The sequence below is a fragment of the Taudactylus pleione genome, unplaced genomic scaffold (assembly GCF_031769625.1).
Source record: "Taudactylus pleione unplaced genomic scaffold, aTauple2 ptg001060l, whole genome shotgun sequence".
Taxonomy (NCBI): Eukaryota; Metazoa; Chordata; class Amphibia; order Anura; family Myobatrachidae; genus Taudactylus; species Taudactylus pleione.
Window position 1 is genome coordinate 2,509,497 of NW_028285461.1, and position 144,179 is coordinate 2,653,675.

General features: G+C 46.2%; 3 protein-coding genes across 6 annotated transcripts in view; 1 reads left to right on the forward strand and 2 right to left on the reverse strand.

Moving 5' to 3' along the window:
• The first annotated feature begins 10,800 nt into the window (after positions 1–10,800).
• On the forward strand, positions 10,801–81,572 carry CHRM4 (cholinergic receptor muscarinic 4). The gene is made up of 2 exons (XM_088461473.1): positions 10,801–10,936; positions 77,204–81,572. The coding sequence occupies exons 1-2, from the start codon at positions 10,897–10,899 to the stop codon at positions 78,706–78,708; spliced, it is 1,545 nt and encodes a 514-aa protein (XP_088317599.1). The 5' UTR covers positions 10,801–10,896; the 3' UTR covers positions 78,709–81,572.
• Positions 81,573–91,835: 10,263 nt separating this feature from the next.
• MDK (midkine) lies at positions 91,836–119,685 on the reverse strand. Its single transcript, XM_088461526.1, has 5 exons — positions 119,503–119,685; positions 97,296–97,375; positions 96,921–97,082; positions 93,984–94,145; positions 91,836–92,289 (listed from the first exon to the last, which is right to left on the reverse strand). Exons 2-5 carry the CDS (start codon positions 97,372–97,374, stop codon positions 92,264–92,266), a joined length of 429 nt encoding a protein of 142 aa, XP_088317652.1. The 5' UTR covers position 97,375; positions 119,503–119,685; the 3' UTR covers positions 91,836–92,263.
• Positions 119,686–132,282: 12,597 nt separating this feature from the next.
• The window catches only part of DGKZ (diacylglycerol kinase zeta), a 141,638-nt gene continuing 129,741 nt past the window's right edge, over positions 132,283–144,179 (reverse strand). For 3 of the 4 annotated variants that reach the window (XM_088461494.1, XM_088461492.1, XM_088461491.1), the window contains 6 exons: positions 142,570–142,601; positions 142,325–142,368; positions 141,878–141,998; positions 139,739–139,775; positions 138,175–138,274; positions 132,283–135,527 (listed from right to left, as the gene is read on the reverse strand). In XM_088461494.1, coding sequence (XP_088317620.1) covers positions 135,411–135,527; positions 138,175–138,274; positions 139,739–139,775; positions 141,878–141,998; positions 142,325–142,368; positions 142,570–142,601 — 451 coding nt within the window. In that variant the 3' untranslated portion in view covers positions 132,283–135,410. The remainder of the gene's footprint in view (positions 135,528–138,174; positions 138,275–139,738; positions 139,776–141,877; positions 141,999–142,324; positions 142,369–142,569; positions 142,602–144,179) is intronic. The other variant, XM_088461493.1, reaches the window with a different exon arrangement.

A 144,179-nucleotide genomic window follows, 5' to 3' on the forward strand; every position in this document is an offset into this window, starting at 1 on the left:
TGGAATACCCAAGTTACTAAACCGGATAGCTGGGTGATTAGTGAAAGATTAAAGGAATCCGGAACTTCCTTCTAATAACAGCTAAGTTGCTGTAAGGAAGAGAGGGAGGGCGGATGACGCCCTCCGCTAAAGGTGGCACTAGAAGTGTCAGCAAATTAATAGGGGGGGGGGCCGGATTTGGGAAACATGCAAAACCCTGAAGCATATTCCACTGACCTCATTAGTCAAAAAAACTGAAGATTTTGCACTGACAGATCAGCTTCCCAGGAGAAGGGATGTGATACTGGTATGTGCGAGAAGGAGCCTTTCTCTCTGGAAATGTGGATTTAGTGCAAAATAGTCTCCATTCTCCCAAAACACTGTGTGCCTACACTGCAAAACCCACAGCCCTGGCCCAGGAGACCCTCTACGCTAAGCTAAGAGCCGTCACAGGGGCTGCACAATATATTCCACCATCCTTCTTGCACAGCACGCTTTACATGCACACCAATGACCTGGATACCCTGGAAGAAGCCTGTTAACAGTTGTCTACTAGCAGCGGTGGCACACACACACACACACACACACACACACACACACACACACACACACACACACACACACACACACACACACACATACACACACACAGTATGAAAATCAACATTCACACACAGCGATGTAATGAGACCGGTTATTCTGACCCACTTCTGGAAGCTTTTCCTATGAGGCTCATACTATTTTGATTCACGATAACGACAATAAGGCCAAGCCGAATAGCATTACATGTTCTTGTCCTACTTTACACCGCAAACAATAAGAATAATTACGTACAATGCTTATTTTAATCTGGGAGACGATATGATGAATAATAGAGTAAGGCGACAGATCTGCACTTTTTTGGGGGGGGGGGGGAATTAATTTATTTATTTTGTAGCTGAGAGGGGATTGGACCAGGGCTCCCTAATTGCAGAGGGCCACTGTAGCACAGCTTGCTCTTGATCCATTATACGATTCCGTACTGTTCTAAATGTTATTTAAAGTACAATTTGATCCTTCAGATATTTTCAGCCAATTATATTTTGTAAAGCCTGTCATCCTGGCTACTGAGAGAACTGCCGCCTTTGTTTAAAATGAGTGAGGTAGAAATAGGTCTTCTCTAGATTCAATACGTGCAACGGTGAATCCACTTACTAGCTTATTATTGATTCACTAAAAACAGACCCTACTTATTATAACTAAATGGTTACTGATTTCCAGTGCATTGAATTTGCTAAGTTTTCCTCAATATCGGTTCAGTGCACAAAACTGATGTCTCTACTGTCTGGCTCATGGGAAAACTCTAATGTCTATATGAGCTTGATTCATATAGTAGTATGCAAACACAATGGTTCACATGCAACTCCGATGCTTTTTATTTTTTTTTTAAAGTCAATTATTGCCTATAAAAAAATAAATTGATAATAATTAGTGGTGTAGGTAGGTGGGCAGAGGTTTCCTGTAAGATATTATGCACAGGAACGGTAAACCTCAGGGACCCATAGTGAAGCATGTCATTTCATGGGCTGATCCACTATTCATGAAAAAAATCCCTGTCACACAATTATTATTATTATCATTTATTTATATGGCGCCACAAGTGTTCCGCAGCGTCTTACAAAGTACATAGACAAATAAGTAACCATTGACTTACAATACAATACAATACAGGACATTGATAAACATTGCTATATTAGCGACCTTTACGCCCGCATAAGCAGCCAAGTGTTAGTTGCCCTAGTGGGGAGTAAGAGATAAATTAAATTACAGTAGGGAGAAGCACAAGAGGGTGGAGGGCCCTGCTCGAAAGAGCTTACATTCTTTAAGGAAGGGGAAGACAAACAGGAGTGACACAGATGGGGTAGGCGGGGGAAACTAACACAAGAAACTAATATATGTTAATTAGGAGTGAGGGACATAGGAGTACACAATGGAGGCCCATTCAGGGGAGGATCTACAGTTGTTAGCGGCTGATGCACTTGCTCAGGTCCTGGCTGTAGCTAAGGGGCCGTCATCCTGGCCTGTCAAAGCCCCTTACAGCAGCAGCAGTGAGGGATGCAGATGATTTTTAATTTCCTTCACCTTACTGAAGTTCCCTCTAGAGATCAGGCTGTGGATACTGTCATAGTAATCAAAGAAGCATGTGATTGCATAACAGTGTAGGCTGCTGCCTACTGCTTACTGCGGGGGAGATGTACTAAGCCTTGGAAAGAGAGAAAGTGGAGAGAGATAAAGGGGTCTGTTTACTAAGCAGTGTTAGGAGAGTGAAAAGTGATAAGGTGCCAGCCAACCAGCTCCCACCTGTCATCTCACAGGCTGTGTTTGAAAAATGATAGTTAGGAGCTGAATGGTTGGTAGTTGGTACTTTTATCTCTCACCACTTTCTCTCTCTGCAAGGCTTAACAGCTAGGACCAATCAGAAGAGGGAGCTTCAGTAAGTTGGGGGAGGGGAGAAATTGTCTGTTTCATGTACATTGGGGACCAAATGTTGCTAAGTTGTCTGACAATTGTCTAGTTCCGTCCCTAGAGGCAGCCATTTTGCACGTGATCCTGCAGTAATGTGACTATCTTCTAGAATCTAGAGACTTTATGGCCCCTATTCTCATGAGTCTTCAATCAGACCTTGATAATGTCTGTCTTAAAATTATGTAAGGCAAGGGGTTAAAATCTAGGTTGTTATACCAAATTATTTTCATTATTTAGTATATGCCACTATGTATTTGCAACAGGGCAACTCTGCTGTTCATTTTCTGTAGAAATATATTGCCCGAACAATCGTTATACAGGTAATATTATTAACAATATTCGAAAAAATTAAAGGCAGCTCGTTTTAATTCAATTTTACATTTTGTAATTGCAAAACAATACGCGTGACCTATTTATTTAAAGTGGAAAAAAAATAAAATAAAATTACTTTGAAGAATTATTGACCCTCTAATTTAATAATTACATTTCATACCACTTATAACGGTGCTTATTACCCATGACACCATCCCCGAACAAACAAATAAAAAAAAATTCAAGCGATAAGTCAAGGGATTAAAAAAACATGTTACATCTGGGGCAGCGCGGAGACCCTACCTTCTCGCTGTTGTCACATTGAGGGATAACATTGTGTCATAATTAGACAAATTATCCAATATTAAAGCCTTACAACGTGCATGTGTTTAGCCCAGGGGACGGTACATTACAAGGTGATTAGGGCAGACAGAAAAACCATATTAGAACTTCAGATGCCTCTGCTCCCTGGGGTGTTAAAATACAGCAAGGAGACATCTATTTGTTGGAGACTAAAATATGGTGTTAATTCATTGCAGGCGATAGGCGGCTGGGAGCCTGATACGGCTGCTACACTCAGTAGCTGTGGTTTTAAACAAAAACATTTCATGAATCTACATTAAACCAGATGAAAAATGAAGAAAAAAAAAGGAGCTTGTGACTGTGGTTAATGCGTATATATTACTGTTATTCTTATATTATTGCAGCCACTTGTTCAGATTATCTTCACTTTGAGAATGAAAAAAAAAAGTGGATTTATTACATAGAAACCTACAAACTGCAGCTGTCTTAACAGGAATGTAAAATCAAGCAGTTATCCCCATGAGACTAAGGGGTATATTTACTAAATTGAAGGTTTACAGAAGTGGAGTTGTTGCAGCCAATCAGATTCTACTTATCATTTATTTAGCACCTTCTAGAAGACAATAGATAGAATCTGATTGGTTGCTATGGGCAACAACTCCACTTCTATAAACCCGCACCTTAGTAAATATACCCGTAAGCAGGGCCGGATTAAGGCAATGGGGGGACTGGGGCACTTCAGACAGGGGGGCCCTAATACAGAGGTAGGCAGATGAATTATCTCTCTATAGATGTATATATATATATATATATATATATATATATATAAAATATGTAGTTAGTTACAATATAATGTGTGTATGTGTGCATGTTCTGCCTTATCTGCTCTCAGATGGTATTACTATTCCCCTCACCACACATTGGGGGTCATTCAGACCCACTCGCGAGCGGCAGGACGCTCGCAAGTGGGTCGATGTTCCCCACTGCGCATGCGCACGACGGAGGGAGCTCCGACGTGCGCATGCACGAGACCCGGGGAGCGACGGGCTTTCCATCGCTCCGGGTCTCGCACCAAAGGGGGCGTGCTGTCGATGTTGATTGACAGCACGCCCCCTTTGGTGGGCGTGCCGGGGGCGTGGCGGCCAGACGGAGGCGTTCCCATGGGAACGCCTACCGTCTGAAGCCGGCCCCACTGACATCACTAGTGATGTCAGTGGGAGTGATTTTGGCTCTGATAGAGCCAAAATCACTCTAGGGCTTGTGGCAGGGTGACCCTACCGCAGGGTCTCCGTCGCAAGTCCGATGGTCGCGTTGGTCAAGACCATCACGACCATCTTTTTGGCCGCTCGCATATGCTGTGGGTGGTGACCCACAGCTATGCGAGCAGCCAGGAGGACGCTCCATTTTCATGGAGGAGGGCCCTGATTCACAGCGAGCGCTCTGGTCAGAGCGTCCGGCTCTGAATCAGGCCCATAGTGAGACTGATTCAGAGGTGGGCGCAGCTGTGGTTACCGCCGGGGGACGCATATTGGAGTTGCACGGAGATCTATGCAATTTCAATAGGTGTTCCTGGACGGGGACTTAAATGGCGATGGGCGTGTTGGTGTCAGTGCTGCGTCGACAGACGCAGTTTCACTGGCACCGCAGCAAACATTCTGAGCAACCATAAGGTAGCTCTAAAGTCTGATGGTGCAGTTTATGTTCAATTGATGGTGCGACGGATTAGTTTTGCGACTAGTGGGTGTCTCAATAAGATGCCTACCGACCGCGGCATTAGCTTCAAGACGCTGTAGTGGTTTACGACACCAACTGCCACCACACATAGCTGGCCAGGATCTATTAACTCACTAGGATAAAATGTGTAAAAATACTGCGTATCTTTAGTAGTCAATACTAAATAGCTAAAACAACATATATTTAATCACTAGTCATATATGTGACATATGGGCCTTACCCATTAACCCTGAAATCCAGCCCCAATCTACCTTTCTCTTTACTGCCATAGATCATGTAAAAATATTCACTGTTAAAGGCAATATAACATTTATTTTAATAATGCTTTAACTTACTTTTCTCTTTTTATTACATCTGGTCTGATCACTAGCTGGTGTAGAGGACTGGACTGAAATTTGTAGTCATTTTAAATGATTGTGCAGTAGTCAAGCTTGGGTCCTGCCAGTGCTGTCACATCTTATTAACATGTGCCTGAACTCACCAAGTGCACAGAGAAATGAACTAGCCAAATCAATACCTGTATCCACTACTAAATGCCTGTAGCTAGGAACTAATCAGGGGCGTATCTATAATGGGTGCAGGGTGTGCGGGGTACACGGGCCCCTGGGTCCCGCACCGCACACCATAGCATACTTACCTTTCCGGGGGTCCGGCGCTCTAAAAACAACTGGAAAATGGCCACAGTGGCCATTTTCCCGGTGACCTGTGCATACTCTATAGACTCTGGGCGCACTCTAGTGCCCAGAGTCTATAACTCCGGCGCTGGTCGCGCACAGCTCAGTGTGCTGCCGGCTGCCGGACAGAGAGGAGGGGGCCCGTGTCGGGGACTGCACACGGGCCCCCTCCTCTCTAGAAACTCCCCTGGAACTAGTGCTGTACCTGCTGTTACACAATGCCTGGAGCCAGTAGCTAGCACATTACCTGTACCCACTAATTGCCTGTAGCTAGGAACTAGTGCTGTACCTGCAGTTACACAATGCCTGGAGCTACCACATTACCTGTATCCACTAATTGCCTGTAGCTAGGAACTAGTGCTGTACCTGCAGTTACACAATGCCTGGAGCTACCACATTACCTGTATCCACTAATTGCCTGTAGCTAGGAACTAGTGCTGTACCTGCAGTTACACAATGCCTGGAGCCAGGAGCTAGCACATTACCTGTATCCACTAATTGCCTGTAGCTAGGAACTAGTGCTGTACCTGCAGTTACACAATGCCTGGAGCCAGCAGCTAGCACATTACCTGTATCCACTAATTGCCTGTAGCTAGGAACTAGTGCTGTACCTGCAGTTACATAATGCCTGGAGCCAGGAGCTACCACATTACCTGTATCCACTAATTGCCTGTAGCTAGGAACTAGTGCTGTACCTGCAGTTACACTATGCCTGGAGCCAGGAGCTACCACATTACCTGTATCCACTAATTGCCTGTAGTCAGGAACGGTAGAATGGCCACAAAAATTTATGATGGTCATCGAAATACCGACGCCTATCATAATCCCGATGCCGGAATCCAGGACGACGCGTGCCCGAACAAGGTAAGTCCGAGGCGCCCGTCCTGTTAGCCACAGGGGGGGTAGGCTTAGGGCAGTTAGCGGGCTTAGCGTTAGGTTTTGGGGGGGGGAGTTAGGGTTAGGCACCCCTAGGAAGAGGTTAGGGTTAGGTTTGGGAGCGGTAATGGGGGGTTAGAGTTAGGCCCCCCCGGGGGAGGTTAGGGTTAGGCACCACCCCAAGAGTTTAGGGTTAGGCACCCCTGTGGGAGGGTTAGGGGGGGAGAGGGAGGGTTAGATCACTTACCTCCCGCTGTCGGGATTTCCTGCTGTCGGGCTCACGTTGTCAGGATTTGAACCGGCAGCTAAACAGCCGCTGGTATTTCAATCCCATTCCGTCAGGAACTAGTGCTGCACCTGCAATTACACAATGCCTGTAGCCAGGAGCAACCACAGTGTATGTATCCACTAACTGTCTGTAGCCAGGAACTAGTTCTGTACCTGCAATTACACAATGCCTGGAGCCAGGAGCAACCACAGTGTATGTATCCACTAACTGTCTGTAGCCAGGAACTAGTTCTGTACCTGCAATTACACAATGCATTGAGCCAGGAGCTAACACAATACCGGTATCTACTGACTGCCTGGAGCCAGGAACTAGTGTTGTACCTGCAGTTACATAATTTCTGGAACCAGGAGCTAGCACTGCACCTGTATCCATCTACTGCCTGGAGTCAGAAACTAGTGGTGTACTTGCAGTTACCCAATGTCTTTAAACAGGAACTTGCACTGTACCTGTATCCACCAACTATCTAGAGCCAGGAGCACTGTACCTGTACCCACCAAATGTGCGGAGCCAGCAACCAGAACTGTACCTGTACCCACCAAATGTCTGGAGCCCTTAACTAGCACTGTACATGCAATTACCCAATGTCTAGAGCCAGGAACTAGCACTTTGCCTGCAGTTATACAATGTATGCAGTCAGGAGCTACCACTGTAACTGGGGCCCCCTCCTCTCTCCCTGGCAGCCGGCAGCTGACTGACGAGGCTGGCCGGCCACCGCAGCATCAGTAGACTCTGGGCACTAGGGTGTGCCCAGAGTCTAATGCACATGCGCAGGTCGCTAGGAAAATGTCACAGCCACCATTTTCCCGGTGATTTCCTCACTGCGCATATGCAAAACAGCTGAAAAATGGCCGCGGCGGCTATTTACCGGCATTTTGTGCAGCGCTGAGGCAACCCGATGCGGGACCTCAGACAGGTAAGTATTAGATAATATGGGAGCAGGGTGTGCAACCAGTATAGATACACCCCTGACTGTAACAGTCCCCACTAACTGACTGGAACCAGGCACTAGCACTGTATCTGTAATTATGAAGCACCTGAAGCCAGGGAATAGTGCTGTACCTGCAATTACTCAATGTCTGGAGCTATGAACTAACACTCTAACTGTCTGGAACTAGGAACTAGTTCTGTACCTGAAATTACCCAATGTCTGGAGCTAGGAACTAGCACAATACCTGTATCCATTAGTATCCAGGGCCGGCTCCAGGGTTTGAGCACCCTGTGTTGGCCCTTACTAATGCTCCCTAATTTGGGGCGTGACCTAATTACCATAGGCCACACCTCCTATGTGACATTATTTGGAGGTGTGCCCGCATGGCACGCCTCCAAATAACACCAGGCTGGAGGTAAAGCCCAGCACTCAGTCACTGGCTGGGCTTCCCCCAGTCCTCTCCCGTCAGTGAATGGATGCCACGCGGCATCCAATCACACTCCGGGGGTCCGGCACCGCCGCACAGCTGTGGCGGTGGGGGTCCCCAACCTCCCAATTTGACCACCCACGGGCCACTTCGGCCTGCTGGTGGAACAGCGGACAGTACTGTCCCACTGAAATCGGGATGCTGGGGAGGGGTGCACCCTCTACGGGTGGCGCCCCTGTGCGACCGCACTGGTCGAACACCCCTAGAGCCGGCCCTGTTAGTATCCATTAGTAAGGAACTAGCACTGTACCTGCAATTACCCAATGTCTCGCCAGAACTAGCACTGTACCTGCACCCACTAACTGTCTACAACCAGGAACTATCACTATACCTGCAATTATCAAATGCCTTGAGCCAGAAATGAGTAAAGAGGAAATATCCATTAACATGTATCCCCACCAACCACTACACTACTTACTGCACTACTGTACCTGCACATCGAGTTTCCCCCAACTCCTAGATTTTAAACCTGTTAGGGTCATCTTTAACTTGTGTTTTACGTCAGTGTATGCTATATTGGTATTACCATTCCCTTGAGTACTTTGTGGGTGCTTTAGAAATACAATTAATTATTAATAAAAATTATGACGTTGTGTATGGTAACAAGTTGCAAATAATACAAAGTTTCATGATTAATTAGCAACAAGCTGGAATATACTGTATTGTTTGTGAGCTAGAAGGTCTTTAGTTTTCTGCTAATTGTCTTCTAAATTGATGATGTGTGTTTATTTGTTCTCTGTGAGATCAGCAAAGTGAACTATAAGCTGCCATAAGCTAGATAAATGGACAATGCATGAAATGCACGATGGTAAAAATATCCAAGAAAACAATGCTAAGTGTAATTATTATTATTTTCCAGATTTCACATCGACTGTTTATTTTATATGACGGCACTTTGTGCAAAACGAAACTATTTCACTCAATTATTTTACAGTTTGTTCCCGTCAAAACCCATTTTTAATGTTATGTTGTATTGCACTGGAAATGATATAACAGGTTCTTATTCATATTAAAACATAAAAGCAGACTGATTCATCGCATATGGTCATGAACCCGCCATTCAGCCTTATGTTTATCTGTAGGAGAGTCTCAGGCATCTCTATCTGTCATCCCTGTTAGTAGAGGGGCTGCCATTTACAGTAGCCTCTCCTGTCCCAGTTTGCAGAACGGAACCTATGTATGGATGTATCATGTATAGGAGCGTGGAAGTGAGTAAGTGAATAGATGAGTGTAAGGGGGACAGCTATAATCTGCCAGCAGATGCTTTCCTCCCAAGGAAGGGGAAACATTAATAGCAGTGGTGGTCTGAGCTTCTGGGATTTCATCTGGTACCCAAGAAATTATCATCATTTTGTTATGAGAATTCCTTGCACGAGTCTGTGTAATCCTGCATGGGCTCAGCGTGCTGTAGATGTGTTTAACTCTTTAGAACTTAATTACAACAGTGCCCTGGAGAAGCTTAATTAACAAAATGACAAAGAGAAAATTAGACAGCAATCCAGGCAGGATGGCCTAACCCCTGCACTGCCAGAGGCAAGGTCATGGGGATGACCAGGTATGACAGATAGATACTATGGGCCCGATTCACTACAGAACGCAACTGCAATTACGCATTTAGTTCAACTGCGACAGTATGCTAATCCACTGCGATCGCTATGCCGTCGTAGCACTACACAAGGATGTCCACCTTACCTTACACATATTCATAATGTTTAGCAAGACTGCGAAACCATCGGTACAATCGATTACCATCGCAGCCTCACACACACTTGCACACGCTCTGACCTTGCTCAGGAATTGCTGACCTCATTGCAGGCTGTGAGTACTCAAGCTGCATACATCGCAGAGGATAATTTATGCACGCCCCTGCAACGGCGTTTGAACACACTGGCACGCCTGCGTTCCGCTGACACCCCGTCACCACCCACAAACGGCACTTCCTGTCAATCACTCTGCGATGGGTCTGCGTAGTCACTGCGATCACAGTCCCGTTCGCAATGACTGGTTTGCGCACGGGCACCATAATGCATACGCAATCGCAGAACGAAACAATCAGACGATTTGCTTGTGTATTAGCAACTGCGTTCCCTGCTGAATCAGGCCCTATAATACATACAGTATATATATATATATATACACACACACACTCATACCCATATATTATATATACATATATATATATATACATACACACACATATATATATATATATATATATATATATACACACATACATACCCACCTATAAATATATATAAACACATACACGCGCACACATATACATTTATATATATATATATATATATATATATATACATACATACACACAGACCCTATGCTGGTGTGCATGAATAACCAGATTTATGTCGTGTGAGGAATTTTACTGTGAACTTTAGAACTGTTTGCAGAAGACACCGGTGTGTGTCCCCTCCCTCCTGGTCCCCATCTCTCAGTGTACAGAATGATATACAGAATAACAGACCTTGTGCCCAGCACCCTTCAGCTGCATCCCATCCCCGGGCACCGTGGTGCAGCAGCAGGGACAGAGAGGGGCGGCAGGCTGGCACGGAAGGGGTGGCGCGCCCCGCTGCCAGATGCAGCCAGGTGGGAGCTGCGCGACGATTGGCGGGCGGCGTGTGACGTCACGGATGCTTACCCCCGGCCGGCCGCGGGTGTGGGCCAGTCGCTGCGCGAAGCTCGGGGGTAACGGGTGGGAGCCGCGACTTTTCCGTGCAGCATGCGGGATGCCCGGGCGCAGGAGGTGTAAGCAGGGGGCTGCGCTGCCTTCCCACTGACCTGCAGGGGCACCATGAGCTCCGAGAGCGGGAGCCTCCCCTGGGAGAGCACAGGTAAGTGCCCATTGGAGGGGGTAACTACCTGCACAGACCTAGGGGCAGATTTGGGGCTGAGGGTGAGCTAGAGGGGGTTTTCAGTTTTACGTGTATGCGGGAGTGGAAGGGTTAAACATGTCCACGCATCAGGGCATCACCGGCTGCTTCTTGCCCCTGTGTGCTTCATCAGGAAGTCAAAAGACCCTGCTGTGGTCAACCTAAGGGGCAAAACTCATCAGCTCCATGCGAGTGCCAGATACACAAGCTCCTGTTTGGGGGTATCTGTACACAGCTATGCCATAGCATAGACAATGCTGCCTGGCTGTGGAGATTAGAATCATTTAGAACATACTTTGGAGAATTGGAAAAGCAGTAGACACTTGGAAAAGCAGTAGACACATGGCTTTGCCCTTAGTGGCATCACTAGTGAGTTGCATAGGAGGTAAGTATAAGGACTGTTTAACCTCCACCTTAAGAAAAACGGGACAGGTTTACCTAAACTGGGATATGAGACAGAATTGGGCAGAGAAATATCCTGGTATGCAATTAGGGATACAGTAACTAGATCAGATGCCCCTTGCTATGATGATGCTATTATAAAGGGGCTTTTGATTTGGGGTAGCAATGGGTGTGGCAGGTAGATCAGATAGGTGTACATGGCATTTAGCCTATAATAATTTTATGCCTGTAGTTTAAAGGAAGATTGTTCCAAATAACCAGCTATTCTTCCAAACCTTGTGTTGTCGGTTATCATGGGGACGTTAGCAGATAGATACCAGTATAGCATTAGCGAGGCAGTGCACTTCTCAAGTTCTTTCAGTGAATTCAAAATATTCTCTCAGGAGATTTCTCGGTTAAAGCGAGAATATTGCATCTATAAGAGGGACACTATAAAAATTCAATGTGTGTTATCTGAGGACAAGTCTGTGTACGGAATGCATTAGAACCGATGAAGAATTGCATTATAGGTCTGACAGGGTGCAGAATGAATTATGTAGGGACGCATACCTAATGCAGAGTTCAAAGGAAATGAGTAAGTAATGTATAATAGGTGACCCTTGCATGAAATCTGGAGCAGGTGAATTTTATTTCAAGGTCTGATATAGTGTGTTTGAGAATTGCATTTTATGGGATTGTATAATGTGTTTAGAACTAGTGCAGGGGACTTGCATTATATTTCTGTGCAGGTGCAGCCGAAATTGTGCAGAATAATTGCATTGTAAATGCACCAACCTAATATAAACTGCCAGGAAATTGCATTATATGTGAACATATCTCAGAGGGGTAATTATATGATGTTAGTCTGAGGTAGAGCAGGGATACTGCATTATACATGGGTAGCTCTGAGAGAGTACAGGAGAATTGCATTATATGCGGGCAAGTCTGAGGGAATGCACACTAATTGCATTATATATTTAAAAGACTTTTAATACATAGTTCAGTGGAAATGCATTATATGTAAACCAGTTTGCTATGGTGCAGGAGAATTGCATTATATGTGGGTAGGTCTCAGAGTGAATAATAATCACATTATACATGGACAAACCTAATATGAAGTGCAGTGTAATTGCATTACATATTTCCAATTACAACAGAATGTATGACAGTTGCATTACTTACAGATAGTCTGAGTGCAGATGAATGACGTTGTTTATGAACAGTCTGTAAGACTCAATCATAACTGTTTTTATGGTGTGTTTTGTGCACCAACATTACTGCCATTCAAAATGCACATTTGTTGCATTCGGGAAAACGATAATTACACAAGCATTGCTCTGGATAAAATGTTGGGACAAGGCTTGTATGTGGATGAAAAGGTGGCATGAGCTTGCACGTGGATGAAAAGGTGGTACAATCTTGCTTGCAGATGAAAATGTGGGGAAATCTTGCTCGTGGATGAAATGTTGGAAGAAGCGAGCATTTGGATGAAAAGGTGGCATGAGCTTGCACATGGATGAAAAGCTGGTACAATCTTGCTTGCGGATGAAAATGTGGGGAAATCTTGCATGCACATGAAATGTTGGGACAAGCATGCTTGCTTATGAAAAGGTGGGACAAGCTTGCATGTGGAACGAAAAAGTGGGACAAGCTTGTTTGCAGATGAAAAGGTGGGACATGCTTGCATTGTGGATGAAATGTTGAGAGAAGCTTGTTTGCATATGAAAAAGTGGGACAAGCTTGTTTGCGAATGAAAAAGGTGGGACATGCTTTTATATGGATGAAAAAGGTGGGACATGCTTGTATATGGATGAAAAAGGTGGGACATGCTTGTATATGGATGAAATGGTAAGACAAGCGTGCATGTGGATGTAAAAGTGGGACAAGCGTGCATGTAGACGTAAAGGTGGGACAAGCATGCATGTGGATGTAAAGGTGGGACAAGCGTGCATGTAGATGTAAAGGTGGGACAAGCGTGCATGTGGATGTAAAGGTGGGACAAGCGTGCATGTGGATGTAAAGGTGGGACAAGCGTGCATGTGGATGTAAAGGTGGGACAGGCTTGCTTGCAGAATAAAGATTGGCCAAGTTTGCTTGCAGATGAAAAGGTGGGATTAGCTTGCGGGTAAAAGGGACGGCCAAGCTTGTTTGCCGATGAAATGTTGGGACAAGCTTGCTTGTAGAGGAAATGTTGTGGCAAGCTTGCTTGCAGATTAAATGTTGGGACAAGCTTGCTTGCAGATTAAATGTTGGGACAAGCTTGCTTGCAGATGAAATGTTGGGACAAGCTTGTTTGCGGATGAAATGTTGGGACAAGCTTTTTTTGCTTGCTGATGAAAAGGTGCGTCAAGCTTGCTTGAGGATGAAAAGGTGGGACAAGTTTGCTTGCAATTAAAAAGGCGAGACAAGCTTGCTTGTGGATAAAAAGGCGAGACAAGCTTGCTTGCGAATGAAAATACGAGACAAGCTTGCTTGCGGATGAAAAGGTGAGACAAGCTTGCGGATGAAAAGGCGAGACAAGCTTGCTTGTGGATGAAAAGGCGAGACAAGCTTGCTTGCGGATGAAAAGGCGAGAGAAGCTTGCTTGCGGACGATAAGGCGAGACAAGCTTGCTTGCAGATGAAAAGGCGAGACAAGCTTGCTTGCGGATGAAAAGGCGAGAGAAGCTTGCTTGCGGATGAAAAGGCGAGACAAGCTTGCTTGTGTATGAAGATGTGGGAGCCTCACTATATAGGTATTAATGTGTTTTATTAAAACCAGATGTAGACTACATGAATGTACTCTAACCATATGGCAGGTGACTATGTGCGATGTCTGTATGTACAGGGCAAATCTAAACGCATATATTTTTATACCAGTAGTGCTGCCAGGGGTATTGGGATGAGATTATAATGACACCTGGGAGTGGAGGCATCTTCTCGGCAGACTAGCAATGTGAAGAATGCATTATGTTAGCTCTTGAAGACCTGGTGAAAAGTGCAAGTGATTGAGTGCAGTAAATATATAATCAATATACACAAGGCTTATTATATAAAATAAAATAAAAGGTACAATTTTATTATTAAAAAGCAGATACTCCAGATATATCTGTCCAATCTGTCTGGTGGAAAGGAAAATCTGGTCTGTCTTCCAGGGTTTTGGAGCAAATTTCTATTGGTATTTGCTCCCATACATTACCAGATTTTCCTTCCCACCAGACAGATTGGACAGATATATCTGTCAGTGTGTACCCAGACATCACATTCCTTCATTCTTCAGATAAGATAAAAGGAATGAGACCAGCTGCAATTGTTCTAGGGATAGGTCAGCAAAATACCCACAGGGCTTGCAATTTGCAGACAGTCACCTTATCTTCTATTATGGTCAATGCATTAAGGGTAATTTACCAATTGTAATATATGTGGGCCCACCTTGCTTCCTATGTACACAATGGCATCATCTCCGCAGTTAAAGTGCATTTCAGAGTGCTCGGAATTGCCCCAATGATATAATTCTATTTTTGCCAAACACCTGAAAATGGCTGATCTACTAATCTGCCATTCATTCCAGTGCTAGCAGGACATTGGGTCTCATTCAGACCCGGTCGCAAGCACTGAGCGCTTGCAACCGGGTCGATGTTTAGGCCCTGCGCACGCGCAGCGGCCGCACTGCGCGTGCGCAAGCCCCGGAGCGAGAGAGAAATTCTCTCGCTCCGGAGCTCACTACAAATGGGGCGGCTGTCGATGGTGATCAACAGCTCGACCCGTTTTGTAGGCGTGGCAGGGGGGTGGTTTCACAAACGGAGGCGCTCCTTAAGGAACGCCTGCCGTTTTGTGGGCGGCCGCACTGACATCAGCAGTGATGTCAGTGGGGAGCTTCCTGCTCGATCAGAACAGGAAGCTCTCTGGGGCTTGCGGTTGCCGAGACCCAACCTTAGGGTCTCGTCGCAAGCCCCGATGGTTTTGACCATCGCGACCATCAACCTGGTCGGTCACTAAAGCTGTGGGTGGTAACCCACAGCTTAGCTAGCGACCAGGAGGCCGCACTTGAAAAAGGCAAGCGGCCGCCCTCATTCAGAGCGAGCGCTCACTTCTTGCGACCGCCTCTGAATGAGGGCCATTGTGTGCTGGGTGAAGTTAGGAGATCGGCTACGTGAAACATAACAATGGTTTAAAAATAAATCGCACCATACTTCAAGTTTCCCCAAACCCAAATGTTATGCATGGTTTCAGCACTATTAATAAAAACATAGGGCCTGATTCAGAGCCGGTCGCTATTTGCGGTCGTTCGTTCAAAAACAAGGGGTGGCTATTCAAATGATCAGTTCGCAAATTGCAGTCTGTTCACACCTCTAAGTCTGAATGAGCGAGCAAAACATACGCTCGTTTATTTGTTAAAAACGCCCCCTGGCCGCACGCACCATACGTCATGTCCGCTATTTATTAGATTAATCGAGTACATCGACCAGCGTATGAACTGCTCGCTATTCTTGTGGTTGGTTTTTGCTACCACAAACTTGCGAGCAGTTCTGGCTATAAAATAACCCAGTGACGTGGTCAATGACGCGGCTGTATTAATTATGCACACCCATAAAACGCCTGTTTTGACCTTTAAGCACGCCTGCGTTCGGATCTCCACTCGCCGTTTTCAAGCACCTTCCCCTGTTACCACCCACATACGCCTCATTCTGTCACTCAAAATAGCAGGCATTCGCTATATTGCGAGCACATGAATTTCGGCCGCACTGACTGGTTCGCGCATGCGTATAACGATCCGTACGCATGCGCAGATGTGCGAACATCGCGCGGAACGAGCGTACTGCCGCTAGCGAGTGGCTCTGAATGAGGGCCATAATACCAAATTTGGACGTCCATGCTTGCACTAATTGGGATCACATGTTCCAGTATCTGCTATTTAATCACAGTTGGCGTTCCTCGATCTCAGCAAATGGGTAAATAGATCCAGGAGTGTATAGATCAGGCTGATTCGGCTCTCCAGCTGGGCATGAGCAACACAACAGCTCAGGTAGGCAGGTTATACTGAGAGTTGTAGTTCATCTACTTCTGAATAGACGCAGGTTATCTAGCCACATTATACATGTCTGGCTAAACATATCTACTGTATTTGATGGGTTGTGTTTTATACCTTTTCTAAAGCATGTTTTCCAGATCTCCCCACAGAAATACAGGCCAAATAATAGGTGATCTTTTTGGGCCGATTCGCGCTGTAGTGTTCCCGTCACGTGCAGCATTTCATAGCATCCACCGTTTACATTGTTAAGGAGGGAATGGGCACCTTGTCCTATGAATCAGTGCTCTCTCTGCCAGCAGCATATCTTGGGCGCTGCACAAGTTGTTTGAACACGGAGGACACTTCAGTGTGAACGCGGTCAAACAATTCAGTGCTGCGGAGAGATCAGAAAAATAGTTGTTGGAGAGGAGATTTGGGACAGGTGTGGAAACAGTTACCCTGTGTAATCACAGTATGTACTGTATTTTAAAAAATAATGCACATTTCCTTCTCTACAAATGAAAACATTCATGTAGGGATGCCCTGCACTGTGAACATAGCATAAGCACAGCATTCATTCCTATAAAGCATGCACACCCATGATACTCCAGTGCCCATAGTGTATGCTGGATGGACCATAGGCAGGTCATTCATTCCTATAAAGCAGAGATGGGGAACCTTAGGCTCGGGGGCCGTATAAGGACCGAGGAATCATTTGGTCTGGCCCTCGGAGCATTTTTCTGCTAGCCTCATCTGGCTAGCAGGGTTCCTAGAATAGCACCCTGCAGCCAGAATCTATGCAGGAGTGCCGCCTGGAGCGTCCTTAGGACACTTCAAACGGTCACACCGCTGCATTTACAGCTCCCCGGAGCATCCTCAGGATGATCCAGGCATTGCTGTAATCACCAGTGATTGTGGCACCGCCCCATGTGACATCACACGGAGGGGCATGGCCTGCACCAGGCTCGCAAATAATGTTATATATATCAAAATGGCCCTCGGCAGAAAAAAGGTTCCCCACCCCTGCTATAAAGCATGCTCACACATGATTCTCCAGTGCCCAAAGTGTATGCTGGATGGACCATAGGCAGATCATTCATTCCTATAAAGCATGCTCACACATGATACTCCAGTGCCCAAAGTGTATGCTGGATGGACCATAGGCAGATCATTCATTCCTATAAAGCATGCACACACATAATACTCCAGTGTCTATAGTGAATTCTGGATGGACCATAGGCAGATCATTCATTCCTATGAAGAATGCACACACATGATACTCCAGTGCCTATAGTGAATTCTGGATGGACCATAGGCAGATCATTCATTCCTATAAAGCATGCACACACATAATACTCCAGTCGCTATAGTGAATTCTGGATGGACCATAGGCAGATCATTCATTCCTATGAAGAATGCACACACATAATACTCCAGTGAGTGAGGAGGGCATATTTTAATTTTGAAGGGCAACATTTTATACGAGACGCTGCTGTAGCTGTAGAGATACATCACGTATAAACTTTTGCCTTTCTATATTAAAATATGCCCTCCTCACTGATTGCGTGCAGTGTGCTAGAATGATCACCATGCATGTTGGATGGATCATAAGCGCATCATTAATTACAATAAAGCATGTGCTCACAGGATACGCCTTTGTTCATAGTGTATGCTGATGGACCTCAATAGTGCATTCTGCATCAAGGATATCTTCATGCGGATTTGTACTGTGGATACCCTCTTCATAAGGATCAATGATGTAGTATAGAGAAGGTAGTGCAAGACAAATCACCATGTATCTGTAAATCCACCTTTGCAAACACACCGTAAAGAGCCTGCTGAGGATCTTCTTACAGAAGCCTTTGGGGATTAATAACTGATTCAACCAATTTGTCACCTGCACTGTTCTGCAAGGAGATCTACAAAATATGCACTGTTGGTGCTGCTACAGGGCAAAGGAGAACCTCTGATCTATCATCTAGTGTCCTATTAGTAGAGTTCAGCTATTGCCTATCATAGCATCCTATAGCAAGGATGTGCCTATATTAAGAGCTATTGAGGCCCCTGCATAGGTGATTGACAATTCTTGAAATCATTTGAGTCTAATCCAAAGCTTCCCAAACTCAGTTCTCAAGGCACCTTAAGGGTATCCACTAGACGATAAAGTTGAACGATTGAACGATAATGACAAAATCGTTCGATAATCGTTCAAACATCGTTTGAACATCGTTTGCAAATCGTGCAGTAATTGTTTCTAACGATGTACGATGCGCGCTCCCGCTGGTCGTTTGATCGTCTCCTCCATCGACTGAACACGCAGGTCAATTTCACTTGATTGCTTACAAATCGTTTACACATCGTTTACACATCGTTCATGCTGAACGATCAAACGATGAACCACTGTCTGCCCACTATAGCTGAAAGCTCTCAATTACAGATTAAAACAACATAGTTTATTGTTAGATCTTTTGCAAATCGTTTGCAGATCTTTTGCAAATCGTTTGCAAATCTTTTGCAAATCGTTTGCAAATCTTTTGCAAATCCTTTGCAAATCTTTTGCAAATCCTTTGCAAATTGTTCAGAGTGGAAGATCATATTTCAAGGGAAACTTCAAGGGAAAATCGTTAAGAGGTTGGACAGGGATAAAATCGTCTAGTGGATGCCCCTAACAGTCCAGGTTTTAAGGAAATCCATGCCTTGCCACAGGTGATTTAATTAGTGCCTGAGTCAATTTGATTTTACCACCTGTGCTCAACCATGGATTGTTCGAAAACCGGAACTCTTGAGTTGCCTTGAGGACCGCGTTTGGGAACCTCTGGTCTGATCAAAACCCCCAAAAATAGTCAATAGCAGCCCAATCCGTGTCAAAATTAAACGCATACCCCCCAAAAGACCAAACAAGCCAAACTCCAGACTCGCCAAACACCGCCCCAAACTGCCCAGTCACGCCCCTGAGTTGCCCAATCACAGGCACATTCCTGTGAGACCACGCCCACCTTCTGATAGGCCACACCACTTTTGGATTGTGGTAATCAGGGCAGCTCCACCAAAATCTAGGTTATTGATAGGTAGAAAAAAAAGTCTAATGTAACCCACATTAAATAAATACTTAAAATCCCTTTCATATTGGAAAATGCAGCCATGTATTCAGTCCAGAACCAATGGATCAATCCTATTCCATGCCAAGGGTGCGATGTGCCGTTGCAACGACATTAAAGCGCCGGCAACGGACCTGCACATCGCACCCTTTGCAGCCCGACTTAACCCTGATTTCAACAAATTTTTCTCAAGCAAAATTTGCCGAATCCAGGCCACTGCCGCGATGACTCGTACTGGCGAGATCATCGCACGGAATAGGATTGACCCCTAAATGTTAAGTAGTATAATACTTCTGTGTCAGACCATACCAACGAGATGCGTTCGTCATCCCGGTGGTTGGAATGCCGCCGCTTACATTACCGGCGCCGGAATCCCGACGCCAGTCAGAATCACGGCGGCGGCATTCCGAAGTAGCGGGGTTGGGGGGATGGTAAGGTTTAGGGTTAGGCACTAAGGGGGAGGGTTAGATTTAGGGTGCGGGGAGGGGGAGGCAGGGTTCAGGCACTAGAGGGGAGGTTAGGGTTAGCCACCAAAGATGGAGGGTTAGAATACCGACCAACAAGTGTCAGTATGTTAACCCTGTTGGAATCCCGGCGTCGGGATTCTGCCCACCGGGATCCCAACTCCCATACCCATCCCCTTACTAACATCACCTCTGTCACCCTGTACAAAATGCTCTGATCCCAAAATTCCCAGGACACTGGCTATTGCAGTTAAATGTACTGAATGAACTAAGTAACATTTAAAACGCCTGTCTCATCAACTAACCCAGCTCCGGTAGCTGTCCTAGTAAATATTAGGAAGTGCCAGGTGAGAAGAGTTATTTTGGAGGGTATGGGACCTGATCATTAATGCACTTTTGCTGCATACTGGCTGCCCACATTAAGAATGGCGTAATGAATATGATGCAATTCACGCTGAATGGCGTCATTGTGGCCCCACCCCTGGCTTTACCAAGAATCGCAGCTTTGTATAGCGGGGATGGAGTGGAGGGCATGGTGACTATCATAGTACCTTACTAACATACCGCCCACCTTACTGCCCCCTCTACTGGACACGCTCCTGGAGATCCCTGCAAAGAATTTGCCAATTATGTGCAGTCAGTCTTCTAAAAACTGTTGTTTTCTGTGGACAGACACCTTAAGTATCAGGGCTGTTTATTATGTGATCTCTGCAGCAGTCCTTTTGGGGTTTTTTTGGTTGCATAAATAGTCCCATAACTTTCTATGGGGACTATTCAAATGGCCTGTGCACCAATGACCTCATTCAGACCCGCTCGCAAAAAGCGAGCGCTCGCTCTGAATCAGGGCGGACGCTTTTTTTTTTTTAACCCGGCCTCCTGGCCGCTCGCTAAGCTGTGGGTGACTACCCACAGCTTTTACGAGCGGCCAGGTGATGGTCGCGATTATCGCCACCATCGGGCTTGCGACGAGACCCTTGTGGTAGGGTCTCGTCTGCCACAAGCCCCAGTGAGCTTCCTGCTCAAATAGAGCAGGAAGCTCACTACTGACATCACGAGTGATGTCAGTAGGGCCGCCCACAAACAGCAGGCGTTCCTTCAGGAACGCCTCCGTTTGACCAGCCACCCCTCCTCCCCGCCTACAAAACAGGGCGAGCTGTCGATCAACATCGACAGCAGCCCCGTTTGTAGCGAGCCCCGGAGTGAGTGAATTTCTCACTCGCCACGGGGCTTGCGCATGCGCAGTGCCCAACCATCGACCCGCTTGCGAGTCTGAATGAGGTCCCAAGCTCAGTGTTTCAGAGCTTGGCCCTGCTCCCTTCCCTGCATCCTATACTTGCATATGCACAGCTCAATGGCCGCACATCTGCAGTAAGTAAACCAGATCCACACCTGGCAGTGTAAGTGTGATGTAAACTACTACTTCACTAGTTAGTCATCGCCGGGACAGGCTCTTATCTGCGAATTTTAATAAATCTGGGCAAAACAACATTGCTTATTGCAGCGATGAGATTTATTAGTGTGCAGGGAAATTTTGCAAGACATGATAAATAGTCCCCTTAGATAAAGTTAATGCTGCAATCTGCATCTATGGTAACGTTTGCCGTACAAACTGTCCTATCTATTCAACTAGATAAATAGACGGAATATAGAAATTAAATAGACAGCTCTAGAAGAATAAATAAAGATTGTCAAATACAGGGCTGAGTGGCATGTAGGTAGGAGTTGGGAATTCAGAAATGTGTATAAAAGCTAAGGTAATATCTTTATAGCAAAGTGTCTGTACGGGGGATATAAGAAAAAAAGTTTTTCTAAATATTTTTATTTTAGTTGTTTTATTTTAGGTGCGGCAGTGTCAGGGCCTCAGCGAGGAGGAGGGGGTTCTAAATAACAAGGCTCTGACCTCTTTCGGGGCCTGGGAGTAAAGGGAAGTATAACCCCCGCCCCCCCCAAATACTGTGACCATGTCCCCCCATCAGTGTATGCAACAACGGAACTTAGCCACGCCACCATGTGGCTGCCTGCACCTCCCGTACCAGGGCTCTACCGACGTCTCTCTTGGTAGTTTTCACCAATGCCCACTGGTCTGCACATTGCTAAGAATGTGTACTCTGCCAAAGACAACTCGTATATGCTTCACGGGGTGTAGTAGTTATTACCGCCGGACGCATGTCGGGCGGTACAAACCCCGACAGCAGCAGCCCGGCAAGGGTGAAACTCCCAATCGTCCCTAAGGTAAGTATCGCTAACCTAATCCCCCCCCCTAACCCTAACCCTCCCTTAAGGGTGCCTAACCCTAACCTACCCCCCCAAGTGCCTAACCCTAATCCCTCCTCTAAGTGCCTAAACCTAACCCCCCTTCCCCGCTGCCTAAACCTAAGTCCCCTGGGGCTGCCTATCCCTCCCTCCCGCTAGCCTAAACCTAACCTCCCGGGGGGGTGCCTAACCCTAAGTCCCCCCCGGGAGCCCTAAATGGGCTGTCCGCGCCCGGCATCACTTCGATCGGTATGCCGGGTGCCGGTCTCCCGGCGTCGGTAAAATGACAGGCGTCTAGATTTAGACGCCTGTCATTAGTACCACGCCGGGATTAGAACATCTGGAAGCCGGCGGTCGGGATTTAGACCGTCGGCTTCCAAACTACATCCCGTTTCATGTTGTAATTACCCCTAAATAACAATCTCTCAGATATGGAATTACTGGGTACACACTGGAGCAATGCCGACCGTTTTGCCATTTTCAGAATGACAAATCCATCACTCAGTGTGTATGTATGATTGTGCGCTCCCGCTGGTCACTAGCGACGGTCGCTGGCTGTCCGCGTAGTACATCAAACCTAGCGATAACGCTAGCAATATGGTGCACATCGCCTAGGGTGTATGGCCAATCGGCCGACCAGGCGATATGCCGTTCCGATTTGCCCTCTGGAGACTTCACCTCTTGCCACTCCCAGCCAGTGATCTTAAAGATGGTAGTTCTAGTGTGTACAGAAGCAACGATAAATCGAATACAAACAAATGATACGATATATCGTTTGGTAGTTGCCGCAATTGCACAGTGTGTTCTCTCGCTGGGCCTGATTCAGCAAGGAACACAGTTACTAATACGCACGCAATCGGTTGATTATTTCGCATTGTGCATTCAACGTAGTGCGCGAACTAGCAATTGCTATGGGAAATGCTACGTAGACCCAGAGCAGAGTGATTGACAGGAAGTGCCGTTTGTGGGTGGTGACATGGGGGAAGTCAGGCAAACGCAGGCGTGCCAGTGCATTTTAACGCCGATGCATGGGTGTGCATAAATTAGCCACTGTGATACCAGACACAGCCTGAGGCCTCATAGCGTGCTCAGAAGTGAGCCATTCCTGAGTGAGGTCTGACTTGCCTTAACTGTGCGTATGGGTCCGATGTTACTCGATGTTACTGATTGTAACCGATGAACCCGTTTCCGGCAACACAGCCATCCTCCCCCCGCTCTGCCTCCCAAATGGTTCTGCCTATCAATCAGGCAGAGGCTTGGGGGTACTGTGGGCCTGATTCAGTGGTTCGATGTTTGGCCACTGCGCATGCGCACGCCGGAGCCGTCTCTGACGTGTGCATGCGTGAGACAAAGCTAGCGACGTGCGCTCTGTCGCTCCGGGTCTCACACCAAAAGGGGGCGGATGTCGATTTTGACCGACAGCTCGCACCGTTTTGGAGGCGAGCATGGGGGGGTGGCTGGCCATACGGAGGCGTTCCCGACGGCACCCCTGTCGTTTGGGGGCGGCCCCACTGACATCACAAGTGATGTCAGTGATGAGCATCCGGCTCTATTAATAGCCAGAAGCTCACTGGGGCTTGCGGGAACGAGACCCTCCTGCAAGGGTCTCGTCGCAAGCCCTGATGGTCGAGACCATTGCGACCATCACCTGACCGCTCACAATAGCTGTGGGTGGTCACCCACAGCTATGCGAGCGGCCCGGAGGCTGCACCCAAAAAACCTGATTCAGAGCGAGTGCTATTTTAGAGCGTCCAGCTCTGAGTCAGGCCCTGTGTGCGAGATCGCATGACCCATTTTGCACATGCCCAGCACGGGTGCTATGCAAGCGCAGACTCTAAGACATCAGAGATGTGAGCTAACCATCGGGCTGGCGTATATCTCTGAATTAGGCCCAAACACCGTAAGTAATGCTGGGCATACATTGTCAGATAAAATGTCTGTCAGACCGAAAGCCATCAGATATCGTGGCCTTACACTGTGAGATATGTCACGGTGTGTGGCCCCACAATATCTGCTTTCCTTCCCTGGGGAGGAAACATTTCCCCATTCCTCTATTCCTCTCCTATGAAGGAACTGGGGAAATTTTGGGTGCATACTGCCAGATGACCACCCACAGCTTGCGAGCGGCCAGGTGATGGTCGCGACCATCGGGCTTACGACGAGACCCTTGTGGTAGGATCTCGTTCCCGCAAGCCCCAGTGAGCTTCCTGCTCTAATAGAGCAGGAAGCTCACTACTGACATCACGTGTGGTGTCAGTAGGGCCGCCCTCAAACGGCAGGCGTTCCTTTGGGAACGCCTCCGTTTGGCCAGCCACCCCCCCTCCCCGCCTACAAAAAGGGGCGAGCTGTCAATCAACATCGACAGCCGCCCCTTTTGTAGCGAACCCCAGAGCGCGTGTGCGCAGTGCCCCACCATCGACCCGCTTGCGAGCGCATAGCCCACTTCCCCTTACTCACATCCGTATACTAGGGCAACATAGCGAAACAATCTGTAACATTGAGTAACATCGGACCCATTCGCACAGTTAAGGAAGCCCAAACCTCACTCAGGAATTGCAAACCTCTGCGCACGCTATGAGACCTCAGAATGTGTCGGGTATCGCAGTGACTAATTTATGCACTTCCATGCAATGGCGTTGAAACGCACTGGCACGCCTGCGTTCGCCTCCCCCATCACCACCCGCAAACGGCACTTCCTGTCAATCACAGGATGCGCAGACCCAGAGCAGTTTCCATCGCAATTGCTAGTTCACGCACTGTAATGCATGCGCAGAACGCAACAGTCGACCGATTGAGTGCCTCTTTGCAACTGCGGATTTTGTTGAATCAGGTTCTCAGGTGCATAGTCTCCTGGTGCAGGATTTCCAGAGGGGGGTTCCAAAGTCTTAATTTTAGAGTGAGTGTGGCCTGTCAATGCCTAGTACTTAACCAGCTTTAATATGCGTCATACAAAGTGTATTGTGTGTCATAATTCCAGCATATACATCACCAGCGATCACAATAAGCCATTAGATGTGTCAGTAGGCCATCCTGCCTGAGCTGAATGCTTTTATTTTAGAGGTGGGCACCATTCCAGACTATTGGAGCAAGTCCGGGAGCCTGGAGGAGCAGCAGAAGAACCTAGCACTGCCCTGGACATACTGTAGATGTACATATTGGGCTTTATAGCAGTGCATCTCTAACAGTGCATGTTTTCCAGATCACCTAGTTGGTGCACAGGTTATTTATTACTGGCTGATGAGAAGAACATGCAGCACAAGTAACAATCTATTATATTACTATTGTGGTCATGGTGTGGGCTGGGGAGGCGGGTTTCCAGGCAGATGGAAACCCCCCCTGCATTTGCCTATGTGCGTCCTAGTCACATCGCATTTTGGCAAAAAAATACGGCCAGCACTAGCAGAGTAGCACGTGACCTGGTGGCACAGTCACGCCAGGCATAGATACATCGGTATGTCGTACAACTCTCAAAGTCTCAGACTCACCAGCCAGTTACCCATATTAGTTCCATGCCACTGTGGACAGATATGATGTAATGTCCTATTCAAAAGCGTCTGTATCACTCAGTTACTAAGAGACATCCACAACAACAGGCCTACTTCCTTCATTTAAAAAGATTGTCATTATATTAATGGGCATGTGATAGTGGCTGTATTGGCCAGGAAGAAACAGAGAGGAGATACATAGCTTGCTATCTGTCTCACCTAAAGTGCACATAGTACATCATTTGCATATAGATAATAAAAATCTCTTAAACGACATATACAAACAAGACAGGAAGGACAACACTGTAAACGGTGATTGACAGATTAATCCAGGTTACATATTAATGTCATTTAGATAGAGCAGGTTAGATTGAATTCCTTGTTCGGTCCCAATGGGGGAAACAGTATTTAGACAGCAAATCCAGCGTAATTCCCTGTGAAGTAACAATTTATTCTTTCCATCAAAGATCAAACATGCTTAATGGGCATACACAGCAAGCCGGTCATTTTGTGCTTATGTAAGATCAAATGTTAAACAACAGGAGGAGTATTTAAATCAATCACCATTTGAGGATCTGTGAGAGCGTAAGAGTACAGTCATAAATACGTATTATATATAAAAGTGGTCACTCCAGCAAAAGGTGTTAGTCCATATAGGAGAGAGTGTCAGAACTCCATGAGTATAATGTAGCTACAGGAAAGGACCTGGCACTCCAGTCTCCCCAATTGAAGGAACAGCAACGCTTCAGACCACAGAGGTCCTTTATCTAGCCCAGAGGTTCCCAAACATGATCCCTCAAAGCACCCTAACGGTCCATGTTTTAAGGATATCCATGGTTGAGCACATATGGTTAAATCAAAAGACTGAGGTACTAATTATGGCCCTCATTCAGAGCCACTCGCTAGCAGCAGTACGCTCGTTCCGAGCGATGTTCGCACATCTGCGCATGCGTACGGATCGTTATACGCATGCGCGAACCAGTCAGTGCGGCCGAAATTCATGTGCTCGGAAAATAGCGAATGCCTGATAATTTGAGTGAGAGGATGAGGCGTATGTGGGTGGTAACAGGGGAAGGTGCTTGAAAACGGGGAGTGGAAATCAGAACGCAGGCGTGCTTAAAGGTCAAAACGGGCGTTTTATGGGTGTGCATATTTAAAACAGCAGCGTCATTGACCACGTCACTGGGTTTTTTTTTAGCCAGAACTGCTCGCAAAATTGTGGTAGCAAAAACCAACCACAAGAATAGCGAGCAGTTCATACGCTGGTCGATGTACTCGATTAATCTAATAAATAGCGGACATGACGTATGGTGCGAGCGGCCAGGGGGCGTTTTTAACAAATAAACGAGCGTATGTTTTGCTCGCTCGTTCAGACTTAGAGGTGTGAACAGACTGCAATTTGCGAACGGATCATTTGAGTAGCCACCCCTTGTTTTTGAACGAACGACCACAAATAGCGAACGGCTCTGAATCAGGCCCTATGTCACTTATGCCCAAGCATGGTTGATGTCTGGAGGAAAAAGACTAATATCACATACAAGGCAATCTTATAAGACCTCGGTTAAAAAAGACTGTCGCTGTAAATTCGAAATTGCTTCCGTGCGAATCCGGGGCGGGTCGTGCTTTACGGCTGGGATATACTTGTATACAGTTTTGCTTTACGGCTGGGATATACTTGTATACAGTTGTGCTTTATGGTTGGGATATACTTGTGTACAGTTGTGCTTTACAGTTGGGATATACTTGTATACAGTTGTGCTTTATGGTTGGGATATACTTGTATACAGTTGTGCTTTACAGTTGGGATATACTTGTATACAGTTGTGCTTTACAGTTGGGATATACTTGTATACAGTTGTGCTTTATGGTTGGGATATACTTGTATACAGTTGAGCTTTATGGTTGGGATATACTTGTATACTAGTATTTTAGTCCCGTCTTTCACCGAGTTGCTAGCTATTGCGCAGGTTTTTTTTCCCTTTTCCCTCACTCTTCTAATGACTTTCTATATCCTGTTATGCAAGTGTTGTTTTCTCTCTCTCTCTTCTAAGATCCTTCTCTCTGCCCTGCCACCTTGTCCTTTCTCTCTCCATTGCCCGTTACTCCTCCTCCTCTCTGCCCTGCCACCTTGTCCTTTCTCTCTCCCTTGCCCGGTACTCCTCCTCCTCTCTGCCCTGCCACCTTGTCCTTTCTCTCTCCCTTGCCCGGTACTCCTCCTCCTCTCTGCCCTGCCACCTCGTCCTTTCTCTCTCCCTTGCCTGGTACTCCTCCTCCTCTCTGCCCTGCCACCTTGTCCTTTCTCTCTCCATTGCCTGGTACTCCTCCTCCTCTCTGTCCTGCCACCTTGTCCATTCTCTCTCCCTTGCCCGGTGCTCCTCCTCTCTGTCCTGCCACCTTGTCCTTTCTCTCTCCCTTGCCCGGTACTCCTCCTCCTCTCTGCCCTGCCACCTCGTCCTTTCTCTCTCCATTGCCCGGTACTCCTCCTCCTCTCTGTCCTGTCACCTTGTCCTTTCTCTCTCCCTTGCCCTGTACTCCTCCTCCTCTCTGTCCTGTCACCTTGTCCTTTCTCTCTCCATGGCCCGGTACTCCTCATAATCTCTGCCCTGCCACCTTGTCCTTTCTCTCTCCCTTGCCCGGTACTCCTCCTCCTCTCTGCCCTGCCACCTCGTCCTTTCTCTCTCCATTGCCCGGTACTCCTCCTCCTCTCTGCCCTGCCACCTTGTCCTTTCTCTCTCCCTTGCCCGGAACTCCTCCTCCTCTCTACCCTGCCACCTTGTCCTTTCTCTCTCCATTGCCCGGTACTCCTCCTCCTCTCTGCCCTGCCACCTTGTCCGCCTCCTCTCTCTCTCTCGACCCCTTCTCTGTCTGTCTATCTCTTTCTCTCTCTCAAGACCCCGCCTCTATGCACTACCACCTTGTCCGCTCTCCTCTCTCTCTGCACCTTGTCCTTTCTTTCTGTTCTGGGACCCCTCCTCTCTGCCCTGCCACCTCGTCCTTTCTCTCTCCCTTGCCCGGTACTCCTCCTCCTCTCTGCCCTGCCACCTCGTCCTTTCTCTCTCCCTTGCCCGGTACACCTCCTCCTCTCTGCCCTGCCACCTTGTCCTTTCTCTTTCCCTTGCCCTGTACTCCTCCTTCTCTCTGCCTTGCCACCTTGTCCTTTCTCTCTCCCTTGCCCGTTACTCCTCCTTCTCTCTGCCCTGCCACCTTGTCCTTTCTCTCTCCCTTGCCCGTTACTCCTCCTTCTCTCTGCCCTGTCACCTTTTTCGCCTCCTCTCTCTCGACCCCTTCTCTGTCTGTCTCTCTCTTTCTCTCTCTCAAGACCCCGCCTCTCTGCACTACCACCTTGTCCGCTCTCCTCTCTCTCGGCACCTTGTCCTTTTTTTCTGTTCTGGGACCCCTCCTCTCTGCCCTGCCACCTTGTCCTTTCTCTCTCCATTGCCCGGTACTCCTCTCTGCCCTGCCACCTTGTCCTTTCTTTCTCCCTTGCCCGGTACTCCTCCTCCTCTCTGCCCTGCCACCTTGTCCTTTCTTTCTCCCTTGCCCGGTACTCCTCCTCCTCTCTGCCCTGCCACCGTGTCCTTTCTCTCTCCCTTGCCCTGTACTCCTCCTCCTCTCTTCCCTGCCACTTCGTCCTTTCTCTCTCCCTTGCCCGGTACTCCTTCTCTCTGCCCTGCCACCTTGTCCTTTCTTTCTTCCTTGCCTGGTACTCCTCCTCCTCTCTGCCCTGCCACCTTGTCCTTTCTCTCTCCCTTGCCCGGTACTCCTCCTCCTCTCTGCCCTGCCACCGTGTCCTTTCTCTCTCCCTTGCCCGGTACTCCTCCTCCTCTCTGCCCTGCCACCTTGTCCTTTCTCTCTCCCTTGCCCGGTACTCCTCCTCCTCTCTGCCCTGCCACCTTGTCCACCTCCTCTCTCTCTCTCTCTCTCTCTCTCTCTGCCCCTTCTATGTCTCTCTCTCTCTCGACCCCTTCTTTCTCTCTCTCTCTCTCTGAAGACCCCACCTCTCTGCACTACCACCTTGTCCGCTCTCCCCTCTCTCGGCACCTTGTCCTTTCTTTCTGTTCTGGGACCCCTCCTCTCTGCCCTACCAATCTGTCCCCTCTCCTGTGACCACTCCTCTCTGCCCTGCCAACTCATTCTCTCTCCTCTTTCTGGTCCCCTCCTCTGTGCACTCTTCTCGTCCTCTCTCTCAGGACCCCTCCTCTCTGCACTGCCACCTTGTCTGCTCTCCCTCTCTCACAAGACCCCGCCTCTCTGCACTGCCACCTTGTCCTTTCTCCTCTCTCTCAGGACCCCTCCTCTCTGCACTGCCACCTTGTCCGCTCTCAGGACCCCTCCTCTCTGCACTGCCACCTTCTCTGTTCTCCCTCTCTCACAGGATCCCTCCTCTCTGCACTGCCACCTTGTCTGCTCTCCCTCTCTCACAGGACCCCTCCTCTCTGCCCTGCCATCTTGTCCCTTCTCTCTCTCCCTGGACCCCTCTACTCTCTGCCCTGTCTCTCTCTCTCAGGACCCCTGCTTCTCTCTCTCTCTCCCTTGTCCCGCTTTCCTCTCTCTCTCAGGGCACCTTGTCCCTTCTTTCTGTTCTGGGATTCTCACTCTCTCTCCCCCCCCTCCCCCCCTCTGCATTGGGGAACCCTAGCGCAGACATTGAACCTACATCACAGACCCCAGTAGAGGGACACTAGCTGTTCTATCTACCAGACCACATGGACGACATAAATGTCTAAAAAAAAAAATGTCTATAAACTGGAGAATACATAAAATAATCTCGAAAGTTGCATAAACCCCATTTCTACTTCAGGGTCCATAGGGTATCCACAGGATACCTTGGGGGTATAGGTGTGACGTCAGTCGCAGGGCACCAAAGAGTTAAGCTTTCAGCCTCCCAGGATGCACTAGGTCCCCCTCCTATACCCCGCCCCCGGGCCAAGGCACCTCAGTTTAGTTTGGTGCCCGGCCGGAGTCGGGTGCACCTGTTGGAGTGGGGGCTAGAAGAGCCCCTGAAGCTTATTCTTCATGCAGCTGTGGCTGCACAACTGGATGAACAGCATGGACAGTCAGTCCTGACGTCCATGCTGTCTTCCCTACACCCCGCCGGTACCAGAACGCCGGTACTGATCCGGGGATGCTGGTGGGCGTCTGGGGTCACAGCTAGCGGTGACCCCAGATGCTCCGGACCATGGCCGGATTCAAGGGGGACAGAGGTAAGCAGCGGGGTCCCGCGGTGGGTCCCCGCTGATCACATGGTCCTAAGTCCCCAGGCAGGGGGCTCCCTGGGGACTGGCTGCAGCGTGGAGCCAGGCGACCAACCTGCGCTTCCACTACCCCCTGGGACAGCGGACCGCAGCAGAGCGGTAGCGCTGCGGCGTCCCAGGGGTTAAATGCATGCCAGGGGAGCGCGCCTTCCCTGTCTCACAGCCGGCGCCTCCCCCGCTGCACACAGCCCTCTCTGCACTGTGCTGACTGGTCCTGTGTCAGCGCTCCTCCCCCAGGCCAGCTTCTCTCTGCTCCTCGGCGGCCATCTTCTCCAGAACGCATGGTGAACGCTGCTGGAAGCGCTGGACGGAAGCATCGTGGTCTGGGTCCCCCCGCATACCTCTCCTCCGCTGTGGTCAGGTCTGTGTATGCAGCGCTGTGTCCTACCAGGCCCTGTGTCTGTGTAGTTGAGTGATCAGCGCTGTTAGTGCAGGAATTGTTATTTCTCTGCTTTGTATGTGACTGTGCTAGCGCTGCTGCCTGTAATCTTTTCTTCATCTAAACTGTCAGCTTTATTACTGTCCCTGTTCTTTCTGCTAAAGCCCTTGCGGTGCGGTGCTGCAGGGTGGTCTCTCGCCTATTTAATACTTAATTGGTGAGAGAGGTCACATACGTGGTGCCATCATGTCTGAAAGTGATTTTCCCCTCCGGCTACAGTGTACCACGTGCAAAGTACCGTTAGCGGAGGGGGAGGGTTGCGCGGAGGGCCTTTGCCGGCAGTGTTTGTCCATGGCGCGGCCTATTACGGTTACAGCACCGGTACAGGAGCCGCCCTGGGCTTGTTTCGCTCAGGCGTTAACAGCTTTAGTGGGCCAGTTAGCTCCGCAGCCCGCGTTTACTCCGATGGGTTTGTCCCAGCAGTCTGTGGTGTCGTCACCCATGCAGGGGTTCCCACGACAATTGGTGGTACCCCACAGTCTCCCTATTTCCCCGCTCCCGGGTTCTCAGGAGCCAGCGTGGGTTAACTCCCTGACGAGTTCTGTACAGCACTTGTCGGATGTGTTGCAAGGGGAGTCTGTGATGCGGTCTCATAAAAGGCCGGTGGCGTCTCTGTCCGCTCCTTATGAGGATGACGAAGGGACGTCTGATGATGGGGAGATTCTAGATCCTTACGATCAGGAACCTCTCCATACTAAGGACGCTGATGCTAAGTCCAAAGTATATATTCCTGGACTTATTCGGGCGGTCCGCACAGCCTTGGTGATTGAGGACGAAGTTCCCCCAGCGGCTAAATCTAAGTATGCCTTTTTCAAAGATGTGAAGGGCGATGCCACAGTCTTTCCTCTTTCGGGTCAGTTGGTGGACCATTTAGAGGAGGCGTGGAAACAACCTGGCAAAAGATACCAGCCGCAGAGACGCCTGGCGGTGGCTTATCCGTTCGCGGATAATTATTTTGCGAAGTGGGAATCCCCTCCACAGGTGGATTCTCACGTGACCCGTCTTGTCCGTAGTGCCACATTGCCGATGCCATCCATGTCCTCCCTTAAGGATGCTACGGACCGCAAGGTAGAAATCTGCCTGAAGTCCGCTTATTCCCTTGCAGGGGGGGCAGCACGGCCGGCTATGGCCATTTGCTGGGTTGCCAGAGCGATGGAGCGCTGAGCGGATTCATTAGAGGCTTCTTTTGAATCCGACTGTCCGGCCGATCAGGCGGAGTTGATTGGCAATCTCCGTGATTCGGCCACCTACATCAACGAGGCGGCTCTAGACATTAGTACTCTGGTGTCTAGAATTTCTTCAGCAGCAGTAGCTGCTCGTCGCACCTTGTGGCTGCGATCCTGGAAGGCGGACGCAGATTCCAAGAAAGGTCTGGAAGCGTTGCCGTTTACCGGAGAAGTTCTCTTCGGTCCGGATCTGGATAAGATTGTGGCCACGCTGGCGGCAGCCAAATCTGCCTGTCTCCCGTCGGCCGCTGCTCCTTCTGGTTCGGGACCATCGTCCTTTCGGTCATCTAGGGCCCAGGGCAGGCCCAAACCACAGTCGTTTCCTCGACAGGCTGGCCCTAAGAAATCGGTCAAGCCCCGGAAGCAGGCATGGAGTACCAGACGTCCGGCCCCCAAGCCAGATGACAAGCCTGCGGCCTGACGGTCCGGGCCTCCCTTTGGGGGATCCCAGGGTGGGAGGCCGCCTGCTACAGTTCGCCCAGTGTTGGTCGACCACTACGACAGACACTTGGGTTCTGGAGGTGGTTTCTCACGGATATGCCCTCTCCTTCCGGCACAGACCCCCGGCTCGCTTCTTCACCACGGGTCTCCCATCAGACCGGAACAAGGCTACGGAGCTGCGGAAGGTATTGCACACTATGCTCCAGGCTGGAGTTATAGTGGCGGTTCCATTCTCCCAGAGGGGCCAGGGTTTCTATTCAAATCTATTTTTGGTACAGAAACCCAATGGGTCATATCGTCCGATTCTCAACCTCAAAGCACTCAACAAGTCTTTGCGGGTCCCGAAGTTTCGGATGGAGACCCTACGGTCCATCATTCTGGCGCTGGAACCTGGGGACTACTTGGTGTCATTGGACATACAGGACGCTTACCTGCATGTCCCTATTCTTTGGCGCCATCAACAGTTCCTCAGGTTTGCAATCAGCAGCGACCACTTCCAGTTTCGGGCGTTACCTTTTGGCCTGGCAACAGCACCACGTGTTTTCACCAAGGTGATGGCGGTCATGGCGGCTTCTCTGCGGCTGCAGGGAGTCCGCATGTTGCCGTATTTGGACGACCTGTTATTGGTGGCAGGATCTCCAGAGCTCCTGTTACGCCACTTGGACCTGACCATTGCACTGCTGCAACGGCACGGCTGGCTAATCAACTGGCAGAAGTCCACTCTAATCCCGTCTCGGAGGATTCTGCATCTTGGAGCCTTATTGGACTCGGGACAGCAAAGGATCTTCGTGACGGAGGACAAGATCTCTGCTTTACAGTCAAGGGTGCGCAGTTGTCTGCACAGCCGCCGGGTGTCCTTACACTCGGCGATGAGGTTACTGGGCTCCATGGTGTCGGTGTTCGACATGGTGGAATACGCCCAGTTTCACTCCAGACCTCTGCAGCACCTGATCCTGTCCAAGTGGAACGGGCTGACTCAGTCTCTGAAGTCCCAGACGATTGTGCTCACCCAGGAGGTTCGCCTGTCCCTTACGTGGTGGTTACAGACGACCCACCTCAACAAGGGACGTCCGTTCTGGGTTCCAAATTGGGTCCTGTTGACAACGGACGCCAGTCTTCGGGGCTGGGGAGCAGTTTCGGGTCCACACTTGTTCCAGGGCAGGTGGACGCCGACAGAAGCGGAGCTTCCAATAAATATCTTGGAACTCCGTGCGGTCTTCAATGCTCTCCAGCAGGCACAGCGGTTTCTCCAGGGTCGCCCGGTGCAGGTCCAGTCGGACAACGCTACCACCGTGGCCTACATAAACAGGCAAGGAGGAACTCGCAGTCGGGCGGCTCTCGTAGAGGTCTCTCGGATCCTGGTTTGGGCGGGGCGCAATCTTCCGGCCATATCAGCGGTCTTCATCCCGGGAGTGCTCAATTGGGAGGCGGACTTTCTAAGTCGCCAGGACGTTCATCCGGGGGAATGGTCCCTGCACCCGGACGTTTTTCAACTACTGGTGGACAGGTGGGGTCTTCCAGAAATCGACCTCATGGCGTCCCGGCACAACAACAAGTTGCCGGTGTACGGGTCTCGCACAAGAGACGAAGGGGCGTCTCTGGTGGATGCTCTGTCCGTCCGGTGGACGTTCCGGTTCGCATACCTGTTCCCTCCGGTCTCCCTTCTTCCACGGGTAATCCGGAAATTCAAACAGGAAGGAGGGACGCTCCTGTTGATAGCTCCCGCGTGGCCCAGACGGCACTGGTTCTCAGACCTTCAGGGTCTGTCCGTGGACATTCCTCTGCGGTTGCCGATACGACCGGACCTTCTGTCTCAGGGTCCTTGCCTTCACCCGGACCTGACTCGGCTGTCTTTGACGGCGTGGCTGTTGAGACGGCCATGCTGAGGTCCCGAGGGTTTTCCAGCTCTGTGGTGCGTACCATGTTGCGAGCTCGGAAACCGTCTTCCGCGAGGATATACCATCGCGTGTGGCATACGTTCTTCCAGTGGTGTCGACCGAGAGGTTATGCACCGCGGGAGTTTCGTCTGTCTCGGATTCTCGCCTTCCTGCAAGCGGGACTAGATCATGGGCTTCGCCTTGCTTCTTTGAAGGTACAGGTTTCGGCCCTATCTGTCTGGTTTCACAGTAGGATTGCTACAATCCCGGATGTGCGCACCTTTATGCAGGGTGTTCTCCGCATTCAGCCGCCCTTTGTTCCACCTGTGGCGCCTTGGGATTTGGCTGTGGTCCTGAGGGCTCTCCAAGGACCGCCGTTTGAACCACTGGGCTCAGTGGATCTTAAATGGCTAACAGCTAAGACTGTTTTCCTTCTGGCCATTGCTTCGGCCAGACGTGTTTCTGAGTTAGGGGCTCTTTCTTGTAGACCCCCTTTCTTGGTTTTTTATGGGAACAGGGCAGTGCTCCGCACTCGGCCCGAGTTTCTTCCCAAAGTTGTTTCCCAGTTTCATATTAACGAGGAAATAGTTGTTCCGGCCTTTAACTCACCGGGTCTTTCCGTGGGTGAGGCCTCTTTGGATGTTGTGCGGGCCTTAAGGACTTATGTTGACCGCACTTCTTCGTTTAGGAAGTCGGACGCTTTGTTTGTCCTCTTTGACTTCCGTAAAAAGGGTTGGCCTGCTTCAAAGCAAACTTTGGCAGCCTGGATCCGTATGGCTATTTCTGAAGCTTATCTTCATGAAGGCCTACCGGTCCCTCCTTCTCTGAAGGCTCATTCCACTAGGTCTGTGGGTCCTTCGTGGGCAGCTCGACGTGGTGCCTCGGCAGTTCAGATCTGCAAGGCTGCTACGTGGTCTTCTGTCCATACCTTCGTGAGGTATTACAGGTTTGACACCTTCGCCTCTCAGGATGCTTCCTTCGGGCGGCGGATTCTCCTTTCTGCACAGGAGCGTCCCCACCCTTAAAGGATACTGCTTTGGGACATCCCCAAGGTATCCTGTGGATACCCTATGGACCCTGAAGTAGAAAATATGAGATATGGTAAGAACTTACCCTTGTTATCTCTATTTCTACGAAGTCCATAGGGTTCCACAGGACTCCCGCCCTGTCGCACCTGTGCTGCAGATGGGCTTTGCTCTGGTCACCGGTTTTCCGTCTCCCTCTGGTGAGAATGTGATTCTTGTATGTGTCCAGATCTTTGTTCTCTCTCTTCCTTCTCCTCCTCCGGCCTATGGCTTGGTAACTAACTGAGGTGCCTTGGCCCGGGGGCGGGGTATAGGAGGGGGACCTAGTGCATCCTGGGAGGCTGAAAGCTTAACTCTTTGGTGCCCTGCGACTGACGTCACACCTATACCCCCAAGGTATCCTGTGGAACCCTATGGACTTCGTAGAAATAGAGATAACAAGGGTAAGTTCTTACCATATCTCATATTTTAAGATTGAATGAGCAAGCTGGAAGGAAACGTATTCATGGTGAGCTGTAGAATACGAGGGAAAGAAGATGCCTAGTAGATAGAATCCAACTAATCAAGGGAAATAATGTTCTATATGTAATAAGGAGACAATGTCTGGTGCAAGAAATGATACATATGGCAAACTGTGTGAGTGTCTGCAGTTTATAATTCAATATTTTCACATTTGTGTTCTATGTGTTGATGAATATTATGTGTTCTGTCTCCCTCCAGCTCTTTATTTTCTTTCATTTTTATACCCAATGGCTTCAAGTGTAAAATATATGAATCACAGACAAACCAATAAGGGTATTACATCATTATTTTATACCGTCTAAGCAACGTGTTTGCATATCTATAGACATATTTGCCTACTCTCTGAAACAGTCTGAGTTTATGAATATATACAGTAGCTAAGGGACCGTAACTAACTGGCAGCAACTTGTCTGCCATCTTTGGTAAAGGACTGTGGCATTTCTGCTCATTAGCGACTGAAAGGCAAGAGCCTCACTGCTGTTGGTGTATTCCACATTCCAGACCTCCAAAGTCTGGATCTTGTCCCATTTCTGTGCACTCCGTGACACGGTTCTTGACAATGTTGACAACCGGTGTGAATGTGGAATGTGAATACGCCCCTGAGTGGGGGCCATCTTTGCCCACTACCTGAAATTTCAGGGAGACTCACGAATTTTGGTGGATAGTTTCCTGCCCCCATGACAGAGGACAAGTCTCCTGCATCCTAGCGCTTTCCCAGTAAAGTGGGGCCATAAAGACGTTTATTGCCATCTTGATCTCCCATTCCCAAAGAGGGACTTGCCAGTGTGGGGTTGATGCAGAGTGGGTACCATGCCAGTTTGCATAGCAAGCTGACACTTTTGTCTGATGAGGCAGAACAGGGGCAGGAAGGGGCGTTTGGACAATGGCCGAGCTCAATAAGAGTGTGACCATTGCATCTGATGCAGATTAGTTATGTGCATGCATTCTTGTTTAAAGGTGCTTCTTTTGCTCCTGCTATAGGGCAGGTGAAAGTACAATACACACTGAGATAGGATTGGCGATAACCAGGCACATATACAGTAGATGCGGAGTCGGACACGTCAAGCTGTGTACAACTCAGAATATGGGCGGAAATACTCAATTTTTATGTACCCTTTTTTCAGTCGTGTACACCCATTTTGTGAGCAATTCAGCATCAGGACCTGTATGCTTTGGTTCTCCATTATAACATTTATTCCCAGGATTGCCTTGTGGTGATACTTTATGTGCCAGCTGCAAATTTTTAGACCTTTTTTGTACCTTGCCCATAGCAACCAATCAGATTCTACTTAACATTTAACGTGCACCTTCTAGAAGATAATAGCTATGATCTGATTGGTTGATATGGGCAACATATCCCCTTATAAAAACTATCACTTTAGTAAATTTACCCCCTAGGTGTGTTGTAATCACCTACAACAATAAAGTCTACATGTGTACTAAAACCTACAATGAGGAAAGTTTTGGTGTGTAGTAATCGTCTACAACTAAGCACATCTAGGTGTGTAGTAATTGTCTACAACTAGGCACATCAAGGTGTGTAGTAGTCGCCTACAACAAAGAAAGTCTAGGTGTGTAGTAATCACCTACAATGAGGAAAGTCTAGGTGTGTAGTAATCGCCTACAATGAGGAAAGTCTAGGTGTGTAATCGCCTACAATGAGGAAAGTCTAGGTGTGTCATCGCCTACAATGAGGAAAGTCTAGGTGTGTAATCGCCTACAATGAGGAAAGTCTAGGTGTGTCATCGCCTACAACGAGGAAAGTCTAGGTGTGTAGTAATCGCCAACAATGAGGAAAGTTTAGGTGTGTAATCGCCTACAATGAGGAAAGTCTAGGTGTGTAGTAATCGCCAACAATGAGGAAAGTTTAGGTGTGTAATCGCCTACAATGAGGAAAGTCGAGGTGTGTAATCGCCTACAATGAGGAAAGTCTAGGTGTGTTGTAATCGCCTACAACAAAGGAAGTCTACATGTGTACTAACACCGCACAACAAGAAAAGTCTAGGTGTGCAGTAATCATCTACAACTAGGCACATCTAGGTGTGTAGTAATCGCCTACAACTAGGCACATCTAGGTGTGTAGTAATTGCCCACAACTAGGCACATCTAGGTGTGTAGTAATCGCCTACAACAAGGCACAGTCTAGGTGTGTAGTAATAGTGTACAACTAGGAATGTCTAGGTGTGTAGTAATCGCCTACGAGGAAAGTCTAGGTGTGTAGTTATCCCCTACAATGAGGTAAGTCTAGGTGTGTAGTTATCGCTTACAGCTAGGCACATCTAAAGGCACACACGGTACGATTTTTTTAAACAATTTGGCCGTTTTCGATCGATTGGAACGACAAATCGTTTAAAAAGTGCCGTGCGTATGCATAACAATGCCGATGCGCGCTGTCGCTGATCGTGGTCGCTAATCTCTTGAACATGCAGAAAGATATCGACCTATCTTTCATGATTTGGCACACATCGTTTCGTGTGTATGCGCAATGAACGATGCGATGGACGATAAACGATTTGTTGTCACTTTTCTTGGACACTCCCCGCCACCATTATGTACCAGCTGACGGAGAGACAGAAGATGCATTGTCAGGTTGTTTGCTGCCAACGATATATCATTAAGGACTTGTAGTTGTTAATGACCCACCTATATCGTTTGTGCAATCATTCCATGTGTAGGCACAATATCGTTTGTCCGGGAATGTTCAGGAGTTCAGGAAAATCGCAAACGAGAGTGTATCGTTTGCAAATCACATCGTGTGTACCCACCTTAAGTGTGTAGTTATCCCCTACAACAAGGAAAGTCTCATTCCACCTGAACAGGTCTGATCCTACAGGTCTGGTGTGTCCTGTCTAGGATTCTACAAGACATCAATTGTCCGATATCTTTGACATGTTTGCGTTGAACGTCACACTGTCCTCATTGATGTGTGGTCAGAACATTGAATCGCTGGCACATCTCCTGGTCAACACTGTTCCCAGGAGACCTGGATGTATTTTTGTCAATATTTCTCTGCGCAAACACTCAGGAATCGCACCCATGTGCCTCTGATACGTTCCCCAGGTGCCACCAGTCCTTCGTTATGGAATTTGCTTTCTATTCTTTTGTCCCGGGTATGGTTCCTTTTTGTTTTTACTCTCTATGGATTTCACGTTCTGGGGGAGATGTTTCTATCTATTTCAAAGACTTTGACAAATGACAGTTAAGTGTTTAGTTGCACACAGAACATAGGCATGCCGCACATCATTTTAATCAGCAGAAGCTGCTTATGCGTCCTAGTCGCATCACTTTGCGAATAAGATGCATTTGAAGGTGAAAAGACGCTTGGCGCTACAAAGTGGCATGGCGCTTATATGTTATGTTTAACGCAACTTGTAGTGCACAGAGGTAACATGTATGTGGACAGATCTGTACCTAATTCTATGGGCTTGGTCACACCCCAGGGGCATGTACAGTGCCCCTGAGCAACAAGCTGCACTAGTCCACCCCAACCGAGCAGTGCAGAGTGGCAGTGAGCGGAACATCCCAACATCGTTTCTGCATAATGTTGGGGGGAAATAAGGTTGATAAATAAGACACTACAGGACCGCATGGGCCTAGGGCTGAAAAGTACAGGAGGTTATTGTGAGGAGAGGAGGTGTGACCAGTGTTATGTGGGTGTGACCAGTCTGGTGTGTCCAGTGCAGTGTGGGTGTGTCCAGTGCAGTGTGGGTGTGACCAGTGCGGTGTGCGTGTGACCAGTGTGGTGTGTCCAGTGCAGTGTGGGTGTGTCCAGTGCGGTGTGGGTGTGTCCAGTGCGGTGTGGGTGTGTCCAGTGCAGTGTGCGTGTGACCAGTGCGGTGTGTCCAGTGCGGTGTGGGTGTGTCCAGTGCAGTGTGGGTGTGACCAGTGCGGTGTGCGTGTGACCAGTGCGGTGTGTCCAGTGCAGTGTGGGTGTGTCCAGTGCGGTGTGGGTGTGACCAGTGCGGTGTGGGTGTGACCAGTGCGGTGTGCGTGTGACCAGTGCGGTGTGGGTGTGTCCAGTGCGGTGTGGGTGTAGCATTGTCATGTATGGTCTCTACACTATCAGCCCCAATGACTCCCTAAATATGTAAAAGTTTCCTCTAAGAAACTTTCAAGAAAGACTTAGATAAGGTGTTTTGTGCCGTTTCTACAGTGTGGACATGCCAGCAACAACACATCAAATCACCCCAATTATGCCTCACTTGTTTCCAGAAGTTTCAAGGCTACCGTAAGTGCAGCAGATCCACGCTCTTACCCGTGAGAATTGATCGCAATAAAATCAACCCCTAAGTTGTAGTAGAGGACTTCAATTTTTTCTCAGGTTTCCAAACCAGTCCTATCTTTACCACAGTGTTTTATTTCCCCGTAAGTCAGATTCTTTGCTTACATTCCAACAGGATAAGTGGGAATAGGTTGCTAGGACCGTTTTACTCTATGTGCTATGTAAAGGAAAGCAGAAGGTGGATTGTACTGGCTCATCATATTTTGCAGTCACATGAATGTCCCAGTTTTGCAGCTCAAAATTATAGTGGTCGTCGTAAAAAATAGAATAAGCAACCTTATTTATAAAATAGGCAGAAAATACTTACTGTACTGGAATGTGCTCCCAGACCAAAATAGAGCTTTAGAACGCTTTCCTGAGAGGAGGTTGCCTTGTCAATCATATTTCCGTATAATGGTATTGCTATTTAATTTTATCCTTTAAATGTGACACCATCGCCTATGTATCGCTCCTTGGCTATGTCCTTCCCACTTTCAAAAGGGTGACCAGCCTCACAGTTTAAAAACCTGTGCATCTTAGAGGAAGGGGCTTCAAATATTACAGTGCGGGTAACCTAATACACTTCAAGGGCCGCACGTTACCCTTAATCTCAGTCATATATGAAACCAATACATTTAATAATAGAAAGATGCGCCTATCTGTAATAACATAGCAGCAGGTATGTTACAATCTAATCCCAAACAAATCTGACAATAATGCAAGAAGAAGCTGGGGCCACATGGCTGGGGGGCCGCCTGTTGCCCAACACTGCGTTATGATGGAGGTAGGGAAGACAGCGGATGGAATGTTTGTCTTAGAGATAAGTACTTCTTTCATAAAGTACATGTTTCAAGTATGTCTGAAGAGTACAAAGAGTGGAAAGTGCATAAATCTGAGAGTACAGTTCTGGAGGGCCCTTAGGGTTTATGCTATGATACTTCAGTATTTGAGAACCACAAATGAATACAATGAAGGTTTCATAATGTAGGAAAATACATTTTAGTTATGAGTTTTTGTTTTTCAGTGGTAACGTAAGCAAGATGAATGTTGGGGGGCCATTGACAATTTTCTGCCTTAAACCCCTTGTTTATAATCCTATACTTTTGGGAATTTCGCTAGGTAGGGTTTGTATGTACCATGTTGCTAAGTAATCCCGATTTAGGGAGTAATCTAAACCTATGTAGTACTAGGCGCATGGGGAGAGGGGGCGCTATATTAGTGAGTCATCTGCTGAAATTAAATTGAAGACCTTTTACCTTGAGATGCTGCAATGTGACCCGACTTCTGAACAGTCATTTCATGAAGGGAGGTCCGTGTTCCAACACACAGACGCATCCGTTTCAGGTTACAGAGGGGAAAGTTCTAAACTAAACAATGCCAAGGGGTCCAGATGGTTGTGTGCTGGATATTGCTGAGAAATGGCATCATAGCTAATAGAACCATTCAGGAATTATCTATAAGGGAACTGTAATATCCTGCTGTGATTGCATCTGCATCCTCTTATTGCTAAACAACAATGTCTAGAACAATACCCTCCATTCATGACAATAAAAAGCTGTAAAAGAGATTTTTTTTGAAGAGGATCCATACTCTTGGAAGAAGTGCCATTGTGTGCCCTGAACCAGCATCATGATCATGCAGATTATGCAACGGAACTAGCGTCCATATGCCCGACTGGCCCATTCTTTGGTTAGCCAATAACCCGATTGGTGGCCTATTGGAATGTTGGCATGTTTTGAACTTGGGTAGATCAGGGTCTAGAGGTATGTCATTCCTGAGGCACGAGGTGCATTGCATCCCATGTCACTTCCAAGACTTTTACCTTTTAAAAACTCTTTTCAATTCCATTGGTGGAAATATATCTAAACTCCAGCTCTCAAAAGTAATTTGTGAGGATCAATGGGCACTACGCCACACGAGTTGAGTTGGCACATGGACGTCTGTGTACTGGCCAATCACATTCCGCTACATACTGCCGACTCCACGTCATCTGTTGAACCGTTTTTTTGAACCGGCTCCAAAGTCGAAGATAAATTACTAAACCTCAAGCTAAATTCCAGTAGAGGTGAACAGATTTGAACATTTTCCATCTTACTGGCTACATTGTATAGAATGTCAATGCAAAACTCGAATTAAAGACAAAATGCTATATATGTAAACTATTTAAACAAGCAACATATTATAGTCATTTTTAATGTCTCATTTCAACTGAGTCACAAACTTGAACAGCCAACCCCTTATTGAGAAGCCAAATCAATCCAAAAATGACTCTTACGGAGGCCAAAATTCCGGTTTTGAACAATTGCAAATAATTTGGGCTTTTCCACTCAACCTGGTCTCCTTTGAAATTATTGCTTGGCATGCTATAGCATTGTAGCTACAGATATGCCCAGCTACATCCTTGCCTGTAACGCAGCGAATCGCGCCATGCGTGACGTGAGACGGACTCCCGCAATTGGAGATGCGCATTTGCGTCTCCATAGAAACTAATGGGAGAAGCACTCCCGCGATCGGAGACGCACATTCGCGTCTCCATAGGGTTGAACGGAGATGCACTCCCGCGATCTGGGACGCGCCATAGCCTATCATGGCGCGATACGCGCGCACAGTTGTGGCGCGACCAGCAACAATGAACTTGGGTGCACCTGTGCTAACCTTTGCCCATGACCACAGATTTTCTTGCACTTGTTAATTATAGGGGCACCATGTCATGGACTCCATCCACGCCTTATTCAGTTATTGACAGGTATGAATTATGAGCTTCTATGTTGTAGTTCTCCAGTTTTTCCCGTTGCTAGGTCGTTCAGGTGTGTATCCAGCTTTACTCTAGAGAACTGAACTACACGTGAGTGGAGACCATGTGGAGACTGTATACTTAACATGCACTGATTTACTTTACCGGTGAACATGACAAAGTCATGTTTGTTTTTTTACAGCTGAGAGGAAAGGTGGTACTCTAATAGCGTCTCAGGGTAGGGGGGCTCGAAACCTAGAGACACAGTCTAAGTTTAACCCACAATAAACTAAAAATGTAGCCAACATAAACAGTGATGGTGTATTTCAAAGTGGCACTGGTGGGGTATGGGATAGGCTAAACGTAAATAAACAAATAAGAGGACGACTACAAATTTTTAGTATGTTGTACGTTAGCAACCAAATTCAGGAATATGTGAGAACATGAACATAAAATATAGCGCAACACTGTTTGACAATTGAGATTAATTTGCTCTAAATGGCTCTATTTGTTTACGTTAGTATGTAACCATACATGCACTTTGTGACAATAGTAAAAGATCAAACTAGTTTTATAAGAGTAATAACATATATAAAAAAGTCAATAAAACTCAAATGTCAGTTAAGAACAAAGTTCAATAAAAGTCAAGTATCAGTGAGGTAATAGGGTCGTCCAAACTAGTGACTTCTACCAGAGAGGCAGGAGCCCGAGGAGTCGTTACCAGGCAACAACTCCTTGGACACCTAAAAGAGAGGGACTATTTTCCTGATCGAGTGATTCCTGGACGATAAACTGAGACTCTGGAACCTCAGCTTTATACCAAACGCCCATTTATATCACCTTTCTGGTAAAAGTCCCTAGTTTGGACGCCCCTATTACCTCACTGATACTTAACATTTATTGGACTTTTCCTTCACTGATATTTGACTTTTATTGGATTGTTTATTGATTTTTTATATATATGTTATTGCTCTTATAAAAACAGTTTGATATTTTACTATTGTCTCAAAGTGCATGTATGGTTACATACCAAAGTAAACAGACAGATTTACTTACAGCGAATTCATTTCCATTGTCAAACAGTATTGCACTGTGATATTTTATCCACATGTCTTCACATATTCCTGAATTTGGACGAATACGTACAACATACTGAAAAGGGAATTTTTATTCCTCTTTTTACTTGTCGCCTGATTTGTATATTTACATTGTGCCTTTTTCATTCCCCACCAGCCACAGGGAAATACACATCACTGCTTGTTTTTTTTTTTTTTACCTATACAAATCCGTGCCAGCTGTAGGGCAGCACGGTTGGCATAGGGCAGTGTCAAACGCAGGATTTTGAATTTGGGTATCCAAATCCTTGGTTACTGAACCAATGAAGAAACATCTAGCCACAAATTGAGATAGATAGATAGATAGTTAGATAATAGATAGATAGATGGATATGAGATAGATAGATAGATAGATAGATAGATAGATAGATAGATAGATAGAAACCGCTTACAGTATAATATACCACAGCCTATGATGGGATACACACACACACACACACACACACTGACACAGACACACACATCTCTATCACTAAAAAACATGAATGCAGCAGGCAAATAAATGCAGCCAGCATGATTTATTAAAGACCCCCCTCCCCCCAGCAGTGCCCCTTGTACAGTGCCCCCAGTAGTGGTCCCCCTATGCAGTGCCCCTAGTAGTGCCTCATACAGTGGCCCCCAGTAGTGCTCCATATACAGTGCCCCCTATGTAGTGGCCCCAGTAGTGGCCCCCCTATGTAGTGCCCCCAGTAGTGGTTGCCCTATGCAGGGCCCCAGTAGTGACCCTTATACAGTGCCCACAGTAGTACCCCTTATACAGTGTCCCCAGTAGTAGTCCCCCCTATGCAGTGCCCCCAGTAGTGGTCCCCCCTATGAAGTACCCCCAGTAGTGCCCCCAGAAGTAGTCCCCCCTATGCAGTGCCTCATGTGTGTGTATTTATATATATATATATATATATATATATATGGTAAAGACACAATAAAAAAGAAAGAAACACGGACCTGAATCCCCGCGCCTGCCGCTTTTCGCTCCTCCATCCTCCAGTGGGCGCGGCAGCCAATGAGAGTCTGTCTTACTCTCATTGGCTGCTAAAACAAACACACCGCCTGGTAGTACGAGTGTGCTTGTTACTGTGTAGTGCGAACCACACTCACTGCGGCCCGCACTATACTTGCTGATCGGCGGGCAGGGGGGTTTCTCCCCCCCCCCCCCCGCGTGCTCATATGTAGGGGCTAGCATTCCCGCCTCACAGCACTGCGGTCATGAGTTCAATTCCTGTTTTTGCGTTGGTTTCCTACCACACTTACCAAAACGTAAGCTGGGTACACACCTATACAATCACACATTCGATGCGACAGTTCAATCGACAATGCTCCCGTTCGGATGTGCCGATCACAGTGCCGATATGAGCGTACGCACATATACAATCCAATGTGCGATCTTCCATCCCACGCCGTCGAAATATCGCAAGGAAATGATTGTACCAGCGTAAACATTTTTACAATTTCAGGCTGCGCTCACAGTGAGTGTACCTAAACTTAACATAATGGGCAGGGAGGGCGTGTGATTATGAGGTTTTAAGGTAAAGGACGTATGCTTGTGTTCACTATCAATTGCAGTACTACACAGCCCAGCAAGTTGTGGAACTACATACTCCAGCAAGCCAAGCCTTGCAGTATAGGTGGTGGGGTAAAGGTAAAAAAAGGCGAATATGTACATGAAGATGAGCGTGGCACACAGAAAGCTACCTGAGTGTAATTATCCACGCCCAGGGAGGCAGCCCCAGGTTTGGTGTACTATCGTAAGAACGGTCGTAAGAACGGTGGAAGGCGCATACACACAGCACTTTCAGTAAAACACGATCGAACGTGCGTACACACTTTTTCGATATCTCGAAATGAAAAGACCGGGCCGACGATTGTATAGGTGTGTACCAGCTTTACTGGTAGGTTAACTGGCTGCTGATGAATAAATTATCCCTAGTGTGTCTTGCCCATGTGATAGGGAATACGGAGTGTAAGCTCCACCGGGGCAGCGGGATGTAGTTTGGAAGCCGACGGTCTAAATCCCGACCGCTAGCTTCCAGACGTTCTAATCCCGGCGTGGTACTAATGACAGGCGTCTAAATGTAGACGCCTGTCATTAACCAGCCGCCGGAAGACCGACGCTCGCCTCCCGATCAAAGTGATGCCGGGCGCGGACAGCCGCGGGGGTGGGGGGTTGGTTAGGTTTAGGGCTCCCGGGGGGGACTTAGGGTTAGGCACCCCCCCAGGAGGTTAGGGTTAAGCTAGGGGAAGGGAGGGGGTTAGGGTTAGGCACCCCCAACGGAGGACTTAGGGTTAGGCACCCCCCCAGGAGGTTAGGTTTAGGCGGTCGGGGAAGGGGGGGTTAGGTTTAGGCACTGAGAGGGGTAGGCACTAGGGGGGGGAGGTTAGAGTTAGGCACCCCTAAGGGAGGGTTAGGGTTAGGCGGGGGAATTAGGTTAGCGATACCTTAGGGGCGATCGGGATTTTCACCCTTGCTGGGCTGCCGCTGTTGGGATCTGACCTACTACACCAGGGACAGGGACTGATGTGAATGATTGAAATATTCTCCATCAAGTGCTGCCTAATGTGTGTGTACGCGCAATATATATAAATGTTAATAAATTATAATCACTGTAGGTGGTGGGGACTAATTCATCCTTCTCAATAGGGTTGTCAGCGCATCCCTTTAATAAGGACACATGATTAGCCCAGGTTCTGTGTCTGATGTTTGGGACTAGGGGGGAGATTTATCAAAGTTTGGAGAGAGGTAAAGTACCAACCAATCAGCTCCTAACTTTAATTTTTTAAATACAGCCTGTAAAGTAACAGTTAGGAACTGATTGGTGGGTACGTTATCTCCATCTACTTTATCTCTCTACAACAGGGATGGGGAACCTCAGGCCCAGGGGCCTTATAAGGCCCTCTGTATCATTTGGTCTTGCCCTCTGAGCTTTTTTCTGTTAGCCTCATCTGGATAGCAGGGTTATTAGAATGGCACACTGCAGCCAGAATCTATGCAGCAGTGCCGCCTGAAGTGTCCTTATAATGCTTCAGACGATCACAACGCTGCCCTTACACCTTCCCGGAGCATCTTCAGGATACTCCAGGCATTGCTGGCGATTGTGGTCCCGTCCCCATGTGATGTCACACAGAGGGGACGTGGCCTGCATCGGGCCCTCAAATAATGTTATATATATTTAAAAATGGCCCTCGGCAGATAAAAGGTTCCCAGGGGCTGGCTGGCAACTTTTAGCCTGGGGGGTAAATGCATGCAGGTGGCCTTGGCAGAGGAGCAGCGTGTAGCCAGGGTACCCGGAGCACGTGCGTGCTTAGGCACCTCCCCCTCAAGTGTTCCAGGGAGGAGGCGGCTCCATATGGAATTAATGTAAAGTAAAAATAAAGGTATGGAGCAGCCCCCTGTATTGGTGCCAATATGCAGTGCCCCCTGTTCCCCAGGAGAGGACCCCCAGATGCAGGCCACCTGTAGTGCCCCTAGTAGTCATCCTCCTATGCAGTGCCCCTTGTGCCCCCAGTAGTGGTCCCACCTGTGCAGTGCTCCTTGTGCCCCCAGTAGTAAGCCCCTTATATAGTGCCCCCAGTAGTGGTACCCCCAGTAGTAGTCCCCCCCTTGTAGCTTGAAGTGCCCCCAGTAGTCCCCCCCCTTGTAGTGCCCCCAGTAGTAATCTTCCCTTGTAGTTCCCCCAGTAGTAGCCCCCCTTGTTGTACCCCCAGTAGTAGTCCCCCCCTTACAGTGCCCCCAGTAGTGCTCTCCCCCTTGTAGTGCCCCCAGTAGTAGTCCCCCCTTGTAGTGCCCCCAGTAGTGCTCTCCCCCTTGTAGTGCCCCCAGTAGTAGTCTCCCCCCCCTTGTAATGCCCCCAGTAGTAGTCCCCCCCCCTTGTAATGGCCCCAGTAGTAATCCCCCCCCTTGTAATGCCCCCAGTAGTAATGCCCCCAGTAGTAATCCCCCATGTAATGCCCCCAGTAGTAGTTCCCCCCCCTTGTAATGCCCCCAGTAGTATTCCCCCCTTGTAATGCCCCCAGTAGTAATCCCCCTTGTAACGACCCCAATAGTAGTTCCCCACCTTGTAATGCCCCCAGTAGTAGTCCCCCTTGTAATGCCCCCAGTAGTAATCCTTGTAATGCCCCCCCTTGTAATGCCCCCAGTAGTAGTCCCCCCTTGTAATGCCCCCAGTAGTAGTTCCCCCCTTGTAATACCCCCAGTAGTAGTCCCCCCCCTTGTAATGCCTCCAGTAGTCCTCCCCCTTGTAGTGCCCCCAGTAGTAGTCCCCCCCCTTGTAGTGCCCCCAGTAGTAGTCCCCCCCCTTGTAGTGCCCCCAGTAGTAGCCCCCCCTTGTAGTGTCCCCAATAGTAGTCCCTCCCTTGTAGTGTCCCCAGTAGTAGTCCCTCCCCTTGTAGTGCCCCCAGTAGTAGTCCTCCCCCTTGAATTGCCCCCAGTAGTAGCCCCCCTTGTAGTGCCCACAGTAGTAGTCCCCCCCTTGTAATGCCCCCAGTAGTAATCCCCCCCCTTGTTGTGCCCACAGTAGTAACCCCCCTTGTAGTGCCCCCAGTAGTAATCCCCCTTGTAGTGTGCCCCCAGTAGTACCAGTAGTAGCCCCCTCCCCCCCAGTAGAGAGACACGTAATAAAAAAAAAATCACTTACCTGAAACCCCGCTCCTGGTCCCACCGCTGCTATCAGCTCCTCCGTCCGTCCTCCCGGGCCGCTTTGCATTATGGGAGAGACGTCATGACGTCTCTCCCATTACCCACTGTGGAGCCGGAAGATGACAGACTCTCATCAGCTGCTGAAACAAACACACAGCTGCCGGCGCCGGCGGCTGTGTGTTTGTCACTGTGTAGCGCTGACCGAACTCCGTCCACAGACTGCCCGCGGCCCGCGTGGCGCTGCAGTCTGGGGGGCACATGGCACCTGGCCCAGCTTGCCACTGAAGGTTCCCCACCCCTGCTCTACAAGCTTTGGTAAATCTCCCCCTATATGAGATACTGAGAACTTATGTCAACATGTCTCTTGATAGATAAATGCTTTAAGATGAGAAACTATTTTCCAAGAAATAGCAAAGCTTAATGGTGGGTACACACTATACAGATATATCTGCAGATGATGGTTGTTCCTACACACTAACCTACCATCATGTGTCCAGTGTGTAGGAGGGGGCGGTCCGCAGGCCGCTGCATGTGTCTGTAGACCGCCCATACAAACTTGCCGATGGGCAGATGTGTCTGCAGATATATCTGTCCATCGGCTGTGCAGGGCAGCCAATGCCATATGTCTGCGAACGACGTAGTTCAGACATATCGCGGGTACACACTGGCCAATGGGCAGCAGATATATTGGGCGATCAGTATATCTGTCAGTGTGTACCCAGCTTCAGTTTCACAATTTACATAATAAAATGACTTTCCGGAGCTTGGACCCGATAGGCGACGCCATCTATAGATGGTCGTTGCCTAATAGAGGCCTATGAGATCTCTCCAAGGGTCCACTGCAGCTCACGCATGGGCTGAAGGACTCCCGGGTGATAAACTCAGAAGTCCCCGCACTGCAAAGGACATCTCTTAGCAGGAGCGCTACACCTACATGCATACAGACTTACTAAACACGCCGCCATGCTTGCGATCAGTGGCGGAATGCATCCGCAATGCTTGATTGCGGGACGCGCCATGTCTCTAACTGCATATCCTCAAAGCAAACAATGCAAGACCTGCAGAGCATGCTGAAAGTTGTAGTTCAGCAACAAATGGCATGCCAACTACAGACAGCATCACGCATCTGGGTACCTAATGTATATGACTGTAGCCATACTAACCACATCTAAGAATCTGCTCATTGCTGATGATTGTCTGCAAAATGCAGACACAGGTCCAAAAATAGGCATTTTCTCTCTGGCCGCCTCCTATTTTGGTAAATCTAGTCAGTGGTCTCCGATTCCTGTCTCCCTCCATCACTGTCACCGTTTTCAAGCTCGGTATTTTCTCGTGTCAAAATGAGTGAGCATACTACTTGCATCTTCATAAATCAAGACTATTTCTCATGCAAAAAGACGCGACTATCTATTTATCCCCCACTGATAGCTACTCGCTCACCCCCCTCCCCTCCTACCCCGGGAGACAGGCGTCTGAGTTTAATACTGTATGGTATTTGCCTAATAGAAGGAGATGTCACAGCAATGTCAGACTGTATCCTGATTAGGATCGTGGTGGGATTGCTGCCCGCTCCCTGACTTTGCTATTGACATACCCGTCTTTTTTTCGGGGGCCACCACAGATAAAAAGGCTCTGTGGGCAAGACGCCTTGTTTTGTTTTATTATTACACTGGGGAATCCTAACCACGTTAATTAGCAGAACAGTGTCATTTATATTGGCAGAGAACGTCTGTAGTGTGTGGAGCCATGCAGTGGAAGAATATTGTATCGCTGGACCTCCAGGTATAATACGGGAATGAGGACATGCAGAGAGAGGAGACCTATGTTCCTTATTATATTGTTCCTGACTGTCTTTATCACTCTCAGATCCCCCCCTTCTTCATCTGTGATAATTCCCCCCCCATCATAACTCATAACAGAAGGTAAATCTCATTATACCTTCACATTCTGCGCAGTAATATCAGTTGTGAGAAAAACACACAATATCATTAGTGTGACTCACGGGCACACATCTCCCATGTATCGTGATCTGTGACACATACTGATAAGACACTGTTATTGCAGGGAGAGGTGTTCCTGTAAGAAAATACGTGCAGAAACGGAAAGGGCTTCAGAACAGCAGATGTTTCGCCGTTAGGACAGGTTACAGTACTAAAAGTAAAATGACGTTTTGTGCACATATGATTGAGGTTGTGGCGGGAAGGTGTTGCTGGAATACATTTTTGGGTGATACATTAAGGGGGTTGATTGATCTATTTATAGACAATGCTTTTAGTTTATGTAGGATGTAGTTATAATTATTATTATTATTATCGTTTATTTATATGGCGCCACAAGTGTTCCGCAGCGCCTTACATAGTACATAAACAAATAGATGACCAGTGACGTACAGTACAATGCAATGCAGGACATGGAACATGGATAATATACATTGCTACATTAGCGACCGTAACACCCAGATAAGCAACAAAGCAAAGTAACCAAGTGTTAGGTGCCCTAGTGGTGAGTAAGGAGTAGGTGAAAGTAGAGTAAGGAGAAGCACAATAGGGTAGAGGGCCCTGCTCGTAAGAGCTTACATTCTAATAATCACAGCGGTCGGGATGCCGACGGTAAGTATTGGGGTTATGGGGTGGGTTAGGGTTAGGCAGCGTGGGGGGAGAGTTAGGGTTTGGCTGCGGGTGTCTTAGACTGCAGAGAGGGAGGGTTAGATTTAGGGGTACGGTTAGCCTACTTACCTGTAGGAGTCAGCCATGTAACCCATTTGGGATGCCGGTGTTGGGATTTTGAGTGCCAGCATCCCGTACACAACCCGTTTATATATGGGAAAAACGTGCAGACACACACACGCATTACTAATAAACAAGACTAAGCTGGCCATATCCATAACAGGCAGCCAGGGCCAGAATTACCACCTTGCGGACCTAGGCGGCCAGCTAGTCTGCTGTCAGGGTTTATGGGGGCACCTTATACACTAAATGACTGAGAGAGTCATTCATTCAGTGTCTTTATTTTCTCTGCAACGTTCCCACACTGGGCACCAGCCGATGACACAGGGGAAGCAGCTTCTTACCTGGGCAGCCGACAGATTCAGCGTCTCCATGTGGGTAATGGTCTGGGGCAGCGGTGCTATGATGTCACAACTTTGTTCCTCACTCCCAAAAAGCCAACGGCACGCACGGGAGCACTTATAACAGTCAGTGACCAAGAAAATCTGTTTCATCGTTTTTCCTGCATTTCAACCTATGGCACTCCAGCTGTTTTGGAACTATACATCCCAGCATGCATTGCCACAGTATTGCTGTCAGGGCATGCTAAAACTGTCAGGGCATGCTGGGATGTGTAGTTCGTCAGCAGCTGGCGCGCCACAGGTTGCCTTTCCCTGGCATTAGACCTTGTTTACAAAGCCCAGTAGATGCTCACGCCAAAACATCTTAGTGCATCGGTGCACATACATGGTCTGTGATGCCGAAATCCACGTTACAGGCTTATTCTCAGTTTTTAGAAGACCCCCTTCAGGACCTAACCATGTGCCATTTTACAAGGAGGTGATAATGCTTTCCATACAAATCGCATCATCGTTCCTGCAGGATATCCTTAAAACCTGGACTGATGGTTTGCCTTGGGGGGCCGAGGTTGGGAAACGCTGCACTAGAGGTTGGAGCTGCTGCAGACACCTGGTCTCAGTATCTGCAGCGGCTCCTCCCGGGTCCCGGCAGTCACGTATGCAGCACTTCCAGCGCAGGCATCAGACGAGCGACAGTTCTGGTTAAGTATTATTCTCTTAATACTACCCCCTAACCCTAATTGTCGGCATTCTGGGAATGTTGACACTTCATATGGCAAGATTGTGAGGATGACGACATTATGAATGGCATGGTCACTGTCGACCCTGTGACCGGGTCCCCGGTGGATAAGGGCACTGAGTATATATCATAATGGGGAAACTTGTTGGAGACCCTTGATTGATGTTCTCAATAATCAAAATTCACTGCATGAAGAGATCTGGGGGTCTATTTACTAAGCTTTATTAGGATATAACGAGAACGGTGATAAGGTACCAGCCAATCAGCTCCTAACTGTCATGTCACAGGCTGTGTTTGAAAGATGACAGGAGCTGATTGGCTGGTACTTTAGCTCCGTTCTCTTTATCTCCTAACAAAGTTTAGTAAATAGACCCCCTAGGCTGGTGGATCATGGGTAAGGCCAAACCGTGCCCCTATTTCTGTGCCTGCAATGGGGCAGATAAGCAAATCCCAGTGCCCACCTGGAATTTGCCAAAATGCACCTGAAGGACTCTCTGGTCTGATGAGACAAAGATTGAACTCTTCGGCGTGAATGCCAGGCGTTATGTTTGGAGCTAACCAGGCACCGCTCATCACCAGGCCAATACCATCCCTACAGTGAAGCATGGTGGTGACAACATCATGCTGTGGGGATGTTTTTCAGCGGCAGGAGCTGGGAGACTAGTCAGGCTAGAGGGAAAGATGAATGCAGCAATGTAGACACATCCTGGATGAAAACCTGCTCCAGAGCGCTCTTGACCTGAGACTGGGGCGACGGTTCATCTTTCAGCAGGACAACGACCCTAAGCACACAGCCAAGATATCAAAGGAGTGGCTTCAGGACAACTCTGTGAATGTCCTTGAGTGGCCCAGACTTGAATCCAATTGAACATCTCTGGAGAGATCTGAAAATGGCTGTGCACCAACGCTTCCCATCCAGCCTGATGGAGCTCGAGAGGTGCTGCAAAGAGGAATGGGCGAAACTGCCCAAAGATAGGTGTGCCAAGCTTGTGACATCATATTCAAAAAGACTTGAGGCTGTAATTGCTGCCAAAGGTGCATCAACAAAGTATTGAGCAAAGCTTGTGAATACTTATGTATGTTTGATTTCTTAGTTGTTTTTTTTTTTTTAAATTAAATTTGCAAAAATCGCAAAAAAACTTTTTACACGTTATCATTATGGGGTATTGTGTGTAGAATTTTGAGGATAAAAATGCATTTATTCCATTTTGGAATAAGGCTGTAACATAACAAAATGTGGAAAAAGTGAAGCACTGTGAATACTTTCCGGATGCACTGTACTTCTGTGGAAGCTACAAGAATCCGGGGAGATAAAATAAGCATAATTACGTCACGCCAAACGCATTACATTAGTTGAACATAAATTATTCTATTTTAAAAATCATCTTCCCACCAAAATAGCGCTCAGCGTTCTCCAACCCTCACGCTAATTACTAGTTTTATCATATCTCTCCGTCCTCCTCTGCTGTTTAATTGTGCATTAAAATCTTATATCTTTATACTGGGACAATTCTGTACCACTGTCATTCATCCATCACCCCAGAAAGGCCCACAGAGAGCAGTTCAGTTCCTCTTCTTCATCAGAACCGGGTGTTTGTCGTCTCCTGTTTACCAATCAATTTCCCACTAGAGTTGGAATTAATCATTTAATACGCCTCCCGGAACCCCCAGGACGAACAGCAGTCATGTTCCTTAGGAGACGTTGGTTACTCATAACATAAACCTACCTAATTAGTTTTATGCTATCTTTTTTTTTTTTTTTCCATAATTTCAATGCTTCCATGGCAACTGCAAGGTTTGATGTGTTTTTCAATCTGTGGTCCTTCCTATTAGAGTGCTGTCTTCTCAGAAATGACAGGTGTGGTGTTTTTTTTGTGTGTTTATCTCAAGGTAGGAGAAAACCTATTCCGTTAACCTAGTAATAGGCGAGGAAAGTTTGTGGGGTCATCCCATCCTCCCATAAGCTACGCTGGCTGTGATCGGTCCTGTAGGGACTTTGCATAGAGGCTCGTTTAGAGTACGTTGCAAAAGTTGTAGTTTATTTGCTTGTATCTTAAGATGCGTTCAACTTGCAATCCAGCCTACAGGTACATCCATCGGAAAGATGCAGCTGACACCATCATTAAAGTCTATAGGACATGCACTGTAAAGGCATCATCTCCACGCAGTTCCTGTACTCAATACGAGCGCCCTAAATCAGCCTCTCCAAGGTGCCTTACATACTTTATATTAGTGTCATTGTAATGCCATGAATCATGCCATTCAGTAACAGGGTGGGTCGCATGGACAATTTGTAGCACAACTCCCCTGCCCAGCCTACCTGGAGGTCATATGGGGAGAGTAGGTCATTTTCCCCAATTCCCAGGCGCCATTCTCCGGACGTTTTTGCCAGTCTGTATGCATTGTGAAATCCTGACTATGGTGCATATTAATATTGGGCACATGTCCTGACAGCTGCTGTTTTGGTGCAGGTCTTGCACCCGTAAGTTATGCAGTCGGGAAGCTGGCGGACGTAATCCAGACAGCCGGCTTCCCGACTGCTTTATCCTGGCGAGGGTTAAATGACAGGCATCTAAATCTAGACGCCTGTCATTTTAATGACGCCGGGAGACTGGCATTCCGATCGAAGTGATGCCGGGCGCCGCTGCGGACAGCAACGCGGGGGGGGGGTTAGGTTTAGGGCTCCCGGGGGGACTTAGGGTTAGGCACCCCCCCGGGACGTTAGGGTTAGGCTAGGGGGAGGGAGTGTTAGGGTTAGGCACCCCCGGGGTGGACTTAGGGTTAGGCACCTTCCCTGGGGGACTTAGGTTTAGACGGCGGGGAAGGGGGGTTAGGTTTAGGCACTTAGAGGGGGGATTAGGGTTAGGCACTAGGGGGGAAGGTTAGGGTTAGGCACCCTAAAGGAGGGTTAGAAATAGGTTAGCTAATACTTACCTTCGTTGATCGGGATTTCCTCCTCTGCCAGGCTGGTGTCGGGATTCCAACCGGTAAGTCATACCGCTTCCCACCCGTAATGTAGCAGTTAGGTTGGGGTCCCTCCTGACTGCTCCCCTCTCCTCTTCTTGGCTGGTTCTTGATTTACTAAGCAGCAGTTTGCCAAAGCTGCCAATCATTGTTGGCTTTAACCAATAGTTTTAAAATGGCAATAGAAATATTGTTAAACCTGGCTTGTTTAGCATTCATTCCTGTTGCCATTTTAAAACTATTGGTCAATGCCAACGATGATCATCTTCTTCCACAAACCAACAAATCCACAGCCAGATCTTATCTATTAGCTGCTTACCAGGGGCAGAACGCAGACCCCATAGAAAAAATTGGGGGAGACACTGCTCCAGTCTCCCAGACCATGTCACTGAAGAGTAGGTATGGCTATTAGAAACCAATGGTTGGCAATTATCAATGTTCCCGATCCAGTGTTATTGGTTTTTATACCATCACATGCTTGTTACTGATGACTGGTTCGATGTATCGTTACACGCTGCATGTTACAGCACCGCGTCGATCATTGCATCGTCCCATCTGCTTTGCAAAGCGGCAAATGCGACGAACGACAGATCGGCCATACACACTATACATTGTGTACGATATATCGTTCCAATCCGCGTCGGAACTATATATATCATACGATACATCGTATAGTGTGTACCCAGCCTTACTTTAAAGTAAATACCTTAAAAATAAAGTGTGTGACAGGTTTAATACAAACACTATAGCAGTCCTATAAACATTAATAAAATATGAGTAAAAACCATTAAATGATGTTTTATGTATGCTTCCTGTGTATGTGTTTACATGTATTTCTCACACACTCGGATATTTTTATTTATGTTGACTAACGAACAAATATTGGGCCTGATTCAGACCCACTCGCGAGCGGCTGTCCGCTCGCAAGTGGGTCGATGGTCTGCACTGAGCATGCGCACGACGGAGGGAGCTCCGTCGTGCGCATGCGCCAGACACGACGAGCGAAGGACTTTCCTTCGCTCGTTGTGTCCGATCAAAGGGGGCGTGCTGTCAATGTTGATTGCCAGCACGCCCCCTTTGGTGGGCGTGCCGGGGGCGTGCCTCCCTGACGGGGGCGTTCCCACGGGAACGCCTCCCGTCAGAAGCCGGCCCACTGACATCACTAGTGATGTCAGTGGGAGTGATTTTGGCTCTGATAGAGCCAAAATCACTCCGGAGCTTGCGGTTGAAAACCTCAACCGCAGGCTCCGGCTCGCAATTTCGATGGTCGCGATGGTCTCGACCATCGCGACCATCAAAATACACGCTCGTATAGCCTGTGGGTGGTGACCCACAGCTATACGAGCGTCCAGGAGGACGCTCCATGAAAATGGAGCCCGGCCCTCATGCAGAGCGTGCGCTCTGCTCAGAGCGTACGGCTCTGAATGAGGGCCATTGTCAGCATAGAAATTCTACACTCTATAGATGGGGAAATCCAGTGAACAAATAAAATATATTGCATGGGTATTAGCAATGTATATTTTCCCATGTATGACAATAATATGAATTTCGGGGTATCTTTATAAAATAAAATATTTTGGATATCTGGATAGTACTTAATATTTTTGGGTACCCCCAAAAACAATTGTTTTTTTTTTGGTAGGTACCCGCAAATATTAAGCACCACCCAGATGAATGTACAGGGTGATACACAGCAGATATCGGGGAGATAAATTTATCAAGCTCCGGAATGCGAAGCCTATTTGGCTACACATCGCACCTTGTGGTCTAACTTAGGAAGTGCGCTGATTGCTGCTTGTCTCCATTAGAGCAGGAAGCTCACTGGGGCTTGCGGTGGACGTGACCCTACCACAAGTGTCTCGTCGCAAGCCCGATGGTCGCGATAATCGCGACCATCGCCAGGCCGCCCGCACATGCTGTGGGTGGTCACCCACGGCTATGCGAGCGGCCTGGAGGCAGATTTTAGCAAATGGCGAGCGCCTCTGAATCAGGACCATAGTTTGCTGTGTGAAACTCTTTTGGATTTGCAAATAGGGCCAGACACTCCCAACACAGGCGTGGTCACACCTCCTTCGTCCCAAGGTCTCCCGTTTCTCATGACAGCTCTGTTCAACACCCTTACTTGCTCTTTGGAGCTCCCCTACGTGATCTCCGAGAGAGGAGCCCTAAAAGTAATCAATTATGGTATAGACATCACAGGATTATGAAAGGCCCCCATCCTACCATTTTTAAGTCACAGCTCATAAAAATAAACTTTTCTATGATTTCCTAGATTAAATGTGGCACAGTATGTATCATTACGGCCCTGCCTCCTGTTTTACAATGCAGGAAATCTCGGCGTTGTATAGCACTGGCGAGACCATAATGACAATATCGTGGCAATATGCCCCATGCAACTTAAACCTGGCTTCCCCCAGCTTAAATGTCAGTAAACATGGTGTGTGGTGGTTTTGATTTAGGACACTTTCATTGGTTTATAAGTATATTTGCAGAACATAGGCATAATATTTAATTTCTGTGGATTAATTGGGAAGTAAGAATAGAATCTGTAATGTGAACTATTTGCAATAGTTATGATTTAGTCACATTTCAGGATTACATTTCTGCCATCAGAAGATGCAACATTTTTTTTCGCCCCACAGATGACATTTTGGCCCCTACTCAAGGTGCTTCTCAGATTTATCAATCACATTTAAGAAAAGACAATGCCTCCTTCGTTCCACAGGTCTGCATAAGGTGTATTCTGATTTTCTAGTTCAGAAATTGCCATTACCTTCTAAGCTTTACTGCGATTCAAAAAGGAGGTTACAGTGTTCTTTCTAATTTGGCCACCAGGGGGCAGAGTTTCTTTGTATTGTGGATTTTGACGTATCGGTTGGTACGATCAGAATTGAAAATATGCAGATTTGTGCTTAGCATGGTCTCTGTCGTACAAATAGACTCTTGTTCTATCTAAGGTCTGTTATAATTTTAAGATGTGCACTTCCCAGCTGTCACTTAGAGCCTTGTTTAGAATTGGAAGCACATCTAGCTTAAAGGGTGCAAATATACACCTAGACTGGACATACCATGTAGCCATGCAATAGGTGCAAATACTGTCTTGCTGCAATCAGGGAAATACTGCCAGCTTTTTGCATGTAGCAAACACATACTAGGCAGCTTTAACTGATTTATATTAGGCTAAAACAATTTCAGGGACCTCTTCTGGACTCCCAAGAGCTACTATTGCATAATGCAGCAAATCGTTGAACAAGACAGGCGAGATTCACTGTTCTACAGCCCACCACTTCCTACATAGGCCTCCCCCACCCAGCATTTCACAGGGGGTATGCGAAAAGAACATCAAGTTAACGACACTGAGCACACACTGAACGAAATGAACGATGTCGTTCAGTGCCGGGCTCCCTCCCTCATCCCCGAACTTGTTCAACCTGACAATATCGTCAGGATGGACAGGAAGTTCGGACGATGAACGAAAACTACCAACGGCAAACGGGAGAGCGCATTTGTAGTTTTCGTTTATCGTTTTAGGGGCAATTACTGAACGATTTTTTTGACCGATTTGCCGTTAATGACAAATCATTAAAAAAATCGTCCCGTGTGTGTGCACCTTTAGGAGTCTAGTTACTAAGCAGTGGTAGGAGACAGAGGGCCTGATTCAGAGCCGAACGCTCTGACCAGAGCGCTCGCTCTGAGCCAGGGCCCTCCTCCATGAAAATGGAGCGTCCTCCTGGACGCTCGCATAGCTGTGGGTGACCACCCACAGCTTATGCGAGCGTCCATGATGATGGTGCCGATGGTCAAGACCATCGCGACCATCGGGCTTGCGACGGAGACCATGCGGTAGGACCTCGCTGCCGCAAGCCCTGGAGTGATTTTGGCTCTATCAGAGCCAAAATCACTCCCACTGACATCACTTGTGATGTCAGTGGGGCCGGCTTCAGACGGTAGGCGTTCCCATGGGAACGCCTCCGTCTGACAGCCACGCCCCCGTCATGCCCACCAAAGGGAGCGTGCTGTCAATCAACATCGACAGCACGCCCCCTTTGGTGCGAGACCCGTCGCTATCCGGGTCTCGCGCATGCGCAGTGTGGCAACATCGACCTGCTTGCGAGCGTCCTGCGCTCGTGAGCGGGTCTGATTGACCCCCATAGTGAAAAGTGATAAGGTGCCAGCCAGTCAGCTCCCAACTGTCATTTTTCAAACACAGCCTGTGAGATGACAGTTGGGAGCTGATTGGCTGGCACCTTATCACTTACTTATCACTTTTCACTCTGTCTCCTAACACTGCTTAGTAACTAGACCCCTTAGTCTCTAAAAAGGACTCACAATTCAAAATTGCCCCCCCCCACACACACACACACTTCTAGTACAATCTGGTTTGCCAAGGTGCAAAGGGATTATTGCTTCCTGTCAATGGGGCCCTAGATGTATCCTAGCCCTAATTCCTGAAATATATTGTCTTATTTACCATGGAATGGTGATAAGTGCAATATAAGAGTGGTTAGTGGGTGATTGAAGGGAACTCTCTCCAGTGTTGCTAGGATCTTCCTGGTAGATGTCTGTACACTCCCTAGAGCCAGTCACCAGCTAAAATAACCGCAAAGTCTGTGACACAGAACTGGTTTAGGGGCATCACCGGGGCTGCTTAAAAGCTTTATGCAATCAGCAGATTAAAGATTTATTTCACTTACAGAGACAAAACACTTCAGCGAATCTGCATGTATGTTCAGTCTGTTGCATCGTTAGTTCTTTAATGATGGACTCCCTGAATCAAAGCAGCCCCTCCTTACAGAGTTTATTTATGAACCTGAAATAATGTCTCCACATGTCACAGTTACTGAAAAATTAAGGCAACGTTTTCTAGAGCTAGAAATAGTCATATAGTGTCTCAGGCCAGAAGCAGTTTGCATTTGTGGTACGGTCTGTAACTTGTGCAAGGGGCGACGTAGTCTCAGGGGTGCGGAATCTCCTTATTGCTTGAGAAGTAGATACTAGAGAACAATATAAATACAGATGCATGTATCTAGCAATGGATCCACACTGCCCCACCAACATAGACCCTGCTTAAAGAGAAATGATTTTACAGTCTCTGTATGTGCTGGCTTGAGGCCTCTCTTCATAAGTAAGACAGACTATGGCCCGTGTTCAATTTGCAGCGAAAAGCCAGAATCTGTGGAAAAGTTTCGCCGATTATGTCATTTCGCCAGGCGGAAAAGTATCTCCGTATTCAATTTGAAAGAATTTCCGCCTAAACGGAAGGTCAATGCAATGTATTAGGTGGAAAAGTTTCGCCTATGAATAGCAGGCGGTAAAAAGTGCAGCATTGGGGTTTTGGGGTGCAACGGTGCGGGAACCCCCGTGCAGCCTTCAGACAGTCCCCCAAAGGTAAACTGTGTCAAAAAAAATAAAATAAAAAACAGTTGAGAACACCCCAAAAAATCACTTTGAATTTGGGGGCGAAAATAAAAAATGTTGGGGGACAAAGCTAAAAACTAGCGAACTGGACTCTGGGGAGTCCCCAAGTATGCCCAAGGTGTTTTTGTCATTGCAGGTGCTTGCGGCAGGTGGATTTTTCAAGATTTTTTTCAACTTTAGCAACTTTAAAATATGCTGACCCCCATTTTCAAGTACCCCAAATTTACTGGGATAAATTATTTTCTGCAAAAATACTCCTGAATACTATTCTGCATCAGGTATACAAAAACGCTATTTAGCAGCTATTGAGCCCGTTAAAAAACACCAAATACTTTCAGCAAGCCAAATCGGGGGGTAACATAGGGAACCCCCATGTCAGAGCATCTTTTGGGGAGTGTCAGGCTGATTTCCCCAAATCTGACAGGACTTTCCACTTGTTTCAGTTTCGCCGGGTCCCGTTTTCACGTAATTTCAAATTGAATACGGGGATACGCGGGCACGCGCACGATACTTTTCCGCCTACAAAACACGCGATGTAGGCGAAAAGTCCAGGAGGCGGAAAAGTATCGCGGCTCGGCTCAAATTGAATACGGCTCTATGTTGGAAAGTTTTAATGAAACCCTGTCAATCTTATTGCAGATTAGTGCGGGCTGGTATGAAACTAGAGTGGTCCTACAAGATCTTCCAATTATAATGTGAGATGCACACCTTCTATTCCTTACTAGTCTTTCCCACCCTACCCCTTTCCCATTTTATATGCTACATTTGCTTGTTCTACTTTTTGTGATGTTTGTTTTTACTTAGGACAGTCTAATGCTTAGCTATTGGTCATTTTGGAACATGCTGATTAAAGTGTTTTCACTTCTACTGCGTCTTTGTTCCATATATGTTTATTATTTTCTGTCTTGTATATTTTTTGTATGAGATTGTTTGTTTCTTTTGCTGCATTTAATATACCTAATAAAAAACAAACGTAAAAATAAAATATAGATGCTGCAGGAACAAATGTGGCCAACAGGTGGCGGTACAGAGACAAACCTCTCTTTGCTTATTCACTAAGATACCCATATACATTGAGATTCTGGTGGGCAATATCTGTATACTGGTCACAAACTTAACATGGAATTCCTAAACGATTGCAGACCCCAATCAACGTAGACATGTCCATGGAACACAACCGCGCCAGATGGACAGATCATATTTGGGCACGCACACTGTGGCAAAATGTGTGTTTATATATATATATATATATATATATACACATATACATACATAGACACCCGCACACACACTTTAACTTTATTTGTATGGCTGTAATGGCTGGTCTTCGGAGACAGGAGAATGAAGAGAACGTTGGAGAAGTTGCATTTATTATAAGTGGGGAATAATGAGCAGCAACTCATATTCTTAAGGGGATGTAATTTGTATCCCGGCTATCAGAATGCGGCCGCCAGAATCCAGACACCAGTAAAAATCCCGGCACCAACATCCCGACCGCTGGCATCCCAATGGTAAGTATTGGGGTTAAAGTTAAGCACTAGAGGGAGGGTTAGGGTTCGGCTGTGAGAAGGGGAAGGGTAGGTTTAGGCTGCAGGGGGGAGGGACGAGTAGGGTTAGGATACTTAGCAGCAGGTGTTGGTATCCTAACCCTGTTGGGATGCCAGTGGAGGAATTTCCGACCCCCGGGATCCTGAACATCGGCATCTCGTACCCAACTTGTCTTAAGATACTGCGTTGCCAATTAATAAATAGGGCAAGATGGGATAAATAAGTGACCCTGTCACACGCCGCCCTGGAGACCCCAGAATCAGACCCCGTCGCCTACCTTTGCGGGTGCTGACCCGCGCTGTCATCCGGCTCCCGCGCTGTGCGCTGCTTCCCTCTCTCTCTGGCCGGTCTCCGCTGTCCTCTGGAGGGTCCCGCTGCTCTGCTGCTCCCACGCTGGCTCCTGCTGGTCGCTGGTCCTCGCTGACCTTCTGAGAAGCGCTGTCCTCCGGTCCATGGGCGCTGCCATCTTGGATTGCCCATGTGACACACTACCACCAATGAGGAGTCTTCTCCTTCTCTCTCAGCCTGTCAGCTCCCAGCGTCCACTATATAAGGTTCCCCAATGCTGACACAAGTTGCCAGTGCAACTAGTTTCCTAGTGAGCTTTCCCACTGTGCTCCAGTCGCTCCACGTAGCTTCCCAGCTACCGACATCTCCCCACGGCTATCCAGCCGCTCCACGTAGCCACCCAGCTACCAACGTCTACCCACGGCTATCCAGCCGCTCCACGTAGCCACCCAGCTACCAACGTCTACCCACGGCTGTCCAGCCGCTCCACCTAGCCACCGAGCTACCAACGTCTACCCACGGCTATCCAGCCGCTCCACGTAGCCACCCAGCTACCAACGTCTCCCCACGGCTATCCAGCCGCTCCACGTAGCCACCCAGCTACCAACGTCTACCCACGGCTATCCAGCCGCTCCAGGTAGCCACTCAGCTACCCATGGCTATCCAGCCGCTCCACATAGCCACCCAGCTACCAACGTCTACCCACGGCTATCCAGCCGCTCCACGTAGCCACCCAGCTACCAACGTCTACCCACGGCTATCCAGCCGCTCCACGTAGCCACCCAGCTACCAACGTCTACCCACGGCTATCCAGCAGCTCCACGTAGCCACCCAGCTACCAACGTCTACCCACGGCTATCCAGCCGCTCCACGTAGCCACCCAGCTACCAACGTCTACCCACGGCTATCCAGCCGCTCCACGTAGCTTCTCAGCTCCTAACGTCCACACAAGGCTATCCAGTCTTTCCAAGTGGCTTCCAAGCTACCGCACCACTTCTAACAGTACTCAAATTCCCTATTAGTTCACTGCTTCCTCTCATGCGGAGGAACTTTATTAAACCAAGTCTCCTCCTGCGAGCGTCTGTGCCAAGTGATACAGGTCCAAGGCCCAGTCCGGGAACACAGTCTTTAAATCCCACGATTGTGACAGACCCCTTCCCATTTAAAAAAATAAGTTTCTACTATGCTCCCATCCCATTCAACTGCCAGAACCCAACTTGCTGCCAGGCCAGATGCTCGTGGCCATGCTCCCCTTTGCCACATCGTCTACGTACTGCGCTTAGAGGAGTACAGAGTATTCGTCAAGGTGCTTGTAACTTGGCATCTAAATATACACTTGCCTTTACCTCCCCAGCACCGGATCACTTATGTACCAGGGAGAGGTGAGCAGCGGAGGTCTCTGATGTACGAAAGTGCTGCAACCCCCGCCAAGTTCAGCAAAGGGTGTGGGCCCTAGTGAGCGAACCACAGCAGTATACTATTATAGGAAAGGCAGGATACATGGTAAAAATTAAATCTAAAAAGTAAAAAATCTCTGAGACACTGAGAAATGTAACGTTTCCCTTAGAGCCACGTCCTCCCCCAAATAGTAGAAGAATGAGACCCCTAGGTTTGAGACGTCACCACTGTCCGTACCTGCAAATGCTGTGTCTGAGATCCATGTGAAGCCGATCGCACGGTGCCTGCAGTTCTTCCAGTTGGGGAGCGGGGAACGTAGGAGAAATTTGACACAAAGTTCCCTTTTTTAATTACATCCCTGGCTGAGTTCTTCAAGATGAAGCTTCAATGACAGCATGTGCTTCTAGAGATCTGTCAGGCCTGATTGCACAACGAGCCTGGCTCTGCAAATGCATCTTCAATGCTCTACAAGGAACCAACGTTGATTATAAAGGCCTGAAGTAGAGTTGGACGCTTTGTAGGTAAAAATGCAAGCGTCAGAGGAAAATATACACACAATACAGTACTGCAATGAAGTGGCAGTGGCTGATTTTACCTAGGGTCCGCAGCCTTCCCTTAGTAAAATCCACCACCTCCAGTGAGTGTTCCTGGCAGTGGCTCCCTATTAGAAGCGCTATCTGCTAACCACAGACAGGCAGTCCCATGGGGGAGGTGTTTTCTGCCCCTGGAACTGCCTGCCGCAATTAGCAGAGCGCTTCCAATGGTAAGCCATGAGCTCTGTCCGGATTCTAGGGTCCGCAGCCTTCCTCTAGTAAAATCTGCCACCTCCAGTGAGTGTTCCTGGCAGTGGCTCCCTATTAGAAGCGCTATCTGCTAACCACAGACAGGCAGTCCCATGGGGGAGGTGTTTTCTACCCCTGGGACTGCATGCCGCAATTAGCAGAGAGAGCGCCTCCAAAGGTAAGTGGCCTCTCCTCTGCCTTGCCATGAGCTCTGGGCCTGATTCAGACCCGCTCGCGAGCGCTATGCGCTTGCGAGCGGCTCGATGGTGGCCCAGTGCGCACGACGGAGCCGGCTCCGTTGTGCGCATGCACGAGACCCGGATAGCGACGGGCAAACCGTCGCTCCGGGTCTCGTACCAAAGGGGGCGTGCTGTCGATGTTAAGTGACAGCACGCCCCCTTTGGTGGGCGGGCCGGGGGCATGGCTGCCCGGACGGAGGCGCCTACCATCTGGGGCCGGCCCCACTGATATCACAAGTGATGTCAGTGGGAGTGCTTTCGGCTCTGTTAGAGCCGAAAGCACTCTTGGGCTTGCGGCAACGAGACCCTACCACAAGGGTCTCGTCGCAAGCCCGATGGTCGCGATGGCCTTGACCATCGTGACCATCATCATGGCCGCTCGCTATAGCTGTGGGTGGTCACCCACAGCTATGCGAGCGGCCAGGAGGCCGTTCTGAAAAACCAGAGGGCCGGCCCTGATTCAGAGCGAGCGCTCTGTCAGAGCGTCCGTCTCTGAATCAGACCCACTGTCCGGATACTAGGGGCTGCAGTCTCCCTAGAAGCTGGTGCTTTCCGCACATGTGCCGGCCCTGCCAGATGCATTGTGCATGCACAATCCAGCTGGCAGGAGCTGAAGAGAACAGGAGCTGGCCGGGTAGCCCCCCTGCCAGAGAAAGGTAGGAGCCTCCACTGGTTACTAGTAAATACATAAGTTGCATTTACTATGAGAAATGTAACTGAATACGATACAATTGCAAATTAATAGTACCAAATAAATTAAATGAATTACAAATATCCATTGTCTTTCGCCTTTAAAAACCGCACCAAGTACTGCAAACAGATGGCACAAATTCTTATAATATAGCCGCCACACTGATGCGTTACATGCCATCGATGGGAGGGGTCCAGACACAACCAGAGGCAGCTGCCCATAGTCATCGATATCAGTGCGGATTTTAATCGAGGAGGGACGAGCACCGCAAGGTAATCTCCCCCTGACAGCTACATAGAAGCCTTGGTCCAGGTTTACCTTGGCCACATTTACAGCGTACATATTCAGCGTATATGCTAGCCCCCAACCCCCATACACATACACATGATCAGCCTCTCATATAAGATGGAATGTGTATTTTACTCAAAAACCCACATACATCAACTTGCTATAAGCCCTCGTCTAATTTCTTGTAGGGCAGACAAACATTTGTTTTCATAGCAATACAGGATCTGATGTTGCGATATTACTGTAAGTCACTTTACGCATGGACAAGTCGACTTCTGTACCATAGTGCTATCAGATGATATAACACATGCATATTTGGATATAACGTCATAATTATATGTTATGATATGTGGAGACAATCTGCTTCATTTGATTTAACTTATCAAACAGCCGCCGGATTTAACCCCCAGCCACATCAGCTATAAGTGGGTTGTATAATCAATGCTTGAATGCCATGTAACTACTGGTTAACTAAATTATCTTTTTGATGCCTCCGAACCATATAATCTTTTTTAAAGTTCACGCAGCATCATCAAGTATCAGTGAGGACAGGCAGGATGTAGTTACAGGCGTGCGTGGGGCATTTACTCTTTACAAAGGCTGTTTGATCATCCCACACTTCTGCACGCAGATCGTACAACAAAGGAAGCATCAGGAATTCTCGAATATTCAAAGAGAAAACGTCTAGGACTGAAAAATAGGTTCTCTAACCTCACAAATGTTCTTTCCTTGGCTGTGTCTAGTACATGACAACATAAACTCACAAGAACATAACCTACCCTATGATGTAATAAACATGAGGCTTCCTCTCTCCCATCTGATTGTACTCGTATTGTGAGAGGGTCGTCACACGTGATTTAAGACTGACCTCATGGTTCTAGAGCAGACCATGGACAACTTTTCTCTCTCCAGCCATTGTGAAACTACAGGTCCCAGCATACACTCCCACTGATCAGCTGGTAAAGCATGCTGGGACTTGTAGTTTCACAACAGCTGTGGAGCCATGAGTTGGCCATGCCTGCTCTAGAAGGTGAAGAAAGGACTAAACGAAGGAGACACAAACAATGGCAACTCTACTGAATGGTGAAGGCCAAGATCGAAAGAGGCGATGGGCCCAAGGGAAAGAACCCCAGCTAAATGATCCCTATAATCCCTATTCTAGGGAAGGCAGGAGATATGGTAAATAATACAATTTAAAAGTAGAAATCTCTTTTAAGAGAAACTGCATAATTAGATTGAAACTTTCTCTAAGAGCCATTCTGCACCCTCCCCCCCATCCAAAAAGAACCAGACAAATTAGAACAGCGAGACCCCTGACATTCAAGAGGTGACACCGATGTCTGCAAATGCAGTGTCTCAAGGACAGCCTGCAGAATAGGACACATTGCTGTATGTTCAGATCAGTGTGAAGCTGATTGGACTTTTATCTACGTTTTTTCCAACTGGAAACATTGGACCAATGGACGCCCACCTCAACTCAGTCATATGCTCAGTTACAGTGGGATCTAAGATTGCTTTTGGTTCCAGCTGTAGCACATTCAGCCCTGTGTATTATAGGTACTAATACTAAGATTGTTTAATGTAAAAGAGTGTATTCGCATACCTGTAAGGAATATAAGAGCATGCATTTATATACCTTACAGCAGTGGTTCTCAAACTCGGTCCTCAGGACCCCACACAGTTCACATTTTGTAGGTCACCCAGCAGGAGCACAGGTGTAGTCATTACTCACTGACACATTTTAAAAGATCCACAGGTGGAGATAATTATTTCACTTGTGATCAGTGAGGAGACCTGGAAAACATGCACTGTTTGGGGTCCTGAGTTTGAGAACCTGTGCCTTACAGCACAGGAGAGGGATATGACTGGATGTAGTCACCGTGGAGGAAGCTATTTTGTGGGCTGAACCAATAGAGACAAAAATGCAGAATATCCGTTCACTAGAAGGTTCCAGGATTTCCCTATTTTCCATATTACCGATGGTCACAAATATTGATTCGGCCACAGTGGCGGCTTCCTTCATTTTGTTGCTGATACAAATGCACTTTCCATTGTATTCAGTCATGAGTGCTTCCCCCGACGTAATGACGTTTATTATGTGCTGCTAAAAGGAACACAAAATACACAGGTAGCATACTGAGAGGGACAGTATAGAAGGAAACCAGGATTTGGGGTAGGTTTAGGTGCTCAATCCACCCAAACCAATATGGGAATATCATGAAAACATGGATAAGGGTGTGTTCTGTTATTCTTTGATCCACAAATTGTTGTGGTGTCGCACCCAAAATTGGACCCGTTTTTCCTGTATGTGCATATGTTACCATTTTGGGCCGTGAGGTTAAGTCTCTGACAGTTCTGTCTCCGTTACTTAGGGGTATATTTACTAAGCCTTGGGAGAGAGGTAAAGTACCAGCCAATCAGCTCCTAACTGCCATGCCAAAGACTGTGTTTGAAAAATGACAGGAGCTGGTCGGTTGGTACGTCATCTCCGTTCACTTTATCCCCATCCAAGGCTTAGTAAAGAGACCCCTTATTATTTATCCAAACCAATGTGCAAATGAGACTTCTGCTCTCTTTTCTAAACTTGTTAAATGATTTTAAATAATTTTAGGACTTTTTTTTTTTTTTACTATTACTATTGTACACGGGGGGGGGAACTGACGGTCTAGGAAACTCAATTGTGACCGGTCCTTAGTGAGATGATAAAAATAAAAAAGCAAAAAGGTTTCCGTCTCCATTCATCAAACCGGCATTGATCAGCTATCACTAATAAATATGCTTTACATACCGGACATCTGATAAGTGATTGATAGGGTAACATAATAGAAAAACATAACTACTCCTATGGATCGTAATAAAGTGGTTACTGTTTGTTTTTCTTTTGTTTTTTTTAACTTTAAAACCATGATTCTGACAGTAAAAAAATATCTTCTAAAACGGATAGAACTGGGATTAATATTGTATAGCTGCTGGCAGCATAATCACCTCCTCTTCTGGAATGTAAAGAACTCAGAGGGGTATATTTACTAACATGCGGGTTTTTAAAAGTGGAGATGTTGCCGATGGCGACCAATCCGATTGTAGCTATTTTAGACGGTGCTAGATAAATGTTAAGTAGAATCTGATTGGTTGCTATGGGCAACATCTCCACTTTCAAAAACCTGCACTTTAGTAAATATATCCCATGAAGTAACATGTCATTTTTTATCACCGCTATTTGAGGCAATAAGAAATTATTTACCGTATGAAATGTAAAATAATGTATCAGAAGTCACACGCAGGGACAGCCCGTCCCGGCTATGTGTTCGGAGTGAAGTGACCACATCAGGAGTCACTTCACTCCTCTGTTGGGACACCTGTGCATTACTGCGGACCACGCATGTGTGGCGGACATTGCTGGGGAGGAATGGGGATATCTGTTGCGGTCTCTCCTTCATGCATTCTTGTAATCCTTAATATTTGTGGGTATCCACCGAAAATAGGAGTTTTCAGGGAATATCCTGCAGATAGAACAGTCCAGGTTTTAGTGCTATCCATGATTGAGCACGGATGGTTAAATCAAAATAACTAAGGTACTAATTAACACACCTGTGCTCAAGTATGGTTATCCTTAAAATCTGGACTGTTAGTGTGCCTTGAGGACCGTGGTTGGGAACCCCTGACATAGATGCAATGAAACTCCTCAAGTGATAAAGGCCAATACGTATATTGTAATTTGCATCGTCTGTTATATTAAGAGTCACACTGCCATCTGCTGGTAGTGTAGCAAAATGCAACTATGGTATACTTTTAATTGGCTAGTGCAGAGGTGTAGGCTAATTAGCTTGTTCTTTTCATGTAGAATGGGGTTCATCAGAGGTTGATAAATACTAGCAGTATCATTTGTGCAGTGTTCTGAATATTACAGGAGGCATTTATTAAAACGGTCCTACTGATAATGGCAGAAAATTATGTGCTGCCGATAGCAACCAGATTCCTGTCATTTTAGAAATTGTACCAAATATATACACAAACTGATCTGATTAGTTGCTATGGGCAACACTGCCTCGTTTACAGCTACCTGTGGAATACTTTTCAGAAATGTTGAGCGTAAACTAATTTCATTCAAAGACCACCCCTCACTGACCTCAACAGGGAACTACAACAATTTTCTGAGCTCAGACCTCTTAGCAGTCCAAAATGTAAAATACTGTCGATCCACATTAGGCCACGTCTTCAGATCACACCCCCATCTGGCACAGTCATATGCAAGACCACACCCCCTTTGACCTCCAAAAATCATAACCGTCCGCCGTAAATCAGCTTTTACCAAATGTATCAGCCATACCCATATTATGTAAATGCAGAGAAATGGCTGCTCACATCATGTATAGCTGCCTGCTCACATTTGGATGTTTTTAAAGGCATTCTTTTCCGGGTTTCAAGGGTTGTGAGTCTGACTAGATATATGCTGGGTATTCTTTTACAGGTTTTATGTTTTTCTCTTTAAATTCTGGTCAATTTGTCTCATTTATGTTTTAAATGCATCATGAGTGAGGAGACATCGGTGCTGAACAATGAGCCACGCCCCTGTAATGGCGCAAAAACATAAACCAACTTAAATATAAAACATTATAAAAGATTGCACTGTATATTACATGTATATTTATGGCACTCACTGTATCGCTGCAGGATACTTTCCCCAGTTCCATGATGAAGGCGGAGACAGCATAGAGCAGGCGGGGTCAGCCACAGAGGGGGCGGGGCCTAGCGGGATCACGGAGACTCGGGTGAGGGTGGAAGTCAGCAAGTATGACTTAGGTTACATATTATATCAAACTACGCCATTGCAGCCCAGGTTTTAAGTCCATCCCTGCTTGAGTCCAGATGATTAAATCAAATTGACTGAGGTATTAATTAAGTCACCTGTGCTCAAGCATGGATATCCTTAAAATGTGGACTGTAATGGTGGAGTTTGGGAACCTCTGCATTATATTATTAAAGTTAATTCATGTATCACAGCCATCAATAAGCTCAATGGCTCTCTATTGGAATCCTAAACTCTTTAGAATCCATTAGTAATGCCAAGAGTATAAGTGAGCCTAGTTACATACACAGATTTAACACCTCTAATACTGAAAACCTCAATATTTGCTAATAAATATAAAATTTGAACTGTTATATTTTTTTGGTGTGGGGAGATAATATCATAAACAGCATAGGCAAACGCAGGGGGGGTTTCCGTCTGCCTGGAAACCCCCCTCCCCAGCACACACATGACCACAGTAGAAATAGTAATATAATAGAATTTTGCTAGTGCTACATGTTCTTCTCAGTATCGCAAATGAAGTAATTAGCACCACCTGTGGATCTTTTAACATGTATCAGACAGTAATAAATAACCTGTGCACCAACTAGGAGATCTGGAAAACATGAACTATTAGGGATGCACTGCTATAGAGCCCAATACGTACATATATGTCTAGGTTCTTCTGCTGCTCCCCCAGACTCCCGGACTTGCTCCAACAGTCTGGAATGGTGCCCACATCTAAAATAAAAACATCCAGCTTACGAAGGATAATTTACAGACGCATCTAATGGATTATTGTGATCGCTGGTCCTGTACATGCTGGAATTATGACACACAATACACTTTGTATGACGCATAATAAAACTGGTTGAGTACTAATGCTGCCCTCTACATGGACTGGCCACATTCGCTCTAAAATCAAGCATTTGGAAACCCCCCTCTAGAAATCCTGTGTTTGCCACTGAACACCATGTCATGTTGCTAACAGTACATTGCAGAGGCAGGTATTTTTGGTAGTTTGAGGAGCTGGAAATAAAGGATGGACATCGGAAGCCGATGGTTAGCAACCATCAATGTTTCCGATTCAATAGAAGTACATTTTGCATCAAATACCGGGAATTCGATGGTTGCCAGCCATCGGATGCAGCTTTTCAATGGCTGGCTGCGTGGGGGGAGAGCGGTGAGTAGTGGGAGAATAGATGCTGTGTGTATGCGCACAACATCTATTCAGTATTAGGTGAGCCTGGGGGCAGCCCAGCATCTCGGAGTGACATGAACGGGGGTGCCGTGGGGCTCTGCCCCTGTTCACACCAGTCATATAGTTTTAACCATCATATTCTTTTGATGTGATGGTTAGTTACCATTCCGATGTCCATCCCTACGGGAAATCTGGAGCTGCTCCTGGCTGCTTGGTGGAGTAGTGACGTCCTGGGCCTCCTTTCTGGAGCTCATTCTCTCCAGTTGGACTTGTCGGCGCAGTGGTGGGCGGTACCCATGTGACATCATGCGGCACAGGAAGGGCTTGTGAAGCCTTCAGTGCGCCGCCTTGTATTGCCCAGGACAAAACAAAGATGTTCTACCGAGCGTGTAGGGGGAGCATGATGGCGGCCCTGAAGGGTTTATATGGGAGGGGTTTAGGAGGACAGCTGCTGGCAGCTTGTGACAAGAAAAGTATTTTGGGGTTTTTTGCCTTTTTCATGGGGGGCCTGGAGCTCTATCCGCCCCATGTGTTAATCCGGCCTTGCTCTTCTCAAACACAGATATGGCTGACTGACATCTTTTCTCTCACAGGAAAAATAAATTAAGCAGGTAAAGTAAATAAAATCAATAAATATACCAAAACATAGTTGAACACAAATGGTAACATTTCATAAAATGTTTAATTGTCAAAAACTACTATTACAATGACAGTGTGATTTAGAATTTAAAAAATCACCTTGTTCAGTAAGTTGTGAGGCAGGGCCTCCATGGCTCGGACTTGTTTTTCCAGCACATCCCAAAGATGTTCGATTGGATTGAGATCTGGGGAATTTGGCGACCAAGTCAACATTGCCCAGAACATCACACTGCCTTCGCCCGGCTTGCCTTCTTCCCATAGTGCATCCTGGTGCCGTATCTTCCCCAGGTAAACATCGCGCATGCACCCGGCCATTATGTAAAAGAAAACGCGATTCATCAGACCGGGCCGCCTTCTTCCGTCACTCTATGGTCTAGTTCTGACGCTCAAGTGCCCATTGTAGGTGCTTTTCAGCGGTGGACAAGGGTCAGCATGGGCACTTTGACTACTCAGCAGTGTGATACTTTTCTATCATATCCAGCGTTAACGTATTTACCAATTTGTGCTACAGTAGGACCAGACGGGCTAGCCTTCACTCCCTACGCGCACCAATGAGCCTTGGGCGCCCATATTGATGGTTTACTGGTTGTCCTTCTATGGGCTACTTTTTGTAGGTACTAACCACTGCACACCAGGAACACTGAAGATGCTCTGATCCAGTCGTCTAGCCATCAAGGTTCTGTTCTTGGACCTCTCCTATTCTCCCTCTATACGTCCTCTCTAGGTGAACTCATCAGCTCTTTTGACCTCCAATATCATCTCTATGCTGATGATACTCAGATCTACCTTTCCTCACCTGATCTCACCCCTCTCTTCTGGCTCATATCTCCAACTGTCTCTCTGCTATCTCTTCCTGGATGTCCCAGCGATTTCTTAAACTTAACAAATCTAGGACTGTAGCTAATATAGAAAAATCTATTGCACAGGAACTATAAATGGTTATTACAGAAGAAAGGAAACCCCCTATTTGTCAATTTTAATATATATGAATTTATGTATGTATCAGGGGGTGCTACCACAGATGGTTTGATAGGAGTAGAAGCAAGAGAGGAAAGATCTGTATATGGTGCACAAATCTAGGACTGAGCTGACAATCTTTCCACCCTCCTATATAACATCACCTCCCGCAATTACATTATCTATTAACAGCACCATTATCTCCCCTAGCCCAAGAGAGCGCTGTCTTGGAGTTCTCCTGGACTCCTCCCTCTCCTTCAAACCACACAATCAATACCTTTCCCAGTCCTCCATTTCGATCTCAGAAATATCTCCTGCATCACTGACAGTCTGTGTCTGATCACGCAGGACTTGCACATGCAGATTCCCAACTATCGGGAACCTGCGCTCAGCAGAGCACAGCTGAATGAGTCCCTCTCCCAAACCTCTCCTGTTTGCATCACTGACCTCATCTCAAACCACACTCCCGCCTGCCCACTTCGCTTCACAAATAGACGCAGCCTCTCCTTCAAAATACTTCCTCCCACTTCCGCCTCCATAATTTTGCCCATGCTGCTCCCTACCACTGGAACTCTCTCCCTCTCAGACTCTCTCCACCCGTCTACAACATTTCAAATGGGCTTTTAATACCCATTTCTTTATCATAGCCTCCCAGCTCTCATCCTAAGCCTCTTCTCCTTGCTCACCGTCTCTCTTCTCTGTGTTACCCCTGTCTGTCTGCCCCTCCACTTTAGACTGTAAGCTCTCACGAGCAGGGCCTTCTTCCCTCATGTGCTTTTCCTTCCATTCAGTAGTTGCTCAGTAATGCACTGAGGCCCTGATTCAGAGCCGGTCGCTCTGACAGATCGCTCGCTCTGAATCAGGGCCGGTCTTTTTTTTTTTTTTTTTTTTTTAGAACGGCCTCCTGGTCGCTCGCATAGCTGTGGGTAACCACCCACAGCTATAGCGAGCGGCCAGGAAGATGGTCGCGATGGTCAAGACCATCGCGACCATCAGGCTTGCCCCAGAGAGATTTAGGTTCTAACAGAGCCGGAATCTCTCCACTGACATCACTTGTGATGTCAGTGGTGCAGCCCCAAACGGTAGGCGTTCACATGGGAACGCCTCCGTTTGGGCAGCCACCCCCCCCCCCCCCCCCGGCCCCCCACCAAAGGGGGCGTGCTGTCACTCAACATCGACAGCACGCCCCCTTTGGTGCGAGACCTGGAGCAACGCATTGCCCGTCGCTATCCGGGTCTCGCGCATGCGCACGACGGAGCCGGGCATGCGCTCTGGGCCACCATCGACCCAGTTGCGAGCGCTCAGCGCTTGCGACCGGGTCTGAATCAGGCCCTGAGTGTGGTCACGGCCCGGTGAGAACGCTGTTGGGAACTTTGTAATACCAGTTTTGCTATTGAATTTATATTGAACACCGGATAGCAGCATCATAGGAAACACCAGCAGTCGGGGGGTAAGAGACTGGTTATTTTGCTAGACAATCGGGTTGATTGCTTATTACTACAGGAGGATCCTTTAAGGAGTTTAAATGTTCGGCAGAAGAGATAGAGTATAACAATTTACTAACATCTGACTAACACTATTTGCTGTCTATCGATGAGATTCATTCTTTGAGCGGATCATTGCAAGCTATTAAACTTGACTTTTATATAAGATATTGAAAAATGGATTAGCTGCTTGAGGCACACATGCCTTTGGGACTTTGCACATTAACATAGTAAACGCAATATACTGTATGCTGTCTATTAAAGAGGCCTTTTGCAATAATTAGTATCACTGGATGTGTTACTAACCACTGTTATCATATAAAATTGTGTAATAAGCTTATAGGAGAATGGATTTTTAGGTATTACTGTGGGTGATATGTCATTTTATGTTTCATCGGCCGTGTGATAAAAGATATTAAAAATGTCTGACCGCTTGTTTGTTTTTCTTACATGGAAATTCAGTGTGTCTCACCATCCCAACAATGCTCTGTAATGTTAATAATATGCTCCACCTCACCTGGACCTCCCATAACTGCTGAACATCTATTAATAACGACATTGGGTCCAAACAGACACCTGTTCAGGAAGCTTGAGGTGCAAAGGAAAATGACCCTCTGCCCCTATTCATCTCTACACAAGTATTTCCAAATGTTGCAGATATTTATGTGCATTATTTAAAGTAATAGTTTAACTTATATTTCATCTTTAGATGTCGACAATCGTTTTACCTGTAATGGGTTTTTTTTCCTTACCCTAGATAGGAGTGTACCCCATTCTTTAGACGTTTCCTATTTAAAATGAACTTATTCTCTGCACACAATAACGGCAGCCATTTTATGGCCTGGACCAATAGAATGCAGCCGATCACCAAAAACTTGTGACATCACTGAGGCATAAGGCACCAGGGTACTTATGCCTCAGTGTAGCCACTAGTACTCAGTGAGTCCAGCGGCTTCATTCCCTTGAACACTGGTACTTAAAAAGGGACACTTTAAAATTAATGTTGCTTTTTATTTATTTTTTTTGTATGGATTTATGTTTTCAGACTTTTTTTGTGTAGTCCCTACTAAAAAGCCCTTGGGACTGTGGTAATGTTACCTGACTGTAATTACATTCATTAAAATCTAGTAAAAAATCATACATAGTAAATATTGGGCATTATTTTTCTCCTCACAGACATTCATTTTTGAAAGTTTACCGTTTCTAAATAATGATTATCTCCCGAGTCTTCAATGCATTCCCCCACACTGGCACTTTGTACAGAAATAGTACAGCTTCTGTGCTTTGGGACTAGAGAAACTGTCATGCTCATTAATGCGACACGCTAATTAACTAATAACAATGACCCAAGATACTCATTCCTATCATCTTTGAAAACCATTATACCAGGACCATGGAACACGTCCAAACTTCACAACAACGTTCTAAACGACTTGGCTGACAGTACACTCCATGTCTTTGAGTTGAATTCCCTAGATGACGATACTTGTGAAAATGTATTTTAACTTTTTTTTTCTCTCTCTCTCTTTCTTCTCTTCTTTCCATAGAGTTTTTCTATAATCTCTCTGACCCTCATTGGCCAATGACGATGGAAAACGATACCTGGAAAAATTCGACAAGTCTTCCTACCCAAACATCCAATGATACGACGCTGTTTCCTGGGAAGTACCAAACAATGGAGATGATCTTCATCGCCACAGTGACGGGTTCGCTCAGCTTGGTCACAGTGGTGGGTAACATCTTGGTCATGCTCTCCATCAAGGTCAACCGCCAACTACAGACGGTGAACAATTATTTTCTCTTCAGCCTGGCCTGTGCTGATCTGATCATTGGCGTTTTCTCCATGAATCTATACTCGGTATACATCATTAAGGGCTACTGGCCACTTGGACCCATTGTGTGTGACCTGTGGCTGGCGCTGGACTATGTGGTCAGCAATGCTTCTGTAATGAATCTCCTCATCATAAGCTTTGACCGGTATTTTTGTGTTACCAAACCACTGACCTATCCCGCTCGAAGAACCACCAAGATGGCAGGGTTAATGATTGCAGCCGCTTGGCTTCTTTCGTTCGCACTTTGGGCACCCGCCATCCTCTTCTGGCAGTTCATCGTGGGTGAAAGGACAGTGAAAGACAGGGAATGCTACATCCAATTTCTCTCCAACCCAGCAGTAACGTTTGGTACAGCCATAGCTGCCTTCTATCTGCCTGTGGTCATCATGACTATACTGTATATTCACATTTCATTGGCAAGCAAGAGCCGGGTCCGCAGGCACTGTCCTGAGACCCGACCGGAGAAGAAAAAGAAACCAGAAAGTTCCATGAAAAGCCCTCTAATCAAACAGATCCAGAGTCCTCCTAAAATAGAGGCTGTGGAAGTAAAAGCTGAAGAGAAGAATGGAGTGAGGAATGGGAAAATAGAGAAGTCCTTGACCAACCTTCAAACTGTGGAAGAAAAAGAGACCTCCAATGAATCTAGTACAGCTAGCATGACCAATAACCCTCAGGAGAAGCAGTTATCGAGTGATCCCTCTCCTGGCGTCGTCTTGGCTCCCACTCAGAGCTTGCAGTCATTGCACCCAAGGGTCAATGCGGCTTCGAAGTGGTCTAAAATCAAGATAGTCACCAAGCAGACAGGCAATGAGTGTGTGACAGCTATTGAGATAGTTCCCGAATGTGCAATTCCTCTTCACCAAGACTCATCTCTGCCCAACACACGTCCAGCCAACGTGGCAAGGAAGTTTGCTAGTATTGCCCGCAACCAAGTGAGGAAAAAAAGACAAATGGCAGCGAGGGAGAAGAAAGTCACCAGGACCATCTTTGCCATACTATTAGCCTTCATTCTCACCTGGACGCCTTACAATGTGATGGTCCTGATAAACACATTTTGTGAGACTTGCATCCCTGAAACTGTGTGGTACATAGGCTACTGGCTTTGCTATGTAAACAGCACAATAAACCCAGCTTGCTATGCGCTGTGTAATGCCACTTTCAAAAAGACCTTCAAACATTTACTCATGTGTCAGTACAGGAATATCGGTATGGCCAGATAGGCTTCAGTAGTTTTACCTTGTCTGGGATTGTTTTACTTCTTATGGCGAAAGAAAAGACTGTGAATATCCGGGGCTTAAGAGTTCTTTGTTATCTGCGTTAATGAAATGTACTTGTTTAGCCACAGGATTGCAAGAAGACATGAGTCTAATGCAATCGGCACTATCGTTAAAACAAGTCCTGTTTTGAAGGACACGCGTAAGTAAATTAACGTTTTTAAAGACAGTAAAAACAAAAAAGGCTGGAATTGTCCATCTACAGTGAACAAATGGAAACACCATATGTTAACGAACCACACACATCCTTTGGGGAGTAATGACTAGATGTTTACCAGGAAAGTAAAATCATGGATCCAGTTACCCGATGGCCTCTGCTCGGAACTACCTTTTGGACTAATGCAAGTGTTCCTCCTGCAGATGCCGTTCCAATCCTGGAGAGCATTGATTGGTCCGTGACATAGCTAACTTATCAATACTTCGCTTCTCCTATGTTTCTGCTGCCTTTAGGTGAACTGTGCTTCATTCATGGTTTCAAAGGGACCATTTCAGAGTTGTAGCCCAAACTAACCATATCCTGTATGACAATTTACCTGCCGCCCTGAGCTTTTCTGCAAGTCAATTCTACGCTGACCATTGGTGTGATATTCTCTCTCTCTTCTGGAATATTGCCATCCACAAAACCACTGCCAACCACATGGATGGGATTGTCTGGAGTTGAGAACAGTTCTGTTTCTGAAACCGTTTTCTTGCTGGTTCTGGAGAGCCCTGAACCTCATTTATGTCCTCCTGAGAGCCTGGTTTTTTTTCCTGTGTACAGTTGAAACACCTGACCTTTATACTGGTCTTTCCCATCCAACTAAATGGAAAGACTATACTACAGTTCAGGATAACTCAGGCTAAGCATCTAATGGTAAAAATAAACTGTTGAATCAGTGTTTCTTTAACCTGTTCATGAAGCAGTCATCTAAACTCAGTTCAGTGGGGTCACAATTATCTATTACAGCTTCTATACATTTTGACTCTTTTCAAGAAATTATACTTTGTGAAGATTAAAAAAAAAAATATGAGGATCCACTGTTGGCATTCCAGGTTGTGAAGAATCACATATCCCATGATGCTCAGCAAACCACTGAGGAGCCACATGGTTCTGCAGTATAAGTACTCAAGGTTACCCATATTTAGGGCATTAGAACACCACACGGTTACAGCGTTTGGCCAGTTTCTAAAGGGCACCCAAATTCCATTTTTGGTGGCAATATCTGAAAACAATTATATCAATCTAGAAGTAATAATATTATTTAAGCCAGTCTCTGTAAGAAGTATGAATGTTGGGAAAATAGATATTGTACGTTGAATATTCCAAAATCCGGAAACTGGGACACTTTGGAATGCAAAACTTTGCTTAAAAACAAAACAAAATTAATAAGTGGGGTGTTTTCTTCTTACTTGACCAATTTTGATATAATTGTCCCATTTGGAATCCTTTCAAGCCAAATAATACCACCCCACACACAGGCTTTCTTCATCAAGTTAGTACAAACATGTGGGAAGAGATAGCGAATAGCAGGACATGAGCAATACCTGACTGGTGACCCCGGGTAGGTTTAAAAGCCACTGATTCACATTTGCCTAATAAAGACCAGTTTGGACCAGAGCAGCTTTAGACACTTACAGATACATGATAAAGTAACTACCTACTGAGTGACATTACTCCTTGGACCACGACATAGTATTTTACATAGCCCATACGGACAAAAAGATGAAATGTCAGTCATTATTTCTGCATGATCACTGCTAAGGGCGATGAATTCTTGTTATAAATGATCTCAGTAACTACCTTATCGCTACTTCATTCCAAGTAGCATGGAACGAGGTGTTAGTGTGGCACCTTAAGGCAGCCCAAAGCCTCTTCAAGTTACAAATCTTAAGTAATGTGGAATAAATTACATTGTTTCCGAAACCTGCTCACGTTCAACCAACGGGTCATGTTTTCAGGATTTTCTTAAAGATGTGTGGGCAAGTTAATCTACTAACTGACTGAGAAGGAGATGTATCAAGCTTTGGGGAGAGATACAGTGGAATAGTTGCCCAAATCAACCAAACAGCTTCTAATTGTCATTTTAAAGACTGTTAGATAAATCACAGAAGTGGGTTGGTTGCTATCGCACCTCTTCCCACAGAGGGTTATTCTGAAAACATGACTTGTTGGCGATATCCGAAAACTGGGGTACAAAATTACTGGTGAAGTAGATACAGCCATGCACCAATCACCTCTACAGAATAGAGGCATCCATTTATATGGCAACACCAATGTCAGCCGGGACCCGAGTACCTCATTGATGACCATATTTTCCAGTGAATTCATATAGTGGATTGTCATTTTGGTAAGGCAAGCAGAACGGATGCACCCAATGTGTAGCAGGCAATGGGTGACCTTGAGTCCTTTTTATTCCATGCACTGTAAGCTCTGTTAAATATATCCTACTTATTGGCCAGATTGAGATGTTATCTTCGATGTCATTGGCCTTCGTGGAACATCTGAGTGTCTGCAATGCTGTACATAGGTCAGAGCAGGCCGTGCAATGTTATTTTATGTGCGAGGTGGAAGCCTATCTTATAGCTGCGGGAATTAACAGAGACATAACTGCTGGTGCCACGTTTAGAGGAAATGGGGAAACCCTTCTATACAGCAGTCGTTGCCGCAATCACACGATGCCGTCAAAGTGCACGACCACTTTCAGATAAATTGGACACGTCTTCTAGCGAGAGCGTAAAAGAATCATAAGGACACTTCACAGACAGGATGTAAATCGAGAAATGTCAGAATGTTCTCTTTAAATTATTTTTTGTTATCCCCTAAAAACAAATAAAAGGTATATGTTATATGACCCAAATGTTTTATCAAACAGACAATTCTGAATAATGACGTCCAGGGTTTGTTTTCATTTTTTTATACAAAATGTGCTTAGGCTATTCTGGGAACAAAGCAGGGCTTATATTAAACAACATACAGCATTTTCTAAAAATGTATATACAAGCTGCAGTACCAATTGTGACCACCAGGTGGGGGTTTTATACTGTGCATAAGTAACCATATTTTTTGTATACAAAATGTGCTTAGGCTATTCTGGGAACAATGCAGGGCTTATATTAAACAACATAAAGCATTTTCTAAAAAAATATATATAAGCTGCAGTACCAATTGTGACCACCAGGTGGGGTTTTATACTGTGTGTAAGTAACCATATTTTTCAAAAATTCAATATGACAACAACAAAAATATCTGTGGACTGGCACCATTGAAACCTGCGTTTTCACTGGTCATTGTTCCAATTCAGTTATAATTTGTATATATGGAAACCATTTCTTAAATTCTATTCAACACTTGCCTCATTCAGTGGTGAAACTAATATTATTATCCTTTATTTATATGGTGCTACAAGTGTTCCGCAGCTCCTTACAAAGTACATAAATAAGTGAACAAGAAACCAGTGACTTACAGTACAATACAATGCAGCACAAGGACAAGGTTTATATACAGTGCAACATTAGCGATGATAGCACTCAAATAAACAAGAGGGTGTAAACAACCAAATAATAGGTGCCCTAGTGGGGAGTGAGGAGTAGATGAAAGTTTAAGTAAAGAGAAATACAAGAGGGTAGAGGGCCCTGCTTGTGAGCGCTTACATTATAAAGGGGAGGGGCAGACAGACAGGCGTGACACAGATGGGGTAGACAAGGCAGAAGGAGCATATAGCAACGAGTTAGGATGAGAGCTGGAAGGCTTTGATGAAGTAGTGGGTCTTGAGAGCGCATTTGAAGGATTGTGGAGAGTGATGGGGAGAGGGAGAGAGTTCCATAGGTAGGGAGCATCACGGGCAAAATCTTGGAGGCGGGAGTAGGAGGAAGTCAATTCAGCATCAGGCCTAATGAGAACAGTGTAAACATTTTATATTAATTCATTCAATGCAAAAAAAAAATATATGTATATATCTCTTTATGAAATACTTTTTAAATTTTGCATTGGATTCTCCTGGCAACCAGGGTTAACCATGACCCAATACCCAGGTGTTCGATACACTGTCAAAGTCTGTATCTAAAAGGAGGAGACTCGCAGAGCAATTGCTTAGCAATGTGACCTTTAGAGCATACTTGCTGCCTCTCCATGACTGTCATGAAAACTCCCTGAAATAGTGACGATCTCCCTGAAGAGTCTAGCAATTTCCCTTAAGCCGGGCCGTGTGGACACGACACAGTGTCATTGCTCTTCAACCATGGAGGAAACACTGGGCAGAAGAAGGATGGGTGCTACAAGAAAATGGCCACTGCTCTCCGGGACACTTATGGCTATGGCTGTGTGCCCAAGAAGCTCCAGGATCTAGAGGTAAAGCTTCCTACACACTATACAATTATTGGGCCGATTTGCCAATAATCACTGATAAAATGGTTAGAAAACATACACAAACGCATTCCTTCGTTTATCCGATCTGTCAGTCATTATCGAATATCTCTGCCTCAATTTCCCGATATTGTGTAATGTGTGGGCATTCTCAATAATCTGCCTATTTGTCCTCTGCTTTTCCCTGATTACCTCATTATACTTGTGAGTGTACAAAATAATCACTGAAATTCACCAGGTATTTCATTTAAATCGTACAGTCATGTCCAAAATTTTTGAGAATGACACAAGTTTTGGTCATCACAGAGTCTGCTGCTTCAGTTTTTAAGGTGGCAATTTGCATATACTCCAGAATGTCATGAAGAGTGATCAGATGAATTGCAAAGTCCCTCTTTGCCATGACAATGAACTTAGGACCTGATTCAGACCCGCTCTCTAGGAAGCGTTCACACGCAGGCTGCTCGCCGCGCATAGACAGCCCGGCTGAATGAGTGACAGGAGAAGCCGTTTGTGGGTGGCAACAGGGGCTGGTCTTAAAAAATAGGGTAGTGGAGGTGTGAACGCAGGCGTGCCTGAGCATTTTAACGCCGTTTTAGAGGCATAATTAAGAGGCGGCGTCATAGTACACGTCACTTGGTTGAATTTTACACAGAAGTGCTTGTGGTAGGGTATAGTCATGCGCTGCATTTGCTTCCGATGGTACTCGATGTACCGATGGTTGCATACACTTCCTGGAGATGACATGCGCAAGTGGGCGTCTTCAGACTGGCTGGTGGGCGTCTGCATACACAAAGCGATCGCACGCCAAGACATAGTGGGCGTGCTAATGCCTTGCCATGTGATCGCCATCCTTCCCGAATTTGCATACGTATGGAGCGAGCGGGTCTGAATAAGGTCCTTAATTCCAAAAACAACATTTCCACTGCATTTCAGCCCTGCCACAAAAGGACCAGCTGACATCATATCAGTGATTCTCTCGTTAACACAGGTGAGAATGTTGACGAGGACAAGGCTGGAGATCACTCTGTCATGCTGATTGCACGTGTTATTCTTACTCAGACATCATTGCTTTGCACAGAAAGGGCTTCACAGGCAAGGATATTGCTGCTAGTAAGATTGCACCTAAATCAACCATTTATCGGATCATCAAGAAATTCAAGGAGAGACGTTCAATAATTGTAAAGAAGGCTTCAAGGCGCCCAAGAACGTCCAGCAAGCGCTAGGACCGTCTCCTAAAGTTGATTCAGCTGTGGGATTGGGGCACCACCAGTGCAGATCTTGCTCAGGAATGGCAGCAGGCAGGTGTGAGTGCATCTTCACGCACAGTGAGGCAAACACTTTTGGAGGATGGCCTGGTGTCAAGGTCAGCAAAGAAGCCACTTTTCTCCAGGAAAAACATCAGGGACAGACTGATATTCTGCAAAAGGTACAGGGATTGGATTGCTGAGGACTGGGGTAAAGTTATTTTCTCTGATGAATCCCCTATCAGATTGTTTGGGGCATCTGGAAAAACACCTGTTCGGAGAAGGAAAGGTGAGCGCTATCATCAGTCTTGTGTCATACCAACAGTAAAGCATCCTGAGACCATTCATGTATGAGGTTGCTTCTCAGCAAAGGGAGTGGCATCACTTTTGCCTAAGAACACAGCCATGAATAACGAATGATACCAAAACATCCTCCAAGAGCAATTTCTCCCAACCATCCAAGAACAGTTTGGTGATGAACAATGCCTTTTCCAGCATGATGGAGCACCTTGCCATAAGGCAAAAGCGATAACTAAGTGGCTCGGGGGAACAAAACATCTACATTTTGGGTCCATGGCCAGGAATCAGCCAGACCTTAATCCCATTGAGAACTTGTGGTCAATCCTCAAGAGGCGGGTGGACCAACAAAAACCCACAAATTCTGACAAACTGCAAGCATTGATTATTCAAGAATGGGCGGCCATCAGTATGTGGCCCAGAAGTTGATTGACAGCATGCCAGGGCGAATTGTAGAGGTCTTGGAAAAGAAGGGTCAACACTGTAAATATTGTCTCTTTGCATAAACTTAATGTAATTGTCAATAAAAAAAAAAAGCTTGTAATGTTACTTCAGTATACCATAGTAACATCTGACAAACAGGTCTAAAAACACCGAAGCAGCAAACTTTGTGAAAACCAATACTTGTGTCTTTCTCAAAACTTTTGGCCATGGTTGTATAGTGTGTAGCACAGATATCGGGATCGGGATTTTGCCGAAAAATCGTCCCAATTATCGTTATGATCAAAAACTCGCATAGTGTGCACCTAGCTTAAGTCTTACAGACTGCAGCAATGCTAACCTATGCTAATGTGCTGCTTATCTTATACAGTGCCTTGCAAAAGTATTCACCCCCCTTTGCATTTTTCATATTTTGTTGCCTGACAACCTGGAATTAAAATGGATTGTTTTTAAGGTGTGCATCATTTCATTCACAGAACATGCCTACAACTGTGAAGTTGTGTTTTTTTTATATTGTGAATCAAACAACATTTAGGACAACATAACAGAAAACTTCAGCATGCATAACTATTCACCCCCCTAAAGTCTGTACTTTGTCGAGCCACCTTTTGCCGCAATTACAGCTGCAAGTCGCTTTGGATAAGTCTCTATGAGCTTGCCACATCTTGCCCCTGGGATTTTTGCCCATTCCTCAAGGCAAAACTGCTCCAGCTCCTTCATGTTGGATGGTTTCCGCTTGTGAATCTTCAAGACTGACTACAGATTCTCAATTGGATTGAGATTTGGTCTTTGACTAGGCCACTCCAACACATTTAAATGTTTCCCCTTAAACCACTGGAGTGTTGCTTTAGCAGTATTCTTCGGGTCATTGTCCTGCTGGAAGGTGAACCTCCATCCCAGTCTCAAATCACAGGCAGGCTGAAACAGGTTTTGCTCAAGAATATCCCTGTATTTAGCACCATCCATCTTTCCCTCAACTCGAATCAGTTACCCAGTCCCTGCTGCTGAAAAACATCCCCACAGCATGATACTACCACCACCATTTTTCATTGTGGGGATGGTGTTCTTGGGGCGATGGGATGTGTTGGGTTTGCACCAGACATAGCGTTTTCCTTGGTGGCCGAAAAGTTAATTTTTAGTCTCATCTGACCAGAGCACCTTCCTCCATACATTTTGGGAGTCGCCCACATGCCTTATGGCAAACTCAAATCATGTCTTCTTATTTTTATCACTAAGTAATGGCTTTTTTCTGGCCACTCTTCCATAAAGCTCAGCTCTATGGAGTGTATGGCTTATTGTGGTCACATGTACAGATACACCAGTCTCTGCTGTGGAACTCTGCAGCTCCTTCAGGGTTGCCTTTGGTCTCTGTGCTGCATCTGTGATTAATGCCCTCCTTGCCCGGTCTGTGAGTTTTGGTGGGCGGCCCTCTCTTGGCAGGTTTGTTGTGGTACAATGTTCTTTCCATTTGATGATGATGGATTTGATGGTGCTACGGGGATCATCAAAGATTTGGATATTTTTTTATAACCCAACCCAGAATTGTACTTCTCAACAACATTGTCCCTGACTTGTTTGGAGAGCTCCTTGGTCTTCATGGTGTAATGCCTCTTGCTTAGTGGTGTTGCAGCCTCTAGGGCCTTTCAGAAAAGGTGTGTTTATACTGACAGATCATGTGACACTTAGATTTCACACAGGTGGACTTCATTTCACTAATTATGTGACTTCTGAAGGTAATTGGTTGCACCAGAAATTTTGAGTGGCTTCATAGCAAATGGGGTGATTACATATGCACATGCCAAGTTTCACAATTTTATTTATAAAGATTCTTTTTTATATATATATATTTCTCATTTCACTTCACCAAATTAGACTATTTTGTGCAGATCCATCACATAAAATTCAGATAAAAAAAAAAAAAATTACAGGTAATGTAACAAAACAGGTAAAAAGCCAAGGGGGTGAATACTTTTGTAAGGCACTGTAGTTAATGAGAAAGCTGACAGTCTTTTAGAGGCAGACAGTCAAAATACTGACAGGATACTGGTGCTTAGAATGCCGGCACCAGAATCCTGACGCCGGCATCCTGACAGTAAGTATTGAGGTTAGGGGGAGGGTTAGTGGTTAGATTTAGGCACTAGGGGGAGAGTTAGGCTGCAGGGGGAGGGGGGGCGTTAATGGATAGGTTTAGGCAGTGGGGAGGGACGGTTAATGTAGGGAGAGGGTTAGGATACTGATCGACAGGTGTCGATATCCTAACATTGTCGGGATGCCGCCGTCTTGATTGTGACCGCTGGGATCCCATACCCAACCCCTTTCAGATATTAATGATCAGGAGCAATTAGTTTGTGGACACAGCGCCAGCGGTTGCAGGATTGTGATTTTTTGACCTCTTAGATGGTGCTCATCAACATGGCGAGAGCTGTACAAGTTATTATTAGTAAGGGTGAGAGAAAAGTTGCTGCATAACCACTTAACAGCAGGTGGCGCTGCATGTCCCTTATTTCAGGCCCAGCAGCAATGCGTTAGTTGCGGAGTATGTTGTGTGCTATGCAAGAAGATAGATTTTTAAAGTGATTGTAAAACCAATGAGCAGGCTGTATTTTCTAAAGGATGTGTGGTGGGGGGGACGGGACATATTTAGCCTCTGCCGGGGGGCATAGGAAGTGCTCTTGCCCAGATGAGGAGAAGCATTAACATTCTCTTTCAACGCTTTCAGTGAAATAAAAAGGTTCTTGGCCACATCTTTGGATTTTCTGGCTTAAACTGGGTACACACTGATAGATACACACTATACTCTTTCTTCCTATCACTGCATATGCGATCTGGGTTTCCCACCACTCACCACTACCTTTTTGTTATATGACTGGCAGCAGCACAGATCGCAAACCTATGCTGTGCTATTTCATTACGATAACTATTGTCTCTATGAGTACTCTCATTGGGGTCCGTCTATTAGAGGTTCCTGCAATGTTTACACCAGGACTTTCTTTTTAACGCAGTCCAACAGCAGATACTCATTGTACTTATTCCCTACCCTGGGAGTACCTTTATAGTACGCTCACATGCCATTCAATGGCCATACAATGGCATGCAGCAGCTGCTATTTTGTAAACTCCACATAAAGGAGTAGCTTTACTTTTTCCTATAACTTTACTGTCTACTAGTACCTGGGTGGCATCACAGGCGACCTACGTGTGATCTGCCTCTCATTACAACCTGTGATTTACTTATATTCATTTTGATATTTGCAGGGTCAGCTATTATTCCATCTGACCCCCTTATCATTGTCTTGCTTTAATTACTGTTCAGTGTAATTGTGCTGTGATATGTCACGTAATCTATATTGAATATTGTATGGTTATTATCACACTCTTTTCTAGAATCCTTCTGCCGTAATTTTGATTAGCCATTGTGCTATGATGACACTATGAGGTCATTGAACTAGCAAAAGTTGTAAGTCACTCTGTGCCTGCTCTTAGTGAAGCACCTTCCTTCTTACATAATAATCAGTTGTAAAGTGGTGAAAGAGGGCATAATGGATATATGAAGCTAGGCGTAAAAATTCCAGTTATTTCATGTATATTTTTCAGTTCAGTCAAAAAGTGTCTTGGATATTTATGGCTTTTCAGTAGTGAATTTGTGTACCTCTATTTAGTCTACAAAATGTCCCTCTAGGCAACTGCTACCAGGGATAAGTCTTGATCCAGACATATTTGTGGCTTTTAACTATTATATCTTGCGTTAGACAGCCAGATTCCCCAATGTCTCATCAAATACCCTCAAAGGACTTGTGTGCAAAATATCTTGTTTGAGAAGCTGAATCACCATTAATCTAGCACCATCCTCTTTCCCGACACTATGGTTTCAGAAGATGAGTCACAAAGCAAATATCCAGCCTGTCTGACAACTGGAAGGGTCTGCGGGATCTAGTCCCTGTGGACATTGGCCACTAAATCCTCCTCTGGGTTATGGCACAGTCAGACAGATTGTTTGATGTATACAGCTGTCTCCAAATCGCTTTAGGTCTCGTCTTGCATCCATGAGACACATCAACAAACTCTACAAACATACACAGGGAAGTTTACTTGTGCTCTGAAATTAGCAGAATGCTGTTGGAACTCCGTTATTATCCTGCAAACTGCCCTCAAACAGACAACTTATATAAAAAAGGGGCATTACCGGGCGACTCTTCTCACCACAGACGCTACTTGGAGCTGGTTACAAAAAGTTTCCTCTAATATTTGACATTGTGGAGGGGGCTAAACTTTAAAACAAAATAATAATGAGGTCATTTATTTTAAAAATGGTAAAGATTCATTTTCAAATGCGTACCTACTTTTGCGTAAGGGCACCCATTTTTAAAGAATCGTACCCAGGATTTAAAGGCTTAGATGTTGGCGTCTGTAGGATACTAACGTTTGCACTTACTGATGGGATTATTTGGAAGTAGCAGGAGCACTCCTTGGTGATTGCAGATTAGGTGCCTTTGTCCTCTCCTTTCCATGAGTTGTGAAACGCGTTGGCCCACAGTAATATGGAGTATTTTCTGTAATGAGCTGGCTGTATAATTGTAATTACAACACCGTGGATGGGGGCGACTTTACACTTTGAGTGTAGATAGAATAAAAAAAAAAAAAGCTGGGACTCGCTAAGTGGCTGCAAACTTTCACAAGGCAGAAAATGCTATCAAATGGCAGCAGCAGGATCTGGCTGGAATTAGTAAATGCTATCAAATGGCAGCAGCAGGATCTGGCTGGAATTAGTAAATGCTATCAAATGGCAGCAGCAGGATCTGGCTGGAATTAGTAAATGCTATCAAATGGCAGCAGCAGGATCTGGCTGGAATTAGTAAATGCTATCAAATGGCAGCAGCAGGATCTGGCTGGAATTAGTAAATGCTATCAAATGGCAGCAGCAGGATCTGGCTGGAATTAGTAAATGCACATACTTGGCACCAGATATGGCATTATATTTGCCTCTATCAGATGTGGCACCAGATAGGACTGCCTGTTAAACGTGGCACCAGATATGGCTCTACCTATAAGACGTGGCATCAGATACTGCGTTGCCTATTAGAATTGGCACCAGCTATGGACCTGTCACCACAAACGGCACTGTCTATTAGACATGGCACCAGGTATGTCAATTCCTGGCGTTTGGACAGAGTTGTCTAGGGCTATTCATACTGGATGTGCCTTTCAAACTTGCACTGCTAACGTTTTACTCAGCCAAAACTTAACCAAGAGGTTTTTGCCCAACCAGAAGTAGTCAGCTCTGTTGAGTGCAGGGGCGCCGAGAAGGGGGGAGCGGGTACAAATTACCTGGGCCTGGGCTTGCTGGTGGGGCCCGGCAGGGGCCTGTGTCCGGTACCGCTCCCCCCCCTCTTACCGCTCCCCCCCCCTCTTTCATCACAGCAGCCCAGCACACGCTGCCGTGTGCTGGGCTGCACTGGGAGACTGCTCGCGGCTGCTATGAAGTAGCCACAGAAGTCTCCTATGCCTGTGGGGGGAGCGATCACACTGATTGCACCCCCCACTGCTTATGCGCCGGGCTGAGGGGGCTCGGAGCGCTGCAAAACTTGTTTTATTTTTTTCCTCGAAGGGGGCGTGGCCACACCTCCCACGATTAGAAGAAAGGGTTTGGGCACTAGGGGAAGGGTTAGTATTAGGGTCAAATTACATATAAAAAAAACCCCCAAGTCGACTAGTTTTTTTGTGTCGACCATTTGAACCTTTGTCAACATTTCGTCCTTGTCAACCATTTGGTGTTGACATTTACATTGGCAATATTTTATAACACACTGGGGGGCATATTCAATTCCAGGCGAAAAGTCCCGTACTTTTCGCATACTGCACTTCACCTAATTCGTGTTTTAGCCACGGAAACTTATCGTGCGCGCCCCCGCTATTTGCCGTATTCAGTTCCAAAGGATGCGAAAACGCATCCCGGGCGAAACACAAACGTGAAAAGTGCTGTCAGTTTTTGGGAAATCAGCCTGACACCCCCCAAAAGATGCACTAACATTGGGGATCACTATAGATGTCCCTGATTAGCCCCCCTGGAGCTATTTGGGCTACTTAAGTGCTTTCAATAGCGTCTTTGCACAAGTGGTGAAGAAAATCATTTAGCAGGTTTTTTTGGAGAAAATAAGTAGTCCCATCAAATTTGGGGTACATAAAAATGGGTGCAAGCATAGTTAAAAATCGCAAAAGTGAAGTTTAAAAAAAAACAAAACGTGAAAAACGCACCATCTGCAAACTAAAATACACCTCCCACATACTTGCAGACCCCCCAAAAGCTTATTTCGCTAGTTTTTACGATTGTACCCCAACTTTGATAATTTTCACCCCATTTTTCAAATACATTTTTTGGGTTGTTCCTCATTTTTTTTTTACGCAGTTAACCTTTGGGTGGCTGTCCCAAGGGTGCACGCCGGTGAAAACTGTTTGGAATTGAATACGGAGGAAACTGTCACACTGGCGAAACGTCACAATGGGCGATACTTTTTCGCGGATTTGAACTTATCACGCCTAATTGAATACGGCCCCCAGTTTGTATAAGGTCGATGGCAATATAGATGGCAAATGGGCTGTCAAGCTGCACCATGATGCAGGGCCTACATGTGGCCCATCATGAATTATTCTTAGGGCCCCAGTACTCACCCTGTATATAATCCCAGTGTCACATTTACACATTCTCTATCCTGCCTTATACAGAACGCTGCAAAAAAAACATTGGCCCAGTAATACAAATTCAAACTGTACATTTATTTAAAAACAAAAACAGTAAAAAAACAAAAAAAAAAAAGAATTTTCCTAAAATAAACAGAAATATGAAACCACGTACAGTATGTATAGGGACAGGGGCGTGGTAGTTTATATATGGAGAAGTCAGTACAAGTTGATGTAGGCTGGAAGAAGACAGTGGAGTAACCTGGAGACAGAGAGGTTTTGGGGAGAGTTTACATTTGTGAGGAGAGATTCTTTTATTTTTACACTTTTTTCTTTCTTCCTAAAGACATTAGTGATTAAACAATAGAAATATCAGGGTACCAGGGAACGGGCGGAGAGAGGGGGCCGGGGAGAGTGCATATTGGAGAAAGGCAGATGATTCCATTATTCTTTGGGGTGCAGACCCCAATGGGACCACTCTATGGGTGCCAGTTGCTCGTTCTCTAGTCCTTGCCTTTACCTTTCTTGCCTGAGTAAAGAAAATAAATACATATATGTATTATACTGTAGAAAAAAAAAATATAAACTTGTTCAAATGTTTACAATAACTGTAGTCATAGGAAATAGTGGCCAACAGGTCACTACAATAAACGCCATCTCTGTACGCGGGATTTGATACCATTGACCAGTGGCTCCTACATATCCTCCACCCCATTGGAAGTTCCACCACTTCCTTAAACTCAACTCTTCTAAACAGAAGTTATCGTCTTCCCCCTGCCAAGGCCCCAATCTCCCTCTCTTTTCCCCAGGTCTGCTGTTGGGTGTCATTGTTGAGTCTACCCTCTCTCTGTCTCTCCTGCAATTCAGTCCCTCGTCCAATGCTGATGTTTCCATCTCCATAATATTTCCAGGATGTCCCCTTTCTCATCCATGCCCTTATCATCTAGTCTTGATTACTGTAATTTACCTACTGCCTCCCCCCTCCCCCATCTCTCTTTAACTCTCTGCAGCCCTCCTAATTTTCCTCTTTGTAGCTGATCTACTTCTGTTGCTCCCCTCCACCAGCTCCATGTCGCACTCTGAACGTGAGTGTAAGGGATTCCAACTTGGTTCAAAGTTATAAACAACTCTTCTCCTTCCTACATCTGTGGTACATGCTGCAAAATGATAGGTAGAAGCTGATTGGTTCACTTCTCCACTGTTTTCAAAGCTTGATACATCAACCCCACTGTCCTCCTCTGGGATCACCTCCTGCCACGCCCACACTGCTCCGATCCTTTGGAATGCCCTCCGTCATTCACCCAGCCTTCAAACTTATCCTCAAAACTCACAGAGGCCTACCACCCCTATTCCTAATGCTCCGTTCCCTTCATGTGTCAGTCTAGAGTGTAAGCTCTTGCAAGTGAGGCCATTTCCTTTTCTGTGGTCTCTACATAACTATTGTAATCGGTGGATTGTAATGATGTCATTATGAATATATTTAAAGTTGTGAACTTGTCTACAACTGTCCTGGAAGATCACCCATGTACTTTGCTTCATGCCCCATCCACTATGTACGGAGCCATGGAACCCTTGTAGCACCATTTAAATACAAGATAGTAATAATGCTCACACTGGCATTGCTCAGAATGGTAGTGTTAAGCGGCACCAGACAGACCATAGACACAGATTGTCGTGACAAGGGACTGTACTGTACATAACCATAAAGGTAAATGCCACCCAAACCTAAAAACATTTTACAAAAACATCTTATGGTAGAAAAAGCTTTCAACAGAAACTATTTCATCCATACCTACAACTTCTGCAGGGAGTGATGATTGCAACCATATGCTTGGGTTACAACATGGGTGTCTTTTGTGTAACACCCCCCACCCTCCTCCTCCAGACACAAACACACACACACACACTGAGTAAGTGCAGTGTGTACTTAAGCTTCAGCCGGAAGACCAGGAAAATGCAATGGGTGTAGGGTGTGAGCCCCCTTAACTCAGTGACCCATGTACACTGCACACCCTTCACCCATTATAGATATACCACTAGTTTAGGTGTTCAGCACATGTATGTGAACGGTGTTGTTCCTCTGTTTTGGCGTTACATGACCTATTGTTATTACTGCTGTAGATTTGTGCATATTGTCATGGTGTTGACTAATTAGACAGTGATTGAACTCTGTAGGCTCCAGGGATATACAGTACTTTGGCTGGAGATCGCCTGTGAGCTCACCTTTGGATTTGGACTTTACTTTCAGAGAGCAGGGCTTGGTGGCTTCCACAGTTTGCTGGCACTCTGCGTTGTATAAAGCCTTCTTCAGGCTTCCGGAGCGGCCCTTCACCCCGGTGTCGGCGTTGCACTCTCCCCAGTTCTCAAACTTGTACTTGCAGTCAGCTACGGGAATAGATAGCGCGGTAGGTGGTTACAATCATCATGCTGGACATACATATCTGTGTGTGATGTACGCAATGTATTGACTGCATGCTCGCTACACTCCACCTAACAATAATACCTTCACAATAGCTCCCACTATGCGCCAACTAGTTTACATTTAAGAAACCTTGGGGTAGATGTATGCAGCTTTGGAAAGTGATACATGGGAGAGTGATAAATTACCAGCCACTCAGCTCCTAACTGTCATCTTACAGACTGTGTTTGAAAAATGACAGGAGCTAATTGGTTGGCTGTCTATCACTTTTCCGGAGCTTAGTGCCTCTGCCCCCTTGTGTCTGACAATCCTGCGAGTCGTGAGATACTCATCCCCTGCTGGCACCAGTAATGATAGAAGTTTTACAGTGAACCCAGTGCAATGAATGGTTGTCAACGCAGACGATTCGGTGTCTGTCGCCGTGGTGGCACGTCCAACCAGCTTCATCAGCCTTTTATACCCAAGTTTACCTGTAAACGTGTCCGAGATGGGAAGAAAGGTCTTATTACAGCTCCAGCCATGGTGAATATATGCAGAACCAGTGGGCTCCCGGCCATGGGAACTATGGGGCTCTAACGTTTTGGATTATGTTGTGTTTTTGTGCTAGCGTAGATATTATTATTGGTAGCTGGAGCTCCCCTTTAATATAGGGCTAGATTTACTAAAGGAAAGATATTCAGCGCTGGAGTGCAAGTACAATCAATTCTATTTATTCATACCATATATTGTCTCAATAAAACAGCATAAGTACAACATGTATCACTATGAGCTCTTATATGCACTATCCAAAATAAAAACAAATATAACCAATACTTCTATATATCAAGTAGGAATGTGTCCATTACATAGCATAAAACATGACAGCTTAAAAAATGATATATAGAAGTATTGGTTATATTTGTTTTTATTTTGGATAGTGCATATAAGAGCTCATAGTGATACATGTTGTACTTATGCTGGTTTTATTGAGACAATATATGGTATGAATAGATATAATTGATTGTACTCCAGCGCAGAATCTTTCTTTTGGTATAAATTTGTGAGGTTGGCAACACCTCATATCATTCTGCTGCAGGTGTGTATAGACCATTTATCAGCAGTTGGTCAATTAGGCACTGAGATTACTAGAATACTAGATTTACTAAAGCACATAGGGGCTAGCTGTTAATGCATGTTTATACAGACCTAGCAGAGCTGTGTATAAAGTTTTATGGAACTCTTAGCACACTTTCACAATCGAACACTTGTTTCTCCATCTAGTGAAGCAGTGATCAAGTCAAACTTCCACGGAGTAATTTAGGGCACCTAACCTCGGGTAACAAACTCAGATGTTCCTATAGCTTGTAAGCCTGTGAGCAGGGCCCTCTTACATATCTGCTTGTTTTATCACGTGTCTGTTTCCAGTTGTTGAGAATGCAGTTGTTATATAAAGTAAAATTAAGCCTCCTAGGGGGTCTCTGTACAAAGCCTTGGAGAGAGAAAAAGTACCAACTAATATGCTCCTAGCTGTCATTTTTTTTATTCCAAACACAGCCTGTAACATGGCAGTTAGGAGCCGAATGGTTGGTACTTTATCTCCGTCCACTTTCTCTCTCAAAAGGCTTAGGGGGTCATTCAGACCCGCTCGCGAGCAGCAGTACGCTCGCAAGCGGGTCGATGTTCCCCACTGCGCATGCGCACGACGGAGGGAGCTCCGTCGTGCGCATGCGCGAGACCCGGGGAGCGGCGGGCTTTCCATCGCTCCGGGTCTCGCACCAAAGGGGGCGTGCTGTCGATGTTGATTGACAGCACGCCCCCTTTGGTGGGCGTGCCGGGGGCGTGCCTGCCAGACGGAGGCGTTCTCATGGGAACGCCTACCGTCTGAAGCCGGCCCCACTGACATCACTTGTGATGTCAGTGGGAGTGATTTTGGCTGTGATAGAGCCAAAATCACTCCAGGGCTCGTGGCAGGGAGACCCTACTGCAGGGTCTCCGTCGCAAGTCAGATTGTCACGATGGTCAAGACCATCGCACCCATCATCATCGCCGCTCGCATATGCTGTGGGTGGTCACCCACAGCTATACGAGCGGCCAGGAGGCCGCTCCATTTTCATGGTGGAGGGCACTGATTTAGAGCGAGCGCTATGGTCAGAGCGTCCGGCTCTGAATCAGGCCCTTAGTACATAGACCTCTAGGTTTACTAAAGCCTGAGATTCTTCCTACACTGGGCATAAAGGGAAATATGCAGCAGAATCCCATTTTCAAGCGATAAAAGAGCAGGGCCAGATAAACAATGGGGCACATGGGACTACAGAGCTCCAGGCCTCCACAGTATGATGACAACCAGCCACCCACATGGTTGGTCATAAATATTAAAATTGCATTTCAATTTTCCCCACAAAATGATGCGATGTGGCCACTCTTATATTATTAAAGGGGAAATTGTGACTGATAGTGTAAGGATGTACACGCCCACATGTCACTAGCCACACCCACCCATCACTGGCCACACCTCCTTCGCTTATTACAATAGGCCTTTGGTCACTTTCCGCCCCAGGCCCATTTGGCCCTGTAAAGGAGACATGCTGGAACAGGATATGGGCGAATGAAGTACAGTAGAGGCCTGAGAATATATTTAAATGGGAAAGACCACAAAAAAAAGACCCTTCCCTCTCAGGCAACAAACCCATTCTTATGATTCTGACTGGCTGAACACCGGACTCTTGAATGCCTATGTGAAAAGTATAAATCACCGGTCTCACCTCCAAATGGTTTCTTCCAGTTGCAGGGAATCTTGCACTTGAGTTTGCGGGTCTCCTCTTTGCACGTTCCCTCCCGGGTGCCCACGCCGCAGTCCTTGCTGCTAGGGATGCAGCGACCCCACTTCCATTCTTCACAGTCCGATCCTCCTTTTTTACCTTTTTCTGGTGAAGAAAAACAAAATGGAGAACGCTGAGACCTAAGAACATGTCTTGGACAGGGGGCTTTGATTGTGCTTTATAGGTAAGTCAAAGGAGTATGATAATGAAGAATAGAGATAATGGGCAGCCAGGAGGAGACATGTCGAGGAGAGACAAAGGGCTATGTCAGGGACCGGAGGTTGGGCGGTGGTGATGGGGCCGGTGGCTGTATGTTACCTTTTTTGTTCTTGGCAGCCTGAGAACTCACAGCGAGAATTGCCACCAGCACAATGACACACAAAGCCCGTAATTCCATCCTGAGAGAGAAAGAGAAGACAGGTGACATGACAATAAGGGGTTTTATGCTGGACCCATCACCAAGACAAGAGCAGAGGCAGCCAGTCTTGTAGGCTGAACCCATTCTCAGCCTATCAATTCCTGACGAACTAGCAAAACAACAGGTCAGGTCCCGGCTGCTGCTATTTGATCTGCATCAAACGTCAGCAATCCCATGTAATGCTTCTGTAAAGCCGCACATCCACTAGGCGACTAGGGATAGACAGTATGATTATAACATTATAACATTGTAATCGTACCATCGTTCTCTATCCCCTGCAGTGCCTACACTGAACGATTACTCATCCAGTGTAGGCACCCACGCTCATCCCCGAACATGGCCAATCTGTCGTTATCGGCAGATTGACCAGCATGTTCAGGAGATGATTGATGTCGGAAACAACCAGCAGGATTCGCGCATCGCTGGTCGTTTCCGACAGTATAGTGCATGATTTGTGCACGATTAATGAGCGATTGCATGATTTGATGTCGTAATCGTGCAATCGCTTATTAATATCGCCTAGTGGATGTGCTCCTTTAATCAGCCTTTTTGCTTGTTTTTGGGAGGTTGTTGGAGGCCAAACCATTAACATTGATACATTTAAACTGTGTGAAATGCATATAGAATGGAGTAAGAGGACTTTAGGAAACAATGCAGTGGGTATGTTGACTTGTTATTCCATGGACAGGGTCATTTACATGCCAGCAGGGGTGCCAAGCACAGGCCTCATGCAGTGCAATTAGTTATAGGGGCATTAGCGTGGAGGTAATATTGTACTGATGACGACACCTCCCAATAGTCTCCAAGTATATGGAAACAATACAGCAAGTGGGTGCTTACTTTGAAGATAATTGGTTCCATTATCAGAGGCATTTACATGCAATGTGAACAATGTAACAGAATATATAAGGCACAAGGCAGATTATAAGAGGTATATTTACTAAAGGTCAATTTAAAATCGATCAACGTCGATGTTGGTTTTCTGGGGCTTTATCACACATTTACTAACAGCCCATTTTTTATAAGTGTTAGTATATGTGTGATTTAGCACCAGAAACACAACCATCGATGTTGAACGCATTTTATCGATTTTAAAAACCGACCTTTAGTAAATATACCCCTAAGAAACAATTACTGTACAAGAACATATATTACAGCGGAGTTCTTCCATATGTTGCATTTATTTAATTTTGTTCAGACGTTTGCTTCTACAGAGAATCATAATGCAGAACCTTTATATAAAACCATTTAATGTTTTATATTAACAGTCTAACAATTGCCAGCTTTACTTTTTTTGTGTGTATTACATTTAAGATTCATCTCCATTGCTTATAATGTTCACCTGGAGTTCGGGGTCTGGTAGAATGAGCATCGTAGATGTGATATTCCCAGTGATAACTGAGACTTTCCGGAGAAAGCTTGGACACATGGAATCCCCATTAATATAGGACCTCTCTAATGCTAGTAAATGGCTTATAGACTGTCAATGGCTGCACACACACACACAGAGGCAGGATGCCCCCTGCTGATCTTGCTGCTAGGAATTCATTTACAGCCCCAAAAGAATCCAAAATTAAAGCTCTGTTAACAAAGGCTGCCCGTTACTGAGAAAACAATGTGTTATCTATCCAACCACATAAATGTACTCTCCCCAGTCACTGTGAATTACCCTGCCTCCCACGTCTTAGTAATCCTATACTTCAAACTATACAAACTGTCTAGAGACTACTAAAATGCTGTCTAGCACTACACAATCTGTCCTGTGATCTACCATTAAACACATAACCATTCATCTCTCCCTTCACCAGATGCCTTATTGCCCCCAGTTGTAAATTAATCCTGTACTGTAGATCCACTTAGAGTTGTCAACAGGTCATAGTTGCCTACTTTTGAAAAAGCATTTCGGGGAGTGTGGCAGTAAATGGGACACCTATGAGCGCAGCGGTATAGTGGGCGTGTACTGCTACATCGGAGAGGCGTGTCATAAACCTGACTTAGGGGGAGATGTATTAACGGCAAAACCCCCGAAAATGCCGTTTTCGGGGGTTTTACCGCATTCCCCGTATGTATTAAGCAGCAGAATGCACTGCATTCTGCTGCTTCGCGTCGCTAGGTAACGCCACCTTCAGGAGGCGTTACCCATTAGAAGCCTATGGGCTTCTTAGCGCGACGCTCGGGGCCGGGAGGGATCCGATCGGATCCCTCCCATGAGCCCCCGCGGCCCGCGGCCTTCTGCGCATGCGCAGAAGGACTTCTGGGTGTTCAACCCGGAAGTCCCTCTGCCCGGCAGCATCGCAAAGGACAGCTCTCATCGAGAGAGCTGTCCTTTGCGAAATCCTTGGTACATACCGCGGTAATGAACCGCGGTATGTACTCGAAGTCGGGGGGGATGTACCGCAACGGCGATGTCGCCGTTAATACATCTCCCCCTTACATCCAAATGTAAATGAGCCCAAAAGCAGTTAGTAAGATCTACTTGTACATGTAGCCATAGGGATCATTGTGCCTTATTACCAATGCAGGAAATTATACTAATGATCCCATTTGAATGTATATATCTCTGTTTGTTTGTTTTTTATAGAACATCTTCATATTGGGGTAAGGTGCAATCAGGGAGATTGCTAGACTCTTTAGGGAGTAAGGGAGACTCCCTGAAATAGTAGCAATCAGGGAGAGTTGGCAAGTATGCAACAGGTTTTTCTATAATAACCCTCCATGTATAGAACATAGACTATTGTTACCTTCCCTAATCAAAAAGCACCATATTTAAATATTAGCCCTGCACAGCCTAGACTCTGTGTATAGAAGTTACCATATGCAATTATCTACTTTTACAAGAGCTACCGTACTGCTCGTCTTATCTGCACAACCTACCCTCCTCTGTCTCATTATAAGGAATGGTTTCTACTCTACCAGGTGTACAATCGTCGGGCCGGTAGATTCCCGACCCGTTCATGCGATATCTTAAGAGTGTATTTATAGAGAAGGACAGAAGACTCATTTGCTGGGGGCACTCTTATATGTAGTAAATACAGTTTAAAACTTCACTTTTAATAATATTGGTAGGTGAAAAATAGATTTTTTTTTTTTTTTTTACATATAAACACACAAAAAAAGCATCTAAAGAACATACATATATACACACACGCCACTATAGATCTATGGACATAAACATGAACAGTAAACTTGTAAGGATAATTTTCCTTAAAGCGGGGCCACCCGGGCAAGGCGAATTAGAAGAATAATGGTTATTTAACTTTTACCTATTTACATATCTTAAGAGGGTGTAAGCACCTTCGCTCATGTTTTCTCAAAAAGAAAGCTGGTAGCCTCTGAAGATCAGGTTTTATGTGCAACAACAGACGCTATGGTACAATACCGGACCTAAACTGCAGTGTGTAGGCACTTCCGACCGTTCTTACCATGCTCCTCGAGCAGCTGCGCTGCCTTTGTGGCTGACGCTGTGCATAATTAAATCTGTTATGTGACTTGCTACGTACTCTTGTGAAAATTTTTGCAACATCAACACATGAAATACAGCCTTGTTATTTTAAACAATCACCCTTTTATCATTGTTCAAATGTGTATATGGCTGTTAGCCCTTTTCCAGACCATTATGCTAATTCTGTTTACACCTAGCATCATCGTAGACTGAAATCTGTAGAGTGTGTACAGTGGTAAATCTTTTCACCCGATATTTTTGATAGACGGGGGTCAAAGATAGCAAGTTAGAGTGTATCGTGTGTACACGTGTATAGGCACTGTGATCGGGACTTCTGAACCCAAGTGAATTCGAAAGCGAAATCTCATCGATAGTGTGATTGTACACGTGTGTACCCGGCTTTACACACAGCAGAGGCTACCTGTTTGGACAAAATCCGTATTCAGACGTTTTGACCATGGGGAAAGCTTTTTGCTTGTGCACATTGGTCTTGCTGCCTTTAAGTCTGTTGAAGAACACTGCAGAGTGCTTAATGAACAAACCTGACGAAATTCTGGCTGCTGGATTGTTTGGTGTTTTTCATGTGCCCCCTGACCAAGGCTCAAAAGCCGAGGGGGCACTAAAATGGATTAATAACTTCATGTTTTTTGTTCTTTAGCATAATTAATATTTATATCATGTTAGCTACTCCTCTTGCCTAGCATTGATTCAAAGTTACACAGGGTGCAGAAGGATTACTAAGAGGACACAACATGAGGGAATGGGTAGGGTTTCGGGGAGAGTTTTGGACATACTTGGCCAGAACGGCCAAGAGGCTCCCGAAAAATAGAGTGGCTCTCACAGCCACCAGGAATAGTGGGCAAATCTCCCGGATCCACCCCCAACCACACCCTGATGTGGGTGGTACAGGCAGGCAATGATGCGATGTGCATTGAATCACGCATCGTGGCTCCACCTGCTGCTTCACAATGCCAGTAATTGCGGCATAGTCTAGCCGTGTGGGGCCACTATGAAGCGATTTCTTAGCCATACCCCTAGGACCGCCCACTACTGCCACACCACTCCCCCCCCTTCCGCAGGAAAGTCCAAAGGTCAGTAAGTATGGGTTTGGGAAGTAGTCTAGTGCTTCTACAGTAGTATCACTCTCACAAACATAGAGGGGAAAGGCCACAGGTCTCAAATCCAGGGCACTAAAATGTCTAGTTACCACACTGCGGAAAAGCGAATGGCTTCCCATGAATTTAGGCACGGTGAGGTGGATCTAGTTGGTGCATGGGCAAGTTGAGCGAGTGTCCATTTTGACCTCATCTTGATTTTCAGAATGATGGGAGAGATCAGAATCTTGATTCATACAAACTCTCACACTACAGTATAAGAATTCCTCAAACAATTCATATTATGCATCATATGTTGGCTCTACAACAGTTCCTGCAAAAATTACTAAATTTCCTGGTAACGTGGTTCAATTTATGACTTACACACCTTCCAATAGTCCCAACGTTGGCATGGCCTGTCGGGTTGAGCAGAGGTTGCCAAACGTGGTCCTCAAGGCACCCCAACAGCTCAGGTTTCGAGATGTCCATGTTTCAGCACAGGTGGCTAAATCAAATTGATGGAGGTACTAATTAAGTCACATGGGGTCAAGCATGGACATTCTTAACACCTGGACTGTTAGGGTGCCTTGAGGACAGAGTTTGGGAACCTCTGGGGTAGAGGCTTCGTGAAAATGTGGTTGTTGTTTAGGGGGGACACTACTGTGGGTTTATTGGGTCTAGATGTGGGCAGTGCTTATTTTGAACCAGGCAGGTATTACTTTACTTTTATATTGAACTGTACCGAAACCTCTATAAAATGTAAATGTCACAATTGTGATTTTACACCCAACACCATAAATGATTCCAGCAAATTAACATCTTACATCTCCATGCTGTACAAACTACACATGTTGTTCTTATAAACTGTACCTAATATCCAAGTTATTTTATATAAACTAGTAAAGGTTAATAACATTTCAGGAACATTATAAATAAAAGTATAGATTCAGATATGGTTTTGATCATGAGGGAAGCTTCTTTGCTTGTGCCCATTGGTCTTCCTGCCTTTAAGCCTGTTGAAGAACACCGCAGTCGGCCAAAATGGCTGATAACAGAATTAGTCTGCATATAACAAAACTGCATCGAACTACTATGAAAACTTTTACTATAAAACATATAAAAACTATAAAATTGTAAAGTAAATTATCCGAAATATAAATTTATAAAACATCTAGGATACTGATGTGCTCAATGCAATGCAAAGTGCTGTGTAATATATAGGTCTTACATGAAAAACCGCTAATAAAATAAATGAATAAATATCATTTGTCTGCTATTCCTACTTCCCTACAGACAGAGGGGCAGATGTATCACACCTTAAGTAGAGATAAAGTGGAAACGTTGTCCGTTGCAACCAATGCTATAACTGTCATGAATCTAGCACCGTCAGTAAAATTACAGTTGGAAGTTGATGAGATTTCATACATCGCCTTATAAATGTTTTAACACTTCACTGTATTAACTTTTCTAATGCAGCTGAGTATCCACCATAGTTTACTGTTAGGCTGGGTCTCCTCCCACCAGTGATTTGTCACACCTGCTGGCTGTACTAGAAGAATGTCTTGGAGACTCCTGACTTTCGGGGTGTCCTCCCAGATTCCTGGGTAAGAAAGCCACCCTCCTTGATCCGGATTCTTTTTCTTGTGATGTGGGCGGGGCTTTGATGCTACAGGCCCCACCTCTGCTACGTGAGGACCTGAACTGCCCCAGCAAACCTCTCCTCCCACTTGCACTTGACTGTCAGAACTCTGGCGCACCTCCAAACATTAGGGAGTTCAAAATAGTTACAGGGGACATGACCGTGGTACGCTGTAGGAGAGGATGGACGCTGTCACGTCCATGATGATTATTTTGCTAACAATCTATAAATAAATAATACTGACCCTGGGGGAATACTTCCCAAAACAGCCACCCATTCCTGCTCCCCTGTGCATCCTAATTGCAATATTACATGGCACAGACTGGATGACTGACCGGTCAACAAAAAGTCCAATTCAGTGGGGTAGTAGTCGTGTCACTCAGGCGGGTGACAGGGTAAAGGTGCCCATCCACTTGCAGATCTGAAAACGACTGCACGATTACGACATTGTAATCGTGCAGTCGTTTGTCAGTCTTTGATGAGCCTGCACTGAACGAGCAGTCGTTCAGTGCAGGCTCATCAATCATCTGCAAACATGCTAAACCTGACGATATAGTCAGGTTGTCCAGCATGTTTGCACGATGATAGATGTCTAAACGACCAGTGGGCACGCGCATCGCTGGTCATTTTAGACATTTTTGCAAACGATTTTGTTATCGTTCAATCGCTCAACTTAATAGTCTAGTGGATGGGCACCTTAAGTGAGCTCTGCTGGCTAGTGTCCTGCTTCAATCAAAATAACAGCCCTAATCAGGAGAGGTTAAACAAAGGCTAATTGATACAAATCAATATACTGTACACAAAAATAAAATAAAAAAAATCACCTATTATATTAAAAATGGAGTTGAAAAAGAAAAAATGCCTTCTGGCTAAACAAGGAATCAATTAGTGGATAAGACATTGCATTCACTTTTATCTATCCTCTTATTGAATTGAATTATTATTAATATATTTTATTTGCTAGGCACCACAAGGTTTACCCAGCACTGTACTCAGGATTTCATAATAAGCACTTCTTAATAAAGATGAACGGTGCAGTAATGGCTGGGATCATCCCATCAAGTTTGGATCTCAGGACAAGGCAAAACGTCACCTTTTGCGGACAAAGGTCCTGATTCAGACCCACTCGCGAGCGGCTGTCCGCTCCCAAGTGGGTTGATGTTCTGCACTGAGCATGCGCACGACGGAGGGAGCTCTGTCGTGCGCATGCGCCAGACGCGACGAGCGAAGGAAAGTCCTTCGCTCGTTGTGTCTGATCAAAGGGGGCGTGCTGTCGATGTTGATTGACAGCACGCCCCCTTCGGTGGGCGTGCCGGGGGCGTGCCTCCCTGACGGGGGCGTTCCCACGGGAACGCCTCCCGTCAGAAGCCGGCCCACTGACATCACTAGTGATGTCAGTGGGAGTGATTTTGGCTCTGATAGAGCCAAAATCACTTCGGAGCTTGCGGTTGAAAACCTCAACCGCAGGCCCCGGCTCGCAGTTTCGATGGTCACGACCATCAAACTGCACGCTCGTATAGGCTGTGGGTGGTGACCCACAGCTATACGAGCGTCCAGGAGGACGCTCCATTTTTATGGAGGGCGGCCCTCATTCAGAGCGTGCGCTCTGCTCAGAGCGTACGGCTCTGAATGAGGGCCAAAGATTATATTTTGCCAAAGTCTGACAAACATCAGAGCTCATTCACAACAATGCAATTGTAATGTGCTAGTTAACACTTAAACTAAACCCCACATGATATTCATTATATACATTGTTCTTAGCAGAGATCATTACTATGCACTGAAGTGCGGAAGCCCTGCAGAGCCTCAAATAAAAGGTTGCATCAAACTGATGTCTAACAGCACTGAATAATTTGCTTTTAAAATCCTCCCTGCTTAAGCATTGACCAAAGCATTCTCCTCCATGAGATCTACTTAAGCATCACAGAAGCCCATTGTTCTCTTCCGCTGACTGAATGCAATAGATCATCAAGATGTACTTAAAATGTCCTGCACGAGATTTAACACTTCACCCCGAAGAATAAACCAAGACAATATTTATACATGGTTTATATTGGGCCAACAGTGTTTGCAGTGCTCTACAAAAGTCAGGATCAGCGGCTGAGAGAGAATGACAGACTATACAATAATTCCTGACGTGGTAACAAGAAACTGGGAATTCTCCGTGCAGAAGAGCTTACGTTCTAAATCATACATTGGTACATACTCGCCTACTCTCCCAGGACTGCCGGGAGCCTCCTGATAATCGGGTGCCTCTCCAGGCACCATGCAAGACTAAGCAAGTCCCCCGGAATGGCAGCCGGCACCCCGCAAAAGTGGAAAGTCCGGGGGTGCGATGACGATATAGGTGTTGAATCGCGTCATCGTAGGTCCACCCCTGCCTTATAATGCCGGTAATATTGGCATTATAAAGAGGGGGCGGGACCACTATAACGCAATCACGTCGACACGCCCCTGCTCCGCCTACCTGAACCGCCCCCACCCTCCCTGCTGGACGGACCTGGCAGCCCCCTGCAGAAATATCGGTAAGTATGCATTGGTAACACATATAGGGCTTGATGTATAGCTGTATGCTGTGGAGTTGATGTTTGCCTGATATGCCTCCGATGCTGCGTATGTGCGCGCAGTTGCGGACCGCTGCGATGGCTCCGGTGGGCGTCCCAGGACAAGTCCCGATGGCTGGTGAATTAGCATATCCTCACATATCCACAGCTGCGAATATTAACATTAGCGTACACCTCTGAACCAGGCCCATAGGTATGTAAGGCCCAGTGCAAGCACAATACAATGTTATGCAGATCATAGGCGGAATTTGCTGAGGCTGCATGAGAGAGAATTAAATAGGACTGTTGAAAAAAAAAAAACCAGCAATCAATAATCCCCCTTCCAACAGGAATGTTTTTGCAGCCTGTATGTACAAGTGTCTAGGCTTGTAGGTAGTGCCGTGTCGTACCAAATAAAATACAATCACCGCACACAATCACCAGCTACATTCAGCTTTCTGTGCCATAGAAAATACTAAGGTCTTACACCCCCCACCCCCCCAATTACTGCTTTATGGTCCAGTCGCCGCTGACATCTGTTGGGTTTAGATTGCTCTCTCAATGCCCTGTACAGTGCTAGGATAACAGCCGTAGGCACATTCCAGCCACAAGAGCCAGCATGGTCCTCTCCCCAGGGGGAAGATTCTCATATGGGGCCCTTCACTAGGGTTGAAGAATCCTAAAATTCTGCAATTCACACATAACACCCGGTCAGGCGCACATATTTCCTAATCCTGGTGCTACAGTAAAAACAATGTACAGAGGGCCTGATTCAGCAAGGATTGCAGTTGCTAATACGCGCGCAATCGGCCAGTTATGTTCTGCGCATGCATCGCAGTGCGCGAGTTGGCCACTGCGAACGCAGTGACTATGCAGACTTATCTCAGAGTGATTGACAGGAAGTGCCGTTTGTGGATGGTGACGCGGGGGGTCAGGGCCGGATTAATCATGGGGGTGGGCGGAGCTGCAGCTCCAGGCCCCCTATGAAAATAAGCCCACAGGACCCACTCCAGCACAGATGGGAGAAAAAAAAACACGTATCAACTGTCACCGCCAACAGGACTCCAATGCCCCCCGTCCATTCACCTCCTGGCCGGCCAGTCCGAGCTCTGAAGCCCCGTTACTCTACCTCCCCACCACCAGGGGCCGTCTGAAGCTCCGCCCAATGCAGTCAGAAGCTCCGCCTCCTGGTCCAGCCGCAATTGTGTCCCTGTGAAGGTCGTTTGATGCCCTGCTCATTCACCTACCTTCCAACATGACCCCCTCCACCCGGTACAAAATGCTCTACTCCTGAATTTCTCTAATGATTGCAGACACCTGTGTTGAGCTAGCTAAAAGATGAGGCAGGTATTTCACCACAGGTGGCTGCAATCATCAATTAAGAGAGAAATCCAGGAGCAGAGTGGAAGGGGTCATGTTGGAGGGTCTCCATTCACCCCCCAGATATTTAAATGTCCCACAGTAGTGACCAGGTGAAGTGTTAAGCTGACACTCATTGGGGTAGATGTATGAAGCCCAGAAACGGTATCAGCACACGTTAAGTGCGCTGATACCGTTTCTCCCCGATGTATGATCGGGGGTCTGGGCGGTAAATGACAGGGGTGCAATACGCCCCTGTCATTATCGGCGCTGCTATCTACAAGATAGCAGCGCCGACAACCTGGGCTATGTACGAACGGTCAGATCGTCTGACCGTTCGGCCGGCTGTAGCTGTCGTTATCGACAGCTACAGCCTGGCGTTAGCCTATCCCCACAGCAGGGACAGCGCTGTCCCTGCTGTGGTGGCTACCGGCTCCAGGGCTGCTTGCGAGATCCCGCGCATGCTCATTGGAGCCGGCCGGGCCTGACACACATCGCATCAGCACTAGGCTGATGCGATGTGGTCTGGAGCGGGTAGCGCCGGAGGGGGGAGTTAACGCTCCCCCTCTCCGGCCGGTGAGATGTTCACACATCTCACCGGTAGTGCTTCCTGCTTCGCCTCGGTAAAGAGGCGAAGCAGGAAGCGTTATAGCTATAATACATATACCCCATTGGGTGCTATCATCCTGGCTCCACCGTCCAGAGTTACCTGGCAACAGTAATGAGGTACCGTACTGTTAGAGGGGCGCAGAACATGACAGGTAAGTAATAAGGGAGGTGTGAGCTGCCTATAACAAGTAATTCTCTATTGGGCCACATTTTCAGAGTTGCATTGTAGTATGCTTCTATAATAGGCAAGTCTAGGAAAAAGTAATGTGTAGCTTTGCTCATTTATTAATGGCTCATAAATGACCATAACACAGATAATATAGAGAGGGCTCTGTGTGTCACAAGTAACACTGCTCCTTTGTATGCCCCTGCATCAGGGCCGGATTAAGGTCTGCGGGGGCCCCTGGGCATCAAACTTGTGTGGGCCCCAATCAATAAAATTATCAAAGTGATAAATGGGCGATGTTCTAAAAAAAAAGTATAATGTATCAATCAGCATTGTGATCGTTTTTAATACCTTAAGAAAGATGATATAGGGGCCCATGTATTAATAATGGTGGAACTGCCACGATTATTAAGGTTCCATATTGCGGGTAATATTTTAATTTGAATGAAAATATTACCCTATGTACAAAGGGGACTTTGCAGGGACAGTGGTTGCGGCATACTTGCCTACTTTTGAAAAAGCATTTCAGGGAGATTGTGAAAGCAGCACCTATGAGCGCGTGTTACAGTGGGCGTGTACTGCTACATTTGAGAGGCGTGTCCTACATGTGATGGGCGTGTACTGAGACATCTGAGAGGCGTGTCCTAAACCGGACTTACATCCAAATGTAAACCAGCCCAAAAGCAGTCAGTAAGATCTGTTTGTTGATGAAAACACACTGATACTTTTCAGAAATTCGTAGGGATCATTGTGCCTTATAATAACCAATGCAAGGAAATGACACGAATGATCCCATTTGAATGTATATATCTGTTTTTTAATATAACAGCTTCATAATGGAGGTAAAGATAAAATGAGGGAGATTGCTAGACTCTTCAGGGAGACAGGGAGATTGCTACTATTTCAGGGAGTCTCCCTGACAATGAGGGAGAGTTGGCAAGTATGGATTGCGGTAACTGCTGTCCCTGCGAGTTATAGCCCTGAATTTTGTGGAAGTCTGATCACGTTTGTGAAAGACTTCTCCAGGGGAAGCTGACAATGCACATGCGCACAGTGCCGGCCTCTACCGCTGGCCGGAGGCTGCAGGATACAATGGAAGAATAAGCTTGATAAATAGGCCCCATAGTGCTTTTTGAAAATCACAACAATACAAATAACACTTAGATTTAGGAGTGGCCATTTCCATTCTGCTTTACGATAGATAGATAGATAGATAGATAGATAGATAGATAGATAATACATGCCTATTCTCCCGATTTGGCCGGGAGCCTCCCAAATTCGTGTGCCGCTCCCGGCCCCCCAGAAATGTAGGCAGGCCTCCCGACCCCTCCAGCCCCCCCGTAATGTAGCTGGGGCGGAGCCTAAATTATGCGATCTCGTGGCTCCGTCCCCAGTCCCGCCCCTAAACGGTTTGTAATGTGCCCGGCCACGCCCCTCTATACAGACCCTGCCCCCCTGCTAAGCCGACCTGACTACTCCCTCCCAGAGGAAGCAGCCAGGATGTAGGCAAGTCTGAGATAGATACGTAGATTATAACTAGATAATAGATATAAGATTACAGGCTTCTGGCCCCTTGATCTTCATCAGTTAATTCCATTTGCATAAATATAATATGCAAATGAAGGGAGAGTGCACTCTTAAATTAAAAGGTAGACAATCGCTTTACTAAACTTAAAGCTCACATACATTTATGGCTAGGATCGCTATTTTAAACCTAAACGGTCCTCTGGCTCCAGATGTTATATCACAACCGAAGTTCAGATATCAGACTTCGAAGTCATCCATTGACGATACACGCATTGGGCGTGTGTGATGTCATGCGCTGTTACCACAGCTGGCGGTGGTCCGTTAGTCTGATATATGAACTTCGGCTGTGATATATCATCTGGAGCCAGAGGCGAGGACTGCATAGCTTTATGTGTGTATATATTTTATATATATATATATATATATATATATAGCTATAACATCAGTTAACGCTGAATTATTCTCATGCATTTATAGTTATGCAGAAGAGATGGTGCTGCATACAATTTAATAATATGCCGTGAATTGCGTCAATGTGGCCCCGCACATCATTGCTCAACCTGCAGCATCAGACAGCGGAACCATGACGACGGAATTGAACTGCTCGGTAGAGCTCCCCAAAATGTGTGAGCTGCCGGTATATACTGGCAGTGCTACATTGGGAGGGCAGGTACAACAAAGTTACCTCAGGGGTTCCAATAGACAATACTGCCAGCATTCAACAATCAAAATATACAGTAATTTAAAAGAATAGCACAACATTACAGTACATGGTACATCATCGTACAGAAACCGCACTAACAGAATGCAGTATAATAATGCAAAGATAATATACACAAAATTTGTCTCAGGAGAAGAATGTGTAAGGACTAACATTGGGGTCTATGTACTAAGCCTTAGGGATAAATTTACTAAGATGGGAGTTCTATTAAAAAGTGATGTTGCCCATAGCAACCAATCAGATTCCAGGTATTATCTAGAAGGTGCTAGATAAATGAGAAGTAGAATCTGATTAGTTGCTATGGGCAACATCACTTCTTAATGGAACTCCCATCTTAGTAAATTTGCCCTTTAGAGAAGAAAAAAAGTGGATGGAGATAAATTACCAACCAATCAGCTTCTGTCACTTTACAAGCTGTGTTTGAAAAGTAAGTTAGGAGCTGATTGGTTGGTAATTCATCCATACATGCCTACCCTCCTGATTTGGTCGGGAGTCTCCCGAAAATCGGGTGCCGCTCCCGACCTCCCGGGAAGACAAGCAAACCCCTCCTATCCCCCCCGCAAATTACCTCTGAAACCCCCGCAGCGGTGGGCGTTGACGCGATTCACACTGAATCACGTTGTTTTGGCCCCGTCCCGCTTCAGAATGCCTGTAATATCGCCATTGTGTAGTGGAGGCGGGGCCAGAATGACGGGAATACTCTTTACCGAGGCGAAGCAGGAAGCACTACCGATGAGATGTAAGAACATCTCATCGGCCAGAGAGGGGGAGCGTTAATTCCCCCCTCCGGCGCTACCCGATAGTGACCACAGCGCATCAGCCTAGTGCTCATGCGCTGTGTCTCAGTCCCGGCCGGCTCTACTGACCATGTGCGGGATCTCGCAAGTATCGCGAGATCCCCACGCGCAGCCTGGAGCCGGCAGCCACAGGGACAGCGCTGTCCCTGCTGCGGGGATAGGGCAGCGCCAGGCTGTAGCTGTCGATAGCGACAGCTACAGCGGGCCCAACGGTCAGGCGATCTGAACGTTCATACATGGCCCAGCTAACGGTGCCGCTATCTTGTAGATAGCAGCGCCGATAATGACAGGGATGCATAGCGCCCCTGTCATTTACCACCCAAACCGCGAACAATACATTGGGGAGGAGCGGTATCAGCGCACGTTCTGAGCATCATACATCTCCCCCAATGTATTAAACATCGGGCAGTTGCGATTGGTTCAATGGACAACTCTCCCAAGTGTGCCCATTTCAGTACCCCAGGGGTATCTTCCACAAATCTATTTGCTTTTACAACTTGGATACATTTTGGGGGCAGATGTACTGTACTAAGCCTTGGAGAGTGATAAAGTGCAGAGCAATAAAGTACTAACCAATCAGCTCCTGTTACTTTACAGGCTGTGTTTAAAAAATGATAGTTAGGGGCAGATTGGTTAGTACTTTCTCACTCCCCAAGGCTTAGTACATCTCCCCCTTTGGAATCTTACAAGCCAAACCAATTTCCTGAAAAGTGTTTACATATAAAAATGCAGATATATCATATACTCGCCACAGGCTGTTCTGATTTCCTTTGCAGTGTAATGGAGCTCAATATAACTTATATAAACTCCTAATATTCATTTTAAAACGCACCAAGATACAATGGCCAATATAGTCTGAAACACTGACTTTGACAGATACAGGTTATGCTACAATTACTTTGATGATTGATAGATAGTTAGAGAGAGAGAGATGTGAGATAGATAATGAGATATATAGATAAGAAAGATAATGAGATCGATAGATATTAGATATGATATAGATAAGATAATGAGATAGATAAGACAGATATGAGAGATACACAGATATGACATAGATAAGATAGATATTAGATAGACAGACAGATATGACAGATAGATATGGGATAGATAGATAGATAGATCGATATGAGAGATAGATAGATAGATGACAGAGAGATAGACAGATATGAGAGATAGATACATATGAGAGATAGATAGATAGATATGACATATGAGAGATAGATAAGATAGATAGACAAATATGACAGATAGATATGAAAGATAGATAGATAATGAGATAGACAGATAGGAGATAGATAGATATGATATAGATAGATAATGAGATAGTAGATAGATATGATATAGATAGATAATGCGTTAGATCGATAAATAATGAGTTAGATAGATATACAGTATATCAGATAGATCAGTGGCATAACTAGGGGGGGTCGGGCAGGGTGTGTGCCCTGGGCGCCGTGGGACCGGCGGCGCGGGGGGCGCCGCCGGCCACGGTCCGGTCTGCCCTAGTTAGCCACAAGTGTAGCGCCGACCGCAGTGATTGCGGTCGGCGCTACACATTTACACAGGACCGGCGCTAGGCTTCCAGCGCCGGTCCTGTTCTGTACACCTGAGCCCGTTCCCTCCCCCTGAGCGCTTGCCCAATAGCGCCAGGAGGCGGGCTCAGGCTGTGCATAACACACGCATCGCCGCCAGCGCTGGCGGCGATGCGTGTGTTAAATAGCAGCCAATGAGAGTCAGATAGACTCTCATTGACTGCAGCAGCACCCACTGCAAGAGCCGGACTTCCTTCCGGCTCCTGCAGTGGGTAATGGGACTGACGTCATGACGTCTGTCCCATAATGCTGAGCGCGCCAGCCCGGGAGGACTGGCGGGCGGCGGCGGGAGCGGCAGGTAAGTATGTTTTTATATACATATATATACACAGATATATATTTTTTTAACCTATCTGCAGAACGGGGGAGGGGGGTGGCTACTACTGGGAGGACCTCTACTGGGGGTGGGGGCACCATTATTGGGAGGACCTCTACTGGGGGGGGGCTACTACTGGGGGCACTTAATCGGGAGGGGGAACCTCTACTGGGGACTACTACTGGGGGCATTATAAAAGGGGCCTACTAGTAGAGGCACTGCACTCGGGGGACCACTACTTGGGGCAATAATAGGAAGGGCCACTACAGGGGGGCACTGGATAGGGGGGATCACTACTGGGTGCCTGCATAAGGGGACCACTACTGGGAAAACTGCATGGGGGGGGGGACTACTGCTGAGGGCACTATATAAAGGGCACTGCATAGGGGGGGGGGGGACTACTACTGGGGCACCATATAAAGGGCACTGCATATGGGGATACCGCTACTGGGCACACTGCATTGTGGGGACTGCTACTGGGGGCAATGTATAAGGGGGAACACTACATGGGGCACTGCATCTGGGGGGACCACTACTGGGGATACTGTATAAGGGGCACTACTATGGGCCTGCATAAGAGGGACCACAACTGCATACTGGGGGTACTGTATAAGGGGTACTACTGGGGTTAAGGTGCATATGGATAGGAATGTTCAGTGTGAAAATAAAAAGAGGTGTGTCATGTTGACATGCCCCATTTTTAAGTGACCCCGCCCATTTTTTCGCTGCGTGCCCACACCAGGGGGGGGGGGGGGGCTCCCTTTTCAAATACCCTAGTTACGCCACTGAGAGAGATAGATAGATATGGTCTGAGGCTGGTGCAGATGCCAGGAGGCGGAGCTAAGACTCACTTGGATTGAAAATTATGTTTAATTTTATTTAGCACCAAGCCTACAGAAGGACTTACTATAACTATAAATAAATCATCAATTGAAAAGGAAAAGTCTCATAAGCTGATCTACTTGTGAAAACAGGATATGAGAAATATTGCTCTAAATACATCTATAGGAGGAGATCAGTTCCATGCTATGGGCCTGATTCAGAGATGGCTGATATTGCATAGCCGAACAGAAGCGGCTGCGTAATACCGTGCAACAAAATCCACATACGCTTCATCGAATCACCATCACGCTGGTTGCCTCTTTGGCCAGGTTGTGTAAACTGAAGCTTACCTTAGCCTGGCCAGTGCCGGGTCACTTACAAGGCTGGGAAATCTGTGTTCACCAACACAGACTCCGGCCTCGTCCCTCCTGGAAAATGGGAATGCCCCCGCACCACCACCAAAACGCTGCAGCCTGTCAATCAGACACAAGTGGACGAACATTATTGGTCACTCCTTGCCCACAAACTAAATGACCTGTGTATAATTAAGTAAGAACATTGGCTGGGGATTATTGAATCCGTGTTATTATGGCCAGCATTAAAGAGTGCCAGTAGCGTAACCACAGTGGAGGCAGCCATTTTGTTGGCTGAAACTATATTCCTGAAAATGCAGCCAATGGGGTTACTAGGAACGGATGACATCATAAAAACACAGTTAATCAGAATATATTGTAATAATTCACTCAGAAGCATTGGCTGCGTTTCATTGATGACACCGATCCCTAGTAAAAATAGCCTGTATTACTAGTACTACAGGATTAGTAACCCAGCCCCCAAAATGGCTACCTCTACTGTGCACAGGTGACAGGGAAAGTTTAAACAACACATTAAATACAGTATACGCTCTATTTAATTAAAATAACAACAGAATCCTCTATATCAATATATTTTAGACCTTTTTTTTTGGTATTTTAATTTGTCGATGATGATTTGTTTTTACCATCATGAAGTAAATCATATGGATGACCTGATTTGTGTTTTTACTAAAGTCAAATACTTCGTGCCAAAAAAGGTTTCTGTAGATTATCTGAGCCTGTATATTAGCTAAATATTTACTTAGTATTTAAAACTGTTAGGGGGCGAATCAATTGTTAGAGATGGCTGCAGGTTGCCCGCACTCTTACGATTTCTCTGTCAACTGGCGGGAACTAGCATTGCAGATATTCCTTTGCAGGCCATTAAGGTACGCAGGACAATCTGCAATGCTGCTGTAATGTAAAACTCCGCAATTAACGCATTTGCGTCCAGTGCCAAGAATTGAATCATTCCTAGATTACAGTACATACACATTCAGTAGATAGATTTTGCCATGGTATACTTCACAGGGATGCAGTCAGGAAGCCGACGGTCGAAATGCCGACCGCCGGCTTCCAGACTGTCTAATCCCGGGGAATCGGTATGCGCCTGGCCGACAAAAGCAGAGTTCCCGGCAGCGGAAGCCAAACAGCGCTGGAAATCCCGATCGTCGCTAAGGTAAGTATAAACTAACCTAACCCCCCCCCCCCCCTTCCCTGCTACCTAAACCTAAGTCCCCTCGGGGGTGCCTAACCCTAACCCTCCCTCCCCCTAACCTGAACCTCCTGGGGGGTGCCCTAAACCTAGCCCGCCCTCCCCCCCCCCCCCCCCGTGCGCGGCGCCCAGCATCCCTTCGATCGGGATGCTGGGCGCCGGTCTCCCGGCGTCAGGGAAATGTCAGGCGTCTACATCTAGACACCCGGCATTTCACCCTCGCCGGGATATGACAGTCGGGAAGCCAGCTGTCGGTATTAAGGCAGCCGGTTTCCCGATTGTATACCAATCCCGGCAGGGGTCTAATGACAGGCGTCGAAATACCGACGCCTGTCATTTTACCTATGCTGGGACCCCGACGTCTGGCATACTGATCGAAGGTACGCCGGGCGTGGACAGCCGCGGGGGTGAGGGTTAGGTTAGGGACTCACGGGGGGGGGATTTAGGATTAGGTCCCCCCCCAGGAGGGTCAGGTTTAGGCTGCGGGAAAGGGGGGGTTAGGTTTAGGCACTTACAGGGGGGGATAGGGTTAGGCACCCCTAAAGGAGAGTTAGGGGGGAGGTTAGGTTAGTTAGTACTTTTACAGATGTCGGGATCTTCACTGGTGCCGGTCTTCCGGTGTCGAGATAAGAACAGTGTCCGGCGGTATTCCATACCGATCCCACTTTACACCATACTTGACAACTCCCCAATTGTCAGGGAGACTCCCTGAAATAGTAGCAATCTCCCTGCCTCTCTGAATAGTCTAGCAATTTCCCTGATTGCACCTTACCCCCATTACGAAGCAGTTATATAAAAAAAACAACAGCAGATATATATATTGAAATAGGACCATCAGTATAATTTCCCTGCATTGGTTATAAGGCACAATGATCCCTATGGCTACATGTATTTTCTGAAAAGTATCAGACATATTTACTTGGTGATGAAAACACACTAACTGCTTTGGGGCTCATTTACACTTGAATGTAAATGAACATTATGACACGCCTCTCATATGTAGCAGTACACGCCCACTTCACAGCGCACTTATAGGTGTTTTCTTCACGATCTCCCTGAAATGTCTTTTTAAAAGTAGGCACGTATGCTCCACACAGTTGCCTACTTTCTGGGAATATTCGGGATGCTCCTCAAATAATTGTCCTGAGAGAGCAGAAACAATTTGTAGCCTCAAGTCCGACCCAGCTGAATGACCCGGGGAAGTAATGTAATGTTCTACACTAGTAGTGTTTACTGCTTAGGTTTGTTCGTAGTTTACTGTATGTACCCTGTGGGTCACCACATTTAGATTTAAAAATGTACTCCAGTCTGTCAGATGTAACTTCAAATAAGATGAAATCAAACAACTTATTCCAAAACACTATAATGCATAATGAGTGGGTGGGTATAAATGTTTTGGGGGTAACCATTAATAGCATGAGGATCTAGAAACTTAGGAGGAAGAGGTTCCCAAACTCAGCCATTACAGTCTAATTTTTAAGGGTTCCCATGCTTGAGCACAGGTGACTTTATTAGCACCTCAGTCAATTTGAGTTAACCATCTGGGCTTAAGCATGGATATCCTTAAAACCTGGCATGTAATAGTGGAGTTTGGGAACCCCTTTCACATGGCAATGCTGGGTCGCACCCGGGATTATGTTCACAGGTCCATTCCGACTCCGCTGAGACTCCTTTCAGACTGGTGTCCTGACTTATTGCCGGGTCGATGGCGTCACCTCCATCATGCTCTGAGCCGGCGCTTGGAGATGAGATAATATCCAAGCGCAGGCTCTTGCTATGCTATGAACGGGACACGGGTCGCATCGACCCAGGTTACCTGTTCACACTGCATCGTGAGCCTGGTTGAAGCTGTGTTCCACCCTGCTCGACCCCGGTTATTTCAACTTGGCCCTTTCGCACTGCACAGTAAGGCAGGTTGCTGCGGGTTCACGTACAATAGCCCGGGTTATTGCTGGCAGTGTGGAAGGGGCAGGAGTCATCACCGGTTGATACTCCACTTCTGCACGGTCTAGTCAGGCTGCCTTTCCCGGTTATACCCCAAAGGCAACAAAGCAGTTACAAGTTTGTTTCTTTTTGTGTGAAGACTTAAAGAGGACTTAAAACTTTTTCCTTAAAGTCAATAATCTCTTGTTAGCACTGGCTGAATGCCACAATTTTTGTGGTTTTAAGACACACGCATTATTATCAAGACTAGCATTTCACGCCATGTTCACGTCTTCAAATTCAGGATTACACATTAATTGCCCAATTAACTTTAACTGGATCGTGGTGCTTAGGAAATAAGGGACTCTCGCTCGTTAGGGAATCCACAGGCCGAGAGGTTTTGGATGCTGGTCAAACGCAGCATATTAAAAAGCTGCATAAATATTTGAGAAGCCACATGAGAGAGTTTAATGGAGTGGGGAAGAGCCATTGAGGTTAACAAGGAGAGAATGAATGTGAGAGAGCCAGGAGGATGGAGAAAGGGAGAGAACAAGCGGAGGTTTTATGCCAGGGAAATATAGAACACATGCCACCTTATGGGTTATATCATTAGAACGCTGAAAGTGGACCAATTATGGGCCAGACCAATAACCATACATAAACATCCTATTGATTTTCCTTTTGTGTGTGAGAGAACAACTTTGCCCTAATTCCTAGTTTTCCAAACTTCGCCATTTCAGTCCAGGTCTTAAGAGTATCCATGCTTGAGCACAGGTGACTTAATTAGTACCTCAGTCGATTTGATTGAACCATCTGGACTCAAACATGGATATCCTTTAAAACCTGGACTGTAATGGTGGAGTTTGGGAAACTTTGCCCTAATTTACTCAATGTTTGTTTTCATATCTAACTGATAACATTCGATCCTAGATAAATGTCTGCCAGCCTCTGCATTTTCCATTAACCAATGTGTATTCTTCCTGATAAAAAATGCAATTAGCATCAGGAAAAAAAAAAGGTTTTGTACCTAAACAAAGATGATATTATAAGTGCTACATACACACTGGGTTAACATTAGAGCAGGGGTTCCCAACTATGGTCCTCAAGGCACATTAACAGTCCAGGTTTTAAGGATAACCATACTTAAGCACAGGTGACTTAATTAGTACCTCAGTTATTTTGATTTAAACCATCTGTGCTCAACCATGAATATCACTAAAACCAGGACTGATAATGTGCCTCGAGGACCGAGGTTGGGAATCACTGCACTAGAGTCATGTAATAATTAAAATAAGTTATGTCACCTGTCTTCTTTGTAAAAGTGATAAAAATTTTAAGCTGTGTCTGAGTTATCTGAATTGGAAATCAGATGCGAGGGGCGTGGGTGGAATTTGGAGGGGGGTACATAGTGCAATATCATTTTGTAGATGTAAAGAGACAAAATATATGAAAACATATTGCCCCTGGCACAATCACAACTCTCCATCACTCGGTGAACCCCCAGCAAGCCATGGTGATGGACAAGGCAAGTTACAAAGGGGCGGCAACTGCAATGGGCATCTGTGGGTCAAGATCGTTGCGACCTTGAGTAAGTGACTAATATGCTTCCCTAATGGGCACGTTATTGCCCATAGCAGAAGGTCAGCACCCTGCACTATCTTATACCCTCCAACAAGACCCCTTCCACCAGGTGCGCAACACTCTGCTCCTGGACTCCCTACGTCATTGATGAGTACAGGTCACCTGCGTTGAACTGTTCATTGATTAGAAGGGAGTTTGTTTTTGTTTGTTTTTTAAACACAGGTTACTGCAAATTAAAGTGGGAAGTCCAAGAGCAGAGAGTTCTGTACCTGGTGGAGGGAATCCTGCTAGAGGGTATGCGCTGAACACTGAGCCCACAAACCTGGGTGCATAGTGGTGACTGACCCTGTCCTGCCACTGAATATACAGAACATCTCATCTATAGGCAGCTATGACAGAACTCTTACCTGTCTCTTGGTCCTGGGTCACAGCCTCCTCGGTGTGAGTGAGTATAGGAGTGTGAGTGTGGATGGAGTGCGTTCCCCTTATCTTTTCCTTTGTGTTCTCCCAACTAGTTTCAGCTAGTCGGACAGAAACCTTTCAATGATCTGCTCAGATGACACCAGCAGGGAGTTTTCCCAAACTCTGCCCAGCTCCTACCAGTACCCTCCCCCCTTACTTAAAAGAAAGGGAGAGAGGAGGAGGAGGTGGGAGAGAGGGGAGGGCTATGCTGTGACCATTTCACCACATCCAGCTGTGCCAAATCTGGACCTTACCTAGAAGGCATTAGCTGCTGGGTCCTGGAACGTGCCATACCGTATGCCCCCCCTCCTCCAGGCAATGAGACTGGCATAGTTTAAACCTTTTGGCTGCTAAATTTAACACAAGGGTCTTACTAGCAGCAATGGAATACATTAGATTATTGAACAGAAAGAACAAATCAGGTCACTTGTTTGTTTTTGTATTTCTGAATGTTACTTACTGTACTTGGCTAATACACTGTTAGTAAAAGTAGTAGTGAGAGGGTTCTTTTAAGATTAGAGTAGATGACACAGGAATATTATTAACTTGTTACTCAGAGTGAGGGTGGCGAATCCACCTTGTTTTTCCTCGCAGCAATCTGTGATACTTAGGGGTCAATATAGTTAGGGGCAACTTATGGGCAATGCCCACTATTGCCATTGGAAGTCCCTAAAATCACCACGATTTTGCCACTATATCGCATTTTAATTTGCTGCCCCATAGGGGGGTCCTACTAAAACACGCTATTTTAGGGGTCTATTTATCAAGACTCAGGGGTCTATTTACTAAGCAGTATTAGGAGACAGAGTGAAAAGTGATAAGAAAGTGATAATGTGCCAGCCAATCAGCGCCCAACTGTCATCTCACAGGCCGTGTTTGAAAAATGACAGTTGGGAGCTGATTGGCTGGCACCTTATCACTTTCTTATCACTTTTCACTCTGTCTCCTAACACTGCTTAGTAACTAGACCCCTCAGTGCGATCTGGTCACATTATTAGCGCCCATGATCGCATTGATTGCAGTATGCTGTAATGCTGCCTCAATGTATCAAATGCTGTAGCACACACAGAGGCTCCTGAAAGGAGACCGTCGCTGCCATCAGCTGCTTGGAGCGATGTGACCGTAACTGCCATCTCGTCACTCCTTTATCGGGACTTCTGCGAATGCACAGTCTACAGACCACGCATGTGCACCGGGGAGGGTTCCGTAAGTTCTGCGGAGTGTACAGTAGCACAACGCTATCTTCAGTTGGAGTAAGCTGCGAGGGCCAAACCTCTGTAAATCTAACAGCATCGCATCCCCCATAGAAACCTATGGGGGTTGCGACTGCTGTCGGAAATGTTGGGACCATAATATATATAGGGGATACTTAAAATGTGCGGATATAAAAAGCAGTGTTTTCGGGGGAATATGCCGCAAATATTTACTGATAAATAGACCCCTATGGGGTTATTGTAAGTGCATCTGATGTGTGCTCTACCTCGCTGGCGTAGTTTTGAGTCCTAATTGAGCTGCCCCCTAAGGCTGGCTAGCTACTGTAGTGACACAAGTGTGATTTTTCCAGCCACACGCTATCAGTGGCAATGGCTCTGTTTACTGTGGGTATCAGCTGCAGGAAACCCAGGGCAAAGTCCAACAACTGTATAGCTACCTGCATATGGCGGTGGGGGAGATGTATCAAACCTTGGAGAGAGAGAGATAAAGTACCAACCAATCAGCTTCTAACTGCCATTTTGCAGGCTGTGCTTGAAAAAATTACATTAAGAAGCGGATTGGTTTGTACTTTATATCTCGCCAAGGTTTGGTACACCTCCCCCTGTATATGTCCCAGTCATGTGACTGGCCAGTAACAATTTGTTGCAGCAAGGAAAAAAAAAAAAAAAAACGTTGGTGTTGCTAAGCCTTGACCCTTCCATTGTGATACAGGTTGATGGGTTTATGTATTAAACAGTGAACAGAGTGGGGAAAGTGAGTAACGGCAGATCAGAACTACGGGGTCTAGTTACTAAGCAGTGTTAGGAGACAGAGTGAAAAGTGATAAGGCGACAGCCAATCAGCTCCCAACTGTCATCTCACAGGCTGTGTTTGAAAAATGACAGTTGGGAGCTGATTGGCTGGCACCTTATCACTTTTCACTCTGTCTCCTAACACTGCTTAGTAACTAGACCCCGTATATCAGTTATAGGGGTGTAAAGGCTACGGGGAATCAGTATGAAATACCGCCGGTCCCATGGCCGGTGGTTAGATTCCCGGCAGCCCGACACTGGAACAGATCCCGGCAGCGCTGGAAATCCCAATCGTTGTAAGGTAAGTATAGACTAACCTAACCCTCCTTAGGGGTGCCTACCCCTAACCTCCCCCCCAAGTGACTAACCCCCCCCTAACCCTCCTTAGGGGTGCCTACCCCTAACCTCCCCCCCAAGTGACTAACCCCCCCCTTCCCCGCTGCCTAAACCTAAGTCCCCCGGGGGGGTGCCTAACCCTAACCCTCCCTCTCCCTAGCCTAGCCCTCCCGGGAGGGTTCCTCACCCTAAGTACCCCCCCGAGTGCGCTAAACCTAACCCTCCCTCCTCAACCCCCCCGCGGCCGTCCTTCGATCGGGATGCCGGGCGCCTGTCTCCCGGCGTTGGTGAAATTATGAAATGAGCGGCGTCTATATCTAGACGCCGGGCATTTCACCCTCGCCAGGATATGACAGTCGGGAAGTGGGAGACGGAGGCATAATGACGCAATTCAACGCAAATTGCGTCACTCAGGAAGTGGGGGGCCCTAGCCTGGTGGCTCTTGCCTCTGGGAGACTTGCCAACCTTTCTGGGTGGCTGGAAGTGCCACCCACTTTTCAGGAGCCTCCCGGCCAGGTTCCTGGGCTGTAAGCAAGTACTTATGGAAGATGTCATACAGCAGACAGCGCTCAGAAGGGCTGCAAAATCTCCTTGCTCACTAAATGAAGTGGCATGTGACTGTGGTCTCTGTGGGAGTCCAGAGTTAGAAAACAAATACTGGAAGAGAGTGATGGGGGCAATATAAAACGAAAAGGGGTAATTTGTATGTTTCTAACTCTTCTTTTCCTTCTAGCCTAATAGATCAAACAAACAAACAAATCGATATTTTTTTTTTAAACTATGGGATTGCAGCTTTAAGATTCCAGTATGTATTTTTTTTTTTTGGCATGGGTGATAACTACAGCACTTAGTGAAAACCTACATAAACACAGAGAGAACATACAAACTCAACATAGACAGCACCATAGTTGGAATCAAGTGGTGTGATTCAATTTGCCACCGTCCACAAGGAAGTTAATTCTCACAAGTCTGGTATGTAATTCTGTCACCCAGTATCTGCCTTGGGGGAGATCCTATCTTGTACGACAAGTAGCAACTTATGCATGCGTGCGTGTGTGTGTGTGTGCGTGTGGGTGGGTGTTGCATGCGTCCGGGTCATACAGAAAACAGGTTATATATCCTAATATGCAGAATCTTTGTCATCATTTAGGATTTTGCAGACACACTGTTTTGTTTTTGTAACACGAAGCCTAAAATATACTAAATTACATTTAAAAACTACCCAACGTTCGCAACACCGCCCGACATGCCCATAATATTCACATTCTGGCCTCCGGGCTGTCATGGCATCATATCATCATGATTTCGGTATCATGCACTGTGGGGGATGCGAGCTATGAGGACCAAATGCGCTGTCATCAAGCTGCCGGACCGCCCACTTCGCCCTTGTGGAAGACTCGCCAGCTCTCTCTGAAACTTGTGCCCATTTTGTACATTCAATTGTCGCAGTTGTAAAACTTTTGTTTGCATTCGGCAAAGAAACTTCCTTTAGTGATAGTCTTGAAAATATAAAAATAAAAGAAATAATTATAAATTTGCGGCACATACTATAATATGCAACTTTCTCTTATTTTCCAACAGATTTAAGGATTTTTTTTTTTTTTCTTTACAAATACATATATTGTCCTTGTCTAGCACATAGGCACATTGATGTCAACACTTAAAGTGAATGGTAATAAGGTACCAGCCAATCATCTTCTGTCATTTTTCAAACACAGCCTGTGACATGGCAGTTAGGAGCTGATTGGCTGGTACCTTATCACTGTTCACTTTATCTCCTAACACAGCTTAGTAAATAGACCCCTAGATGTTATATATCAATAAAGCCTCAGACACATGGAAATAAATCGGATGTTCAATGTGCAAAAAATTATACACTGAGCCTAATTTATAGTTGTACATAAACTCCATTGTTTGCGTACAACTCAGATGGAGGGGTGCGTGCGCATGTGCAGAACAGGTTCTGCATCGTTGCACGCAGTGTCCCCAGGGCCATAGCCTGATTGACAGGCTGCTGCCGTTTTGGGGCGACGTTTCCTCAGTTTTCTGGGAGTGCCGAGGCCGGGTCTGTGCCTTCTGACACAGACTTTCTGTCCTCGGCTACGGAGCTGTAAGTTGCAATCTGAGTGCCCATGGCAATCAATTAGTCACTAGCTATAATTTTATAGACCAGGGGCGGGATGCAGCAAATGGAGAAATGTGGTCAAACCCCTCAAATGTGGGTTTGACCACACCTCTCATATGCACCAAGCCCCGGGAATGGGATGCACTCTCCGGGCTTGGTTGTGGTGGGTAACGCCATCTTCCTGATGATGTTACCCTATAGAAGCCTATGGGCTTCAATTGGGAGAGTGCTGAGAGGAATCCGATCGGATCCCTCCCACCCCAGTGGCACACGCAGAAGGACCCAGAGGGTAGTCCCTCCATCGCGAAGGGACGCTCTTACCGAGAGAGCGGTCCTTTGCGGTGTTCGTCATGCATCCCGCCCTGTATTAGATAAAGGATACCAAAAAGGGGAAGATTTACCAAGCCTTCTAAATATGACAAATAGATGTTGCCCATAGCAACCAATCAGATTGTAGATGTCATTTCATAAAATGTACTAGATAAATGAGAGCTAGAATCTCAATGGTTGATATCAGTAACACCTCCAATTGTCCTTTTTAGAAGGTTTGATAACTCTCCCCCATAGAATTTGGTTGCTAAGGCAACAACCTCCACTTGTCCTCATTAGATAGTTTGATATGTTTCCTGTTAATACACTAAGGACTGGCAAAAGATTGGCTGGGCCCTGGTACCTGGGGGGGAGTGGCAAAGAGTGGGTGCGGTCATGCCCCATCGGGTGCCCTGTGCAGAAGGCCAGGTAGCTTGTTCATGCCCGCCATCCTGCTCTCTGTGTCCCGAGTGGCCGGTCAGTTATATTTCTCTAGGGTTTGCTTTTTAGCTTATTGTCAAAAAACAACATTTTGATTTTAAGTCAGATTTAACATTTCTGACCTCATATCACAACTTTTCTGTTCCCATGTTACCTGTGTTCGTTATGCCCAGTGCCGTCTGTTGGGCCAACATCCAACATTTAAAAACTAGAAGGTGAACATTTCAGATTGTAAGCTTCTATGGTCAGGTCTCTCTTTATGTGTATAGTTAATGCTTTATGGATGAACTCTAGAAAGCAAAACTGAGACAGATCTATACAGGGAGGCAAGTGATCGTTTTCTGGCCCATGTGGAGCTGGTACATGTTGGGGGAGGGGGCCGCTAAGACTAGTTGTATTCCAGACTGAAGGATTTGTGCCTATTCCACCCCCTTACTCTCTTGAAACTCTTTTAATGAACTGCATCTTGAGTGGTTTACAAACAGCTCTCTCTCCCCTGCAGTTAAACCTTTGTGCTCTTTTTTTTTTTTGTATTTTTTTGAGAAACAGAAGAAAGAGGGGGAGAGGGCTTGTATCCTATTTCAGCCCTTGCGCCAATGGGAGATGAGGAGCAGAAGGGGGGGGGGGGCTCTTTTGACCTAGAGCAGCCCCTATCCAGTCCCTGGCGACTGAGTGTTGAGCTGTGAGTAATGTGTTACTGCAGGATATTACTCCAGGCAGACTTATTAACCCGTCCTGTGCTGCAGGCTACTTCTCCATGTCTGATAGTCTTTGCTTTTGGCAAGTTATAAGCAAATCATTCACTGGCTACAGACTCATTTGGGGTCTAGTTACTAAACAGTGTTAGGAGACAGAGTGAAAAGTGATAAGGTGCCAGCCAATCAGCTCCTAACTGCCATCTCTCAGGCTGTTTGGAAAGTGAGAGATGGGAGCTGATTGGCTGGCACATTATCACTTTTCACTCCGTCTCCTAACACTGCTTAGTAAATAGATCCCTTTTGTCTGAGGAGCGGGCAATCAAATGCTTTGCAGAGAAAATCTATCTATATTTACACACACACTAATATAATGGATGGTGTAATGGTTAGCATTACTGCCTCACAGCACTGAGAGCTTGGGTTCACACCACGACCCTAACTGTGTGGAGTTTGTATATTCCCCCATGCTTGCGTGGGTTTCTTTTGGGTACTCCAGTTCCCTCCTGACCAAAATGGATTATATTTTATTTTTATTATTTATTTATTTTTGTGTGCGTGCGTGCGTGCGTGCGTGTGTAATATAGGGGTCTATGTACTAAACCTTTGAGCGAGATAAAATGAATGGAGATAAGAACCGATTGGTTGGTACTTTACCTCCATCCACTTTCTCGCCAAGGCTTAGCACATAGACCCCATAGATTGTAAGCTCCACTGGGACAGGGACTGATATGAATTATTCCCTGGAAAGTGCTGCAGAATGTGTTTATTATATCTCTCTCTCTCTCAACAGAACATGTACAGTGTGAGTCAGTCAGTGACTGTGAGAACGTTGCTCAATAGTTAAGGAGAATGTTGACTCTAGCACACAACTGACTTATCTCCATATTGTATATGCAATCAGTGGGCACTGAGCTGTGTATGACATACATTATACAGCTACTGCCTTGTACAGGCTTATCCTGTGTTTGCAGAATGTCATCGACACTGATATCCATACATAAAGCAGAGCGGGCTTCTGAAAACACACTCCATAATAAATAAATATTCATTTTTTTAATTTTTTTTCTCTCTCTCTCTCTCGATCGAGAGTTAAACTTTTTAACCAAATCAGTAGTCCAGGTCCGTGCAGAATACTCAAAACAACGTGATCTGAAACAGTCTTTGCATTTAGATTCCATTTGTAATCATTTGCTTAATGCAACCAATCAGTGCACCCGCAGCTGGTGATGTCACGGCAGCGCTTGGCCCACATGCATTTTATTGAACATTTACAAAACAGAATATGATGAAAACAGTAATATGTAAAGAGCACAGGGCGCAATCAGCCATGGCCTGGCTAGAATCCACATTCAGAGGCTTCCAGATCAATTCACTAAGAATTTCTTCCTCCCAATATTACACTGCAGAAAGGCAATGTGGTTCCTTCCTAATGATACTCAAGGGCAAGATCAACCAACAGCACCTCAACTTTTCATAACTACACTACAGTGTGCACCTATCTCCTCTAGTGAGCCGGACATATCTCCTAATAATCCCTGACAGGCTGCTTGTTCGTCCAGAAGTACACTCCCACCTAAATCAGAAATGTTGGGAGGTACGAGAACCAGGTCCTCACGAATATTAACCTAAGTGATGTCACTAGTTCGATATACATAGGTTTTGTCAACTATAAAATGAGAAATACTGTTGTAATGTTAAAGCATTTTAACAGAGTCTGCTTTAACTTTAAACTTGATCGTAAAGCATCATGTGTAAAGTTATAATTTTGACACAGTAAACAGACATTTTAACGAAACTCACAACCGTGTCGGCATTATGCTGTCGACATAATGAATTTTCACTAGCTCCTAGGCTGAAATTATGAGGCACTGTACAAACACTAATTACCATTCATATCGGTGTAAATTCTCTAACATAAAGGCACAGACACCGCAGGGGGACCCACGCCCCAAAAATGAACCAAAGTTGCACTACAGTATATAACTATTGATTGCAAAATTTTATTGCATTTATATATTAGCAATAATTTGGAGTTGTGCACCTGAGATTTGTCTGTTTCTGTGCCTGCAATTAGTCTCATCAGGTAGCACCTCCCAAAAAAAATGTGTGTGTGTGTGTGTGTATATATATATATATATATATATATATATATTCAGGGTGTGCAGTCCTTTCCCATGTACTCCATTTAATGTGCTTTGTTGCACATCTGAGGGAAAGGAGACACCAACAGTCTGGATTAGCACCCTTCCCGATTGATTTAAAAGCATGGAGTCTGGTAATGTATATGCACACTGGTATTAGGCACAATTCTAGGTAAGCCCTACAAGTTATATACTGTAGTGCAACTGTGGTCCATTTTTGGGGCGTGGGTCCCCCTGGATTGCTTTGGTTGATCTGTTTCAGGGCACCGCATTATAACACTTTTTTTTTTTTTATAACACATTTTAATCCTTCACTGTTTGTTTAGTATACATGTACTTCACTTTTTTTATTTTCATTCTTTATATGCAGCTGTGGCTGCTCCTAACTATCTCTTTACACTGCACTTTTCTTACTATGGCTGTGCCCTGGGGCAGCTTAGCTGGGCCATTTTGGGGGGATCCTGCGCTCAGGATTTGAACCCTAGTATGTTAGGGACCTACCCGAAGGGGTTACCTGGATATGGTGGGTAGGCCCATAACCTTGGCCATGATTATGCTAAAAACCTCTATTGATTGCAAAATGTTATTGCACGTATATATTATCAATAGTTTGGAGTTGTGCACCTGAGATTTGTCTGTTTCTGTGACGGCATGTTTTTGGTTTGTGGGAGGAAACCCACACAAACACAGGGAGCACATACAAACTCCACACACATAGGGCCCTGATCAGGAATTTAACTTATGAGCCCAGAGCTCAGAGGCAGCAATGCTAACAACTGTGCCACCATGCTGTCCCTGATCTCATGAACATCAGCCCACAAAATGACAGGAGACAGCGGGTTTGTAAAGAGATTTGCGAAGTGCAGTCCCAAAACATGACCAGCAAGGACTGCGAGAATGACCACTCCCTACCCAATGATGGGCCTTGATTGCTCTAACACCATTCGACAAGGACTGCAGGCCATGTCAATATTCAAATGACTGGCTGATAACTGCCAGCATATGGTGAGTGTCACTGGCAACAAGTGACAAGTGCACAATTAGGGGCTCTGGTGTGATCGCTTTAGCGTCTATTGCTGCAGTCACGTTTGCAACTATATGCGAATGCTAGTATCAGCCCCAGTGGTGTCACAAGGCAGGTGCGGTCCGCACCCCCGTAGGGTTACACCAAAGTGCCGACTCCTCAGTGACAGGAGCCGGGTGCTGCACTGTAGCATTAGCTCCTGAAAAAGTGAGGGAGCAGGCGCTGCACACAGACTGGTCCCTGGGGGCAGTCTGCATCTCCAGGACCCCCAAAGTGACTAAAATGGGGGCTCGGGCCACGCCCCCTTCTTGCAGATACACCATTAAGCATCTGAGTCACTCTGAAATCATTCCTGCTGCACCCTCACAACAGGGCCCATGAGATCATCTGCATGGCCACCTCCCAGGATCCCCCAGTACATTCAGAGATGGATACTACTGCAGCTGCGGTAATATGCAAATGCTAGTTTCAGCCTCCCCCTTGTGTACTAATGTGCGCTGGACTGTGCAAGTCCTGAGACGCCCCACGTACAATGCTTGTGGCCAGTAGAACTCAGCTGGTGATACTGAACTCACCATCACTGGCACGGTGACATGGCTTTTGTGGCTGCGGCATTGTCTCGGAAAGCCGCCTTGTTCACCGACACTCCTGTAACACTTTTATAACAAGCCCATGACTTGGCCTCCTAGGAACGCCCATGGTCTACTCACATGGTTTGGAACCAATGGATCCTTCCCTATCCCATCACTTAGGCTGCCTAAAGTTGGGTACACACTAAACGACGTGTGTGTACCCAGTGTTGCAACACACGATCCGGCTGCCCGACATATTGGGCGGTCCATACACAATGGGCGAGCCGGTGCCCAACATGCTGGCCCCAGCCACATAGCGCTGCATGGCATAGTCAGCCGCATTTCCTGATTTTAATGCATATACAAAAGATCAGGAGGTGCGTCTGACGACCCCACGGGAGCGCACACTACACAATGTGCTGCATATACACTGCACAATATTAACGTTTAGTCTTTCCGATGTGTCGAATCGGCCAAATCGTTAACAATATGGTGTAGTGTATACCCAGCTTAAGTCTGATCCTCACACATACGGTTCTGATAAAAGGTATTTAATGTTTTCAACTAATTGTAGCAGAACCGCAAACTAAAGACAACTGCAATTTACATAATGGCCAGGTTCAAAGTGTGGTCACCAGGAGCTCACCTTGAGCTGCATTCAGGAACATGAAAGCACGGGGTGATGTTTAATCATCGGAGCAATTAAGAGAGTCTGCTCACACAGAAGGAGGCATCCAATGACCCCCATCAAGGAAAGAGGTCTTTCAGGACGGACCCCACACATTTTGCGATGTGCAGCAATGCGTTCATCGTCTCTCTTCTGCATTCCAAGCACACTCCTGATTGCATTAAAAAAATAAAAATACTAAATCTGTAATTATGAAAATGATGAACTTGGAAGTACAAGATTGTGTCAGCGAAAAAGTTTGGTCCTTCGCTCTCTGTAACAAGTCGCTAGAGATACAGTGTGCTCAGGATTTATTTTTTTATTGGTATAATTTACCGGCAAAGAAACAAAGGTGAAGGATTCCTATAACAGGGTGTATGTATGACGAGTGTCTGACAGGGATGACTCATGTGGTTGCAGACAATGTACCAAGAGCCCTGAGGGTAGGCAGGTCTACTCTTCAGCTAAAGCAGCTTACAGTCAGAGCTTGAAGCCTCATACATCTCTGTACTGATCCCGAGTAGAGGGCTTAGTGCCGGATCAGTGTGCCATAATGCATCTCCCAGATTTAGGCCAACAAGTGTAAAGTCTGACAACAGCTCCCCCAAACTAAGGCGGTAACTGGACCAAGAGTGTGGCCGTCAAACTTCTCCTGGTGAATACTTTGCGAACGTAAAACTAAAGCAGTGTAACCTTGCTTCCTTTATAGGTCATTGGAAAGGACTGCAGTCCATGTGGCATAGCTGGGGACTCTGGGGATATGTAAGCACCCCTTGGTCTATCAGATCACACACACAGGCAGTTGCCTGAGGCCCATGAGTGCAAAACGATGTAACCGCCACTACTTGTGTGCATTTAGCAGTGTTTCAGTAGACAAGTATTGGCCCGATAAAGCAGCAATGGTCCCAACAGAAATATATACCTAACATGGCCAAAAGTATGGGGACTCCTGAACACCTCACTCATACAGTATGTGCTTGTGAAACATCTCATTCCAAACCCATGGGCAGTAATATGGTCCCACTCCTCTGGCAAGGCTTTCCCACTAGACGTTGGAACATGGCTGCTGGGATTTGCATCCATTCAGCCACAAGAGCATTCGGGGCACATGAAAAAACAGCCATTTCCAGGGATCCCCGCAAAAGCAGTATCCCAGGGCTGTAACAAGGAAGGACCACATCAGAAATTGGAAGTACACATGGGCGTCACTAGGAGGGTGCAGGCCCGCACCGGGTGGCACCATGTACGGGGGTGGCACCAAAATAGCTGAGCAGCACTGGAGCCTCCCAGAGCACTGGGCAAGCACCCAGCGTGACGAGAATGGGTACACCGCACACAGCTACACCCCCAAAACGAAGCACATCAGGGGTGTGGCCTCATAGGCACATGGCCACGCCCCCTTTGGTGCACAAGAGAATTATCTGAGTGCTGCAATGGGTGTCACCACACATAATGACCCCACTGGAGGCACACAATAATCACTACAATAGCATTGTATGCTGTATCAGAACCCAATCCCTCCTACACAACTTTCCAGTTGACATATGGGTAGTAAATCTGTCCCCAGGTACCCGCCAAACCAGGATTAGTCTGTCACACTGCCAGAGGGTGACGCCTGATTGGTCACTCCAAAGAACATAATTCCACCGCTCCAGAGTCCAAATCCAGTGTACTGTACGCCATTTTGGCATTGCGCATATTGGGCTGAGGCTTGTGTGCAGGAGGACACCCAATCCATGGTTCTGGCGCTGACACTTTCAGATGCGTTGTGTGTTTGTGTGTTACAACCAAGCACAGATGAGATTTATGCAGCGGCCCCATTCTGTGAGTTTGTATGGCCGATCACTTCGCTGGTAATCTGTGCATTGTCCGAGTCGATCAACACGTGTAAAGTTTTATTGCCGATGCCGCTCGCAGTGTGGATTTATTGACAGTCGGGGACCGATTGTGGGAGTCAACGGGGAGATTTTCGGGCGTATCACTGCCTGCGGTTGCAAACTCTGACGCAGTCAAAATGGCTGCGACGTCTCAGCTCCAGCGACCATTCTGCGCCACCATAGCGTTACTCAGAAGGCCGATTATCGACTGATCTGCGACCATCTTTGTACGCAGTCGTTTGGATTAGCCAAGCTGCCGGTGGGCGTCTCAATACAAATCCAGGCGTCTGCGACATTTGCATATTTCGTACAGTAGCGCAAAGGCATCAGCGTCAATCTATGATACAGCCCCAAAGTCTGGATAACAAATGGTTTCCATTCACCATCATGTACATAAATGTAAATGAGATATTTTACTTGGTGAATTATTCCTAAGCTTTGCATTACACATTTTGAATAATAGGCATTAGCAAAAGCAATGTCAATAAGACTAAACACACGCACAAAAAAAACCAGGAATAAAAAAACGTACAGTAGTAAAATATTTTAATGGTAAGAACACAATACCTAGTTGTGACAAGTGTTAAGCCACATCCCCTGGGCCAGTGCGCTGGGGCGGACACAGCGTGTACATAAAAGTTACAAAAGTGACACTCTCTCTAACACAACTGCTTTATAAAGAACTGTCACACATGTTCTGATACAGAAACCCAGTATTGCACACGTAGGGGGTGAGGACAAGGGTAGTGATTTTAATACCCCCGGTCTAGCACCCTGAGAAACGAAAAATATAAATGATGTAACAGCAAGATTAAAACATCACAATACAGGAGTGCAGCGCGTCACTGTGTGGTTAGAGCCTGCCAGCTACTACGGAGCCAGCCATTTTGTAAGCCCAGCCAATATTCATAAGAATGCAATTCATTGGAACAGGTATCCCTGACGTCCCTTGTTCCTGAGTGCTAGGCAGACGTCTAATGCGTATGGGTTCAGCCATTTTGTGCCTCAAATGACAGATTGTAAGCTAGCGAGCAGGGCCTTCCTACCTATATATCTGTCTGTTATTACCCAGTTTTGTTCAACTAATGTTGACAATTGTAAAGCGCAACGGAATATGCTGCGCTATATAAGAAACTGTTAATAAAAATAAATAAATCGCCTCATCTGAAGCTATTTTGTGCCTCAATAACATCACCGCTTCCTAACGACCTCGTCGGTTTCATTCACGCAAATATTGATTCATTCCACCAAATGGCTGCTGCAATTGTCCGTAGGCGACCACAAGACATTAATACAAATGGCATTCGTAATGAAAGTACCCAATTCACTCTGTAAATGTATATGTATTTAAAAGTGTCACTTTGAAGTCTTTCAAAGTAAAAAAAAGAAAAAAAACGACTTGAAAAAGTACATTTTGTTTTCAGGTGGAATTATGACATTTTTCTTCACCGAAAATCACCGTCAGGCTGAAAACCAAATCGATAAACAATATATGGATGGATTTTACTCATTTTTTTTTTTTGGCCCTGTAAAATCCCACTATTCCTCTTACCACTATAAACCAGTGACGGACAATATACAAATTAACTTCAACTGTTTTGCTATCATAGTACCAACCATGACACATTAGACTGATCAAGAACAACATGGATGTCACTGGGACACCGTGCACCCAATCACTTGAACAGAACTGTGATCCAGAAGGTTAATGAAGGTTAAATTGATCGTACCAACTGTGTGTTGTTTAACAGAAGGGGTGTTGTGTCCTCTCAAACACAAACCACAAAAACACATGCAAACCACCATATGGAACTTCAATTGCTCAAAGCAATAGAGTTGGGTGTGACAATATGTCAAATACACAATGGGGTCGGTAGTGCACGGCCCAGCATGCTGGAATCACGTGGGTCATTTTCTGTTTTTTTTTTCTCATAAGACGGACATTCAGTTTTAATGCACTTTAATCTGAGCGCTAAAGGCGTATTGCTTCGAAGTCACTGCGCTTATTAATCCCTGACTGCGGCGATCTGCAGCGTGTCGACCCTCACTTACACCAGTATTGCGCTGGGGACAAAGGAAGGAGTTTAAAATCCAACGCGCGACATTCTGTACACAGATCTCGCATGTGCGGCCATACAGTTTATCTACGGGCAAAAGGCAACTTGCTTCCACCTGTGAAATTAAACTTTGATTGTCGAACAACAGTGTTTAATTTAAAAAAAAGACAATAAGACTGACCAGGATGCTGCACTAAAGAGTGTCATCCCTTTGTCAGAGGCTTTCGTTAATCTTAATACAAAAGAATAAAACAGACAATGAAAAAATCTTTAAGAAAAATAGGCAATAAGTTAAAACAAAATAAAAATCTTATTGAACACGTTGTCTCAGTGAAACCCCAGTAATAGCAGGGTAAAGAGGAATGACTGCATAAAGATGGCTATCATATCAACCTTAAAGTTGTCCTTCCACTATGTATCTTGGAGGCAGCCATTTTGTGGGTTGGGCTAATATACATGTGCATTCAGCCTTATGAATCTAGTTCCTGGTAGGTTGTACATTAGATCAGCCACATAATGTTTGTCTCTGCCAGGTTATGGAATAGGACCACTGTAAAGCAGCAAACACTCAACCACAATGGACTAGTCACGGCTACAAAATGGCCGACATAGTCAAAATGGATTAACTAAACCAGTGTTAATAGGAAACCTTTCTGAAACTGGCATATACGGCTATATGAAGATGATAGAATAATGATCCAGTGTAAACATGGTTTAACACTTGAATAATACCATGGGCATACAAAGCATTAGCTAGTCACACCATTTATGTACAAAAAACACCTCATTTGAGGTAATTACTAACCCTACTCTGACCTATTCACAGGTCTAGCTATACTAAATATGATAAATAAGATAGGATCTGTGTGAAAGGCAGGTCTCTCTGTTCTAAATACGTCATGTACATATGTATATATACACTTCAACATGTGCCCACATCTACACAGCACACAACTTAATGAGGATTAAAAAACAAAACAGCTATTCCATTACACAACAAAATGTGGCAAGACCAACACTTGAGGTGGACATGAAAAAAAAAAAATCCCCAAAAAACACATGTAAACTAGCCCCGATTCAAGAGACCAAATGTGCAAGAGCAGGAACGCCCATATGTCCTACAGGATCTAAGAAAAATAAATTGAAGCACAAGGTGAATCCTATGACTTTGAAACGAACTAGAGGACTTTAGACTTGGATACAAAAATACAGCAACACTGGGGTCAAGCACAGTGAGTAGGTCGCTCAGGGGTGAAACGTGTAAGCATGTCAAAAAGAGTAGGAATTAATGAAGTACGTTATGGAGTCGTGTTAGTCCAGAGCATGTACTCCATTGCGTGGTTAGGAGAGGTCTCAGAGCATTTAGCGAGCGGTCTTCTGTTACCGTAATGGTACTGTTTCCCCAGAGTATGTGTTTATAACGAAGAGGTTCTTCTAGTTGGTGCCACAAAAAAAAAGTAATGGGCCTTTGGGGAGATGTACAGTAAGGCTTCTTGGACGAGGAGAGGGAAGGGAGGCATGGTGCCACAGTAGGAGGACAAGGAAGTTTAGGATTTTCTGTAGGAAGAAATAAGTCTCTTTCTGGGGTATCGGCCTCCGGTTACACTGCTGTTTCCTGGTCCTCCCTCTGAATCATTTGGTAGTGCTGCCTGTTTTCCAGGTATGCAGCCAACTCAGGGTCCTTTGCTTTCTCAGCGCGATTTTTCGGGGTGTCCCCCTGAAAGACATAGATATGGCATCAGAAGAGAAATGCCGGGTCTCTGGAGATCCAGCCTGTGTTCATGAAATAGATAAATCAATTGCAACTATATTAATAAAACCAGCTCTTGCTAAAAAATAAAATAGATGTATAGTTTGCGCCAGATGTTGCAGTGACTGGCTGCACAGATACCGGAGATATCCGCTCTACTAATAATATGTAAGTAAGGCAAGTAGGCTCAGTCTGAAATACAGGGTAATGGGAAAAACCATGAGGACACAAGGTAGGAACACTGTATAACCAGTTATACTTTAAAAGAGTGGTTCTCAAACTCAGTCCTCAAGGCACCCTAACAGTCCAGGTTTTAAGGATATCCATATCCAAATGAGAGAATCAGGCCTGCATTACACGCAGCAAGAAGCACTGTTTAGTATCACAAATTGTGTACTGCCCAGATGCACTCAGCCCCCCTCCTTGCTAATTCTGGCACACTGCGCTTTATCTTGTTTCACTCATCTTACAGCTAACATTACTCCAAGAAAATGAGTCATCTCATTACCATTACCCAGCGAACAAGAGGAAGCTTGGGGAAGGATTTAGGTGCAGCATCAAGGATGTTAGCCAAAGGGTAATGACTGAAAAATCTACACTATACGTACTGCATAGGGAGATGTGTGCACTGGGAACCAATATGGAGGTGCAGTGTCAGACGTGTGTATTAGGGACTGGTACTGAGGTGCTGTGTCAGATGTGTGTATTAGGAACTGGTACTGAGGTGCAGTGTCAGATGTGTGTATTGGGGACTGGTACTAAGGCGCAGTGTCAGATGTGTGTATTGGGGACTGGTACTGAAATGCAGTGTCAGATGTGTGTATTAGGGAATGGTACTGAGATGCAGTGTCAGATGTGTGTATTAGGGACTGGTACTGAGGTGCTGTGTCAGATGTGTGTATTAGGGACTGGTACTGAGGTGCAGTGTCAGATGTGTGTATTAGGGACTGGTATGGAGGTGCAGTGTCAGATGTGTGTATTAGGGACTGACACTGAGGTGCAGTGTCAGATGTGTGTATTAGGGACTGACACTGACATGCAGTGTCAGATGTGTGTATTAGGGACTGGTACTGAGGTGCAGTGTCAGATGTGTAGGGACTGGTACCGAGATGAAGTGTCAGATGTGTGTATTGGGGACTGGTACTGAGGCGCAGTGTCAGATGGGTGTATTGTGGACTGGTACTGAGGCGCAGTGTCAGATGTGTGTATTGGGGACTGGTACTAAGGCGCAGTGTCAGATGTGTGTATTGGGGACTGGTACTAAGGCGCAGTGTCAGATGTGTGTATTGGGGACTGGTACTGAGATGCAGTGTCAGATGTGTAGGGACTGGTACTGAAATGCAGTGTCAGATGTGTGTATTAGGGAATGGTACTGAGATGCAGTGTCAGATGTGTGTATTAGGGACTGGTACTGAGGTGCTGTGTCAGATGTGTGTATTGGGGACTGGTACAGAGGTGCAGTAGTGTCAGATGTGTGTATTGGGGACTGGTGCTGAGGTGCAGTGTCAGATGTGTGTATTAGGGACTTATACTGAGGTGCAGTGTCAGATGTGTGTATTGGGGGCTGGTATGGAGGTGCAGTGTCAGATGTGTGTATTAGGGACTGGTACTGGGGTGCAGTGTCAGATATGTATGGTTACAGGATTAGTACCGACGTGCTGTGTGTAAGAGAGGTGTTCATCAGAAACTGTTATGGAGGTGCAGTATTAGACATGTGCTGTAAGACACAGGTCCCTATAGTAAAAATATTGATGAGACAATAGAGGACATGCAGAGTATAAAGGAAGTAGATTTCTAACCGCAATTTCAGTAATAGAACATCAATCTGATCAATAACTGCCACATTAGTGCCAAGGGATGGGGGGCCCTGCAGAGAATGCAGTAAGTTGCTCTCCCATTAGGAGGGAAGCTGTCTCAGTACCACTCTGTGTATGGAATGCACATTAAAACCTGCAGCTGGAAGGGAGGGGGCAGCGTGAGAGGAGAGGGGGGTGACTGCCTGCAGCTGTCTGGAATTCCTCAGCTTCTGTCTTAACCCCTCCACTCACACTTCCAGCTCTCTCCCTCCCCAGTCTACCTCACACCCCTGGCATTCCTACCAATCACCTTTGCATCAGCAGCTGTCAGTGCAGGGGTGGGGGGGCAGGGGGGTCACAGGCAAGGCAGGGGTACAGCAGAACTCACTATGCCCAAGAACCCAAGCCGAATGGGTAATAACAGTTCACGAATGGGCCTGTGCAGTAGCACTTTCAGTTCACAGTATCTAAAGTGTTTTATAATATTCCTTATAAGTGCAATGTCTCCATCTGACCTCTCCATACATCGTCTGGCATTGGATACAAAAAACGCGCCTGAGGCTATAGGGGGAACGGCTGAATGACATTATGTAGATGGGTCTTAACAACAAGGGGCACATAGCAGTAAAGCGCACAGCAGGCTCTTTAGAAGATGTGAGTTCAGGCACCATTATTAGGAAAACCTATTGCACAAGCAAAGATCACTGGAAAGAGTGGTAACCCCTTCGCTGCTAGGGGGCTCTGTGCCTTTACCGTCTCCTCCACCAAAATTTCTCCTGTGTGTCTCTACCTCTAACCCCATTCACCCCATAAATTACCTGCAAGTCTGTTTTCATGAGTGAAGCTCCCGCCTCCACTATGTAATGACAGATGGTACGCTGACGTAGAGATGCCGCCAGGTGCAGACCGGTCTCCCCACTGCAACACAGGTAGACAAGTTCAGCAATGCCGACGTATGGTGTGGGCACTCCAGAGCATTAGACAGAACCTTTCCCCCATGAACACACTGAGGGCAGAAATTCTCTGTGTTGAGAACGTAGACCATCAAACCAATAAGAACGACTGACAAATGAGGCCTGAGGCATTTCGTGCCTCGGTGATACCATTAGGTTGGAGTGAAATGTCTGGTATGAATATTGTTTCAACCAACAAAATGGCTGACCGGTAAAGAGTACCTGCCACCTACTCCAAATCGGAGGCAGCCGTGTTATTGGCTAGAACAGACATCATGAGGCTGCCTTAGAAACCAGTAATATCAGGGTGATGGGAAGGGATATACACTGTTGGTGGCCATTTTGCGAGCTGAAAAAAAAAGGCTGCTCCCACTTAACCAGCAGACATGTGAATATTAAACTTCTCCATAAATGAGCATGATATATACCAGGAATAACAGAAATCTTACCAATCTCAAATTGCATTAAAATCCTAAATGAAAGCGTACTTAAAAACGTAACCAATTAAATTAAGTCGGCAAGTACGCTAACTGGGGTAGATGGTAGCTCACTGCTCAGTTAGATGCAATACGTGGAGCAACATATCTGTAATGCAGATAAGAAATAATGCATTACTGTGTAGTAAAGCCACAGCACATGGTTGGTTATATTGCTAGTTTGGCTGTATGTTACTGCCCAGACAGTTCTTAGCCTTAGCTAGAAGATAAGAGACAGTCTGCTTTTTGTCTGACTATCCCTCAGTAAATACTTTTACACTTCCCGTAAAAGATAGAATTGTAGAGATACTTGTATCCACGTATTTGACAACCAGTGCCCTTTTACAGGTGAAAGGGACTACGGCCTTGTAGCCAAGGACGGCTGACTAATAAAATGATGGCTGGCCTGCAAATGGAGGCATGTCAATAAAAGGTGTCTCTCGCTGTTGATAGCTGTTCCCTGAACACCCACATGTGGCAGCCATTTTACTTTACTAATGAGGTGTCTCATTAATTGTATACAGAGCATGACTTAGGTAGCTAATGAGTCACCTCATTTCTAGACAATAACAATAGCAAATGTCTTTTACAAAAACAAATGAGCTCTTTATCAAAATATACTTGTTGGCTACAGAACTTTAGGCAGCCATTTTATGTGGGATACAGATATTGCTTGGTGATGCAACCAATCAATTCGCTGGGAACTAGTAACTCACTGGGGGATGCTCATCCTACAAAATGGTGGCTTTCCCTGTGCATACATGTGGTAGTCTTCAGTAAAGGAACACCTAGAAAAAAACACTGTAAACGGCACCTCAGGGTTTTTAGAACCAAACAGACTGTAATGCATGTTCACACACACAATTCCTCCTTTGAGTCAAATTTTATTATAATCTCTCTAACACCCATGACTCAGCACACCCACCCACATAACCAATCTCGTTATAACTTACTTCTTCTGTTCTGCAACATCCAGGATTTCAGAGGGAGCTGGACAAAGAGTGAGAGAAAAGAGAGAGACCATCAGAAGTACAACATGTAACAGCGAGAGACAGCTGGGGGACGTCGTAGATAATACTGGTCTAAAGCCGTCCAAGCAGCCGAAAAGCCAGAGAGTTTTGTAAAGATAATTTGACTAAGACGGAGAAAATGAGCCAGAGGTTGGAGAGATGAATATGTAGTTATAAGGATAATTAGCTCCTATGCTGCCACGAGACTACAATTAACATCTGTCTGGTTATTGCTCCAGGCAGTTTACATGAGGCATTGGGCTGGTAGGAAAGGTACGGAATGCAAACAAGGGCTGATTAGAGGGTCTACATGTGGGTGCAAAGGGAAGCAGCGACTGGTAGATGGGTATGCAGTCGGGAAGCCGGTGGACCTAATCCCGACAGCCGGCTTCCCAGCTATCATATCTCGGCAAGGGTCTAAAAACATGCGTCGATATGCCGACGCCTGTCAGTCGATATACGCCGGGAGCCTGACGCCCAGCATCCCGATCGAAGGGAAGCCAGGTAATGGTTAGGTTTAGGGTTCCCGGGGGGGACTTAGGGTTAGGCTAGGGGAAGGGGGAGTTAGTGTTAGGCACCCCCGGGGGGGGGGACTTCGGGTTAGGCACCCCGGCGGGGGACTTAGGGTTAGGTGGCGGGAAGGGGGGGTTAGGTTTAGGCACTTAGAGGGGGGATTAGGGTTAGGAACTGGGGGGGGGAAGGTTAGGGTTAGGCACCCCTAAGGGGGGGTTAGGGGGTAGAGATAGGTTAGTATATACTTACCTTTGAAGATCGGGATTTCCTCCTCTGCTGGGATGCCGCTGTCGGGATTCCAACCGCCGGGCATTCCGGTAGATGGGGGGGGGGGGGGGGGGGGGGCTTTGACACTCATGGACCCAAGACAAATCGGCCAGCACCATAGGAATCAGATTATTTGATTGGATCATGCACAAATCCTGGCATGAGAGGACAACAGTTGCCCTGTTTGAGTGGTCATCTGCCCGATGCATTATCAGGCCTCCAAATAATCAGGGCGCTTGCCCTGAATGCATACTGTACAAACAGTGAGACATCCGTGAAAAGAAGGTTCTGATCTTTACAGAAGTAAACACCTTGAGACTCAGAGAGAATAGTTCTGTCTCTGGTCTCACAGTGAATCCATATGATTCTCGCAGACTGTCCTGTTTTCCTATGGGTGCATTATAGATCAGGACTCCTCAGTGGGTGGCTGATATAGGGCCTGATAGCAGAGCTGCATACATATCAGTTCTGTGTACAGAACAGGCCGCACGTTCAATTTTGTTAGTGTACAGTGGGCGCAATATATATATTTTTTTTTAGTACTTTAGAAAGGATGAGTTCAACATCCCGGAGCAATGGTTAGCCGACTCTTAGATAACCGGCACCGGGATCCCGACACCTGTCAGAATCCCGGCGCCGGCATCCCAAGGGTGAGTAGCGAGGATGGGGGGGGAGGGTAAGGCACTAGGTGGAGGGTTAGAGGTTTAGGATGCGGGGACGGAAAGTTAGGTTTAGGCACCGGGGAAGTAGGGTTAGAGTACGGGAAGGGGAGGGTTAGGATAACTACCGACGGGTGCCGGTATCCTAAACCTGTCGGGATGCTGGCTTCGGGATTTTGATCGCCGGGATCCAGAGCGCCGGCATCCCGTACCCATCCCCTCCAGAGAATATAAGGAGGGCAGGCACCATGCAATCAGATGGCTTGTCCCAATCAGAAGCACAAGCAGAGGGTCTTTACAAGCAGTTTGTAATATCTGGTCTTTCAGCAATTAGCTGTGCTACAGGATCTCTTTGTAACAGCAAGGAACCCATGCACAACAGCTCGCCGGTGACCAGACCTACAGGCCCTTGCGCTCACGAGTGGGCCGTCATTTCCTGACAGCTCTACTGATTCAACCCGACCAGATCTTGAATAGACACCACAATTGTTTATCCAATTTGAGTAAAAACAACTATCTTGGCATAACAGATTGCAGCACGTGCAGGGAGATGTACAGTTCAAGATGGCGGCTATATTCGTAAGTTTTCATTTCACTACGGCCAGTAAATGGAAGGGATTGAGGCTACTGCTCAAGTACTCACCATGTTCAATAAGGTACTTGACGATCTCTTTGCTCCCGGCGTACACAGCGTGATGTAACAGAGTGCAGCCGTCCAAGTCTTGCTGAGCTAGATCACCCCCAGCAAGATGGGCTTCACGGAACTACAACCAAACCCAGAGCAGGAAACCTTAGAGCAGAGCCATGTCTAGCGACTGTTACCCTCCCCCCCTTAGTAAATCTTCTGTCCAAGTGCCACCAAGGCCGAGCCGATTGCCACCTTAGGGTCTAGCTCACATCATCTACCTGTCGCATGCCCAATATTTATTTATTTGTGAGGTTATTTACTTGCCTGTATTAGTAGGATCCTATACAAATTACTGAATGTTTCACCCTTGTGTTTGGCGCTATGGAAAGCTTTGTGACACCTTATAAATAAAACATAATAAGAATACAGTATCCTCAAATCAAAAAAAAATCACATACTTACCCTTTTAAGATCATCGATTTTTGCAGATTCCGATAAAGCTTCATCTAAAAATAATAAACAAAATGAGAAACATAACCACAAAGCAAAAAGTAACGATCTGTTGCACATAAACAGAATGTACATTAAAAAGATACGTGAAAGTGCCCTTGTCATACAAATCCCATTCACTGTGATCACCTCTAGAATAAACCCTGTATAGCATTCATTCAGGAAAGCAAATGCATGGCTTTTATATGGTCACTCACCTGGGTGAGATTTTGAGATGTCATTTTCTGTCCTGAAGAGTAAAAAAAATAAAAATAAAATAAAAACAAAAATGAATATTAAGTCCTACAAGCAGGTGCGCCTAAGCCTCAGCCGGCAACGATGTCCGTGGAACTAAACCGAAAGTATCCAGTGCTTCTAAGACGCAGTGGTGCGTGTCACGCTGAGAGGCAAACTGGAAGCGCCCTACAACATCGGCATGTCTCAGCTATAGCCAGCAATACCATCCGGGACATCAACCATAATTGTACAGCAGGAAAATGGTATAAGGTAACAATATGGGACAGATTCAGATATGGACGCTAACGCCATATGAGCTGCGGAAATATGCGCCCTCACCATCCAGTGCTTAGAGGCGCCCACTGAAAGCATCTCACTCACTCACAGAACTATTGGCAACATGGAACTAGTTTTGGCTTGATGATAGTGCTGCTAACCATTACATTAGCTTTGAGTTCTTGTGTTTGATTCCCACGACGGCCCTGTGTGGAGTTTGTATATTCTCCCCGTTCTTGCCTGGGTTTTCTCTGGATACTTTGGTTTCCTTCCACACTCCAAAAACATACTGGTAGGGTAAGTGGATACTGACAAAGACTAGCTTGTGTGCATGTACATGTGGTAGGGAATATACTGTAGATTGTAAGCTTTACTGGGGCAGGGACTGATGGGAATGACTGGAATATTCTCTGTAAAGCGCCGCTGAATATATGTGCGCTATATAATTAACTGGTAATAAATTTATAGGCTTAAAAGCACTGAAATAAGCAAAAAAAAGTGTGCACGGGCGTGCATGTGTGTTCCTCACACACCCACAACTGGTTCATAAATGACCATCATTACCAGACCTAATATTGTTACCACCATTCTACTGACTGCATATTCTGCAGAACTGAATAATAATAGGGGGCGTTAAACTCAGTGATGTGAGGTGAAGTCAGTGGTTAGGGAGGCACACATTGAGATGGGTTTGAGTGCGGGGGCCCAGTCTCACCCCCTACACACTGTAACTCTCCCCTCACTACACTAAGCTTCAGTATCCATTGATTCTACTCCCTGCATCACTGTGGTTTCTCTTGCTGCTGCTGACAGCTCTGATCTCTAAACACTGCAGTGCACTCCTGATCACATGACACATCCAAGGGGAAGACCCCATACTCAGTGGCATGCCTCTATTATCTCTCTTTCTGTGCAGCTTACTGGCCATGGTGTGGCCCCGCCCCCAGCTCTGCAAGCAGTGTCTGACTATACAGAGGAGAGGCTGAGCTGTTGCTGCCTCATCTCTCGTCTCTCTGCAGTCCCAGGGAGCTCCACAAAGCTGGTGAGTGTTACCTATAAAAATGATTACAATAAGCAAAGATGATGTTTATAAGTTATAAATATCTTCTTTGTATTATTCTAATAATTTTAAAATCAAATCTCAGGAGTATGACAGGGGAGGCTCTGCCTACCCTGACTGCACATCCCTGGTAAAACTCCTCCTCCTCTATGTGTTGAAACAGAGACTGCTGCCTGCTGCCATTTATTTATACAATAGGACGTTCTACAAACATAGGAACGTTTCCTGCCTGGATGACTAAGGAAATTACATTTT

Bases quoted from the DNA above. Each gene is read 5' to 3' on its own strand.
- CHRM4 (XM_088461473.1), top strand. From the start codon at position 10,897: ATGAGCTCCGAGAGCGGGAGCCTCCCCTGGGAGAGCACAG. The intron at 10,937-77,203 runs GTAAGTGCCCAT...TTCTTTCCATAG, and splicing joins CCTCCCCTGGGAGAGCACAG to AGTTTTTCTATAATCTCTCT.
- MDK (XM_088461526.1), bottom strand. From the start codon at position 97,374: ATGGAATTACGGGCTTTGTGTGTCATTGTGCTGGTGGCAATTCTCGCT. The intron at 94,146-96,920 runs GTGAGACCGGTG...CTATTCCCGTAG, and splicing joins CTGGAAGAAACCATTTGGAG to CTGACTGCAAGTACAAGTTT. The intron at 92,290-93,983 runs GTGAGCTCACAG...TTCTTTACTCAG, and splicing joins AGTAAAGTCCAAATCCAAAG to GCAAGAAAGGTAAAGGCAAG.